The sequence below is a fragment of the Centropristis striata genome, chromosome 11 (assembly GCF_030273125.1).
Source record: "Centropristis striata isolate RG_2023a ecotype Rhode Island chromosome 11, C.striata_1.0, whole genome shotgun sequence".
Taxonomy (NCBI): Eukaryota; Metazoa; Chordata; class Actinopteri; order Perciformes; family Serranidae; genus Centropristis; species Centropristis striata.
Window position 1 is genome coordinate 21,669,918 of NC_081527.1, and position 144,179 is coordinate 21,814,096.

General features: G+C 41.4%; 1 long non-coding RNA gene, 2 pseudogenes and 5 gene segments (V, D, J or C); 7 read left to right on the forward strand and 1 right to left on the reverse strand.

The window, feature by feature from the left end:
• The first annotated feature begins 7,465 nt into the window (after positions 1–7,465).
• Positions 7,466–7,975, forward strand: LOC131980281 (T cell receptor alpha variable 4-like). The segment is given in 2 exon segments: positions 7,466–7,520; positions 7,638–7,975. Coding segments are annotated over 2 exon segments (393 nt in total).
• Positions 7,976–12,893: 4,918 nt separating this feature from the next.
• Positions 12,894–14,724, forward strand: LOC131980282 (T cell receptor alpha variable 38-2/delta variable 8-like). The segment is given in 3 exon segments: positions 12,894–13,068; positions 13,159–13,466; positions 14,695–14,724. Coding segments are annotated over 3 exon segments (384 nt in total).
• A 4,379-nt stretch (positions 14,725–19,103) lies between these two features.
• Positions 19,104–32,610, forward strand: LOC131980283 (uncharacterized; annotated as a pseudogene).
• An 8,748-nt stretch (positions 32,611–41,358) lies between these two features.
• Positions 41,359–41,808, forward strand: LOC131980298 (T cell receptor alpha variable 38-1-like; the record flags this gene model as incomplete). The annotated part of the segment is given in 2 exon segments: positions 41,359–41,404; positions 41,495–41,808. Coding segments are annotated over 2 exon segments (360 nt in total), but the record flags the coding sequence as incomplete, so codon positions are not given.
• Positions 41,809–56,935: 15,127 nt separating this feature from the next.
• LOC131981147 (U2 spliceosomal RNA) lies at positions 56,936–57,041 on the reverse strand (annotated as a pseudogene).
• Positions 57,042–60,652: 3,611 nt separating this feature from the next.
• LOC131980284 (T cell receptor alpha variable 3-like) lies at positions 60,653–61,112 on the forward strand (the record flags this gene model as incomplete). The annotated part of the segment is given in 2 exon segments: positions 60,653–60,707; positions 60,814–61,112. Coding segments are annotated over 2 exon segments (354 nt in total), but the record flags the coding sequence as incomplete, so codon positions are not given.
• A 14,677-nt stretch (positions 61,113–75,789) lies between these two features.
• Positions 75,790–77,229, forward strand: LOC131980286 (T cell receptor alpha variable 38-2/delta variable 8-like). The segment is given in 3 exon segments: positions 75,790–75,975; positions 76,066–76,373; positions 77,149–77,229. Coding segments are annotated over 3 exon segments (435 nt in total).
• Positions 77,230–100,879: 23,650 nt separating this feature from the next.
• LOC131980783 (uncharacterized) lies at positions 100,880–103,557 on the forward strand. The gene is made up of 3 exons (XR_009395249.1): positions 100,880–100,949; positions 102,461–102,556; positions 102,933–103,557. It is a non-coding gene; the product is annotated as an uncharacterized LOC131980783 (long non-coding RNA).
• The last annotated feature ends 40,622 nt before the right edge of the window (positions 103,558–144,179 follow it).

The window sequence follows — 144,179 nt, forward strand, 5'->3', positions numbered from 1 at the left end:
AACTGAGAGAAGAGAAAATACAGATCTAAGAGGAGACGGAGAGATTCAGGGAGGAGCTAAACTGTGACTGAACTATAGAAGAGAGAGGAACTTCTGTATTCAACAGAGTTCAATACACAAACCATCAACATTACCTTTATTCAACATGCTGTCACTGCAGCACTGTGTGTTTTCTCTACTGGTTCTATCCATTCTAACATGTATGTTAAATTAAACAGAAAGGAATTATTGAATGCAAATGTTACTTTTGTCTAAATCTTTTTTCAGTCTTTTAAAAAATTGTACAACAGATTAATCTCTTCCTTCAGGTGTCAGCTGTGAAGAACTCACTCCAGAGAAGACAGAAGAGTCCAGTTTAGAAGGCAGCACTGTTACTCTGTCCTACAGTTACTCAAAACAAGCAGCTGCTGGCGATTTTTTCTTCTGGTATCGGCAATTTCCAGAAAGATCTCCAGAGCTCATCTTCTCTCATTTAGGAAATGGAGAAAAACTAAATGATCATATTTCTGGACTGTCTGTTAAAGTGAGGAAGAATAAAACCCATCTGGATCTGCAGATCTCCTCTGCTGCAGTGACAGACTCTGCTGTGTACTACTGTGCTGTGAAGCCCACAGTGACAGGAAACACCAAAACTCTGTACAAAAACCTTTGGAGTAAAGACAACACAATACTCCACAACATCCACCAGAGGGAGTCACACACTTCAGCAATAGCTGATGATACATTGTAGATTTTGTTGTGGAGAAGATATTAACAGAAAATTTAGAACTAAGATAAAACAGTCTGAAGGACAGTGTTTTACTCAACAGAGACTCATAAAATGATGTGTTGAGAGTTATTATTTAAACAAATATATCTCATCATAATCATCTTTGAAATCTAAAAAGAGCATAAATGAAACCCTGGAGGTTAATTATACTGTGAGGAACTCATAATTTTAAAGAATATCCATGAACTGGTTGGTATTAAAAACTAAGGTTTGATTTAAAAAAAATTTACATTCTGCTGCCATCCCCATCCACTGCCTCGTCACTTCCCGTCTGGACTACTGCAACTCTCTCCTGTTTGGCCTCCCTCACAAATCACTCCATAAACTACAACTGGTCCAGAATTAAGCTGCCCACATCATCACAAGAAGCGCCTTTGTCCACCACATCACCCCGTCCTCCAACAGCTCCACTGGCTCCCGGTTCAGTTCCGGATTCAATACAAAGTCCTCCTGGTAACTTTCAAGGCTATTCACAACCTCGCCCCCCCCCCATATCTGTCTGACCTCCTCCATGTTCACACTCCCTCCCACTCCCTCAGATCATCTTCCTCCATACACCTGTCTGTCCCCTCCGCCCGTCTCACCACCATGGGGAGCAGAGCATTCAGCTGCTCTGCCTTCCAAATAAAATGTATTATTATCATTATTAAAGAAGTTTTTCTGTTGTTCTGTCAGACTGTGATTTCTTGTGGTGTACCACATGGCTCAGTCATAGGTCCTCTCAATTTCTATTTACATGTTGTCTGTAGATCAATGGACCTATAAAGTCAATAAAAACTTTCACTTGTTTTGCTTACAGTGTGTAAATACACATTTTATTAAACCCAATTCTTATTGCCGCTGGTTTATTACTGGTGTTCCAGACCTTTCTGCAGCTGAGTGACCAATGATCATCTCCAGCTGGTCCATAATGCTGCTCCCAGTCTGTTAACCAGGAGGGAGTGTAACTGAGAGAAGAGGGCCACATTATCAAGTAGGCGGTGCACTACTTCCGCACTGTGTTCAACCATTCAGTCAATAATAAGTGCTGCTGTGAAGAGAACAATTCTCAGACTGAATGTTGAACATCAGCTAGTTTCTCCTGTTGATTTAAACCTTGTTGTAGAGATGGAACATTGGCTGTGGATTATTCTTGCTGCTCTTTTCTTTGGTAAGATACAAACAACAACATGTTTAATTTCTCAGAACTTTTAACAAATACCTGAGCTGTGAGTGCTTTTAATGTCTTTCACAGAAAAAGAAAAGAGGTAATTTCTGATCACATCTGGTGACTTTTATACAACTTTTATATGGTTTAATCTGTGATCAGACTGAAGACAGCAAATATCCAGATTATTCTACATGTCTGTTTCTGACTCTGGCTAGGTAACTCTTTAAACCTACTGATTGTTCTCCTTTAATCAATCATCTTTACTGATTCATCTCTTCCTCTGCATGTTCTCTTCTTCCCCAGAGTGTAAAGGAGAAGACAAGGTGATCCAGCCAACAATAGATGTCATCGCTACTGAAGGAGAGACAGTTACACTTGACTGTACTTTTGATAGCAGTGCCACAAGTTCCTATTTGTTCTGGTACAAACAAGAAGTAAATGATTTCCCAAAGTTTCTACTGCAACGCTTTTCAAAACAAAAAGTGAATCCTGAAGGACAGAAGGAGAGAATCGATGCTGTAGTCAACAAGACATCAGTTCCTCTGAAGATCCAGAAGCTTCAGCTGTCTGACTCTGCTGTGTACTACTGTGCTCTGGGGCCCACAGTGACAGGAAACACCAAAACTCTGTACAAAAACCTTTGGAGCAAAGACAACACAATACTCCACAACATCCACTAGAGGGAGTCACGTAGCATTAATGCTCAACACCATGTTATAATAAGGTTTCCAGTCAAAACAGCAACAATTCAGACAAAATGACAGAATAAACTGTATCATATGTGTGTGTATCTCTGATGATACTGAGGTGTTAATTAATGAGACAGCAGAAAGGCTTCATCATTGGCTCCTTTATCTTTTTGCTGTATGATCCTTAAAGCTGAAAATGTTAGCCTGTAAACCAACCAAATAAGCCGAGCTCATGATTTATTTGCTCTGGTAGATGAGTCTGGTGAATCTCCCATCCAGACGGATTTCCACCTGAAGTGGTCCCCGCCGAGCCAACCACAACTGTTTATCTCATATAAGATGGGTTTGATGATGATGGATGTCCAGCACAACTCAGAAGCTCAGATCAAACTCTCAAACTGAACCACTGATCAGATATGCATTGTCCACTTCTTGATTCAAATATTTCAAGAAACACATTTTAATGATTATTTCGCTTTAATTTGAGAACGTTTGTGACCCGGCTGCCATGTTTATTGGTGCTGGAAAATGGAACAAGCAGCAAACCAACATGTATACGTCAGTCAGAGCTGCATCAAACATTTCACTGCTCTGATTGGTTGTAGGTCTGCTTGTTGAGAACACTACTTAAAAATCAATAACTGGACTGAGAGGTTTCAGACTGAGATGAAAATGGTTCACACAGCATGGAAGTTCTGACCAGAGTATAATAATATAAATCTGGATGATTAAGACAATGCTCATTCATTGCTTTAAATGACAATTTATCTGTATGTTGACTGTGATTTTTCAGGAAAATACATTTTTTAATATGATTTAATAACTTACCGCTGGTACAATGATGGAAGAAATATGTCTGTTGAACTAAGAGACATTGTGTCTGTGACTGCAGTTTGAACAGAAACTAGACATGAGTTAAAGTCAGCATTCAGAGACTCAGGTGAATTCACAAAGAATGGATTGCGGCCGCTGATGAAATAACAAAGAGATTCCAAACAATGCAAACTTTTCATTTAAAGGTGACAGAATTGACAGAATGACACTTAATGACAACATTCATAAACATTCATAAAGACTCCTTCATGTTAATGACAGTGTCATGTCAGTCTGATGCATAACCCTTCAAAATAAAGTGTTACCAATTATTCTTCTGGAGCACTGACTCACAATGTTAAAGATGGTTTATATGGTGGTTACTGCAGCATCAACGTCTTTTCCAGAGTTTAAGGTAGAGAAAGTTAAACTGAGAGAAGAGAAAATGAAGATCTAAGAGGAGATGGAGAGATTCAGGGAGGAGCTAAACTGTGACTGAACTATAGAAGAGAGAGGAACTTCTATATTCAACAGAGTTCAATACACAAACCATCAACATTACCTTTATTCAACATGCTGTCACTGCAGCACTGTGTGTTTTCTCTACTGGTTCTATCCATTCTAACAGGTACGTTGCATTCAGGATTTTTAAAAATCTGTTTAATTTTAATGTTTAATGAATGTGATTAATTTCATGAGAGTTTTATAACATAATAAACTGTTAAACTGTTTCATTTTCCTTTAGGTGTCAGCTGTGAAGAACTCACTACAGTGAAGACAGAAGAGTTCAGTTTAGAAGGCAGCACTGTTACTCTGTCCTACAGATACTCCAAACTGACAGCTAGTAATTATTTCTTCTGGTATCGACAATATCCAGGAAAACAACCAGAGTTCATCATCTCACATTTAGCTTCAGGAGCTGTTGTAAATCAGCCAATCCCTGGATTGACGATAAAAGTGGAGGACAAACAAATCAACATGAACATCTCCTCTGCTGCAGTGACAGACTCTGCTGTGTACTACTGTGCTGTGAGGCCCACAGTGACAGGAAACACCAAAACTCTGTACAAAAACCTTTGGAGCAAAGACAACACAATACTCCACAACACCCACTAGAGGGAGTCACACACTGTGGTCTGCTTTCAAACAAAACAAAATGAATGAACAGTAAAATTTCACTTACTGATGATGAGGTGTTGTGGGATATTATTTCAGTAAACAATAACTGATAATAATTGAGTTCAACAGCAAATCCTCTGACATCATATAGAGCTCAAAGTCAACTCTGTAGTTTGATTATTTTTCTGAAGCACTGACAAGCATCCATAACTGCCAACATCTTAAACAAGTTTAACATGAGCAATGTAGTTAAAGTTTATATTTGAAACCAAAAAAACATTGCAATCTTATAAAAGTTTGCCATTATATTAACTGTTTTTTAAACACTTCTGCACTATACATAAACGGGTTGGCAGCACTCTGGTTGACTTTGTTCTTCTCTTTATAAAAGAAGTTTCTCTGTTGTTCTGTCAGGCTGTAATTTCTTGTGGTGTACCACAGGGTTCAATCATAGGTCCTCTCATTTTGTATTTATTTTTTGCTTTTGGATCAATTTATTTCTGAAAGCAAAATTATTGTTATTTGTGTTGTTGGCACAATGTGATCATATATTCCATTAACCATTGTGCAAGTTAACTGAGTTTCCCAGTTTTCATTTCAATACAATGAATATTTAATTCTTATATTTGATCACTTAACCAAAGGTAGACTTACATTTTAAAGTGTGGACCAAATGATAACAGTGCATTACACTTTAATTTGATCAATTACCCAGAAGCACACATTTTCTGGACAAACAATTCATTTCGGTGACCTGAACACTGACAGTTTAAAAACACCAAAAGGTGATCATCTGGGCCCCGCCCACTTACATTTACTTCAACCAATGATATCATTTCTGTCTCCAGAGCAGAAATGTTTGAGGAAGTAAAACCACAGTCAGCTAGATGTTGAAGAGAAGGGCTGTGCAGCTCAGAGTTTAGTTTTTTCATTCTACTCAGCTTTCACAACTCCAAAGACATGTTGCTTTACCTCTTTTTACTTTTCTCTCTCTTTATAGGTGAGTGTTTGCTGAATGAGCTGTATGAACCAGATATTTCATATTTACATGTTTATCTGTGTATGGTAACAATGTATATGACAGAAAAAGGGCATGTCATTGTGTTTCATTTCTTGCAATATAACTGACATGAATAATCCTCATTTTGCAGCTCTGGGTTCTATGAACAGCATAAATCCAGAACGTACTGAAGAACATGTTGCAGAGGGCAGAAACATCAAACTGACCTGTAAATATGATGGTCTTATCAGCAATATCCAGTGGTACCGACAATACCAGAGATCCAGACCAGAGTTCCTGCTCTACATCACAGAGGGAGGATCAATTCATCCAAATGTTTCTGATTTCTCAGCTCACATTAACAAAGCAGATAAACGTGTTGATCTGGAGATCATCTCTAAAGAGCTAAAGAGACAGACTCTGCTGTGTACTACTGTGCTCTGCAGCCCACAGTGGCAGGAAACACCAAAACTCTGTACAAAAACCTTTGAAGCAAAGACAACACAATACTCCACAACATCCACTAGAGGGAGTCACACACTGTTGTGCTGTTTCATACAACACAACAGAACAATAACTCATCAGAAGACAAAAACAGGGCAACCTTTTACATCTAACACACTTCAAATTCATTTCTGTAGGTTTATAGTTTTTTGGGAGCACTCTCTTATAAAACTGCAAGAAAATGAAACAATTAAATAGCCGTATTATAATCTCATGCTGAAGTGTTTCATTGTATTTACTGTTTAAATTAAGTACAATAAAGTTTCTGCATTAACTGGTTGGAATCATAGACTAAGGTTTGATTTTGTTCTGTCGCTGGCTCTTTGTGTGTTTTCTCTACTGGTTCTATCCATTCTAACAGGTATGTTAAATTAAACAGAAATGAATTACTTAATGCAAATCTTTTTTTTGTGTCTGAGAATTTTCATACTTTTTCAAAATGGTATAACAGATTAATCTCTTCCTTTAGGTGTCAGCTGTCAAGAACTCAATCCATTGAAGACAGAAGACTTCAGTTTAGAAGTCAGCACTGTTACTCTGTCCTACAGTTACACCAAACAAGCAGCTGCAACTGATTATTTTTACTGGTATCGACAATATCCAGGAAACCCACCAGAAATCCTATATTTTCACTTTGGGACAAATAATGAAACAAAGTCTGGACTGTCTGTTAACGTGAGGAAGGATAAAACCCATCTGGATCTGCAGATCTCCTCTGCTGTTTTATAAAACAGACTGAAGGACAGTGTTTTACTCAACAGAGACTCATCATCATGACGTGTTGTGAGGTGTTTTCATGGAAAAATCTGACATATTGAAAGAGCACCAATGAAACCCTGAAGGTAAATCATATTATGAGGAAAACATTTTAATAACTGCTGAAATATGAAACCATTTTATTACTACAAGGATTGGAATCAGGTATTTTCATGAAGTGGTTGGTATCTCAATCTCAGGTTTTGATCTTTTTTATTTTTATAAAATAAGTTTCTCTGTTGTTCTATCAGGCTGTGGCTTCTTGTGGTGTCCCACAGGGTTCAATCATAGGTCCTCTAATTTTCTATCTACATGTTGTCCGTGGATCAATGGATCTATAAAGTCAATAAAAAAAATTCTCGTTTTGCTGACAGTATGTAAATACACATTTTATTAAACCCAATTCTTATTGCAGCTGGTTTATTACTGGTGTTCCAGACCTTTCTGCAGCTGAGTGACCAATGATCATCTCCAGCTGGTACAAAATGCTGCTATCAGTCTGTTAACCAGGAGGAAGTGGAACTGAGAGAAGAGAAAATACAGATCTAAGAGGAGACTGAGAGATTCAGGGAGGAGCTAAACTGTGACTGAACTATACAAGAGAGAGGAACTTCTATATTCAACAGAGTTCAATACACAAACCATCAACATTACCTTTATTCAACATGCTGTCACTGCAGCACTGTGTGTTTTCTCTACTGGTTCTATCCATTCTAACAGGTATGTTGCATTCAGGATTTTTAAAAATCTGTTTGCTTTTAATGTTTAATGAATGTGATTCATTTCATGAGAGTTTTATAACATAATAAACTGTAAAACTGTTTTCTTTTCTTTCAGGTGTCAGCTGTGAAGAACTCACTCCAGTGAAGACAGAAGAGTTCAGTTTAGAAGGCAGCACTGTTACTCTGTCCTACAGATACTCCAAACTGGCAACAAATAATTATTTCTTCTGGTATCGACAATATCCAGGAAAACAACCAGAGTTCATCACCTCACACTCTTCTTCAGGAGCTGTTTTAAATCAGCCAATCCCTGGACTGACGATAAAAGTGGAGGACAAACAAATCAACATGAACATCTCCTCCGCTGCAGTGACAGACTCTGCTGTGTACTACTGTGCTGTGAGGCCCACAGTGACAAGAAACACCAAAACTCTGTACAAAAACACAAGCTGACACACTGACAAGCTGCTGGAAGCCTTTTCTCCACACTGTTGTAATGAAGGTTTTACCTCCACTAGAGGGCCACATTATCAAGTAGGCGGTGCACTACTTCTGCACTGTGTTCAACCATTCAGTCAATAATAAGTGCTGCTGTGAAGAGAACAATTCTCAGACTGAATGTTGAACATCAGCTAGTTTCTCCTGTTGATTTAAACCTTGTTGTAGAGATGGAACATTGGCTGTGGATTATTCTTGCTGCTCTTTTCTTTGGTAAGATACAAACAGCAACATGTTATTACTTTCTAAAGATTTATATAAACTGGAGTTCAGAGCAGAAATCTCTGAACAGTTAAGTTGTTTCTGTCCACAGAGTAACACTGAACAGTTGACTTTTTCCACTGTCTTCTCCTCTCAGATTCATGAACAATGTTCTTCTAATGGATTCATTTTCTACACTTTTTCCAGGACTAACAGCTGGAGACAAAATCTCTCCTCGACAAAATGAAGTCAGTAAAAGAGAAGGAGAGTCTGTCACACTCACATGTGATTATGAAACAACTTCTAGTGATCCTTATCTTCACTGGTACAGACATCATTCTGACCTTCAGGCACCTCAGTTTATACTCTGGAAAAGAGCTACAAGTAAAAGGGAATATATTCTTGACGAACAGCGATATGAATCTAAAACACCTGGCAAGTCAACTGAACTGACCATTAAAAAGCTAACCCTGGCAGACACAGGTCTCTACTACTGTGCTCTAGAGACACAGTGATACAAAGTGTAGAAGAGGCTGTACAAAAACCTGAGCACAGATATGAGACTCCTCTTCAAAGAAGAGGGAAGTGGTATTCAAACCACAGCTTCATATCAGACGGATTCTGATCATTCCTGTTTTATCAGAGTCACTGTGGTTACAGCTGCTAATGAAACACTGTGGGAGGATTCACATGAGCAGCAAATCCACATCAAGGACAAACTAACTGTATGATGGTTCAAACACAAGACACGATGACAACAAAGAAATGGACACTGGTCAACATGGTGGTCTGCATCCAAAATACATACTACAGCATTAATTAATAAAGTACAAAAAAAAACACAGAAGAATTACATTTTAACATCTGAAGTTTTACCAAGTTCTAGATTGACTCATTCATAAAAACAGAAGCTTCCACAATAACTCCACCATCTTTGTATTTGTCCTCTCAGGCTGCAGAGGACCAAATGATACTAAACTGCCAATTTACATTCAAGAAATATTCTGAAACTCGGCAGTTGGGCCAATGTAATCTATAATTGTTGCAATATTTTTTTCTACAATGGTCATTTTCTGAAAGCTTTCACCAGGAGATGACATTAAAGATATACAGCAGACTAAGCAAGGAAGAGAGGAGAGCATGTGTTAGCTTAAATTTAACCGTTTAAAGTTTCAACCGCGTTCACAGTCGTGTCAAAAGGATGAGTTGCAAGTAAAATAATGTGACATTACTTCCAATAACTTGCCATTATCAAAGGCAGTGGTACATGTTGTAGCTTCATAGCTTTGCCAACCATAAGTAGGCCTATCATAGCCCCTCCACGGTCACTTCTGCTTGAATTAGACATGTTGGAGGAGGCTTATTTAAGAAAGCGGCCAGAGTTAATGATTTACCCGCTGCATTTACGTTTACCGCGCTACTTTATTTTTTTCATTTCATGCTAAATATATACGACAAAAGTAAGTGACCTGCCTACACCAGCTGGGCCGTATAGCCGTATTCCTACAGCCATAATCCCTCCACATGTCCCTTAGCGTTATATTTTCAAACCGCGTCAGCAGTGTATTACCAATTAAATATGCGTGTTCACTGCAGAGGACGACGATGAAGCCGAACCAACAAGTGTGTGGTGTTATTTTTTAATAATTTTAATAATTAATTAGACCGCATACCTTGCCACAACAACAAAGCTACATTGCTAACTCTCCTTTTTATATTAATGTAAACATCCGACCTTACCGTGTTCATTTTTTACTTGTCATGCTCACTTCCGGTCTGAAGAGACAGAGAATTGAGATCAAATAATACACAGGCATACATGAGATCATCATAGCTGCTAAATATCAATTTACAAGCTCACATGTGGTCGTTTTTTGATGTTAACCATCAATCTGTTTGTTCTGATCCAATTGTGAATATAACACATTTAGGAATGACGATTATATAATATTTAATTTAGAATTGTCTCTTTCAATATTGTGTTTGAGGTAGAATTACCATGAAATAAATTAACTGTTTTTATTTGTTTATTTAATACTTCTCAAGTAAATACTTCCTTTGCCATCTACATAAACAAATATTCCATTATAATCATTTATTGGTGCCTGGAAAAATGTAAATAGATTTGACATTGTTGTTAGTGTGTGTTGTATGTGCTGGTCTTCCCTTTGAAGGTGGTGACATGCTGGTTCCTGTAGAGTACGAGGGGGTGAGCAAATGGGTCAGGGTACCAACGGCTGAGGATGTCTACAATTACCCTGAATTTCTGTAAGGAGGTATTTTCAGTGTCACATTAACAATAATTTCAAGGTTTCTGCTATTAATACAATTTTACGTTGATTTAATATAATGTTATGACCCTTAATGAAGTCATCATTTCTGTTTTAGTGCTGGCCAAATTTAGTTTCCCAGGTGTTTACTTCCTTGGTCCTGAAGGATTCTGCTTTAGTGGAAGTGGATGCTGTCATATTTGATGAACTTTTAAAATCATCCCAGGTGTCTTTTAAGGCGTTCATTGACAAGTGCAATGGTCTTTTCTTGATATATGTATAACTGTAATTTTCATAAAGCTGTGTTTTTTTTGTAGACAGCTCTGTTTTGGACACATCTTCATAGGCCTCATTTATATTAGAGTGGTCACCATCACGTGCATCTGGTTCATCTTCAAATTGATCAAAACCTTGATCCTTGAGTCCACCAAAGCTTGAAAAAGGAAGCTGATTGAAGGACCTCCTGACAGCCAAATGGCAAGAGATGTAAGTTATCTTCAACGTAGTGTATCATATGTAATAAAAACCATCAGTGCTCATAGAAAGGGGAGACTTCAGAAAAAGAAGGAGAAAGACTTGTGACCAAATGATCCTGGTCAAGATTCTAAGGATGGTTTGGAAAACATATATGGCCTACAATATGTAGCAGTAAAACATTCAGAATACACCATTAGTAAATTAATCAACAATTTTCTTAAGGGTCTGATTTGTTTCAATTCAAACTTTAAATAGCTGATATTTTTGCCATTACAAACAAGATACAAGAAACAACTGGGTACCTGTAGGTTTTTTAATAATAATAATTATTATTAAATCAATGCTGTAAAAAAAGCCTGTAAGGCATATTCTTGGTGTGCGCTTTGATACATGCAGAGATAGAACAACTGGCACATATAGGCAAGTTCCCGCCAATGATAAATTCATGAATGTACCCATAATGGGCTCTCTTTCATCCATGTTTAGGAACAGTGAAGTCTCGTAAGCTTTCCAAAAAGCAAAAATACACCAGGAAGGTTTTTACACTGATCTAAATGATGGCTCGTACTTTAGGAAACACATTTTATTCTCACAACAAGATAATGCTCTTCAGATCCAGCATTTCTATGACGATTTTGAAACAGCTAATCCACTAGGCTCAAAAAAAGAGTCCACAAATTTGGTTGCATTCACTTTATTTTGAGAAATTTGCCTCCAAAGCTAAATTCTGTGTTAATGAACATTCATCTTGTAGCCCTATTTCACTCAGAAGACGTGAGAAAGTATGGGTTTGACCCAATCCTAAAGCCTCTTGTTGATGACCTCAAGATTTTAGAGACTGAAGGAATGCAAGTGCTGTCTTGGTCAGCAGTCTAGAAGGCAATGAGGCACTGGGTGAAACTTATGCGTGGTCAAATGTTTCCACAACTTCCTGGGTCAAAAGCTTTGGCACAGAGTATCAGGCTGGCATGTATGTATGTTCTGGTGTTGAAAATGAGATGCCTTTATTTAACCGGATTGTCAATGTAATTGTTCAAGATGAAAACTGTCATCTTTTGACTTGTAAAGTCTCAACAATGTATTTTGATGATCACTTAAATGCCTTTTGTATTGAGGAGAACACAGATGTCTTTACTTTGATTAGTGTAGATGACCTGGTGTACTATAGACCGTATGATAGACAGTATTCATATGGAAACACTGATGACCAGATGTACATTGTCCCATGCTGTAATTTTATATAAATCCATGCTGATCTGTCGTGTATTAAGATGATGAAAGTGGTGTACCTTTTTTTTAATACACTATTTGTGCAATTCATATGTCTTGTATTTCTTAATATTAATAGGTAGAGGTATGTAGTGAAGATATTTGAGTGGAAAGGGGCAGTGGTTGGCCACAATATTCTACACTTTCCAGAGTAAATTTTTATTACACTCATTGGTGTTAATATACTGGAGTTCAGTGTTGTCTGGTAGAGTTAATTTTCTAACACTTAACACCGGTGTTGAGTACTATCCACACTACTTGTGTTGGTTTTCAACTCCATGAGGTGTTAGAATAACTCTGGTTGAGTTTTAAATAATTGACGCTTTGAACAGTGTTAAATCAACACTCAAAAGAGTGGACACATATGAACACTTTCCCGGTGTTAAAATTAACAGTCTTAATTTAACATTGGCACATTTGCTGTGTACGAACTACATCACATTATGTTTCGTAGCAAATCATACGAATTTTTCCTGTAGACAGTCTGACTTTTTTCATGTACTGAAGCAAAGTGAATCTGCAGCAGCTGTAAGACAGAAAAAAAGGTCACCTGGATAGTCCTATGATGACCACATACAAGAGCTGTTATACCAGGAAAGGAGAGTGGCACAGAGTGTGTTTGGTGTAAAGTTATCAGTAGGAGGAGTAACAGGGCTGTGAGTGAGCTCTGTCACTGTGATCAGGTTCCTCCTTCTAATCCACCAATTTAGTGTTGATGAGGACTAAACAGAGTTCACAGCCTTCTTTATACTTGCTGGAGCTCAGAGTTCCTCAACACTGCAGAGATGACGCCTCTGTTCATCTCAGCGCTGCTGGCTGCTGTGAGCTTTGGTATGAACACAACTCTGTTTCTTTGAGATCAGTCCAACACTGACATGATTCTGTAGCAGCAAACTGATACTGTTTGTTACTGTTTTACAGAATGTAGAGCACAAACAGACAGCGTGCTGCAACCAGCAGGAGAAGAGCCTGCTGCTGAAGGACAGACAGTAACACTTGGCTGTCAGTACAACAGCTCTTCATCAAATCATTATCTCTTCTGGTACAAACAGGACGGAAACAACAGCCCCAAATCCATCCTGAGCCGCTTTAAGATCGGCTTGGGGAAAACAGAGGACGGGGACAGATTTTCATCTGTACTGAATTCAACCTCAAGATCGGTTCCTCTGAAGATCCAGAAGCTTCAACTGTCTGACTCTGCTGTGTACTACTGTGCTCTGAAGCCCACAGTGACAGGAAACTCACACTATGCTTCAGGAAATGTTGGAAATCAGCGGATCCCTAGACTGAAGATTAAAGTGGAGGATAAACAAATAAACATGAACATCTCCTCTGCTGCAGTGACAGACTCTGCTGTGTACTACTGTGCTCTGCAGCCCACAGTGACAGGAAACACCAAAACTCTGAACAAAAACCTTTGGAGCAAAGACAACACAATACTCCACAACATCCACTAGAGGGAGTCACATACTGGTTAACTGTTAAAATAGTTTGAAATGATACAGTGTAGATTATTTCTAGAGGAGGTAAAACAAGAGAAAATGAAGCTCTAAATATTAAACACAGAATTAAGGCAACTGTTTTTTTTTTTTTTTTTTACAACAACAACAACAACAACAACAACAACAACAACAACAGTTCTGATCATGATGAGGAGTTTTGGGATATTATATGTAAAATTCCTTGTCATAATGGAGTGGATCAGATATCCTATAACATCTGATAGAGCTTCAACTCTAAAATAACAATTACTGCTAAAATGTGACACCATAGGATATATGCAACCAATATAGTGTATTCATAAATTTTATGGTGATCATTTCATGCCTTGTAGTTTGTCAATATATTATATTTAAATACAACATTTACAAATTACAATTTCAAAAAGGGGTCTTTAATGTAGTTGATGAAGATATTGTTGTAATCTTTAGAAAATAAGTTTTTGTGGTGTACCACAGGGTTCAATCCTCGTTCCTCTCATTTTCTATTTACATGATGTTTTCAGATCAGTTGATGAATAAGAACATTGATTTTCATTGTTTTGTTGACAATATGAGATTTAGGTGCTAATAAAATAATTTATCTCTGGCAGCTGGTGTACATGTAGAGTGCTGGTGTTCCAGACCTTTCCATAGCTGGGTGGTTCAGAATGCTGCTACCAGTCTGTTAACCAGGAGGAAGTGTAGGGATTCAGGGAGGAGCTAAACTGTGATTGAACTATAGAAGAGAGAGGAACTTCTATATTCAACAGAGTTCAATACACAAAGCATCAACATTACCTTTATTCAACATGCTGTCACTGCAGCATTGTGTGTTTTCTCTACTGGTTCTATCCATTCTAACAGGTACGTTACATTCTCCAATTTTAAAAACTGTTTGACTTCATGTTTCATGAACATTATTAATATCTAGAGAATGCTGTAACATAATTCATAACAAAGTTATTTTTTCCTTTAGGTGTCAGCTGTCAAGAACTCACTCCAGTAAAGACAGACGAGTCCACTTTAGAAGGCAGCACTGTTACTCTGTCCTACAGATACTCTAAACTGACTGGGAGTAATTATTTCTTCTGGTATCGACAATATCCAGGAAAACCACCAGAGTTCATCATCTCACACTCTGCATCAGGAATTGTTGGAAATCAGCCAATCCCTGGACTGACGATTAAAGTGGAGGACAAACAAATCAACATGAACATCTCCTCTGCTGCAGTGACAGACTCTGCTGTGTACAACTGTGCTGTGAAGCCCACAGTAACAGGAAACACCAAAACTCTGTACAAAAACCTTTGGAGCAAAGACAACACAATACTCCACAACATCCACTAGAGGGAGTCACATACTGTTGTCTGCTTTCAAACAAAAAAAACTGAATGAACAGTAAAATTTCACTTACTGATGATGAGGTGTTGTGGGATATTATTTCAGTAAACAATAACTGTCAAACTCAATAATAATTGAGTTTAACAGCAAATCCTCTGACATCAAATAGAGCTCAAAATCAACTCTGTAGTTTGATTATTTTTCTGAAGCACTGACAAACATTCATAACTGCCAACATCTAAAACAAGTTTAACATGAACAATGTATTTAAAGTTTATATTTGATGCCAAAAAATATTGCAATCTTTTAAAAGTTTGCCATTATATTTTTTTTTTTTAAAAACACTTCTGGACTATACATAAACGGGTTGGCAGCACTCTGGTTGACTTTGTTCTTCTCTTTATAAAAAAAGTTACTCTGTTGTTCTGTCTGGCTATGATTTCTTGTGGTGTACCACAGGGTTCAATTATAGGTTCTCTTTGTTTATATTTGTTTTTTTGCTTTTGTATGAATTTATTTCTGAAAACAACATTTATGTTATTTGTGTTGTTGGCACAATGTGATCATATATTCCATTAACCATTGTACAAGTTGACTGAGTTTCCCAGTTTTCAATTCAATACAATGAATATATCTTTCTTATATTTTATCACTTAACCTAAAATAGACTTACATTTTAAAGTGTGGACAAAATTAATAACAGTGCATTACACTTTAATTTGATCAATTACCCAGAAGCACACATTTTCTGGACAAACAAATAATTTCAGTGACCTAAATACTGACGGTTTAAAATCACCAAAAGGTGATTATCTGGCCCCGCCAACTGACATTTACCAGAATAACTGACATGAATAATCCTCATTTTGCAGCTCTGGGTTCCATGAACAGCATAAATCCACAACGTACTGAAGAACATGTTGCAGAGGGCAGAAACATCAACCTGACCTGTAAATATGATGGTACTATCAGCAATATCCAGTGGTACCGACAATACCAGAGATCTAGACCAGAGTTCCTGCTCTACATCACAGAGGGAGGATCGATTCATCCAACTGTTTTTGAAGAAAGTCACAGAGAAAGGGCTGGAGAGTTGGTTGTTGGTGGAGCCCAGCAGTCCTTTGCTGGGTGTGGTTGCACACTGGTCACTGCTGGTTTCCAGGTTGAGTTGCTTGGTACAAACCACTCTTTAAGGCAGATGATATACCTTTTACCGTGGCCTTGGGCTGAGTGCTGTTGGTTTGTGTTCATTAATGAAAATTAAATTGTATTAATTTATTTTCTTAAGTCTTGATGCACAGCTTTGGTTTGGCTATGTCCACATAGGACTCAAGTAGGAAAATCAGAGAGCAGTTGGGGGAGGGTGGGCTACGTGCCTTCAGAACCTCTTATCTCTGGAGAAAGGTCTCAGCAGGAGGCCCCAAGCCTGTCCTCTAACCGATGATGTTATCAGACATCTCTAGGGGTCCTAAATGGTTAATGGAAAATGGACTACACTTATATAGCGGTTTGATCCAAAGTCCTTTACACTACAGATTGCGCTCATTCATCCATTCACACACACATTCATACTGGTGGCCGAGGCTATCCTAAACAGTGCCACCTGCTACTATCAGGAGTTCATTCATACACAGATGAACGCAGCATTAGGAGCCATTTGGGGTTCAGTATCTTGCCCAAGGATACTTCGACATGTAGGCTGCCACGGTCAGGGATCGAACCTCCGACCTACCAATCAGTGGGTTTCTGCTCTGTGAACTGAGCCACAATCACCTAAAATCATAAAACTTAACTTGATTTCAAGGAGATGGAGTTTGGAGGTTTGTGCCCTCAGTTGGAGAAAAAAGGGATCCACAATGTTGTTTCCTTTACATTCAAACCAGTCCAGTTTGTACAAATAAGCAAAGTCCATCGCACACCAGTGGACCAAACAGTATAGTCAGCACAAAATAAAAACAATTATATTAATTCATCAATATAATTTTTCAGATATTAAAGTTGAGGACGTGTAACTGAGAGACGAGAAAATACAGATCTACGAGGAGCCGAAGAGACTCAGGGAGGAGCTAAACTGTGAAGAAAACTTCTGTATTCAACAGAGTTCAATACACAAACCATCAACATTACCTTTATTCAACATGCTGTCACTGCAGCACTGTGTGTTTTCTCTACTGGTTCTATCCATTCTAACAGGTATGTTACATTCTACATTTTTAAAAACTGTTTGACTTCATGTTTTATGAACGTTATTAATATCTAGAGAATGCTGTAACATAATTTATAACAAAGTTATTCTTCCTTTAGGTGTCAGCTGTGAAGAACTCACTCCAGTAAAGACAGACGAGTCCAGTTTAGAAGGCAGCACTGTTACTCTGTCCTACAGATACTCCAAAATGTCACCTGGTGATTATTTCTTCTGGTATCGACAATATCCAGGAAAACCACCAGAGTTCATCATCTCACACTATGCTTCAGGAAATGTTGGAAATCAGCGGATCCCTAGACTGAAGATTAAAGTGGAGGATAAACAAATAAACATGAACATCTCCTCTGCTGCAGTGACAGACTCTGCTGTGTACTACTGTGCTCTGCAGCCCACAGTGACAGGAAACACCAAAACTCTGTACAAAAACCTTTGGAGCAAAGACAACACAATACTCCACAACATCCACTAGAGGGAGTCACACACTGTTGTGCTGTTTCATACAACACAACAGATCAATACCTCATCATAAGACAATAACAGGGCATCCTTTGACTTCTAATACACTTCATGTTCATTTCTGTAGGTTTTGTTTTGAAGGAATCTCTTATTAAACTCAATGGATATAAAACAATTAAATAGCAGTATTGTCTTATGCAGTAGTGTTTCTTTGTATTTACTGTTTAATTTCAATAAAGGTTATGCATTACCTGGCTTGCATCACAGACGAAGGTTTTATTTTGTTCAAATTTCTGTTGTTCTGTCAGGCTGTGATTTCTTGTGGTGTTCCACAGGCTTCAATCATAGGTCCTCTCAATTTCTTTTTACATTTTAATCTGGATTAATTAATACCTGAAAACAGCAGAAAAGTATGTGATTGTAGATTTCATTAACCCAGCAATTATGGCAGTGTTATTTATATGTAAAGTACTGGTTTTAAGGACCTTTCCACAGTCACAAATAAATCTAGCTGGTACCGATCTGTTAACCAGGAGGAAGTGACAGAAGAGAAAATACTGAAGAAAGATTCAGGGAGGAGCTAAACTGTTGTTGAACACAGAAGAAAGACACAATTCTGTATTCAACAGAGTTCAATACACAAACCATCAGCATTACCTTTATTCAACATGCTGTCACTGCAGCACTGTGTGTTTTCTCTACTGGTTCTATCCATTCTAACAGGTATGTTAAATTACACAGAAAGGAATTATTAAATGCAAATTTTTCTTGTTTCTGAGTCTTTTCAGACTATTACAAAATGGTATAACAGATTCATCTCTTCCTTTAGGTGTCAGCTGTCAAGAACTCACTCCAGTAAAGACAGAAGAGTCCAGTTTAGAAGGCAGCACTGTTACTCTGTCCTACAGTTACTCCAAACAAGCTGATGGCACTGATTAGTTCTTCTGGTATCGACAATAACCAGGAAACCCACCAGAGTTCCTCATCCATCACTTGGGGACAAAGAATGAAACAAAGTCTGGACTGTCTGTTAGCGTGAGGAAGGATAAAACCCATCTGGATCTGCAGATCTCCTCTGCTGCAGTGACAGACTCTGCTGTGTACTACTGTGCTGTGAGGCCCACAGTGACAGGAAACACCAAAACTCTGAACAAAAACACAAGCTGACAGACTGACAAGCTGCTGGAAGCCTTTTCTCCACACTGTTGTACTGAAGGTTTTACCTCCACTAGAGGGCCACATTATCAAGTAGGCGGTGCACTACTTCTGCACTGTGTTCAACCATTCAGTCAATAATAAGTGCTGCTGTGAAGAGAACAATTCTCAGACTGAATGTTGAACATCAGGTAGTTTCTCCTGTTGATTTAAACCTTGTTGTAGAGATGGAACATTGGCTGTGGATTATTCTTGCTACTCTTTTCTTTGGTAAGATACAAACAGCAACATCTTTAGTTTTTCAGCACTTTTAACAATTATCTTAGTTCTGAGTGCTTTTAATGTCTTTCACAGAAAAATGAAACGGATAATTTATGATTGCATCTTATAACTTCTAAAAACTTTTATATGGTTTAATCTGACATCAGACAGAAGTCAGCGAATATTCAGATTATTCTACATGTCTGTTTCTGACTCTCTGGCTAGTAACTCTCTAAAACTACTGATTGTTCTACTTCATTGATTCATCTCTTCCTCTGCATGTTCTCTTCTTCCCCAGAGTGTAAAGGAGAAGACAAGGGCCGCGTTTCCCAGATTCGCTCGTTCTTAAGGACTTAAGAAGGCTCTTAAGAAGGATTCGGCTAAGAAGGAGCGCTAAGATAGGGGTGTTTCCCAGATGCGTTCTTAACTGCCTTCTTAAGATCCCGCCAAAGAAGCTTCTTAAGAAGCTCTTAGTGGGAGCTGTCCACCGCCGTGGTGCTGAAATATAAATCAATCGATGCCAGGCAAATCGATCACCCACCACTTTATCAGCGCTTAAGTCACCCTACACACCTGTGCAATAAGGCTACGTGTGTGTGTGTGTGTGTGTGTGTGTGATCACAGCTAACAGGTGTATCCGAGTAGTAATCAAGCCATTAACGCATATATACCCCACTGGTGGACCTCGTCCCGCGTGGTGGGCATCCTGATGTGTCTCCGGGCATGGCGCAGGAGGATCGGTGTCACGGCTGCCACACTCCGTGAAACCGGTGCCTTGCTGAGGCCGGTGCCGTCCCCCACCACCTCCAGGAAGCTCCCCACTGCGTAAAAACGCAGCGCGGCCAGGAGTTGCACCTCCGGGCTGAGGGCAAAATTGCAGCGGGTTGCCCTCTGGATGTGTGGTGACACGAGCGTGACGAGGCGGTGGATCTCCTCACGAGGAAGCCGGTACTTGGACTGGACAGCCCGGTCCGACAGCACGTCGAGTGGGGAGAAGTGCTGACGCACATAAGCGTTTATATAAACCGTCTGGCTTCGCGCACGGCGACGCTGTTGGTTCGCAGCGAGAATATGCTGTATTGCAGCCATGGTGTCTCACACGCGTGGACTTCGGCAACGCCTTTATATAGACTTGCAGGTGGAGACCCTCTTGATGAGGTTCCAGCTGAGTTCAATTACACCTGTCAGTTTCCCTCATATCTGTGAAATACCACAGGGTTGTTGATGTTTTTATAGCTACTGTAAACTCATATGCAGATGCCGAATGTGTGTGAAAACGTAAAGAGTGATAGTAATGATGATTTATTTTATTTATGTAGCTACAGGAACACATGGGCAATTCTTTATTTTTATATCGTTATTTTTCTTCTTATGCTATTATTTTTCTTGCGTCAGTGTTCTGCAGCTATGAGCGTACATTCATCATTACGCAGGGTTTTAGTATTCCTTTGTGTCCGATATAACTTTCCCTGATGCGGCTGCACTGAGCGTTTGGTCGCTAAGAAGGCCGTTAAGAGTGGGTCAGGGCGATCTTACACTTCCCTCTTAGTGAAAGATCTTCTTAAGCTAAGAACGACTCTGGGAAACACTTCCTTCTTTCACAGCGCTCTTAAGAGCGTCCCTAAGACGCTCTTAGCGTTTAAGAGCTTCTTAAGCGCTAAGAGCGAATCTGGGAAACGCGGCCAAGGTGATCCAGCCAACAAGAGATGTCATTGCTACTGAAGGAGAGACAGTTACACTTGACTGTACTTTTGATACAACTAACCCAAGTCCCACTTTGTTCTGGTACAGACAAGAAGTAAATGATTTCCCAAAGTTTGTACTGCAACGCTTTTCAAAAAAAAAGTAAATCCTGAAGAAGGACAGAAGGAGAGAATCGATGCTGTAGTCAACAAGACATCAGTTCCTCTGAAGATCCAGAAGCTTCAGCTGTCTGACTCTGCTGTGTACTACTGTGCTCTGAGGCCCACAGTGACAGGAAACACCAAAACTCTGGACAAAAACCTTTGGAGCAAAGACAACACAATACTCCACAACATCCACTAGAGGGAGTCACACACTGTTGTGCTGTTTCATACAACACAACAGAACAATCCCTCATCATAAGACAATAACCGGGCATCCTTTGACATCTAATACACTTCATATTCATTTCTGTAGGTTTATAGTTTTTTTGTAGCACTCTCTTATAAAACTGCATGAATATAGAACAGTTAAATAACAATATTTTAATCGTATTGCGTCAGTGTTTCTTTGTATTTACTGTTTAATTTCAATAAAGTTTCTGCATTAACTGGTAGGCATCACAGACTAAGGTTTGATTTTTTTTCAAATGTCTCTGAACCCTGTGGAACACCACAAGAAATCACACCCTGACAGAACAACAATCATAGGTCCTCTCAATTTCTATTTACATTTTTATTTGGATTAATTAATACCTGAAAACAACATATACTTTTAATCGTTTTAATGCAGAAAGTATGTGATTGTAGATTTCATTAACCCAGCAGTAACGGCAGTGTTATTTATATGTAAAGTACTGGTTTTACAGACCTTTCCACAGTGAAAAATAAATCTAGCTGGTACCGGTCTGTTAACCAGAAGGAAGAGACAGAAGAGACAATACTGAAGACAGAGACAGGGAGGAGCTAAACTATTGTTGAACACAGAAGAAAGACACAATTCAATACATTCAATACAGTTCAATAGCCTACATAAAAAATCAACATTGCCTTTATTCAACATGCTGTCACTGGCTCTTTGTGTGTTTTCTCTACTGGTTCTATCCATTCTAACAGGTATGTTAAATTACACAGAAAGGAATTATTAAATGCAAATGTTTCTTGTGTCTGAGTCTTTTCAGACTATTACAAAATGGTATAACAGATTCATCTCTTCCTTCAGGTGTCAGCTGTCAAGAACTCACTCCAGTAAAGACAGAAGAGTCCAGTTTAGAAGGCAGCACTGTTACTCTGTCCTACAGTTACTCCAAACAAGCTGATGGCACTGATTATTTCTTTTGGTATCGACAATATCCAGAAAACCCACCAGAGTTCCTCATCCATCACTTGCGGACAAAGAATGAAACAAAGTCTGGACTGTCTGTTAGCGTGAGGAAGGATAAAACCCATCTGGATCTGCAGATCTCCTCTGCTGCAGTGACAGACTCTGCTGTGTACTACTGTGCTGTGAGGCCCACAGTGACAGGAAACACCAAAACTCTGTACAAAAACACAAGCTGACAGACTGACAAGCTGCTGGAAGCCTTTTCTCCACACTGTTGTACTGAAGGTTTTACCTCCACTAGAGGGCCACATTATCAAGTAGGCGGTGCACTACTTCTGCACTGTGTTCAACCATTCAGTCAATAATAAGTGCTGCTGTGAAGAGAACAATTCTCAGACTGAATGTTGAACATCAGCTAGTTTCTCCTGTTGATTTAAACCTTGTTGTAGAGATGGAACATTGGCTGTGGATTATTCTTGCTACTCTTTTCTTTGGTAAGATACAAACAGCAACATCTTTAGTTTTTCAGCACTTTTAACAATTATCTTAGTTCTGAGTGCTTTTAATGTCTTTCACAGAAAAATGAAACGGATAATTTATGATTGCATCTTATAACTTCTAAAAACTTTTATATGGTTTAATCTGACATCAGACAGAAGTCAGCGAATATTCAGATTATTCTACATGTCTGTTTCTGACTCTCTGGCTAGTAACTCTCTAAAACTACTGATTGTTCTACTTCATTGATTCATCTCTTCCTCTGCATGTTCTCTTCTTCCCCAGAGTGTAAAGGAGAAGACAAGGGCCGCGTTTCCCAGATTCGCTCGTTCTTAAGGACTTAAGAAGGCTCTTAAGAAGGATTCGGCTAAGAAGGAGCGCTAAGATAGGGGTGTTTCCCAGATGCGTTCTTAACTGCCTTCTTAAGATCCCGCCAAAGAAGCTTCTTAAGAAGCTCTTAGTGGGAGCTGTCCACCGCCGTGGTGCTGAAATATAAATCAATCGATGCCAGGCAAATCGATCACCCACCACTTTATCAGCGCTTAAGTCACCCTACACACCTGTGCAATAAGGCTACGTGTGTGTGTGTGTGTGTGTGTGTGTGTGTGTGTGATCACAGCTAACAGGTGTATCCGAGTAGTAATCAAGCCATTAACGCATATATACCCCACTGGTGGACCTCGTCCCGCGTGGTGGGCATCCTGATGTGTCTCCGGGCATGGCGCAGGAGGATCGGTGTCACGGCTGCCACACTCCGTGAAACCGGTGCCTTGCTGAGGCCGGTGCCGTCCCCCACCACCTCCAGGAAGCTCCCCACTGCGTAAAAACGCAGCGCGGCCAGGAGTTGCACCTCCGGGCTGAGGGCAAAATTGCAGCGGGTTGCCCTCTGGATGTGTGGTGACACGAGCGTGACGAGGCGGTGGATCTCCTCACGAGGAAGCCGGTACTTGGACTGGACAGCCCGGTCCGACAGCACGTCGAGTGGGGAGAAGTGCTGACGCACATAAGCGTTTATATAAACCGTCTGGCTTCGCGCACGGCGACGCTGTTGGTTCGCAGCGAGAATATGCTGTATTGCAGCCATGGTGTCTCACACGCGTGGACTTCGGCAACGCCTTTATATAGACTTGCAGGTGGAGACCCTCTTGATGAGGTTCCAGCTGAGTTCAATTACACCTGTCAGTTTCCCTCATATCTGTGAAATACCACAGGGTTGTTGATGTTTTTATAGCTACTGTAAACTCATATGCAGATGCCGAATGTGTGTGAAAACGTAAAGAGTGATAGTAATGATGATTTATTTTATTTATGTAGCTACAGGAACACATGGGCAATTCTTTATTTTTATATCGTTATTTTTCTTCTTATGCTATTATTTTTCTTGCGTCAGTGTTCTGCAGCTATGAGCGTACATTCATCATTACGCAGGGTTTTAGTATTCCTTTGTGTCCGATATAACTTTCCCTGATGCGGCTGCACTGAGCGTTTGGTCGCTAAGAAGGCCGTTAAGAGTGGGTCAGGGCGATCTTACACTTCCCTCTTAGTGAAAGATCTTCTTAAGCTAAGAACGACTCTGGGAAACACTTCCTTCTTTCACAGCGCTCTTAAGAGCGTCCCTAAGACGCTCTTAGCGTTTAAGAGCTTCTTAAGCGCTAAGAGCGAATCTGGGAAACGCGGCCAAGGTGATCCAGCCAACAAGAGATGTCATTGCTACTGAAGGAGAGACAGTTACACTTGACTGTACTTTTGATACAACTAACCCAAGTCCCACTTTGTTCTGGTACAGACAAGAAGTAAATGATTTCCCAAAGTTTGTACTGCAACGCTTTTCAAAAAAAAAGTAAATCCTGAAGAAGGACAGAAGGAGAGAATCGATGCTGTAGTCAACAAGACATCAGTTCCTCTGAAGATCCAGAAGCTTCAGCTGTCTGACTCTGCTGTGTACTACTGTGCTCTGAGGCCCACAGTGACAGGAAACACCAAAACTCTGGACAAAAACCTTTGGAGCAAAGACAACACAATACTCCACAACATCCACTAGAGGGAGTCACACACTGTTGTGCTGTTTCATACAACACAACAGAACAATCCCTCATCATAAGACAATAACCGGGCATCCTTTGACATCTAATACACTTCATATTCATTTCTGTAGGTTTATAGTTTTTTTGTAGCACTCTCTTATAAAACTGCATGAATATAGAACAGTTAAATAACAATATTTTAATCGTATTGCGTCAGTGTTTCTTTGTATTTACTGTTTAATTTCAATAAAGTTTCTGCATTAACTGGTAGGCATCACAGACTAAGGTTTGATTTTTTTTCAAATGTCTCTGAACCCTGTGGAACACCACAAGAAATCACACCCTGACAGAACAACAATCATAGGTCCTCTCAATTTCTATTTACATTTTTATTTGGATTAATTAATACCTGAAAACAACATATACTTTTAATCGTTTTAATGCAGAAAGTATGTGATTGTAGATTTCATTAACCCAGCAGTAACGGCAGTGTTATTTATATGTAAAGTACTGGTTTTACAGACCTTTCCACAGTGAAAAATAAATCTAGCTGGTACCGGTCTGTTAACCAGAAGGAAGAGACAGAAGAGACAATACTGAAGACAGAGACAGGGAGGAGCTAAACTATTGTTGAACACAGAAGAAAGACACAATTCAATACATTCAATACAGTTCAATAGCCTACATAAAAAATCAACATTGCCTTTATTCAACATGCTGTCACTGGCTCTTTGTGTGTTTTCTCTACTGGTTCTATCCATTCTAACAGGTATGTTAAATTACACAGAAAGGAATTATTAAATGCAAATGTTTCTTGTGTCTGAGTCTTTTCAGACTATTACAAAATGGTATAACAGATTCATCTCTTCCTTCAGGTGTCAGCTGTCAAGAACTCACTCCAGTAAAGACAGAAGAGTCCAGTTTAGAAGGCAGCACTGTTACTCTGTCCTACAGTTACTCCAAACAAGCTGATGGCACTGATTATTTCTTTTGGTATCGACAATATCCAGAAAACCCACCAGAGTTCCTCATCCATCACTTGCGGACAAAGAATGAAACAAAGTCTGGACTGTCTGTTAGCGTGAGGAAGGATAAAACCCATCTGGATCTGCAGATCTCCTCTGCTGCAGTGACAGACTCTGCTGTGTACTACTGTGCTGTGAAGCCCACAGTGACAGGAAACACCAAAACTCTGTACAAAAACACAAGCTGACACACTGACAAGCTGCTGGAAGCCTTTTCTCCACACTGTTGTACTGAAGGTTTTACCTCCACTAGAGGGCCACATTATCAAGTAGGCGGTGCACTACTTCTGCACGGTGTTCAACCATTCAGTCAATAATAAGTGCTGCTGTGAAGAGAACAATTCTCAGACTGAATGTTGAACATCAGCTAGTTTCTCCTGTTGATTTAAACCTTGTTGTAGAGATGGAACATTGGCTGTGGATTATTCTTGCTGCTCTTTTCTTTGGTAAGATACAAACAGCAACATGTTATTACTTTCTAAAGATTTATATAAACTGGAGTTCAGAGCAGAAATCTCTGAACAGTTAAGTTGTTTCTGTCCACAGAGTAACACTGTACAGTTGACTTTTTCCACTGTCTTCTCCTCTCAGACTCATGAACAATGTTCTTCTAATGGATTCATTTTCTACACTTTTTCCAGGACTAATAGCTGGAGACAAAATCTCTCCTCGACAAAATGAAGTCAGTAAAAGAGAAGGAGAGTCTGTCACACTCACATGTGATTATGAAGCATCAGGTGATCCTTATCTTCACTGGTACAGACATCATTCTGACCTTCAGGCACCTCAGTTTATACTCTGGAAAAGAGCTACAAGTAAAAGTAAATATATTCTTGAAAAAGAGCGATATAAATCTCAAACATCTGGCAAGTCAACTGAACTGACCATTAAAAAGCTAACCCTGGCAGACACAGGTCTCTACTACTGTGCTCTAGAGACACAGTGATACAAAGTGTAGAAGAGGCTGTACAAAAACCTGAGCACAGATATGAGACTCCTCTTCAAAGAAGAGGGAAGTGGTATTCAAACCACAGCTTCATATCAGACGGATTCTGATTATTCTTGTTTTATCAGAGTCACTGTGGTTACAGCTGCTAATGAAACACTGTGGGAGGATTCACATGAGCAGCAAATCCACATCAAGGACAAACCAACTGTATGATGGTTCAAACACAAGACACGATGACAACAAAGAAATGGACACTGTTCAACATGGTGGTCTGCATCCAAAATGCATACTACAGCATTAATTAATAAAGTAAAACAAACAAACAGAAAAATTACATTTTAACATCTGAAGTTTTACCAAGTTATAGATTGACTCATTCATAAAAACAAACTTCCACAATAACTCCATCTGTAACAGGTTGTGTATGGACCCAATTGCAGCACACAGGATACCAGGAACACTTGGTTATTGCTTTTAATGTAAACCTTGGCAGGTACAGACCAATGCAAGCAATATGCACTTTGAACAGCTTGAATGTGACAACAAAGTCTCTTAAAGTCTCTGGCAGCGAAGCTGGTTCGACTGGCAGGGAAACTCCAAGTCAGGGACAGAAGGCTGGTGAGTTTACCGGGGATCAGGCAAGACGGGTAAATCAGAGGCAGGCAGGGTCAGCAACAGGAAATCAGTCCGAGGGAAATCGCTGGGAAGTCTGTCTTTGAAGAGCTGAGAACAATCTGGTAGTGAGTGTGTGTGAGGCAGGAGTCTTTATAGTGGCTTGATTAGAGAGTCAGTCAGTGACAGGAAACACAAAAACTCTGTACAAAAACGTTTGGAGCAAAGACAACACAATACTCCACAACATCCACTAGAGGGAGTCACGTAGCATTAATGCTCAACAGCATGTTATAATAAAGTTTCCAGTCAAAACAGCAACAATTCAGACAAAATGACAGACAAATGACAGAATAAACTGTATCATATGTGTGTGTATCTCTGATGATACTGAGGTGTTAATTAATGAGACAGCAGAAAGGCTTCATCATTGGGTCCTTTATCTTTTTGCTGTATGATCCTTAAAGCTGAAAATGTTAGCCTGTAAACCAACCAAATAAGCCGAGCTCATGATTTATTTGCTCTGGTAGATGAGTCTGGTGACTCTCCCATCCAGACGGATTTCTACCTGAAGTGGTCCCCGCCGAGCCAATCACAACTGTTTATCTCATATAAGATGGGTTTGATGACGATGGATGTCCAGCACAACTCAGAAGCTCAGATCAAACTCTCAAACTGAACCACTGATCAGATATGCATTGTCCACTTCTTGATTCAAATATTTCAAGAAACACATTTTTCACTGCTCTGATTGGTTGTAGGTCTGCTTGTTGAGAACACCCCTTAGAAATCAATAACTGGACTGAGAGGTTTCAGACTGAGATGAAAATGGTTCACACAGCATGGAAGTTCTGACCAGAGTATAATAATATAAATCTGGATGATTAAGACAATGCTCAGTCATTGCTTTAAATGACAATTTATCTGTATGTTGACTGTGGTTTTTCAGGAAAATACATTTTTTAATATGATTTAATAACTTACCGCTGGTACAATGATGGAAGAAATATGTCTGTTGAACTAAGAGACATTGTGTCTGTGACTGCAGTTTGAACAGAAACTAGACATGAGTTAAAGTCAGCATTCAGAGACTCGGGTGAATTCACAAAGAATGGATTGCGGCCGCTGATGAAAGAACAAAGAGATTCCAAACAATGCAAACTTTTCATTAAAAGGTGACAGAATTGACAGAATGACACTTAATGACAACATTGATAAACATTCATAAAGACTCATTCATGTTAATGACAGTGTCATGTCAGTCTGATGCATAACCCTTAAAAATAAAGTGTTACCAATTATTCTTCTGGAGCACCAGGCCCGGCCCTAACCAATCCAGCGCCCTAGGCAAGATTTTAGGTGGCGCCCCCCTTGCATCGACAGTGTAGTGTATATACTCACAAGAAATGAAATAGCTTTGTTTTTGACCTTTTTTTTACTTAAAGAAAGAAAATTCACAATCAGAATCATTAACAAGATAAAGAATTATAAATAAACAAATGAATACAAAAATAATAAATGAATATATGAAATGCAAACATTTTTACAGTTTTATAAATAGCCTACATAAAGTATAAAATCGAACTAAACACAAAATAAAACATGTCAATAAGTTACATAAAACAAATTAAAAATACAATATAAATAAGGCACTGCACAAAACAAGATATTAAATAAACCAGTAATGACTTTAACAACTATATTACAAAAAAGGGGATCCTACAGAGTTCTCTAGTTGTGCTTTTTAATACTGCATTAACTAGAATGACTTACAAATTACTGTACAAAAAGCCTTACTCTCCTAGTTTTTCTTGCAGCAAAGTCATCAACAACATCATCATATGACAGCTGATTTGAGACCACATGATTGATGCTTATAATGGAAAGTCCACTGAGACGTTCTTGCATCATAGTAGATCTCAGGTAAGTTTTAATGAGTTTGAGCTTAGAGAAGCTTCTTTCAGCAGCAGCCACTGTGACAGGAAGAGTGGCAGAGATTCTTAGAGCAATCCACATGTTGGGGTAAATTTCTGCCAGCTTCTTCTCATGCAGGAAGGTCAAGAGTTCCATGTGTGTCATGTTCTTTGATGGCAATGGTGGGAAATTCTGCATTTCCATTGCAAGTTCTGTGCCATTAATGTCCGGCTGGCTGTCATGGGTCAGAGTAGTACTCAGGGTTTTGCACTGCTGTAGCAGCTCTTCTTTTTGTAAGTTGTGGAAATTGAGGAGTACACCAAACTTGTCATTTACCTCTCCAAGGTTCTGAAATCTTTCATCAAGAGAAGAGGTGGCTGTATCCACTACCACATAAAAAAATGTGGTTTCCATTTTTTTAAGTGCATCTTGTATGGGCTCATCTGGAGACTCATAACCAAAGTGCCTTTTGGTGGCTCTCAGTCGCTTTTGTTTGAGTTCAGCCTCCACATTCATTTCTTCACACATCTCCTTTGCCGTTGTCTGCGCATCAGAAAATCCAGTGTTTCTGTAGCTGGTGAGGGAATCTTTGGTCTTCTTCAGCAAGTCGACAGCCACATCTAGCTGCATGGAGGGCGACTGCATGAGTTTGCTCACATGCTGGATCTTGCTAAGAATGTCATACCAGATGGCTGTACAAATGCAAAAACGATACGATCCAATCTCCTCAGCCAAAGACTGGGCTTCAACCCTCACCACAGGGTCTTTTGTTGTTTCCCTCACCTCCAGAAGAGCCTCTCTGACTTGCCCAGCCTGATACCTGACTGCCTCAATGCTTTTTATCCTGCTTTCCCATCTGGTCTCAGCCCATGATTTCAAAGTGGTTTTAACGTGTTTCAGGAGGACACTCCACCTATGGTTGGAGGCTGAGAAGAGCTTGAAAAGCTTTGTTAAATGCCCAAAGTAGCCAAGGGCATCTGGTGAGCTTTTTGCAGCATCAGCTACTACCAGATTTAAAGTGTGGGCACCACATGGAACAAAGAAAGCTCTTGAGTTTAGCTGAAGCAACCATGCCTGAACACCTTTATTTTTTCCCTTCATGTTGGCCCCATTGTCATAGGACTGTCCTCTGCAGTCTTCAAAAGGAATGTTAAGCTCCTCTAATCGTTTTAGGATGAGAGTTGACAAATGATCTCCTGTTGACTCCTCTGCAACAAGAAAGCCCAGGAAATGCTCTTTAACTTGTGGTGTGTCTTCTTGTGACACTAACCTGACTATGACAGACAGCTGTTCCTTATGACTCAGATCAGGGGTGCAATCTAAAATGATGGAGAAATACTTTGATGTTTTGATCTCTTCCACAATGCTTTTTATTATTCTTGAACTGATGGAGTCAATCAGTTCATTTTGGATTGTTTTTCCCAGATAATGTACGTGACTGCCAGCTCCACTTTTGACCCTACTGACATGCTGCTTCATCACTGGATCAAATTTAGCCATGAGCTCCACCTCTTTTAGAAAATTGCCATTGTCTGGTTTATTTAGTGTGTCTGTAGACCCCCTGAAAGCCATGTTTCTTTCAGCTAAGGACTGAATTATTGCCACCAAACGATGTAGAACTTCACGCCACCTTTGTCTCTCAGCCTCAGCAAGTGCCATCTCTTGTTTATCTATAGTGAGTCCTTTAGCAAAACGGACCTCCAAGTCCTTCCATGTTGCCATGTGAGCATTATGCGCCTGGCTATCCTCATGGACCTTCAGCAAGTGACTTGCATTTTTCCAGTCCTTTAGACCTTCCCTAATCAGTTTATACTCTCTCTTGGAGAACATTTTGCAGCAGAAGCAAGCTATCCTCTTTTTTCGAGTACATAAGCCAGGTTCTTCTCACCTTTTCCCCATTGATTAAGAGTCTGTTAAAATAATCATGCTGACACCTTCTTCCATCTTTCTGTTTTGGGAATGTGAAGCCACTTTCAATTACAAATGGACCTCTGTGAACTAACTCTGTTCGTACCTTTTCAGTTAAAGCAGAAGGCCAGTCAGCAGGGTCTATTGGTGCAGCAGGAGGACCGCTTGATGCTGCTGCATCACTGCTTGGTTCTGCTGATGAGGTGGAGGCAATGGGAGGACTGCTTGATGCTGCTGCATCACTGCTTTGTTCTGCTGATGAGGTGGAGGCAACAGCAGTAGATTTGGTAGATGGCCCAGAGGTTGGATTTAGAAATTTCAACAGCGCATCTGAAGAGAGGAGTATGTGACACCATTGAGTATTACAGTCTAATAATAAAAACATGTAATTCCAGGAATAAAATGAAATAATATGAAATGATATAATATAAATGAAAAACCAAAGAGATATGTATGATGTTAACCATTACAGTGAAATACTGAAGATCATGTTATGTTATGAATATCTTTGACCGAATCACAGCAGTGTTGATATTCAAAACAGCATTCCCTCTCATGTGATATTGCTTAATTAACATTAATGATGTGCACTTTAACAACTAGGCTTACAACTATAATATATAAAGGGGTAAACGTTACCTTACCAGAAGGCAATAAAAATGTAAACAAATGTAAACACCTGCTTAAAAGATCTAATATTTACAAATGTCCCAGAGGAATGTCAGGTGGGAGTACTGTAATTACCTACATTATTTTCCATAACAACTTAGCCCCCCCCCCCCCCCCCCCCCTTCACAATATTAACTGACGTTAAAACAGTTAACACTAGCTATTTATTGATTAGCAATTAGCAAATCATGTAGCTTACATGATGATTACATGGGGGGGCGGCGCGGTGGTGATGTAATGTCATAACATTTCAAACAGATTATATTATTTCTATTAAATAGGCTTTGCTTTTCATTTATATTAATGTGGGATTCTTTTTTGTATTAAGAAATAATAGTACCAACTAGTTATAATATTTATTTTTTTTCCCCATTTGTGGCGCTGGCGTGGTGCCCCCTGATGGACGGCGCCCTTAGCATTTGCCTATACGGCCTATGCCACGGGCCGGCCCTGTGGAGCACTGACTCACAATGTTAAAGATGGTTTATATGGTGGTTACTGCAGCATCAACGTCATTTCCAGAGTTTAAGGTAGAGAAAGTTAAACTGAGAGAAGGGAAAATGAAGATCTAAGAGGAGACGGAGAGATTCAGGGAGGAGCTAAACTGTGACTGAACTATAGAAGAGAGAGGAACTTCTATATTCAACAGAGTTCAATACACAAACCATCAACATTATCTTTATTCAACATGCTGTCACTGCAGCACTGTGTGTTTTCTCTTCTAGTTCTATCCATTTTGAAAGGTACGTTGCATTCAGGATTTTAAAAAATCTGTTTGATTTCAATATTTATTGAATGTGATTCATTTCATGAGAGTTTTATAACATCATATAAAACTGTTTTCTCTTCCTTTAGGTGTCAGCTGTGAAGAACTCACTCCAGTGAAGACAGAAGAGTTCAGTTTAGAAGGCAGCACTGTTACTCTGTCCTACAGATACTCAAAAATGTCACCAGGGGCCGGTATTTCAAAATTTGTAATCCGGATCAGGATAATCCGGATAACGAAATCCTCCTTTTCTCAGTCATGGATCAAGGTGATCCTGCTGACTTTATCTGAGTATTTCAAAACATTGGCAGAGTGGATCACCGTGACGTCCATGTGGGCGGATCTGGATTTCCAAATCTTGTCGTGTCTCCGACTCTGGGATCGAAACATGGCGGACTACCTGACGAAAGGAGCAGTGAGCACCACTTTCACGTCAAAAGTGTAAGTTAACAGTTATCTAATGTGTAGCGGTTTTAAGACCATACGAACGCCAACCAACATATCATGCTAGCCAACTTCTTGAATTGTCACCTAATTAAAACCAGGCCGCAGCGATCTCTAATTGAGACGCGGCCGTGCTAACGGTAGCTAACTCCGCTTCATTGACTTGTGTGTTAAGTAGCTAGCGGGCTAGCGAGGTAGCTGCTTTGTTGATTAATTTTAGTCTATGGTTTAACTTATAAAGGAACTAATCGGACGTACATCATACCTTAACTCTTTAAACTAACACCAACTTGTTCAGAGTTTATTAGCGTTACATTATTGGCAACACGGCAGACTTAAAAAAAAAATCTGCTCCATGTGTACAGAGCAGGCTGCTGCAGTACTTAGGAAACGTAACGTTACACGGTGTTAACTATACGGGTCATTTAGAAGTGTCAGAATGCTCCAGTAATGCTGGTGATGATGTCATGGTTTGTGTACGTAAAGATATACTCATACACCTTCTCTTTCTTACTTTCAGAGTCACTCACAGCCATGGACCTCTCAGCTATTAAGGACAACCGGGTCTCTATGAGTGATGGAAATCCTTGGAAACACTTTAATTGTATTGATCCATTCAATGTTATTGGATTTTGAATAAAGTTATTGAAACTGCTTGAAATTGTAATTGCATTACTTTCATGCTATATAGCTTGGTCAGTGACACAATAAGAAACATTTTTCATCCTAATTTGTCTCCCTTATATAGAAGACTCTCACTAAACATAATTATGGTCATTTATAGCAAAATATCATCTGATTTGATGAAGTAGAATAATCAGTTTGTACACAAACACCTTACTGCATGTTTTAAAAATCACATTCAAGCTATTTCCAGACATTTTAAAGGTACATTTTTAAGTTTGACAGAATTTGTCTTCAATAATCAGAAGCATGAAAATATACCTTGAAAGTGCTTCAATGTGCTGCATGATATATTTACAGCAATTTCAGAAAGTGGGGTCAAATATTTTACTATGCTTTAAATTTCTTTCAATTAGGCTACTTTAATTATTAAAAGTAAAACACTAACACTTGATTAAGTGAAATGAACACCTTGACTAAAAATATCTAGGAGAAGTGGAGCTGAGACTTTGTCAATCTAAGTGAAATCCACCTCTGAGGTGGGATCAGGATGATCCTGAAATTTTGGTACCAAGTTGATCCAGATATCTGCCTTGAGTTTTGAAATACCCAAATCCAGCCTTTTATCTGGATTCAAGGGAGGATTGGATTACCGGAGCGGAATCCTGATCTTCAGGATCAGGGTTATCTGGATCCGTGTTTGAAATACCCAGTTTTCAGATCAGATCTAGATTTAATCCTATCCGACCAGGATAATCCTATCTGATCACTTTTGAAATACCGGCCCCTGGTGATTATTTCTTCTGGTATCGACAATCTCCAGGAAAACCACCAGAGTTCATCATCTCACACTCTGCATCAGGAAATGTTGTAAATCAGCCAATCCCTGGACTGACGATTAAAGTGGAGAACAAACAAATCAACATGAACATCTTCTCTGCTGCAGTGACAGACTCTGCTGTGTACTACTGTGCTGTGAAGCCCACAGTGACAGGAAACACCAAAACTCTGTACAAAAACCTTTGGAGCAAAGACAACACAATACTCCACAACATCCACTAGAGGGAGTCACATACTGTTGTCTGCTTTCAAACAAAACAAAATGAATGAAGAGTAAAATTTCACTTACTGATGATGAGGTGTTGTGGGATATTATTTCAGTAAACAATAACTGATAATAATTGAGTTTTACAGCAAATCCTCTGACATCAAATAGAGCTCAAAGTCAACTCTGTAGTTTGATTATTTTTCTTATATTTCTTATATATTCCACTTATATAGTGGTTTGATCCAAAGTCCTTTACACTACAGACTGCGCTCATTCATCCATTCACACACACATTCATACTGGTGGCCGAGGCTATCCTAAACATTGCCGCCTGCCACCATCAGGAGTTCATTCATACACAGATGAACGCAGCATTAGGAGCCATTTGGGGTTCAGTATCTTGCCCAAGGATACTTCGACATGTATGCTGCCACGGTCAGGGATCGAACCTCCAACCTACCAATCAGTGGGTTTCCGCTCTACGAACTGAGCCACAATCGCCTTAAATCATAAAAATTAACTTGATTTCAAGGAGATGGAGTTTGGAGGTTTGTGTCCTCAGTTGGAGAAAAAAGGGATCCAGAATGTTGTTTCCTTTACATTCAAACCAGCCCAGTTTGTAAAAATAAGCAAAGTCCGTCTATGGCACACCAGTGGACCAAACAGTATTGTCAGCACAAAATCAAACAATTATATTAATTCATCAATATCATTTTTCAGATATTAAAGTTGAGGAAGTGTAACTAAGAGAAGAGAAAATACAGATCTAAGAGGAGCCGAAGAGACTCAGGGAGGAGCTAAACTGTGACTGAACTATAGAAGAGAGAGGAACTTCTATATTCAATAGAGTTCAATACACAAACCATCAACATTACCTTTATTCAACATGCTGTCACTGCAGCACTGTGTGTTTTCTCTACTGGTTCTATCCATTCTAAAAGGTATGTTACATTCTACATTTTTTAAAACTGTTTCACTTCATGTTTCATGAATGTCATTAATATCTAGAGAATGTTGTAACATAATACATAATAGACTTATTTCGTCCTTTAGGTGTCAGCTGTCAAAAATTCACTCCACTGAACACAGAAGAGTCCAGTTTAGAAGGCAGCACTGTTACTCTGTCCTACAGTTACTCAAAACAAACAACTGGTAGTGATGAGTTTTACTGGTATCGACAATATCCAGGAAACCCACCAGAGTTCCTCATCTTTCACTTGGGGACAAAGAATGAAACAAAGTCTGGACTGTCTGTTAGCGTGAGGAAGGATAAAACCCATCTGGATCTGCAGATCTCCTCTGCTGCAGTGACAAACTCTGCTGTGTACTACTGTGCTGTGAGGCCTACAGTGACAGGAAACACCAAAACTCTGTACAAAAACACAAGCTGACACACTGACAAGCTGCTGGAAGCCTTTTCTCCACACTGTTGTACTGAAGGTTTTACCTCCACTAGAGGGCCACATTATCAAGTAGGCGGTGCACTACTTCTGCACTGTGTTCAACCATTCAGTCAATAAGTGCTGCTGTGAAGAGAACAATTCTCAGACTGAATGTTGAACATCAGCTAGTTTCTCCTGTTGATTTAAACCTTGTTGTAGAGATGGAACATTGGCTGTGGATTATTCTTGCTGCTCTTTTCTTTGGTAAGATACAAACAGCAACATGTTATTACTTTCTAAAGATTTATATAAACTCAGAGCAGAGATTTCTGCAGAGAGCAGAAATCTCTGAACAGTTTAGTTGTTTCTGTCCACAGAGTAACACTGAACAGTTGACTTTTTCCACTGTCTTCTCCTCTCAGCCTCATGAACAATGTTCGTCTAACGGATTCATTTTCTACACTTTTTCCAGGACTAACAGCTGGAGACAAAATCTCTCCTCGACAAAATGAAGTCAGTGAAAGAGAAGGAGAGTCTGTCACACTCACATGTGATTATGAAGCATCTGGTGATCCTTATCTTCACTGGTACAGACATCATTCTGACCTTCAGGCACCTCAGTTTATACTCTGGAAAACAGCTACAAGTAAAAGGGAATATATTCTTGACGAACAGCGATATGCATCTAAAACACCTGGCAAGTCAACTGAACTGACCATTAAAAAGCTAACCCTGGCAGACACAGGTCTCTACTACTGTGCTCTAGAGACACAGTGATACAAAGTGTAGAAGAGGCTGTACAAAAACCTGAGCACAGATATGAGACTCCTCTTCAAAGAAGAGGGAAGTGGTATTCAAACCACAGCTTCATATCAGACGGATTCTGATTATTCCTGTTTTATCAGAGTCACTGTGGTTACAGCTGCTAATGAAACACTGTGGGAGGATTCACATGAGCAGCAAATCCACATCAAGGACAAACTGTATGATGGTTCCAACACAAGACACGATGACGACAAAGAAATGGACACTTTTCAACATGGTGGTCTGCATCCAAAATACAAACAACAGCATAAAAAAAACAAACAGAAGAATTACATTTTAACATCTGAAGTTTTTACCAAGTTATAGATTGACTCATTCATAAAAACAGAAACTTCCACCATAACTCCATCTGTAACAGGTTGTGTATGCACCCAATTGCAGCACACAGGATACCAGGAACACTTGGTTATTGCTTTTAATGTAAATCTTGGTAGGTACTGACCAATGCAAGCAATATGCACTTTGAACAGCTTGAATGTGACAACAAAGTCTCTTAACAAAGCCTCTGGCAGCGAAGCTGGTTCGACTGGCAGGGAAACTCCAAGTCAGGGACAGAAGGCTGGTGAGTTCGCCGGGGCTCAGGCAAGACGGGTAAATCAGAGGCAGGCAGGGTCAGCAACAGGAAATCAGTCCGAGGGAAATCGCTGGGAAGTCTGTCATTGAAGAGCTGAGAACAATCTGGCAGTGAATGTGTGTGAGGCAGGAGTCTTTATAGTGGCTTTATTAGTGATCAGAGGCAGCTGGGTGAACAGGTGAAGAGAGTCTGGCCTATTGAGGAGGGAGTGGCTGACAGGTGGAGTGAGGAGGAGGCAGGCTCAGTGGAAAGTTACTGGGAGACAGAGCTGAACTGTGACACCACCATCTTTAAATTAGACCTCTTAGGCTGCAGAGGACCAAACAATACTAAACTGTCCATTTATATTCAAGAGATATTCTGAAAAGATCATCAAAAGTCCTGTGTTGTTCAATATACAATCTCAATTTTATAAACCTAAGATTTTGCAGCATGATTTTTTTTATATTCTTTGTGTTATGTAACAACTTAAATGCTGGAGCGGGCCACAATTTTTCATCGACACTACCACAGATATCATGAAACTGCAATTTTAAATATGTTTAAAGTGCAATATCTTAAGCCATAAGAACCCAGACCCAGTTATCCTTAAAGGAAAATTATGGGGGATACTAAACAGAATAAGTTGACCACCTAGAACACATTTATGATGTTTAAATAAAAATAAATACTAGCCCTAAATGTCACTTAAAGTGAGGGTGTGGGCCGTATGCGGCCCCCAGGCCTCCAGTTGCCCATCCCTGCACTATGTGATCACCTCTCATGTGCCAAACACTACAATAGCTGATTTAAACACGTTGTTAATAAAGAACAGAGTTCGGGTTGAAAGAAACACTTCTGCTATCCATACTGTAACCTCTGACTACAGGACATGTCTCCTGATTGACAGACAGATGTTTTGACCTGCCACCCCTCCCACCGCCCTCAGGAGACTTACATGGTCTTTAACTTCATGTTGCTTCGTCAGCAGTCAAAGTTTCATGGGATGCCTACAAAATACATCACATTGTGTTTTGTAGAAAATCATACGTATTGTTCCTGTGGACAGTTTGACTTTTTACATGTACTGAAGCAAAGTGAATCTGCAGCAGCTGTAAGACAGAAAAAAAAGATCACCTGGATAGTCCTATGATGACCACATACAAGAGCTGTTATACCAGGAAAGGAGAGTGGCACAGAGTGTGTTTGGTGTAAAGTTATCAGTAGGAGGAGTAACAGGGCTGTGAGTGAGCTCTGTCACTGTGATCAGGTTCCTCCTTCTAATCCACCAACTTAGTGTTGATGAGGACTAAACAGAGTTCACAGCCTTCTTTATACTTGCTGGAGCTCAGAGTTCCTCAACACTGCAGAGATGATATGGAAGAATTATCCTATCTTTATTCAAGAGCGTAGATTTTCAGTTTGAGAGCATAATTTGTCTTTCTCATGCTCAGATTTGTTCTCCTCATGCTCACATTTTGCGCTCGCACTCAGATTTCTGCTGCTTTCTTTCAAAATGTATGCGTGCACTTAAAAATCACATGCTTGTGCTCACATTTCTTCTGCTTGGACACAAACATTTCGCTCGCACTCAAATATGTCCTGTGCTCGCTCAAATCTAAAGTCTACGCGCTCAAAACTTTTGTGCTCGGACTCAGAACACGCACGTCCTCTCAGGTTGAGGTGTCTGCTCAGACTGAACGATGTCCCGCCCTGCGCTTAAACTAGTGTGTTTCACCAGCCAATAGGGAGACAGCTAGATTGTGGCCCGTCTTAGGTGCGTTGCCTCGCCTTTTTGAGCGCTCCGTCGGGGCGGGTATATGGTCTGTTTGTAAAACTGCTTCTCTCTTAAAATACACCAATTGACCATATTAGCCAGCTATTTGAATCGTCACCTATTTAAGACGCAGAAGATTATGATTAAGATTATGTAGAATTAATCTTAAGTAGTCCTAAAAAGAGTTATCGTAGTTTAGATTATATATATATATTTTTTTTAATTATTATTTATATATATATATTTATTGTTTTTTATTGTTCCCCTGTTCAGTGGTGTCACGATAGTCCAGTGGTGAAGGACGCTACCATGTGTTGCATTTTAAACCATGGGACGCCGGTTCGCATCCCGTCCGCTGCACTCTTGCTACATGTCTTATTATGATTTACATTTTTAATTGATAAATTAATGTAACAGTAATACAATCCGTGTAACCAGCTGCTTCTCTTATTGAAACGTTTAACAAGAGATGATGGGTAAATAGACTTGGCTACGTGATTAAAAAGGTATAATGAAAAATACACTATGATGATGATAATGATTTGAGGATAACATTTGTGCGTGTAATGCAGTGTATCACGTCCTATTTACGCGGTCAAAGCCAGGGAGCGCGTAATTAGGCTAATGTTGGTAATACTTTCACTTTCACAAGAAGAAGACTTTGAGCAGGATTCGGAGCGCGGCAGCGAATGAATGGGAGACAGATGGATGGCCAAAGATCTCAAGTAAGTTCATTGCTAAATGTTGCTACAACTCAAAACACTCGTACTTATCAACATATATAGCGGGCCTTTGTCGGCACTAGGGACAGCAACTCATTATGAATGAAGTGACGTCAGCGGGGATTCCCTTCAGCTCGCGCATCATTATGTGTGCCGACCTGCCGCTGGTACGATCATACGTTGCCAATTATTGTACTTTCGTTGTACATGTTACAATGAAGGCCCGCTATATATGTTGATAAGTACGAGTGTCAAAATGATTACGGTACTGTTATTGAAACTACTGTATATGGTCGATGTGTTTTGAGTTGTAGCAACATTTAGCAATGAACTTACTTGAGGTCTTTGGCCACACATCTCGTCTCCCATTCATTCGCTGCCGCGCTCTGAATCCTGCTCAAAGTCTTCTTCTTGTGAAAGTGAAAGTATTACCAACATTAGCCTAATGACGCGCTCCCTGGCTTTGACCGCGTAAATAGGACGGTGATACACTGCATTACACGCACAAATGTTATCCTCAAATCATTATCATCATCATAGCGTATTTTTCATTATACTTTTTTAAATCACGTAGCCAAGACTATTTACCCATCATCTCTTGTTAAACGTTTCAATAAGAGAAGCAGCTGGTTACACGGATTGTATTACTGTTACATTAATTTATCAATTAAAAATGTAAATCATAATAAGACATGTAGCAAGAGTGCAGCGGATGGGATGCGAACCGGCGTCCCATGGTTTAAAATGCAACAGATGGTAGTGTCCTTCACCACTGGACTACCGTGACACCACTGAACAGGTGAAAAATAAAAAACAATAAATATATATATATAAATAATAATAATAAAAAAAATATATATATAATCTAAACTACGATAACTCTTTTTAGGACTACTTAAGATTAATTCTACATAAATATGCTGCGTCTTAAATAGGTGACGATTCAAATAGCTGGCTAATATGGTCAATTGGTGTATTTTAAGAGAAGCAGTTTTACAAACAGACCATATACCCGCCCCGACGGAGCGCTCAAAAAGGCGAGGCAACGCACCTAAGACGGGCCACAATCTAGCTGTCTCCCTATTGGCTGGTGAAACACACTAGTTTAAGCGCAGGGCGGGACATCGTTCAGTCTGAGCAGACACCTCAACCTGAGAGGACGTGCGTGTTCTGAGTCCGAGCACAAAAGTTTTGAGCGCGCAGAGTTGAGATCTGAGCGCGTAGACTTTAGATTCGAGCGAGCACAGGACATATTTGAGTGCGAGCGAAATGTTTGTGTCCAAGCAGAAGAAATGTGAGCGCAAGCATGTGATTTTTAAGTGCAAGCATACATTTTGAAAGAAAGCAGCAGAAATCTGAGTGCGAGCGCAAAATGTGAGCATGAGGAGAACAAATCTGAGCATGAGAAAGACAAATTATGCTCTCAAACTGAAAATCTACGCTCTTGAATAAAGATAGGATAATTCTTCCATAAGATGACGCCTCTGTTCATCTCAGCGCTGCTGGCTGCTGTGAGCTTTGGTATGAACACAACTCTGTTTCTTTGAGATCAGTCCAACACTGACATGATTCTGTAGCAGCACACTGATACTGTTTGTTACTGTTTTACAGAATGCAGAGCACAAACAGACAGCATGCTGCAACCAGCAGGAGAAGAGCCTGCTGCTGAAGGACAGACAGTAACACTTGGCTGTCAGTACACAAGCTCTTCATCAAATCATTATCTCTTCTGGTACAAACAGGACGGAAACAACAGACCCAAATTCATCCTGAGCCGCTTTAAGATCGGCTCGGGGAAAACAGAGGACGGGGACAGATTTTCATCTGTACTGAATTCAACCTCAAGATCGGTTCCTCTGAAGATCCAGAAGCTTCAGCTGTCTGACTCTGCTGTGTACTACTGTGCTCTGCAGCCCACAGTGACAGGAAACACCAAAACTCTGTACAAAAACCTTTGGAGCAAAGACAACACAATACTCCACAACATCCACTAGAGGGAGGCACACACTGGTTAACTGTTAAAATTGTTTGAAATGATACAGTGTAGATTATTTCTAGTGGAGGTAAAACAAGAGAAAATGAAGCTCTAAATATTAAACAGAATCAAGGCAAGTGTTTTTTACAACAACAACAACAACAACAACAACAACAACAAGAGTTCTGATCATGATGAGGAGTTGTGAGATATTATATGTAAAAGTCCTTGTTATAATGGAGTGGATCAAATATCCTACGACATCTAATAGAGCTTCAACTCTAAAATAACTATTGCTGCTAAAATGTGACACCATATGAAATATGCAATTAATATAGTGTATTCATCAATTTTATGGTGATCATTTCATGCCTTGTAGTTTGTCAATATATTATATTTAAAAACAATATTTACAAATTACAATTTCAAAAAGGGGCCTTTAATGTGGTTGATGTAGATATTGTTGTGATCTTTAGAAAATACGTTTTTGTGGTGTGCCACAGGGTTCAATCCTAGGTCATCTCCTTTTCTATTTGCATGATGTTTTCAGATCAGTTGATGAATAAGAACAACATTGATTTTCATTGTTTTGTTGACAATGTGAGATTTAGGTGCTAATAAAATGAATTTATCTCTGGCAGCTGGTGTACATGTAGAGTGCTGGTGTTCCAGACCTTTCTATAGCTGGGTGGTACAGAATGCTGCTAACAGACTGTCAACCAGGAGGAAGTGTAGAGATTCAGGGAGGAGCTAAACTGTGACTGAACTATAGAAGAGAGAGGAACTTCTATATTCAACAGAGTTCAATACACAAACCATCAACATTACCTTTATTCAACATGCTGTCACTGCGGCACTGTGTGTTTTCTCTACTGTTTCTATCCATTTTAAAAGGTACGTTGCATTCAGGATTTTTAATATGTATGTTAAATGAAACAGAAAGGAATTGTTTCATGCAAATGTTTCTTGTGTCTGAGTCTTTTCAGACTTTTATAATATTGTATGACAGATTAAACTCTCCCTTCAGGTGTCAGCTGTCAAGAACTCACTCCACTGAAGACAGAGTCCAGTTTAGATGGCAGCACTGTTACTCTGTCCTACAGATACATTTTTACATTACATTACATGTCATTTAGCAGACGCTTTTGTCCAAAGCGACTTACAATAAGTGCATTCAACCTGATGGTACTAGACATAGACCATAGGAATCGAGTAAGTAGATAACTTTAAGAGCTAACTGTCATTGCTAAGGAGTGCTATATGTTAAAGAAGAAAAGAAGAGAAAAGAATAAGAATTTTTTTTTTTTTTTTTAAATATATATATCTGTTAGGTGACCATGACTTAACCGAGGTATTGTTGGAAGAGATAGGTCTTCAGCCTGCGGCGGAAGATGTACAGGCTGTCTGAGGTCCTGATGTCGGTGGGGAGCTCGTTCCACCATTTGGGAGCCAAGATAGAGAAAAGTCTGGAAGTGGTTTTGAGGCGAGTTGACCCACGCAAGGTGGGAGTCGCCAGCTGTTTGGCTGATGCAGAGCAGAGAGGACGGGCAGGAGTGTAGAGTTTGACAAGGTCCTGGATGTAAGTAGGACCTGAACCGTTAGCAGCAGAGTACGCCAGAGCTAGAGTCTTGAAGCGTATCCGTGCAGCCACTGGTAGCCAGTGGAGGGAGCGGAGGAGGGGTGTTGTGTGTGAAAATTTGGGAAGATTGAAGACCAATCGAGCAGCTGCATTCTGGATGAGTTGTAGAGGTCGGATGGCTTTGGCAGGCAGACCTGCCATGAGGGAGTTGCAGTACTCCAGGCGTGAGATGACCAGTGCCTGGACCAGGACCTGAGCTGCCTTCTGCGTGAGAAACGGGCGGATTCTCCTGATGTTATGCAGCAAGAATCTGCAAGATCTGGTAGTGGCGGTGATGTTTGTTGAGAGGGACAGTTGGTTGTCAAGAGTTACGCCAAGGTTTTTGGCGGTTTCTGTGGAGGCAACCACTGTGTGCTGGACAGTGATGTGGAAGTCAGTGGTGGGAGAGCCCTTCCCTGGGAGGTAAAGTAGCTCAGTCTTTCCCAGGTTGAGTTTGAGGTGGTGCGAGGACATCCACTGGGAGATGTCGGCCAGACATGCAGAGATACGTGCTGCTGCACGTGTTTCAGATACTCAAAAGAAGCAACTGGTAGTGATCAATTCTACTGGTATCGACAATATCCAGGAAAACCCACCAGAGTTTCTCATGTTTCACTTGGGAACGCAGAATCGAACAAAGTCTGGACTGTCTGTTAGCGTGAGGAAGGATAAAACCCATCTGGATCTGCAGATCTCCTCTGCTGCAGTGACAGACTCTGCTGTGTACTACTGTGCTGTGAAGCCCACAGTGACAGGAAACACCAAAACTCTGTACAAAAACACAAGCTGACACACTGACAAGCTGCTGGAAGCCTTTTCTCCACACTGTTGTACTGAAGGTTTTACCTCCACTAGAGGGCCACATTATCAAGTAGGCGGTGCTAAAGAGAGTTTCGCGTCTGCAGCAGCCATGTTGGATCCGGAAAAGCTTCCAAGTGCCGAGTAGTACGCGTCATCATCTCACCGTCCCTCCCCGCTCTGTGATTGGATCCCTAAAACAGGGCTAAGAATGCTCCCTAGTTTCCAGACCCCGCCGCAGTTCGAAATAAAATTTGAGCGCGCAAGGCAGTCTGGGTATACCCAGGCTAGAAGAGACACAATTCTGTATTCAACAGAGTTCAATACACAAACTGTCAACATTACCTTTATTCAACATGCTGACACTGGAGCACTGTGTGTTTTCTCTGCTGGTTCTAACCATTCTAACATGTATGTTACATTAAACAGAAATAAATTATCGAATGCAAATGTTTCTTGTGTCTGAGTCTTTTCAGACTTTTAGCAAATGGTATTACATATTCATCTCTTCCTTTAGGTGTCAGCTGTCAAGAACTCACTCCACTGAAGACAGAAGAGTCCAGTTTAGAAGGCAGCACTGTTACTCTGTCCTACACATACTCCAAACAAGCAGCTGGTAATGATTATTATTTTTCCTGGACAATATCCAGGAAACCCACCAGAGTTCCTCATCTTTCACTTTGGGACAAAGAATGAAGCAAAGTCTGGACTGTCTGTGAACGTGACGAAGGATAAAACCCATCTGGATCTGCAGATCTCCTCTGCTGCAGTGACAGACTCTGCTGTGTACTACTGTGCTGTGAAGCCCACAGTGACAGGAAAAACCAAAACTATGTACAAAAACACAAGCTGACACACTGACAAGCTGCTGGAAGCCTTTTCTCCACACTGTTGTACTGAAGGTTTTACCTCCACTAGAGGGCCACATTATCAAGTAGGCGGTGCACTACTTCTGCACTGTGTTCAACCATTCAGTCAATAATAAGTGCTGCTGTGAAGAGAACAATTCTCAGACTGAATGTTGAACATCAGCTAGTTTCTCCTGTTGATTTAAACCTTGTTGTAGAGATGGAACATTGGCTGTGGATTATTCTTGCTGCTCTTTTCTTTGGTAAGATACAAACAGCAACATCTTACAATTTCTAAACATTTACTGATTGTTCTCCTTTAATCAATCACCTTCATTTTCATCTCTTCCTCTGCATGTTCTCTTCTTCCCCAGAGTGTAAAGGAGAAGACAAGGTGATCCAGCCAACAAGAGATGTCATTGCTACTGAAGGAGAGACAGTTACACTTGACTGTACTTTTGAAACCAGTAGAACAAGTCCCACTTTGTTTTGGTACAAACAAGAAGTAAATGATTTCCCAAAGTACATGCTGAAATGTTTCTCAAAAACAGTAGAGAAAGCTCCAGAGTTCCAGAAAGACAGATTTGATGCTACAATCAACAAGACATCAGTTCCTCTGCAGATCCAGAAGCTTCAGCTGTCTGACTCTGCTGTGTACTACTGTGCTCTGCAGCCCACAGTGGAAACACCAAAACTCTGTACAAAAACCTTTGGGGCAAAGACAACACAATACTCCACAACATCCACTGGAAGAACTCACACACTGTTGTCTGCTTTCAAACAAAACAAACTGAATGATTAGTAAAGTTTCACTAAATGATGATGAGGTGTTGTGGGATATTATTTCAGTAAACAATACCCGATAATACATCTAAAAAAATTAGAATATCATGAAAAAGTTCAATCTTTTTGTCAATCATTTCAGAAAGTGAAACTCATACATTATATAGATTCATCGCGAGTCGAGTGAAATATTTCAAGGCTGTTTTTCTTGTAATTTTGATGATTCTGGCTTAAAGATAATGAAAACACAAAACTCAGTGTCTCAGAAAATTAGAATATTGTGAAAAAGTTCAACGTGTGAGTCCACAGTCGGTGGTGATTTGGGGCCATGTCCTCTGCTGGTGTTAGTCCACTATGTGTTCACAGTCAACGTAGCCATCTACCAGGACATTTTAGAGCTCTGGTTGGCAGCACTCTGGTTGACTCTGTTCTTATCGTTTTAAAAGAAGTTTATTTGTTGTTCTGTCTGGTTGTGATTTCTTGTGGTGTACCACAGGGTTCAATCATAGGTCCTCTCATCTTATGTTAACTTTTTGCTTTTGGATCAATTTATTTCTGAAAAGAACATTAATGTTAATTGTGTTGTTAGCACAATGTGATCATGTATTCCATTAACTATTGTTCAAGTTGACTAACCAGGAGGAAGTGACAGAAGAGAAAATACTATAGAAAGAGACAGGGAGGAGCTAAGCTGTTATTGAAGACAGAAGAGAGACACAATTCTGTATTCAACAGAGTTCAATACACAAACTGTCAACATTACCTTTATTCAACATGCTGTCACTGCAGCACTGTGTGTTTTCTCTACTGGTTCTATCCATTCTAACAGGTATGTTAAATTAAACAGAAAGGAATTAGTTAATGCAAATGTTAATTTGTGTCTGAGAATTTTCATACTTTTTCAAAATGGTATGACAAATTAAACTCTCCCTTCAGGTGTCAGCTGTCAAGAACTCACTCCAGTGAAGACAGAAGACGTCAGTTTAGAAGGCAGCACTGTTACTCTGTCCTACAGATACTCCAAACAAGCTGATACCAATGATAATTTCTTCTGGTATCGACAATATCCAGGGAACCCACCAGAGTTCCTCATCTATCACTTTGGGACAAATAATGAAACAAAGTCTGGACTGTCTGTTCACGTGAGGAAGGATAAAACCCATCTGGATCTGCAGATCTCCTCTGCTGCAGTGACCAGTGTTGCCACAGTTACCTTGAAAAAGTAATCTGATTACTGATTACTCCTTTAAAAAGTAACGTAGTTACTTTACTGATTACTTGATTTTAAAAGTAACTAAGTTAGATTACAAGTTACTTTATTAGTTACATTCAGCAGCTGCCGACAACAACCCCTCGCCGCCTCAACATAAAAATGACAACCAGTTTTAAATTGCCAATACTCATTTTATTGGAAGTGTATTTTTAACAGTAACGTACAAACTTAAAAACAATTTCCTGAAAAAAATACATGTTTTTATAAAAAATAAAATAAAGACAGTCTTTCTTGACTTCACTTAAAAACAAATACTCTGTTTTAAATAAAAAATAAAATAAAGACAGTCTTTCTTGACTTTACTTAAAAATAAATACTCTCTTTTTTTTAAATTAAAAATAAAATAAAGACAGTCTTTCTTGACTTTACTTAAAAATAAATACTCTCTTTTTTTTTTAAATAAAAAATAAAATAAAGACAGTCTTTCTTGACTTCACTTAAAAATAAATACTCTTTTTTAAATAAAAAATAAAATAAAGACAGTCTTTCTTGACTTCACTTAAAAATAAATACTCTTTTTTAAATAAAACATAAAATAAAGACAGTCTTTCTTGACTTCACTTAAAAATACTATTTTTGTATAAGACTGTATATAACATAAAGACAGTCTTTTCTGACCTGACATATTTAACTAATACTGTAATGACAAAACCTACTGTTTTATGATCTACATTGTTTATAAATGTAACAATCAAAATCTTTTTAACATGTTTTATGAACACTGAACCTGTACATCATTATAGAAGCAAGGAGTTGTTTTACAAAACAAAACATAACACCACATGTAGGCTCTAATGTCTACCTTTGTTACAGTGGAGTGGGGCGAGTAAACCAGTGGTTGTACCTCATTTTTCTTTTATAAATAACTTTGTTTACATTAAAACTACATGTCTCTCAGTCGGCGACTTTTCCTAAATATATGTGTTTGATGGTTTCTGAAGCTTACAACTTATATATAATAATATATTAAAATGAAACAAACTCTGAGCATTTATACCCCGGACTGCCAATAGCGATCATATTGACTGCTGCATATAAACGGCAGTTATAGACCACTTTGTCCAGCTGTGCTGTGTGAATCGCAAGAGAGAAAGAGATGAGATACCGGGCGCGTACGGGCAAAAACTGAAGGAGGAGGATCGGATGGTAGCTCAGGTAGCGATGAGGAAACTGTCACTGTAAGCTGCACACCTGTCAGCTGCACACCTGTAAGCAGCTGTGCTCCATGCAGACATTTCTCAAACTTTATTTTGTAGGCTAAGGACAGACTAGATCATGATTGTGTTGGATATAAAGCGCCATATAGTCATCCTTACTGATTGACTTAACGTAGCCTGAAGGTAGTGGGAGTGTCTGTTGTGAGGCACGTCAGCCAGAGCTGTAGTGTGTGTGTGAGTGAATGAGTGAGTGAGACTGCTGCCTGCTGAACAGAGGGTCGCAGAAAAAGGATCTAAAGTGCCCGTGTTTCGGCTTCAAAAACCCGCAGAACTGATCCGAAAACAGCCCAATTTTATCCACCCACCCAAACCCATTTTTACCCGCAAAATAGATTGCAAAACCGCCGATCGACGTCGCTCCCCGACACGCAAGAAGAAAGCAAATATATCGTTTTACTAAGGAAAATGACAAAAAATAGTAACGCACACAGTGACTTGGATAAGTAACTTTAATCTGATTACTGGTTTGGAAATAGTAACGCGTTAGATTACTCGTTACTCGTTACTCTGGTCATATTAGAGTAACGCGTTACTAATTAACGCGTTACCGGCATCACTGGCAGTGACAGACTCTGCTGTGTACTACTGTGCTGTGAGGCCCACAGTGACAGGAAACATCAAAACTATGTACAAAAACCTTTTGAGCAAAGACAACACAATACTCCACAACATCCACTAGAGGGAGTCACACACTTCAACAATGGCTGATGATACATTGTAGATTTGGTTGTGGAGGAGATAATAACAGAAAATGAAGAACTTTTATAAAACAGACTGAAGGACAGTGTTTTACTCAACAGAGACTCATAATAATGACGTGTTGTGAGGTGTTTTCGTGGATATATCTGACATATTGAAAGAGCACCAATGAAACCCTGAAGGTAAATCATATTATGAGGAAATTATTTTAATAACTGCTGAAATATGAAACCATTTTATTACTACAAAGATTGGAATCAGGTATTTCCATGAAGTGGTTGGTATTTCAATCTCAGGTTTGATCTTTTTTTTTTATAAAATAAGTTTCTCTGTTGTTCTATCAGGCTGTGACTTCTTGAGGTGTCCCACAGGGTTCAATCATGGGTCCTCTAATTTTCTATCTACATGTTGTCTGTGGATCAATGGACCTATAAAGTCAATAAAAACGTTCACTTGTTTTGCTGAAAGTAAATATTTAATTAAAACCTAAATATTATTGCAGCTGGTTCATTTCTAATGTTCCAGACCTTTCTGCAGATGAGTGACCAATGATCATCTCCAGCTGGTCCAAAATGCTGCTACCAGTCTGTTAACCAGGAGGAAGTGTAACGGAGAGAAGGGAAAATATAGATCTAAGAGGAGACGGACGAAGCAGACTACACTAATGGATTCATTTTCTACACTTTTACGAGGATTAATAGCTTGAGACAATATCTCTCCTTGACAAGATGAAGTCAGTAAAAGAGAAGGAGAGTCTGTCACACTCACATGTGATTATGAAACAGATGAGGACAGTATCTATCTTCACTGGTACAGACATCATTCTGACCTTCAGGCACCTCAGTTTATACTCTGGAAAGGAGCAAAAGATTCAACGACTGAATATAATCCTCATAATCAGCGATATGAATCTAAAACACCTGACAAGTCAACTGAACTGACCATTAAAAAGCTAACCCTGGCAGACACAGGTCTCTACTACTGTGCTCTAGAGACACAGTGATACAAAGTGTAGGAGAGGCTGTACAAAAACCTGAGCACAGATATGAGACTCCTCTTCAAAGAGGAGGGAAGTGGTATCCAAACATATACGGTGCACTACTTCTGCACTGTGTTCAACCATTCAGTCAATAATAAGTGCTGCTGTGAAGAGAACAATTCTCAGACTGAATGTTGAACATCAGCTAGTTTCTCCTGTTGATTTAAACCTTGTTGTAGTGATGGAACATTGTCTGTGGATTATTCTTGCTGCTCCTTTCTTTGGTAAGATATAAAGCAACATGTTTTGATTATTTTCTAAAGATTTATATAAACTGGAGTTCAGAGCAGAAATCTCTGAACAGTTTAGTTGTTTCTGTCCACAGAGTAACACTGTACAGTTGACTTTTTCCACTGTCTTCTCCTCTCAGCCTCATGAACAATGTTCGTCTAATGGATCATTTTCTACACTTTTTCCAGGACTAATAGCTGGGGACAAAATCTCTCCTCGACAAGATGAAGTCAGTAAAAGAGAAGGAGAGTCTGTCACACTCACATGTGATTATGAATCATCTCGTGATCCTAATCTTCACTGGTACAGACATCATTCTGACCTTCAGGCACCTCAGTTTATACTCTGGAAAGGAGCAAAAGGTTCAACGAGCGGATATAATCTTGATAATCAGCGATATGAATCTAAAACACCTGGCAAGTCAACTGAACTGACCATTAAAAAGCTAACCCTGGCAGACACAGGTCTCTACTACTGTGCTCTAGAAACACAGTGATACAAAGTGTAGAAGAGGCTGTACAAAAACCTGAGCACAGATATGAGACTCCACTTCAAATAAGTGGGAAGTGGTATCCAAACCACAGCTTCATATCAGACAGATTCTGATTATTCCTGTTTTATCAGAGTCACTGTGGTTACAGCTGCTAATGAAACACTGTGGGAGGATTCACATGAGCAGCAAATCCACATCAAGGACAAACCAACTGTATGATGGTTCAAACACAAGACACGATGACAACAAAGAAATGGACACTGTTCAACATGGTGGTCTTCATCCAAAATACACACTACAGCACTAACTAACTAGAACATTTCTAAAGAAATCTTGAGTGTGCTTGACCATGGCCTGTGGCTCTCACCCATCCATTATTAGATTACAATTTGAACTGTTTTCAAAATGGAATAAAAGAGGAAGAGGAAGTATGTGTGTGTGTGTGTGTGTGTGTGTGTGGGTTTGTGTCCATCTGTCTGTGTGTGTGTATGTGTGTGTGAGATAACGAGAAAAAAGTCGAAGTCACAACAATAAAGTCGAAGTCACAAGAATAAAGTCAAAATAATAAGAAAGAAAAGGCAGTCACGAAAAAAAAGTCAAAATGAGAAAGAAAAGTCAGTCATGAGGAAAAAGTCAAAATGAGAAAAAAATGTGAAGTCAGTAAAAAAAAGGCAATTTGAGAAAAAAATGTCAAAGTCACAGAAAAAAAGTCAAAATGAGAAAAAAATTCTAAGTCAGGAATAAAAAGTCAAAATGAGAAAAAAAGTCGAAGTCATGAAAGAACAGTCAAAATGAGAAAAAACAGTCAAAGTCAGGGAAAAAGTACGGAAGAAAAGTCAAATTTTAGAAAAAAAGTCGGAGTCACAAAAAAAATCTAAGTCCTGAAAAAAAGTCAAAATGAGAATAAAAAGTCAAAATGGGAAAAAAAGTCAAAATTATAAAAAAAACTCAAAGTCACGAGAATGAAAAGAGGCGGAACTGTGTGTGTGTGTGTGTGTTACAGTCAGACTGTCTGTATGTTTGTGTATGTGTGTGAGTGTCTGTCTGTCTGTCTAACACTGAATGATAAACATCAATTTTAATGCCTTTGCTCACAATATGAGATGATGGATGCTAATAAAATCCAAGAATTTATGGCAGCTGGTGTACATGTAAAGTGCTGGTGTTCCAGACCTTTCCATAGCTGGGTGACCTGTAAACATCTGCTACCAGTCTGTTAACCACGAGGATATGTAGAGTTTCAGGGAGGAGCTAAACTGTGACTGAACTATAGAAGAGAGAGGAACTTCTATATTCAACAGAGTTCAATACACAAACCATCAACATTTCCTTTATTCAACATGCTGTCACTGCAGCACTGTGTGTTTTCTCTGCTGGTTCTATACATTTTAAAAGGTACGTTGCATTCAGGATTTTTTAAAAACCTGTTTGATTTCAATATTTAATGAATGTGATTAATTTCATGAGAGTTTTATAACATAATATAAAACTGTTTTCTCTTCCCTTAGGTGTCAGCTGTGAAGAACTCACTCCAGTGAAGACAGACGAGTCCAGTTTAGAAGGCAGCACTGTTACTCTGTCCTACAGATACTCCAAAATGTCACCTGGTGATTATTTCTTCTGGTATCGACAATATCCAGGAAAACCACCAGAGTTCATCATCTCACACTATGCTTCAGGAAATGTTGTAAATCAGCTGATTCCTAGACTGAAGATTAAAGTGGAGGACAAACAAATAAACATGAACATCTCCTCTGCTGCAGTGACAGACTCTGCTGTGTACTACTGTGCTCTGCAGCCCACAGTGACAGGAAACACCAAAACTCTGTGCAAAAACCTTTGGAGCAAAGACAACACAATACACCACAACATCCACTAGAGGGAGTCACATACTGTTGTGCTGTTTCATACAACACAACAGAACAATCCCTCATCATAAGACAATAACAGGGCATCCTTTGACTTCTAATACACTTCATATTCATTTCTGTAGGTTTCTCTGATTAAACTCAATGGATATAAAACAATGAAATAGCAGTATTGTAATCTAATGCAGCAGTGTTTCTTTGTATTTACTGTTTAATTTAAATTTAAAGGTTATGCATGATCTGCCTTTAAAATAAACATTACAATATCAAATCAAATCAAATCAATTTTATTTATATAGCCCAAAATCACAAATCACAGATTTGCGTCAAAGGGCTTCACAGACTGTACATGGTACGACATCCTCTGTCCTTAGACCCTCACATCGGCCAGGGAAAAACTCCTTTAAAAAACCCTTTTAGCAGGGGAAAAAGAAGAAGAAACCTCAGGGAGAGCGACAGAGGAGGGATCCATCTCCCAGGACGGACAGACGTGCAATAGATGTCGTTGTACAGGGCAGGTCAACAGAGTGGAATAGAGTAGATAGAGGTTGGGGGGGGGGGGCAATAGAGAGAGAGAGAGAGAGAGACAGAGAGAGAGAGAGAGAGAGAGAGAGAGAGGAGCAGGAGTTGCTCTCTGTTCACCTAGAGCAGGTGATGATGCGCCACCATTGGCCAGTAGTGATGGTGAGTGGACCAGGAGAGGAACATTCCCATCTGGGGCCAAACCAGATCCACGGCAGTGAGACCAGCAGGAGTGATGGAGCAGGACCACAGCTCCACACCCTGTGAAGAGAGAGCAGAGAAAAGTGCGTACTCTGGGAAAATAAAAGCTTGTGTCATGTATTATTGGGACAGAGAGAAAGAGGGCCCCGGTGTATCGTGTCCCCCGACACATTGGGCTAGCGGCATAACTAGGGGCTGGTTCAAGACAGGCCTTGGCCAGCCCTAACTATAGGCTTTGTCAAAGAGGAAAGTTTTCAGTTTACTCTTGAATAAAGATAGGGTGTCTGCCTCCCGTACGGAGACTGGGAGATGATTCCACAAGAGAGGAGCTTGATAACTGAAGGCTCTGGCTCCCAATCTAGTTTTAAGGACTTTAGGAACCACAAGTAACATAGAATTTTGGGAGCGTAGTGCTCTAGAAGGGTAATATGGCATAATGAGATCTTTAAGATATGATGGTGCCTGACCATTTAGAGCTTTGTAAGTAAGAAGAAGGATTTTGAACTCAATTCTGGATTTTACAGGGAGCCAGTGCAGCGAAGCTAGAACAGGAGAAATATGATCTCTTTTCTTGGTTCTTGTTAGTACACGAGCCGCAGCATTTTGGACTAACTGAAGAGTTTTAAGGGATTTATTGGAGCAGCCTGACAGTAAGGAATTACAGTAATCTAACCTTGAAGTAACAAAAGCATGAACTAATTTTTCTGCATCCTTTTGAGACAGGATGTGTCTAATTTTTGTAATATTACGTAGGTGAAAAAATGCAGTCCTTGAAGTTTGTTTTATATGGGAATTAAATGACAGATCCTGATCAAAGATAACTCCGAGATTCCTTATGGTGGTATTGGAGGCCAGGGTAATGCCATCGATGCTAATTAAGTCTTTAGATAATGAGTTTCGGAGGTGTTCGGTTCCCAGTACAATCACTTCCGTTTTTTCCGAGTTTAACATTAGGAAGTTGTGGTCCATCCAGGTTTTTATGTCTTTAAGGCATGCATTAAGTTTGGCTAGCTGATCAGTTTCACCTGGCTTGATTGATATATATAACTGAGTGTCATCAGCATAACTATGAAAGTTAATTGAATGTTTTCTAATTATATTACATAGAGGGAGCATATAAAGGGTGAATAAAATTGGTCCAAGCACAGAACCCTGTGGAACACCGTGGTTAACATCAGTGCGCACAGAGGATTCATTATTCACATGAACAAACTGAAAACGGTCTAATAAGTACGATTTAAACCAGCCCAGTGCCGTTCCTCTTATGCCAATTACATGTTCCAGTCTCTGTAATAGGATACAATGGTCAATTGTATCAAATGCAGCACTCAGATCTAGTAAGACAAGGACAGAGACAAGTCCATTATCAGAAGAAATTAAAAGGTAATTTGTAATTTTTACCAATGCTGTTTCTGTGCTATGATGAGTTCTAAATCCTGACTGGAAGTCCTCATATAGACTATTGTGTTGAAGAAAATCACAAAGTTGATTTGCGACTGCTTTCTCCAGGATCTTAGAGATGAAGGGGAGGTTAGATATTGGTCTATAGTTTGCTAAAACGCCAGGATCTAAATTAATCTTTTTGAGAAGAGGTTTAATTACAGCTACTTTAAATGATTGTGGCACATAGCCTGTTAATAATGACAAGTTGATTGCATCTAAGAAAGAAGTACCCGTTAAAGGTAGAACCTCTTTAAGCAGCCTTGTTGGTATGGGGTCTAGGAGACAGGTTGACGGTTTAGATGAAGAAATCATTGAGGTTAGTTGTTGGAAAGTGATGGGAGCGAAGCGATCTAAATATTTATCAGGGTTTGTACCCGTTTCTAAGGCTCCAGGGTTTAAGGATGCCTCAGTACCAGTTAATGGCAGGAGGTAGTGAATTTTATTTCTAATAGTTATAATTTTCTCATTGAAAAAGCTCATAAAAACATTACTAGTGAGGGTAATAGGAATACATGGTTCAATAGAGCTGTGACTCTCTGTCAGCCTGGCTACAGTGCTGAAAAGGAATCTTGGGTTGTTCTTATTTTTCTCAATTAATGACGAATAATAGGCTGATCTGGCTTTACGGAGGATTTTCTTATATGTTTTAAGACTGTCCTGCCAGGTTAAAAGAAATTCATCCAGCTTAGTTGAACGGCATTTCCTTTCGAGCTTTCGTGAAATTTGCTTCAGTTCACGGGTTTGAGAATTGTACCATGGAGTTAGCTTTTTCTGTTTTATTATTTTCTTTTTTAGTGGGGCAATAAAATCTAGCGTTGTTCGCAGTGAATCTGCAGTACTGTTGACAAAGTTATCAATTAGGGAGGGACTGAAGTTAACATAGTCCTCTATTATGTTGGAGCACGACAAAGAGTTAAAGACAGGTGGAATCACTTCCTTGAACTTAGCTACAGCACTATCAGATAGACATCTAGTGTAGAAACTCTTGCTTATTAGCGAGTAGTCCAATAGCAGGACTTCAAAAGTTATTAAATAATGGTCTGATAACACAGGATTTTGTGGGAAAACTATTAAATGTTCAATTTCAATCCCATACGTCAACACAAGGTTGAGGGTGTGGTTAAAAGAGTGAGTGGCTTCATGAACTTTCTGATTAAAGCCAATCGATTCTAGTAAGGAGATAAAAGCAGTACTAAGGCTATCATTATCAACATCAACATGAATATTAAAATCACCTACAATAATTACCTTATCTGTAATTAGTACTAGGCTTGATAAAAACTCAGAGAATTGTGATAAAAATTCTGAATATGGACCGGGAGGCCGGTAAACTATGACAAATAGGATTGGCTGTTGGTTTTTCCAGGTTGGGTGTGAAAGACTGAGAACAAGGCTTTCAAATGAGTTATAGTTTAATTTAGGTTTTGGGGTAATTAGAAGGTTTGACTCATATATCGCTGCAACTCCTCCTCCTCGGCCTGTGCCACGAGGGATATGAGTATTAATATGACTAGGAGGAGTAGATTCATTTAGCCAGGTTTCAGTTAGACAAAGTAAGTCAATATTGCAATCTGCTATTAACTCATTTACTAAAACGTCATCTTGAAACATTGCTGATTAAGTTAATTAATGCCGTCTCAGTCGCTAAAGTTATTAATTAATTTATATGCGTCAGATGATGATGTACTATGTAAAACTATGCCATTCAGAAAGTTAAACATTTCTTTATTGTGTTTACAGGGACCGAAAGTCCGCTATTATTCGTTATTGTTATTTATAAATAACTGCTATTGTACTGTACTGTAAAATAAAAAAAGTAAAAAATCACAGAACATATTTCCATGATGAATTGTGCTCCGCTGCTTTTATGAAACTAAGTAGCGGCCAAATTCAACCAGGATCAGTTAAATATTCAGGTTTAATCCACTTTGTGGCTTTTACTTGCTAAATCGTGGAGATTCAACCTTAAAGCATCTTCTTCCATTTTTACAAATATGTGTCAGAGTGCTGATGCCAAAGACACATCCATGTCGTGAACTGATTTTGAAATTGCGGCGCTGAATTTATTTATATAGTTATTTATTTATTTTTATTAAACTGATAAGAACAGATACTACACTTGATCTTAGCCAAAATGCCGAAAGCGGCACTGAATTTTAGCAGGACGTCCAATTACGCAATGACGTACAGCTGCACACTCCGAAGGCTGTCCCATTTATGTGTTACACCAGTGAAAGGAAGGACTCTTGCCTCGCCTCCGGAGGACCCGACTCCGAAGGAAGGATCCTACCAAGGAAGGATCCTTGACATTGGGAAACAGCCACTGTTACTTGGAGAGAATGAGGAGAGAAATCGAGTCGACAATACTCCACAATATCCACCAGAGGGAGTCACATCTTGGTGAACTTCACTTGCATCTTATGATACAGTCTATCAGTCAATCTTTGTTGAGGTGATACTACCAAAAATGAAAAACTAATCATACAGAGACAGTGTTTGATTCTACTACTCTACTGTACAAAAGATCATCCCTTTGTGCATGTTTCTGCCGCACATGTCAATTCCCACACTGCCGCGGTCCTTGAATGCACCGCATGCGCACTGATCGGCTCAAAGCAAACATCGGCTGAACGATCTGCAGTGTGTGCGTCTATTGAGCCGTGAGTTATGATGTTACTTCTGTGTTATATTCTATTGATGTTTATGTTGATTCATGAGTCTCTTCTGATGACTTAGCGGTAGTTTTTGCTGTCAGTTTGTGAAATGTGACAACCAATTAGCCGCTAATAAGTGATTTGGAGCTATCCGCTAACTAGCAATAGCCTGAAAGTTTATGTTGCTATATTGCGAATTTCTGTTGATCATACATTGCATACTGAATGCTAATTGATCAGTGACAGTGAATGTCACTCTTATGTTGCATCTAAGCCTGTAGCTTAATGCTCATTTTGGTTTAATTGATTAATGCTGCCTTGAATAACTAATCTTGAGCTGTATTTCATATGCTAGCTGGTTAGAGATATCTATCTCAGTACATTTTATGCCTAAGTTATACTTTATTTTCTAATCAGTCTGTATTGTTGTGTTTGTATTGCAGCAACCACACACTCACACCCAAATGCCGATAAAACCGTTTGAACTTTATTAAAGGACTCTGCCTCTTATTAATGCACTGAGTTGAACATTACAATAGTGTCCTGACCCGACACCCTGAAGCGATTGCTGCCACCTAAGATCCTCATACAGTCAGTCTGTCATACATCTACTTTGCAGGTAAATACACATTTTGATAGTTACAACAGCCAAATTGTGAAACTCCTTCAAATATCCAATGAACATATCAAAATGAAGTGGGAAATATCTGAAATTACAGTCACCCTATCTCATAGTGTGTCAATATATTTACTCATATTAAAATCCACGATTGACAAATCACAATTTTAATGATTTTGTACGCTGGTCGGCTCCAATGACACAGGTTTATATATATATATTTATGTATATATGTTTGGGAAAACATAAGAACAAACAGAGGGTGGTCCATCAGGGATGTCTGAGGCAAAATTCACACAATATACAATTATTCACGGGTATTATTAAACGCTAGTAAGGCTCCATAAAATGGGCTTGATACAGAACAACCTGTGTTGGAAGTGTAATGCACAGGCATTACCACCAGGAATATCAAAAGCAGAATTCGTTTTTGCACTGACAGGCTTCATCACTGCAGCTAGAATCATTCTTCACCACTGGAAGATTAAGACTCGACCAGAATTTACTGACTAGGTTAAGCTGATGATGGACAATGCCTCCTATGAATTGATGATAGCAAGGTTGGATGATAACAAAGGGGAATTTTACCAGGTCTGGGGTCATTATCTGAATCATATAAGAGGGGAATGGGTGCCTATAATATGTGAGTGGTGGAAGACTGTGTGTGTGTGTGTGTGTGTGTGTATTATCATATACTCTTTTGTGGACACAGTGTTTAGTGTTGGGAGATGTGCTGCGCTGTTTACGGGCTGGGATTTGTGTATATTTACATGTATAGGCTTTTATTGTTTTTATTCTGTGTATTTTTATTTGATATGGTTGATTTGTTTTTGATGAAGTTTAATGTATTTTGTATTATGTGTGACATAAAAGAAATTTGATTTAAAAAAGAAATGACAAAAAACAAAAACATTGGCCTCTGAATAAATAGATTGATGAACAATGAACAATGAAATAACATACATTTTATTTGGGTTTTTTTTGGACTGACAGTGAGTGTTTAGATAATCCATTAAAATCTGGTAACTCTGGCAACAGGTTCATTCTATGTCAGCTTCTGGTGTTCCAGACCTTTCTGCAGCTGAGTGACCAATGATCATCTCCAGCTGGTACAAAATGCTGCTACCAGTCTGTTAACCAGAAGGAAGTGTAACTGAGAGAAGAGAAAATGCAGATCTAAGAGGAGACGGAGAGATTCAGGGAGGAGCTAAACTGTGACTGAACTATAGAAGAGAGAGGAACTTCTATATTCAACAGAGTTCAATACACAAACCATCAACATTACCTTTATTCAACATGCTGTCACTGCAGCACTGTGTGTTTTCTCTACTGGTTCTATCCATTCTAACAGGTACGTTACATTCTCCAATTTTAAAAACTGTTTGACTTCATGTTTCATGAACGTTATTAATATCTAGAGAATGCTGTAACATAATTTATAACAAAGTTGTTTTTCCTTTAGGTGTCAGCTGTCAAGAACTCACTCCAGTAAAGACAGACAAGTCCAGTTTAGAAGGCAGCACTGTTACTCTGTCCTACAGATACTCCAAAATGTCACCTGGTGATTATTTCTTCTGGTATCGACAATATCCAGGAAAACCACCAGAGTTCATCATCTCACACTCTGCTTCAGGAAATGTTGTAAATCAGTTGATCCCTAGACTGAAGATTAAAGTGGAGGACAAACAAATCAACATGAACATCTCCTCTGCTGCAGTGACAGACTCTGCTGTGTACTACTGTGCTGTGAGGCCCACAGTGACAGGAAACACCAAAACTCTGTACAAAAACCTTTGGAGCAAAGACACCACAATACTCCACAGCATCCACTAGAGGGAGTCACACACTGTTGTGCTGTTTCATACAACACAACAGAACAATACCTCATCATAAGACAATAACAGGGCATCCTTTGACTTCTAATACACTTCATGTTCATTTCTGTAGGTTTTGTTTTTAAGGAATCTCTTATTAAACTCAATGGATATAAAACAATGAAATAACAGTATTGTCTTATGCAGTAGTGTTTCTTTGTATTTACTGTTTAATTTCAATAAAGGTTATGCATTACCTGGCTGGCATCACAGACTAAGGTTTGATTTTGTTCAAATGTCTGTTGTTCTGTCAGGCTGTGATTTCTTGTGGTGTTCCACATGGTTCAATCATAGGTCCTCTCAATTTCTTTTTACATTTTAATTTGGATTAATTAATACCTGAAAACAGCAGAAAAGTATATCATTGTAGATTTCATTAACCCAGCAATTATGACAGTGTTATTTATATGTAAAGTACTGGTTTTAAAGACCTTTCCACAGTCACAAATAAATCTAGCTGGTACCGGTCTGTTAACCAGGAGGAAGTGACAGAAGAGAAAATACTGAAGAAAGAGACAGGGAGGAGCTAAACTGTTATTGAAGACAGAAGAGAGACACAATTCTGTATTCAACAGAGTTCAATACACAAACTGTCAACATTTCCTTCATTCAACATGCTGTCACTGACTCTTTGTGTTTTCTCTCTACTGTTTCTATCCATTCTAACAGGTATGTTAAATTAAACAGAAAGAAATTATTTAATGCAAATGTTTCTTGTGTCTGAGTCTTTTCAGACTATTACAAAATGGTATAACAGATTCATCTCTTCCTTTAGGTGTCAGCTGTCAAAAACTCACTCCAGTGAAGACAGAAGAGTCCAGTTTAGAAGGCAGCACTGTTACTCTGTCCTACAAATACTCCAAAGAAGCAGCTGGTAGTGATGAGTTTTACTGGTATCGACAATATCCAGGAAACCCACCAGAGTTCCTCATCTTTCACTTGGGGACAAAGAATGAAACAAAGTCTGGACTGTCTGTTAGCGTGAGGAAGGATAAAACCCATCTGGATCTGCAGATCTCCTCTGCTGCAGTGACAGACTCTGCTGTGTACTACTGTGCTGTGAGGCCCACAGTGACAGGAAACACCAAAACTCTGTACAAAAACACAAGCTGACACACTGACAAGCTGCTGGAAGCCTTTTTTTCCACACTGTTGTACTGAAGGTTTTACCTCCACTAGAGGGCCACATTATCAAGTAGGCGGTGCACTACTTCTGCACTGTTCAACCATTCAGTCAATAATAAGTGCTGCTGTGAAGAGAACAATTCTCAGACTGAATGTTGAACATCAGCTAGTTTCTCCTGTTGATTTAAACCTTGTTGTAGAGATGGAACATTGGCTGTGCATTATTCTTGCTGCTCTTTTCTTTGGTGAGATACAAACAGCAACATGTTATTACTTTCTAAAGATTTATATAAACTGGAGTTCAGAGCAGAAATCTCTGAACAGTTAAGTTGTTTCTGTCCACAGAGTAACACTGTAAAGTTGACTTTTTCCACTGTCTTCTCCTCTCAGCCTCATGAACAATGGGCCTCACTCATGAACCGTTCTTAAGAACAAATTTGTTCTTAAGTCCTACTTACGAAGATTTTACGAAGATTGTGGCATTCATGAATTTTGTTCTTATCCAGGATTTTTCTTAGGTAAGAACAAATCCTACGAACACTCAGGAGTACTCTTAAAATAAATAAAATAAAATACATTACAGTGAAATTTCCGTCATATTTATGTATTTATTCATTCGTTTCATTTTTTTTATTCATTTTTCATTTTAATTAAATTATATGTGTCAAAGCTTTAACATGAATCAAGTAAATTGGAAATCATGCTGTCCGTTAGTGATACCACCCTATTTATAGGTGGCATTTCTCCACAACCTACAAAACAATGGCATATATATTACTGCTGCAGGAGGGCTCTGTCCGTTCTGGTTCTGTTGCAAGTTGGCTCTGCGGGACTTCATCTGTGATAAAAAATAAATAAAATCAAGCCAAGGTTGCAACCCCTCAGTCCACAACCTCTGGACACAAACTCGCCACGGGCCCCTGCCTAGTGCCTACACACGCAAAGTGTGCGCGCAAAAGCGCTCTTCCCATTATGTCCATAACAACACCGGCCAACACACAACCACACAAAATAACTGTCATTTTAGGTCTGTTTTGTTTGGCACCTGTCATGTACAGGACGATATACACATAGACGGATTATCATGACCACGAGCCCCTGTCTACACAAGCATTATGTGCGCGTGCAACGGCGCTCTTTCCATTACGCACATAACACCGGCACACACAACCACACATTACTGTCAGTTTAGGTCTGTTTTGTTTGGCACCTGCCATGTAGAGGACGATACATATATTATGGGAGAGACAGAATGCTCAAATAGCCAGCCCTTGTAGTATTAATTAAAATATAGAAAACTATCAAGCAGCGCACCCAGAGTGTCCCATTAATACTCTCTCTCTCCCTCGCGCTGGCCGGCGCACACAGACGCACTTACACACACAAATACAGGCACATGCCATGGAGGAGTCATGTTGTAATGGTAATAAAAAAATGCGCTAATGTGTTTAGACCGACCGTCCGACCGAACACGGCACTCGGATGCCGACTCAGATACCGGCTACAGTCCTAGAAACTACTCACTTAAACCACCGGCTTTTTACTGGCCTTCTTCGAGTTTGTGTTGTTGCAACCTGCACTAAGGCTGCTAATTTTATTTATTTATTTTCCCTGTGCTCCAACGGATTTACGCTTTGCTTTAGGCATTCTGTTGCTGTTTCCTCTGTGTGGCGTCTACACACGGCCCTGCAGTCCTTTTTATGGGTCCTTTTATGGGCATTAATGGGTGGTTACCTATGCTAATCCTATGTTAATTAGACTCACCTGGCACGCGCGCTCAACTTACGAGGAGATGGCATTCATCAATTTAAGAACACGGCTGCGAACAATTCAGCGGCTTAAGAACACGTTGATGAATCTGGCGTAGGGTCTTCTTAGAAATCTTCTTAAGAAGGACTTAAGAAAGAATCTAAGAAGATTTTTAAGAAGATATTGGTGAATGAGGCCCAATGTTCGTCTAATGGATTAATTTTTCTACACTTTTTCCAGGACTAACAGCTGGGGACAAAATCTCTCCTCGACAAGATGAAGTCAGTAAAAGAGAAGGAGAGTCTGTCACACTCACATGTGATTATGAAACAGATGAGGACAGTATCTATCTTCACTGGTACAGACATCATTCTGACCTTCAGGCACCTCAGTTTATACTCTGGAAAGGAGCAAAAGATTCAACGACTGAATATAGTCCTCATAATCAGCGATATGAATCTAAAACACCTGACAAGTCAACTGAACTGACCATTAAAAAGCTAACCCTGGCAGACACAGGTCTCTACTACTGTGCTCTAGAGACACAGTGATACAAAGTGTAGAAGAGGCTGTACAAAAACCTGAGCCCAGATATGAGACTCCTCTTCAAAGAAGAGGGAAGTGGTATTCAAACCACAGCTTCATATCAGACGGATTCTGATTATTCCTGTTTTATCAGAGTCACTGTGGTTACAGCTGTTAATGAAACACTGTGGGAGGATTCACATGAGCAGCAAATGCACATCAAGGACAAACTAACTGTATGATGGTTCAAACACAAGACACGATGACGACAAAGAAATGGACACTGTTCAACATGGTGGTCTGCATCCAAAATACACACTACAGCATTAATTAATGAAGTAAAAAAACAAACAGAAGAATTACATTTTAACATCTGAAGTTTTACCAAGTTATAGATTGACTCATTCATAAAAACAAACTTCCACAATAACTCCATCTGTAACAGGTTGTGTATGGACCCAATTGCAGCACACAGGATACCAGGAACACTTGGTTATTGCTTTTAATGTAAACCTTGGCAGGTACAGACCAATGCAAGCAATATGCACTTTGAACAGCTTGAATGTGACAACAAAGTCTCTTAACAAAGTCTCTGGCAGCGAAGCTGGTTCGACTGGCAGGGAAACTCCAAGTCAGGGACAGAAGGCTGGTGAGTTTGCCGGGGCTCAGGCAAGACTGGTAAATCAGAGGCAGGCAGGGTCAGCAACAGGAAATCAGTCCGAGGGAAATCGCTGGAAAGTCTGTCTTTGAAGAGCTGAGAACAATCTGGCAGTGAGTGTGTGTGAGGCAGGAGTCTACACTCCAGCCACCACTACATCACATTATGTTTTGTAGAAAATCATATGAATTGTTCCTGTGAACAGTCTGACTTTTTTCATGCACTGAAGCAAAGTGAATCTGCAGCAGCTGTAAGACAGAAAAAAAAGGTCACCTGGATAGTCCTATGATGACCACATACAAGAGCTGTTATACCAGGAAAGGAGAGTGGCACAGAGTGTTTGGTGTAAAGTTATCAGTAGGAGGAGTAACAGGGCTGTGAGTGAGCTCTGTCACTGTGATCAGGTTCCTCCCTCTAATCCACCAACTTAGTGTTGATGAGGACTAAACAGAGTTCGCAGCCTTCTTTATACTTGCTGGAGCTCAGAGTCCCTCAACACTGCAGAGATGACGCTTCTGTTCATCTCAGCGCTGCTGGCTGCTGTGAGCTTTGGTATGAACACAATTCTGTTTCTTTGAGATCAGTCCAACACTGACATGATTCTGTAGCAGCACACTGATACTGTTTGTTACTGTTTTACAGAATGCAGAGCACAAACAGACAGCATGCTGCAACCAGCAGGAGAAGAGCCTGCTGCTGAAGGACAGACAGTAACACTTGGCTGTCAGTACACAAGCTCTTCAACAAATCATTATCTTTTCTGGTACAAACAGGACGGAAAACAACAGCCCCAAATTCATCCTGAGCCGCTTTAAGATCGGCTTGGGGAAAACAGAGGACGGGGACAGATTTTCAGCTGTACTGAATTCAACCTCAAGATCGGTTCCTCTGAAGATCCAGAAGCTTCAGCTGTCTGACTCTGCTGTGTACTACTGTGCTCTGCAGCCCACAGTTACAGGAAACACCAAAACTCTGTACAAAAACCTTTGGAGCAAAGACAACACAATACTCCACAACATCCACTAGAGGGAGTCACACACTGGTTAACTGTTAAAATTGTTTGAAATGATACAGTGTAGATTATTTCTAGTGGAGGTAAAACAAGAGAAAATGAAGCTCTAAATATTAAACAGAATTAAGGCAAGTGTTTTTTACAACAACAACAACAACAACAAGAGTTCTGATCATGATGAGGAGTTGTGGGATATTATATGTAAAAGTCCTTGTTATAATGGAGTGGATCAAATATCCTATGACATCTAATAGAGCTTCAACTCTAACGGTGCGTTCAGACCGGACGCGTAGCGAATATTTCGCGCGACAAGATTACATACAAAGTCAATGCAAACATGCGAATAGACGCAAATTTTTGCCGGCGGCGCGAATCGCGGGTTTCGCGCGACACGAATGCCGCGATTGACGCGAATTTCGCGGCGCGAATGAAACAACGCGAATTCGCGTGAGTTCAATAAATTCAACTTTGGCGAAATATTCGCGTGACGCTGTGTCGGGACAGCCTATCAGCGTTGAGATTCTGGACGACAGTGACGTCATGCATCCCGGGCCATCCCCGCCTATTCCGGAAAATGGAGGAGAAGCTGATTGTTGCGGTCTGTGGGCTTCCCGAGCTTTTCGATACGTCGTCACCCTCCTACCGCAACCGGAATGTGAAAGATCTTGCCTGGAGGAGGGTGAGTGAGGTCACCGGTCTGCCTGGTAAGTTGTGACAATGTGATTTCAGCTATCTGTTGTAGCTACTTCTCTACAAAGTTAGCGCTAGCATTAGCAGCCTTCGCCGGCCGGCATATTTATCTGTTTGTTTCTCAGAGGAGGTATGCCGCAGGAAGTGGAAGGGGCTCCGTGATACGTTTATGAGAGAGAGGAGAAAAGAGGCAGGAAGGAGGAGTGGGTCGGCAGGAGGGAATGGAAAAAGGTGGAAGTACTCTGCGGTCCTCTCTTTCCTCGAGCCCTTCGTCACCCCGAGGGAGACAAGTGGGAACATGGTGCGGGGGGACGAGGAAGAGAGGACCGCAGAGTACGAGGAGGATGAGTTAGCAGCAGTTGAGGGAGCCGCAGGTGAGGACCTGGCGTCAGGAGCAGCAGCAGCAGCAGGGAGTGACATGAGAGGTTGGTTTTCAGTGAAGACATATACAGCAAGGGAAACATGTGGGAAATATTGTCCTATGGATGAACCCTTGTTTTCTTTTTAAATGTCACTACATTAAGGTTGTGGTAAGGGGAAAATCAAAGTCTAGATACTATAATGGCTAACTTTATGATGTGTTAATATGGATGCATTTCTAAAATGGTTTGTGTGCTGAGATTGAAATCCTCAATTATTGTTTTTAACAGACATCCCTGATCAGTCCTCTGATGATGATGCAGGTGAAGCACAGTCTGCTGCTGCTGCTGCTGCTCCATCGACTGCTGCTCCATCAACTGCTCCTAGAGTGACAGGTAAGCACATGACAAAAGCTAGATTACATTTTTTTTTAATGGTAAGAGTATAAGTTATGCATGTATGTTTTCACTATGGCAACTACTTTGTATGTTGCCCTTTCATGTTTGATCTGTAACTTTATGTCTCTTCATTATTTTAAGTGAGAAATAATGTGAAGCCATTTAAAAAAGCAGGGTGATCTAATTGAATCATCCTATATTTCCAATTTCATACAGCAGCAAGGAGGGTCAGGAGGAGAGGCCAACAGGACAGGCAGGGGAACATTGAGGCCCTTCTGCTGGAGGCCTTGAGGAGGCCAGCAGAGCCGACACCACCTCCCTCAGAGGACGAATTATTTTTAAAGAGCCTGGTTCCTTCTCTGCAGAGATTGTCGCCTCAGCAGAAAGAATATGTTAAATTTCATATCCACAAATTAATTTTTGAATCAAGCTCGGTCTTTTTAAATTTGGAACCCGTAGAGTAGGCTGCTGGGGTGATAATCTCTGCAGAGAATGAACCAGGCTCTCTCTCTCTTTTTTTTCTTTCTCTCTCTCATACATGTACACACACACACACACACACACTTGTGAATAAAAAAAAAATATTGAATTTAAAAGGACTGTTGGTCTTTTTTTTCATATTTTGTGTGATGAAGTTAGCTTGATAAAGTCAGCATATCACAGTGATGTTTGCTTTTGTTGTAATGTTATTGTGTTGTAATGCAGTGTAGACATGCCAAATTAAAGCTGTTACAACACAATAATACTGTATCATGAATACAAATAAAAACAGACAAATGTTCTCTATGGTATGAATATGGATTGATGACACAGACACAGGTATATATTTATTTTGGTGCTAATATTAAAGAAATATTTGCTCTACAGTAATGTGTGGGTGGCTCTTAAAAGAGCCGTTTTGGGGGTGCTCGTGCACTAGATGTTTTCTTGCCATGGGACAGCTCCCTCTGCAGAGAAGAAGCATGTGAAGGTCTCCCTCACCCTGATGGCCTCTCTTCCCGAGTTGTTCGCAGCAAGTCTTCCCAGACCTGGCAGTGGCTCCACCTCACCAGCTGGGATGTTCCTCACTGCAGCTGTCGGGGTTGAACTCCTCACGAAGTTGTGGAGAACGCAGGTCGCCTTCACACACTTCTCCGCAACATCAGGTTGGACCTCGATGGCACGCCGGTACATCCTCCACTGTGAGGAGAGGATCCCAAAGGCACACTCCACAACCAGCCGAGCTCGGGACAGACGGTAGTTGAATGTCCGTCGCTCTTTTGGGAGTGAGCGACCAGGGAATGGCCTCATGAGGTTTTTCCTGAGTGGAAAGGCCTCATCGCCGACGAACACATGTGGCTGTCGTCCTCGGTGCTCAGCTCCTGGCAGTGGCAAGTCAGCAGGCAGTTGGAGGGTGCCAGACTGAAGTGCCTGACCAAAAGCTGAGTTAGCCAGAATCCCTCCATCGCTGGTCCTGCCATAACCCCCGACATCAACCACCCGAAAACAATATTGGGCATCTACAACTGCCAAGAGAACCAGAGAGAAGGTTCCCTTGTAGTTGAAGAATTGTGAGCCGGTGTTTGCAGGGGCTTTGAGGACCACATGTTTCCCGTCCAGCGCTCCACAGCACAGAGGGAAATTCCACCGCTCTTCAAAACCCCCTGCGATGGCCCTCCACTCCTCCGTGGTGGGCACAGCCATGTACTCCTCCACAAGGCAGTCCCAAATGGCAGTGACCACATCACTCACAATAGAGGAGTGGAGACACCGACCCTGAAGCTGTAGGCGATGGTCCGGAAGGAGTCCCCAGTAGCTAGGTATCTGCAGCACAGATAATTAATTTAGCTAAGGTCTTAAAATCTATAGCAGAGATTTTATTGATATGACTGCCTTAAATGCTAATTGGGTGTGAAATTAACTGTTCAGAATGTGAACCTCTAGTCAAATTCACTAGCTACTCAATGGTAAATTATTTATTTATTTTGTGTAGCCCAGTTAATCAGTAAAATATGATTTAAAAAATAGTAAAAGTAAAAAAGCCATTGCAGTAAACTACAGGCTACATTAATTCAGATTTAGATTTAGATACAGTGATTTTTTAAATAGATTTTCACACTTCAAAACTTCCACTCACCGGAGACAGATGGACAGGCGCTCCGCAGCTGAAATGGAGCGCCTGTAGTTGGTGTCTTGCCGAGAGATCGTGGCACCGACCCTACCGAGCAGGTCATCAAATTGGGTCCTGGTCAGCCTGAAATACCGCTGGAAGCGGCCGTCATCCAGGCGCAGCTCCTGGAGAAGCCGGTGAAACTCTCCGTGCTGAGTACGCCTCCGGATGATGTCACTCACCCAGACACGACGGCGTGTTTTCCGACGTATCTCGGACTTCCAGAGCAGGTACAGGCACGCTATCCTTGTAATGTCAGCCATGGTTGATGACATAATGAAATGGAGGCAATTATTTGGCGCTAAATAGTCTCTTGGGCGAAAATTCGCGTCGCGTTACTCACGGGAGTGACGCGAATTAAATTCAATTCTCGCGCGTATCAATTCGCGCGAGTAACGCGACGCGAATATTCGCTAAGCGTCCGGTCTGAACGCACTGTAAAATAACTATTGCTGCTAAAATGTGACACCATATGAAATATGCAATCAATATAGTGTATTCATCAATTTTATGGTGATCATTTCATGCCTTGTAGTTTGTCAATATATTATATTTAAAAACAATATTTACAAATTACAATTTCAAAAAGGGGTCTTTAATGTGGTTGATGTAGATATTGTTGTGATCTTTAGAAAATAAGTTTTTGTGGTGTACCACAGGGTTCAATCCTCGGTCATCTCATTTTCTATTTACATGATGTTTTCAGATCAGTTGATGAATAAGAACAACATTGATTTTCATTGTTTTGTTGACAATATGAGATTAAGGTGCTAATAAAATGAATTTATCTCTAGCAGCTGGTGTACATGTAGAGTGCTGGTGTTCCAGACCTTTCTACAGCTGGGTGGTTCAGAATGCTGCTAACAGACTGTCAACCAGGAGGAAGTGTAGAGATTCAGGGAGGAGCTAAACTGTGACTGAACTATAGAAGAGAGAGGAACTTCTATTTTCAACAGAGTTCAATACACAAACTGTCAACATTACCTTTATTCAACATGCTGTCACTGCAGCACTGTGTGTTTTCTCTACTGGTTCTATCCATTCTAACAGGTATGTTAAATGAAACAGAAAGGAATTGTTTAATGCAAATGTTTCTTGTGTCTGAGTCTTTTCAGACTTTTATAATATTGTATGACATATTAAACTCTCCCTTCAGGTGTCAGCTGTCAAGAACTCACTCCACTGAAGACAGAAGAGTCCAGTTTAGAAGGCAGCACTGTTACTCTGTCCTACAGTTACTCAAAAGAAGCAACTGGTAGTGATCAATTCTACTGGTATCGACAATATCCAGGAAACCCACCAGAATTCCTCATCTTTCACTTTGGGACAAATAATGAAACAAAGTCTGGACTGTCTGTTAGCGTGAGGAAGGATAAAACCCATCTGGATCTGCAGATCTGTGTTTTCTCTACTGGTTCTATCCATTCTAACAGGTACGTTACATTCAGGATTTTTAAAAATCTGTTTATTTTTAATGTTTAATAAATGTGATTAATTTCATGAGAGTTTTTTAACAACATAAACTGTAAAACTTTTTTCTTTTCCTTTAGGTGTCAGCTGTGAAGAACTCACTCCAGTGACGACAGAAGAGTTCAGTTTAGAAGGCAGCACTGTTACTCTGTCCTACAGATACTCTAAACTGACTGGGAGTAATTATTTCTTCTGGTATCGACAATATCCAGGAAAACCACCAGAGTTCATCATCTCACACTTAGCTTCGGGAGCTGTTTTAAATCAGCCAATCCCTGGACTGACGATTAAAGTGGAGGACAAACAAATCAACATGAACATCTCCTCTGCTGCAGTGACAGACTCTGCTGTGTACTACTGTGCTCTGCAGCCCACAGTGACCGGAAACACCAAAACTCTGTACAAAAACCTTTGGAGCAAAGACAACACAATACTCCACAACATCCACTAGAGAGAGTCACATATTGTTGTCTGCTTTCAAACAAAACAAACTGAATGAACAGTAAAGTTTCACTTACTGACGATGAGGTGTTGTGGGATATTATTTCAGTAAACAATAACTGATAATAATTGAGTTCAACAGCAAATCCTCTGACATCAAATAGAGCTCAAAGTCAACTCTGTAGTTGGATTATTTTTCTGAAGCGCTGACAAACATTCATAACTGCCAACATCTAAAACAAGTTTAACATGAACAATGTATTTAAAGTTTATATTTAATACCAAAAGAATATTGCAATCTTATAAAAGTTTGCCATTATATTAACTGTTTTTAAACACTTCTGTACTATACATAAACTGGTTGGCAGCACTCTGGTTGACTTTGTTCTTCTCTTTATAAAATAAGTTACTCTGTTGTTCTGTCAGGCTGTAATTTCTTGTGGTGTACTACAGGGTTCAATCATAGGTTCTCTTTGTTTATATTTGTTTTTTGCTTTTGTATCAATTTATTTCTGAAAACAATATTAATGTTACTTGTGTTGTTGGCACAATGTGATCATATATCCCATTAACCATTGTACAAGTTGACTGAGTTTCCCAGTTTTCAATTCAATACAATGAATATTTCTTTCTTATATTTTATCACTTAACCTAAAATGGACTTACATTTTAAAGTGTGGACAAAATGAAGAACAGTGCATTACACTTTTGATCAAATGACATTTACCAGAATAACTGACGTGAATAATCCTCATTTTGCAGCTCTGGGTTCCATGAACAGCATAAATACAGAACGTACTGAAGAACTTGTTGCAGAGGGCCTGACCTGTAAATATGACGGTCTAATCAACAATATCCAGTGGTACCGACAATACCAGAGATCTAGACCAGAGTTCCTGCTCTACATCACAGAGGGAGGATCGATTCATCCAACTGTTTCTGAAGAAAAGCACAGAGAAAGGGCTGGATAGTTGATTGTTGGTGGAGCCCAGCAGTCCTTTGCTGGGTGTGGTTGCACACTGGTCACTGCTGGTTTCCAAGTTGAGTTGCTTGGTACACTCTTTAAGGCAGATGATATACCTTTTACCGTGGCCTTGGGCTGAATGCTGTTGGTTTGTGAATCAAAATTAAATTGTATGAATTTATTATATTAAGTCTTGATGCACAGCTTTGGTTTGGAGATGTCCACATAGGACTCAAGCAGGAAAATCAGAGAGCAGTCGGGGGAGGGTGGGCTACGTGCCTTCAGAACCTCTTATCTCTGGAGAAAGGCCTCAGCAGGAGGCCCCAAGCCTTTCCTCTAACCGATGATGTTATCAGACATCTCTAGTGGCCCTAAATGGTAAATGGAAAATGGACTACACTTATATAGCGGTTTGATCCAAAGTGCTTTACACTACAGACTGCGCTCATTCATCCATTCACACACACATTCATACTGGTGGCAGAGGCTGTCCTAAACAGTGCGACCTGCCACCATCAGGAGTTCATTCATACACAGATGAACGCAGCATTAGGAGCCATTTGGGGTTCAGTATCTTGCCCAAGGATACTTCGACATGTAGGCTGCCACGGTCAGGGATCGAACCTCCGACCTACCAATCAGTGGGTTTCCGCTCTATGAACTGAGCCACAATCGCCTAAAATCATAAAACTTAACTTGATTTCAAGGAGATGGAGTTTGGAGGTTTGTGTCCTCAGTTGGAGAAAAAAGGGATCCAGAATGTTGTTTCCTTTACATTCAAACCAGTCCAGTTTGTACAAATAAGCAAAGTCCATCTATGGCACACCAGTGGACCCAACAGTATTGTCAGCACAAAATCAAACAATTATATTAATTCATCAATATCATTTTTCAGATATAAAAGTTGAGGAAGTGTTACTGAGAGAAGAGAAAATACAGATCTAAGAGGAGCCGAAGAGATTCAGGGAGGAGCTAAACTGTGACTGAACTATAGAAGAGAGAGGAACTTCTATATTCAACAGAGTTCAATACACAAACCATCAACATTACCTTTATTCAACATGATTTCACTGCAGCACTGTGTGGTTTCTCTACTGGTTATATCCATTCTAACAGGTATGTTACATTCTACATTTTTTAAAATTGTTTCACTTCATGTTTCATGAATGTCATTAATATCTAGGGAATGTTGTAGCATAATACATAATAGACTTATTTCGTCCTTTAGGTCAAGAACTCACTCCACTGAACACAGAAGAGTCCAGTTTAGAAGGCAGCACTGTTACTCTGTCCTACAGATACTCAAAAGAAGCAACTGGTAGTGATGAGTTTTACTGGTATCGACAATATCCAGGAAACCCACCAGAGTTCCTCATCTTTCACTTGGGGATAAAGAATGAAACAAAGTCTGGACTGTCTGTTAGCGTGAGGAAGGATAAAACCCGTCTGGATCTGCAGATCTCCTCTGCTGCAGTGACAGACTCTGCTGTGTACTACTGTGCTGTGAGGCCCACAGTGACAGGAAACACCAAAACTCTGTACAAAAACACAAGCTGACACACTGACAAGCTGCTGGAAGCCTTTTCTCCACACTGTTGTACTGAAGGTTTTACCTCCACTAGAGGGCCACATTATCAAGTAGGCGGTGCACTACTTCTGCACTGTGTTCAACCATTCAGTCAATAATAAGTGCTGCTGTGAAGAGAACAATTCTCAGACTGAATGTTGAACATCAGCTAGTTTCTCCTGTTGATTTAAACCTTGTTGTAGAGATGGAACATTGGCTGTGGATTATTCTTGCTGCTCTTTTCTTTGGTAAGATACAAACAGCAACATGTTATTACTTTCTAAAGATTTATAAACTGGAGTTCAGAGCAGACATCTCTGAACAGTTAAGTTGTTTCTGTCCACAGAGTAACACTGTACATTTGACTTTTTCCACTGTCTTCTCCTCTCAGCCTCATGAACAATGTTCGTCTAATGGATTAATTTTTCTACACTTTTTCCAGGACTAACAGCTGGGGACAAAATCTCTCCTCGACAAGATGAAGTCAGTAAAAGAGAAGGAGAGTCTGTCACACTCACATGTGATTATGAAACAGATGAGGACAGTATCTATCTTCACTGGTACAGACATCATTCTGACCTTCAGGCACCTCAGTTTATACTCTGGAAAGGAGCAAAAGATTCAACGACTGAATATAATCCTCATAATCAGCGAAGTGAATCTAAAACACCTGACAAGTCAACTGAACTGACCATTAAAAAGCTAACCCTGGCAGACACAGGTCTCTACTACTGTGCTCTAGAGACACAGTGATACAAAGTGTAGAAGAGGCTGTACAAAAACCTGAGCCCAGATATGAGACTCCTCTTCAAAGAAGAGGGTAGTGGTATTCAAACCACAGCTTCATATCAGACGGATTCTGATTATTCCTGTTTTATCAGAGTCACTGTGGTTACAGCTGCTAATGAAACACTGTGGGAGGATTCACATGAGCAGCAAATCCACATCAAGGACAAACTAACTGTATGATGGTTCAAACACAAGACACGATGACGACAAAGAATTGGACACTGTTCAACATGGTGGTCTGCATCCAAAATACACACTACACCATTAATTAATAAAGTAAAAAAACAAACAGAAGAATTACATTTTAACATCTGAAGTTTTACCAAGTTATAGATTGACTCATTTATACAAACAGAAACTTGCACAATAATTCCATCTGTAACGAGTTGTGTATGGACCCAATTGCAGCACACAGGATACCAGGAACACTTGGTTATTGCTTTTAATGTAAATCTTGGCAGGTACAGACCAATGCAAGCAATATGCACTTTGAACAGCTTGAATGTGACAACAAAGTCTCTTAAAGTCTCTGGCAGCGAAGCTGGTTCGACTGGCAGGGAAACTCCAAGTCAGGGACAGAAGGCTGGTGAGTTTACCGGGGGTCAGGCAAGACGGGTAAATCAGAGGCAGGCAGGGTCAGCAACAGGAAATCAGTCTGAGGGAAATCGCTGGAAAGTCTGTCTTTGAAGAGCTGAGAAAAATCTGGCAGTGAGTGTGTGTGAGGCAGGAGTCTTTATAGTGGCTTGATTAGTGATCAGAGGCAGCTGGGTGAACAGGTGAAGAGAGTCTGGCCTATTGAGGAGGGAGTGGCTGACAGGTGGAGTGAGGAGAAGGCAGGCTCAGTGGAAAGTTCCTGGGAGACAGAGCTGAACTGTGACACTACCATCTTTAAATTAGACCTCTTAGGCTGCAGAGGACCAAACAATACTAAACTGTCCATTTACCATTTATCCAAGAGATATTCTGAAAAGATCATCAAAAGTCCTGTGTTGTTCAATATACAATCTCAGTTTACTTACAATTGTTTGAATATAAACCAAAGATTTTGCAACATGATTTTTTTATATTCTGTGTGGTATGTAACAACTTAAATGCTGGAGCGGGCCACAATTTTTCATCGACACTACCACAGGGCCACATATAGGACCGTGCACATAACCAGATATCATGAAACTGCAATTTTAAATATGTTTAAAGTGCAGTATCTTAAGCCATAAGAACCCAGACCCATTCATCCTTAAAGGAAAATTATGGGGGATACACAACAGAACAAGTTGACCACCTAGAACACATTTATGATGTTTAAAAAAAATACTAGCCCTAAATGTCACTTAAAGTGAGGGTGCGGGCCGTATGCGTCCCCTGGGCCTCCAGTTGCCCATCCCTGCACTATGTGATCACCTCTCATGTGCCAAACACTACAATAGCTGATTTAAACACGTTGTTAATAAAGAACAGAGTTAGGGTTGAAAGAAACACTTCTGCTATCCATACTGTAACCTTTGACTACAGGACATGAACACCAGTCTCCTGATTGAAAGAAAGATGTTTTGACCTGCCACCCCTCCCACCGCCCTCAGGAGACTTACATGGTCTTTAACTTCTTGTTCCTTCGTCAGCAGTCAAAGTTTCATGGGATACCTACGAACTACATCACATTATGTTTTGTATAAAATCATACGAATTGTTCCTGTGAACAGTCTGTCTTTTTTCATGCACTGAAGCAAAGTGAATCTGCAGCTGCTGCAAGACATAAAAAAGCTGGATAGTCCTATGATGACCACATACAAGAGCTGTTATACCAGGAAAGGAGAGTGGCACAGAGTGTTTGGTGTAAAGTTATCAGTAGGAGGAGTAACAGGGCTGTGAGTGAGCTCTGTCACTGTGATCAGGTTCCTCCCTCTAATCCACCAACTTAGTGTTGATGAGGACTAAACAGAGTTCACAGCCTTCTTTATACTTGCTGGAGCTCAGAGTCCCTCAACACTGCAGAGATGACGCCTCTGTTCATCTCAGCGCTGCTGGCTGCTGTGAGCTTTGGTATGAACACAACTCTGTGTCTTTGAGATCAGTCCAACACTGATATGATTCTGTAGCAGCACACTGATACTGTTTGTTACTGTTTTACAGAATGCAGAGCACAAACAGACAGCATGCTGCAACCAGCAAGAGAAGAGCCTGTTGCTGAAGGACAGACAGTAACACTTGGCTGTCAGTACAACAGCTCTTCATCAAATCATTATCTCTTCTGGTACAAACAGGACGGAAACAACAGCCCCAAATTCATCCTGAGCCGCTTTAAGATCGGCTTGGGGAAAACAGAGGACGGGGACAGATTTTCAGCTGTACTGAATTCAACCTCAAGATCGGTTCCTCTGAAGATCCAGAAGCTTCAGCTGTCTGACTCTGCTGTGTACTACTGTTCTCTGAGGCCCACAGTGACAGGAAACACCAAAACTCTGTACAAAAACCTTTGGAGCAAAGACAACACAATACTCCACAACATCCACTAGAGGGAGTCACACACTGGTTAACTGTTAAAATAGTTTGAAATGATACAGTGTGGAATCTTTCTAGAGGAGGTAAAACAAGAGAAAATTAAGCTCTAAATATTAAACACAGAATTAATTCAAGTGTTTCTTACAACAACAACAACATCAGTTCTGATTATGATGAGGAGTTTTGGGATATTATATGTAAAATTCCTTGTCATAATGGAGTGGATCAAATATCCTATAACATCTAATAGAGCTTCAACTCTAAAATAACTATTGCTGCTAAAATGTGACACCATATAATATATGCAACCAATATAGTGTATTCTTAAATTTTATGTCTTTATTTTTTATGTCTTTTTATTTTTAAATTTTATTCTTATCATTTCATGCCTTGTAGTTTGCCAATATATTATATTTAAATACAATATTTACAAATTACAATTTCAAAAAGGGGTCTTTAATGTGGTTGATGTAGATATTGTTGTAATCTTTAGAAAATAAGTTTTTGTGGTGTACCACAGAGTTCAATCCTCGGTCATCTCATTTTCTATTTACATGATGTTTTCAGATCAGTTGATGAATAAGAACAACATTGATTTTCATTGTTTTGTTGATAATTTTCATTGTTTTGTTGAGATTTAGGTGCTAATAAAATGAATGTATCTCTGGCAGCTGGTGTACATGTAGAGTGCTGGTGTTCCAGACCTTTCTATAGCTGGGTGGTACAAAATGCTGCTACCAGTCTGTTAACGAGGATGAAGTGCAGAGATTCAGGGAGGAGTTAAACTGTGACTGAACTATAGAAGAGAGAGGAACTTCTATATTCAACAGAGTTCCATACACAAACCATCAACATTACCTTTATTCAACATGCTGTCACTGCAGCACTGTGTGTTTTCTCTACTGGTTCTATCCATTCTAACAGGTATGTTACATTAAAGAGAAAGGAATTGTTTGATGCAAATGTTTCTTGTGTCTGAGTCTTTTCAGACGTTTATAATATTGTATGACAGATTAAACTCTCCCTTTAGGTGTCAACTGTCAAGAACTCACTCCACTGAAGACAGAGTCCAGTTTAGAAGGCAGCACTGTTACTCTGTCCTACAGATACTCAAAAGAAGCAACTGGTAGTGATCAATTCTTCTGGTATCGACAATATCCAGGAAACCCACCAGAGTTCCTATCTATCACTTTGGCATAAAGAATGAAACAAAGTCTGGACTGTCTGTTAACGTGAGGAAGGATAAAACCCATCTGGATCTGCAGATCTCCTCTGCTGCAGTGACAGACTCTGCTGTGTACTACTGTGCTCTGAGGCCCACAGTGACAGGAAACACCAAAACTCTCTACAAAAACCTTTGGAGCAAAGACAACACAATACTCCACAACATCCACTAGAGGGAGTCACACACTGGTTTACTTCTATAGTATGTGATGGTAAATTCTAGACTTGTTTCATTCATGAGTCAAAGTCTTGCTGAAGAACTTCAGAAATTAATCTGACATGAGTCTCCTCCTACTGACTGCAGAGCTGTCTTCATGGCAGAGAACTGTTTGATTCCAGATGTGAACATCAGACCAAACACAACTCACAAACTTTTTCAGACTGGACATTCAATAACAGCATTTCACCTCTGTGAACATGGAAAAACTCGCTGTGATTTTGTTCTTTTCAACTCTCATATGTATGTATGTTTTTGACATGATGTTGTTTTTAGTGCAGTTCATAATTTACCATTTCAAAGAAACAAATCCAGATGTCTTTGCTTTATCACCTATAACTTCTTTTTTAACTGTTAACAGCATCATTAGTTTGCATGAAAAAGTCATGTTGATGTTTTTTAAATGATGAACATGTCACTTTAGAACAGAACTGTAAATATAACATGTTGTTGTCCTCACTAGGTAACACCTTGGAAGATGATATTACTGCCAACAGTGCTGAAGTGTTTTCATCAGAGGGTCGTAGTGTCACTCTGTCCTGTAAATATTCAGTTAACATCAATAATCTTCAGTGGTATCAACAGGATCCTGGATCAGCTCCTCAGTTCCTTCTCCTGGTCACTGATACAAAACCACCTTCAGTGGTGGAAGCAAAACCTCCACACCCTCGACTGACTGTTAAACTGAATGAGGAGAGAAATCAAGTCGATCTGCAGATCTCCTCTGCTGCAGTGACAGACTCTGCTGTGTACTACTGTGCTGTGAGGCCCACAGTGACAGGAAACACCAAAACTCTGTACAAAAACATTTGGAGCAAAGACAACAGAATACTCCACAACATCCACTAGAGGGAGTCACACACTTCAACAACAGCTAATGATACATTGTAGATTTTGTTGTGGAGGAGATAATAACAGACAATGAAGAACTAAGATAAAACAGACTGAAGGACAGTGTTTTACTCAACAGAGACTCATAATAATGACGTGTTGTGAGGTGTTTTCATGGAAAAATCTGACATATTGAAAGAGCACCAATGAAACCCTGAAGGTAAATCATATTATGAGGAAATCATTTTAATAACTGCTGAAATATGAAAGCATTTTATTACTCCAAAGATTGGAATCTGGTATTTCCATGAAGTGTTTGGTATCTCAATCTCAGGTTTGATCTTTTTTATTTTTATAAAATAAGTTTCTCTGTTGTTCTATCAGGCTGTGACTTCTTGAGGTGTCCCACAAGGTTCAATCATAGGTCCTCTAATTTTATATCGAGATGTTGTCTGTGGATCAATGGACCTCTAAAGTCAATAAAAACTTTCACTCGTTTTGCTGACAGTATCTAAATACACATTTTCTTAACCCCAATTCTTATTGCAGCTGGTTTATTACTGGTGTACCAGACCTTTCTGCAGCTGAGTGACCAATGATCATCTCCAGCTGGTCCAAAATGCTGCTACCAGTCTGTTTACCAGGAGGGAGTGTAACTGAGAGAAGAGAAAATACAGATCTAAGAGGAGACTGAGAGATTCAGGGAGGAGCTAAACTGTGACTGAACTATAGAAGAGAGAGGAACTTCTATATTCAACAGAGTTCAATACACAAACCATCAACATTACCTTTATTCAACATGCTGTCACTGCAGCACTGTGTGTTTTCTCTACTGGTTCTATCCATTCTAACATGTATGTTACATTCAGGATTCTTGAAAATCTGTTTGATTTGAATGTTTAATGAATGTAATTAATTCCATGAGAGTTTTATAACATAATAAACTGTAAAACTGTTTTCTTTTCCTTTAGGTGTCAGCTGTGAAGAACTCACTCCAGTGAAGACAGAAGAGTTCAGTTTAGAAGGCAGCACTGTTACTCTATCCAACAGATACTCCAAACTGACAGGGAGTAATTATTTCTTCTGGTATCGACAATATCCAGGAAAACCACCAGAGTTCATCATCTCACACTCTGCATCAGGAATTGTTGGAAATCAGCCAATCCCTGGACTGACGATTAAAGTGGAGGACAAACAAATAAACATGAACATCTCCTCTGCTGCAGTGACAGACTCTGCTGTGTACTACTGTGCTCTGCAGCCCACAGTGACAGGAAACACCAAAACTCTTTACAAAAACCTTTGGAGCAAAGACAACACAATACTCCACAACATCCACTAGAGGGAGTCACACACTGTTGTGCTGTTTCATACAACACAACAGATCAATACCTCATCATAAGACAACAGGGCAACCTTTTACATCTAATACACTTCATATTCATTTCTGTTGGTTTTGTTTTGAAGGAATCTCTTATTAAACTCAATGGATATAAAACAATTAAATAGCAGTATTGTCTTATGCAGTAGTGTTTCTTTATATTTACTGTTTAATTTCAATAAAGGTTATGCATTACCTGGCTGGCATCACAGACGAAGGTTTTATTTTGTTCAAATGTCTGTTGTTCTGTCAGGCTGTGATTTCTTGTGGTGTTCCACAGGCTTCAATCAAAGATCCTCTCAATTTCTTTTTACATTTTAATTTGGATTAATTAATACCTGAAAACAGCAGAAAAGTATGTGATTGTAGATTTCATTAACCCAGCAATTATGGCAGTTATTTATATGTAAAGTACTGGTTTTAAAGACCTTTCCACAGTCACAAATAAATCTAGCTGGTACTGATCTGTTAACCAGAAGGAAGTGACAGAAGAGACAATACTGAAGAAAGAGACAGGGAGGAGCTGAACTGTTGTTGAACACAGAAGAAAGACACAATTCTGTATTCAACAGAGTTCAATACACAAACCATCAACATTACCTTCATTCAACATGCTGTCACTGCAGCACTGTGTGTTTTCTCTACTGGTTCTATCCATTCTAACAGGTATGTTAAATTACACAGAAAGGAATTATTAAATGCAATTTTTTCTTGTTTCTGAGTCTTTTCAGACTATTACAAAATGGTATAACAGATTAATCTCTTCCTTTAGGTGTCAGCTGTCAAAAACTCACTCCAGTAAAGACAGAAGAGTCCAGTTTAGAAGGCAGCACTGTTACTCTGTCCTACAAATACTCCAAAGAAGCAGCTGTAACTGATTATTTCTTCTGGTATAGACAATATTCAGGAAACCCACCAGAGTTCCTCATCTTTCACTTGGGGATAAAGAATGAAACAAAGTCTGGACTGTCTGTTAGCGTGAGGAAGGATAAAACCCATCTGGATCTGCAGATCTCCTCTGCTGCAGTGACAGACTCTGCTGTGTACAACTGTGCTGTGAGGCCCACAGTGACAGGAAACACCAAAACTCTGTACAAAAACACAAGCTGACACACTGACAAGCTGCTGGAAGCCTTTTCTCCACACTGTTGTACTGAAGGTTTTACCTCCACTAGAGAGCCACATAATCAAGTAGGCGGTGCACTACTTCTGCACTGTGTTCAACCATTCAGTCAATAATAAGTGCTGCTGTGAAGAGAACAATTCTCAGACTGAATGTCGAACATCAGCTAGTTTCTCCTGTTGATTTAAACCTTGTTGTAGAGATGGAACATTGGCTGTGCATTATTCTTGCTGCTCTTTTCTTTGGTAAGATATAAACAACAACATGTTACAATTTCTAAACATTTACTGATTGTTCTCCTTTAATCAATCACCTTTATTGATTCATCTCTTCCTCTGCATGTTCTTTTCTTCCCCAGAGTGTAAAGGAGAAGACAAGGTGATCCAGCCAACAAGAGATGTCATCGCTACTGAAGGAGAGACAGTTACACTTGACTGTACTTTTGAAACCAGTAGAACAAGTCCCACTTTGTTTTGGTACAAACAAGAAGTAAATGATTTCCCAAAATACATGCTGAAATGTTTCTCAAAAACAGTAGAGAAAGCTCCAGAGTTCCAGAAAGACAGATTTGATGCTACAATCAACAAGACATCTGTTCCTCTGAAGATCCAGAAGCGTCAGCTGTCAGACTCTGCTGTGTACTACTGTGCTCTGCAGCCCAGAGTGACAGGAAACACCAAAACTCTGTACAAAAACCTTTGGAGCAAAGACAACACAATACTCCACAACATCCACTAGAGGGAGTCACACAATGTTGTCTTCTTTCAAACAACACAAACTGAATGATTAGTAAAGTTTCACTAAATGATGATGAGGTGTTGTGGGATATTATTTCAGTAAACAATACCCGATAATACATCTAAAAAAATTTGAATATCATGAAAAAGTTCAATATTTTTTATCAATCATTTCAGTGAAACTCATACATTATATAGATTCATTGTGAGTCGAGTGAAATATTTCAAGGCTGTTTTTCTTGTAATTTTGATGCTTCTGGCTTAAAGATAATGAAAACACAAAACTCAGTGTCTCAGAAAATTAGAATATTGTGAAAAAGTTCAATGTGTGAGTCCACAGTCGGTGGTGATTTGGGACCATGTCCTCTGCTGGTGTTGGTCCACTGTGTGTTCTGAAGTCCACAGTCAACATAGCAGCCATCTACCAGGACATTTTAGAGTTCTGGTTGGCAGCACTCTGGTTGACTTTGTTCTTATCGTTTTAAAAGAAGTTTATTTGTTGTTCTGTCGGGTTGTGATTTCTTGTGGTGTACCACAGGGTTCAATCATAGGTCCTCTCATTTTCTTTTAACTTTTTGCTTTTGGATCAATTTATTTCTGAAAACAACATTAATGTTAATTGTGTTGTTAGTGTGATAAGTAGGGCTCTCCCCTTCCTCTTGCCAGTGCAGCCACACCCCTTAATCAGCCCAACTGATAGCAGGTGAGTGCTAATCACCACAGTCCCTTTAAATTTAGCTGCAAGCAGCCTGCAGCAGGCTGGCCTTGCTCTCTCTACCTGACCGTCCTGGTGGAGCAATATTGTTCCGGTAAGGTGCGCACTGTCATGGGTATGAAGAAGTGGGTTTTTAGCACAGACTTAAGTATTTTTTATTCATGTAGATTGTTGCAGGAAGGATCAGAGCTATATGTGGACGCAGTGGCTGCTCTCCTCCCCTCCTTGTGCTGTGTAGCACATAGTGCATTTGTATTCCAGATCACATGCAGACAGTAACCTGTAACTCTCAGGAATGAGATGATGATGGTGATTGCTGCATGACCTAATTGCTTGAAGCTTGATGGCAGCGCGTACACACGCAGCGGCTCCTCTCTCCCCCGTCAGACCGGTGTTTTTATGTTTTGTGTGTTGTGTATCTACGTGTATATGTCCGTCATCATCGCGTCCACCTGTCTCAAGGTGCACATACCCCCGTGAGTTTCTGCTCGCCATTGGCAGAACCATATTCAAGGACATAAATCCAGCAGACGCGGAAATACTACGCGGCTTCGGTCTGCTCCAGCGGCCTGATGAAACACCGACCCCTACTCCTGCAACCAGCCCACGGTGGAGGCGCCACAGGCGGAACATGAGGATGCATAAGAGGGGCAAGCGCGGAGGTATCCGGGCTAGGCTAAAGGCTAGCCCTTACCGGCCAGCTATTCCTACCATCATACTGGCCAACGTACGCTCGCTGGACAACAAACTGGATTATATCCGACTACTCCGGACATCTACCAAATCTGTGAGTGACTGTTGTGCTTTTGTCTTTGTGGAAACATGGCTTACTGACAGCGTCCCGGACTGTGCCATTCAACTGCCCCGGCTAACATGCTACCGGGCGGACAGAGCGCTTGTCGAGGGGGGGAAGACTCACAGCGGGGGACTCTGTGTTTACATCAGTGATGCATGGTGCCGCGACGCTGCTGTGGTATGTACTCACTGCTCACCACTGGCGGAGTTTATGGTTATTAAATGCCGGCCATTCTACCTGCCGAGGGAACTCAGTGCCAATCTGCTGATAGCAATATACATCCCCCCTGGCTCTAATAACAACAGGAGCGAGGCACTGTATGAACTCTACCAGCACATCAGTGAGCAGCAGACAGCCCACCCTGATGCTTTCCTCATCCTGGCTAGGGATTGTAACCATGCAAACCCCAAGAGCGTGTTTCCACAACTCCATGGACACATCAACTTTCCCACACGTGGAGATAACATCCTGGACAATGTCTACACCACACACAGAGGCGCCTACAAAGCCTTTCCCCTTCCCCACCTAGGAGCCTCAGACCACACCACTGTCCTATTAATGCCAGCATACAGACCTCTGGTTAAAGCCATCAGACCAGAAAAAAAGCAGACACGCGTGTGGCCTGAGGGGTCTTCAGAGACACTCCAGGACTGCTTCCTCATCACCGACTGGAGCATGTTCAGACGGGCAGCCACCTACAACAACATCACAGACCTCCAGGAGTACACAGAGACTGTCACTTCCTACATGAAGAAATGCATCGACGACGTCACGGTCACCAGTAACATCTCCATTCGGGCCAACCAGAAGCCATGGCTGACAGGGGAAGTCTACAGACTCCTGAGGGCTCGGAACGCCGCCTTCAGAGCTGGAGATGAGGTGGGCCTGAAAACAGCCAGGGCCAACCTGTCATAAGGCATCAGGAAGGCCAAGAAAGAGTACTCCAGGAGGATCGCCGACCGCTTCAGCGACAGCAGAGACACCAGGAACCTGTGGCGGGGGATCCATGACAGGTTACAAGCCCTCTCCGCAGACCTGTAATAGCTCCACCTCTCTGCTGAACCAGCTGAACGACTTCTTCGCCCGCTTTGAGGCAGACAACAGCACCCCGGCACAGAAGACCCCACCTCCTCCCGGCGACCAGGTGTTGACGATATCCCCAGATAGTGTGAGGCGATCCCTCAGAGGGACGAACCCACGGAAAGCCTCGGGTCCTGACAACATCCCTGGTCGTGTCCTGAGGGACTGTGCTGAGGAGCTCACAGATGTCCTCACAGACATCTTCAACACCTCGCTGAGCCAGGCTGTTGTCCCCACGTGCCTCAAAGCCACCACCATCATCCCGGTCCCTAAGAAATCGTCTCCCTCCTGCCATAATGACTACCGCCCAGTCGCACTCACTCCCATCCTCATGAAATGCTTCGAGCGGCTAGTCATGCGCCACATCAAGTCTGCCCCCCCCCCCCACTCTGGACCCTTTCCAGTTTGCATATCGGTCCAACCGTTCAACCGATGATGCCATCTCCACTGCCCTCCACTCAGCCCTCACCCACCTGGAGACTAAACAAGCATACGTCAGAATGCTGTTCATTGACTTCAACTTGGCATTCAATACAATCATCCCCCAGCAGCTCATTCAGAAACTGGACCAGCTGGGACTCAACACCTCCTTGTGCAACTGGCTGCTGGACTTTCTGACAGGGAGACCACAGGCAGTTCGGGTCGGCAGCAGCACCTCCAGGACCATCATATTGAACACAGGGGCCCCCCAAGGATGTGTGCTAAGCCCCCTCCTATTCACTCTGCTGACCCACGAGTGAACACCAACATCCAGCTCCAACCTCTTCGTCAAGTTCGCGGACGACACAACTGTGGTGGGTCTGATCAACAACGGCGATGAGACCATCTACAGGAGTGAAGTAAGCAGGCTGGCTATGTGGTGCAGGAGCAACAATCTCCGTCTGAACGTGGAAAAGACGAAGGAGATTGTTGTGGACTTCAGGAGAGTGCACACCCAGCATGCTCCACTAACCATCAACGGTGCTGCAGTGGAGAGGGTGAGAAGCACCAAGTTCCTGGGTGTGCACATCTCTGAAGACCTCTCCTGGAGCCTAAACACTGCATCACTGGCCAAAAAAGCACATCAACGCCTCTACTTCCTCCGGAAACTGAGAAGAGCTGGAGCCTCCCCCCCTATCATGCTCACCTTCTACAGAGGAACCATAGAGAGCATTCTGACCAGCTGCATCACTGTGTGGTACGGCGCCTGCACCGTGTCCTGCCGAAAGTCCCTGCAGCGTGTCGTGAGAGCAGCCGAGAGGATCATCGGTGTCTCTCTCCCCCCGCTGCAGGACACTTACAACACCCGCCTCACCAGCAGAGCCAGCAGAATTGCAGGTGACCCCACCCACCCATCTCACAGCCTCTTCAACCTTCTGCCGTCGGGGAGAAGACTGCGGAGTCTCCGGGCAGAACCAGCAGACTCAGGGACAGTTTTTTCCACCAGGCGGTGCAGAGGCTCAACTCCCTCCCTGCTCTGCCCCTCTTCCCTCCTCTGCCCCCTGCCACATCTCCCTTCCACCACTACTAACATCACTGATTCAGGGACTGCACATTTCACTTTATTATTATTTATATATATTTTTGCACTATCTACCTCTTGTTTGCACTATTTGAATGTCTGTCTGTTTTTTTGCTTGTTTGCACCGTGGGTCCGAGAGGACAGCAATTTCATCTGTGTCATGTGTTTATGTGGCATACTTGACAATAAAGTGAACTGAACTGAACTGTAAGACAATCGCCAAGGAGGAGCTCTGACCTACTGCTGTTTTTGTCCCTATTTAATTTACTTTGTATATTTTTGGGGTTATTTTGCTTTATTATATTACCTGTGAGTGATTTTTATATAGTTGTTGGTGCCAGTTAGCCTGGGTATACCCAGACTGCCTTGCGCGCTCGAATTTAATTTCGAACTGCGGCGGGGTCTGGAAACTAGCAAGGAATCTTAGCCCTGTTTTAGGGATCCAATCACAGAGCGGGGAGGGACGGTGAGACGATGACGCGTACTACTCGGCACTTGGAAGCTTTCCGGATCCAACATGGCTGCTGCAGACGCGAAACTCTCTTTAGCTGTAGATGGTGTTTTAACTAGTTTAGAGCGAAAGTTGAAAGGCGAAAGGTCTCTCGGCAGCTCCGCTGTCCCCCGGCTGGTAACGAGATCACCGGTAGCGGGGCTATTAGCGCCACACCGGCGGTGATCTGGCTACCAGCCGGGGGACAGCGGAGCCGCCAAGAGACCCGCAGCAGCTTGTTTGTTGCCCATAAAATCAGTGGATGTGTGTGGCAGAATGACATGAGGGGGAATAAAGCGTGAAAATAAATAATCTTGCAGAAAGCGAGAACTGGAGAAGCAACGCAGCAAACAACATTCTCTCACAGACACACACACAACAAACATCCATCTCTGTTGCTCTACTACGTCATCTGGTATAACTGATCTGATTGGCTAAGAGCTACCTACAGACGCTTTTGATAGACATTCTAAGCTCCCAATAAACGGCTCCGGAGGATCGTAAACCACACCTCCTCTACGGAGAAAAGCATTGAAGGTTTACAGACCTAATCTCCAATGAGATTTGGTCTGGTGTTAGCCAGGCTACGTGCCAGTACAGGTGGGCTGCCATATTTCTGTAGGCGGTGAGTCACATGGTGAAGGTCTTCCTTTTTGTCTGCTTCTCCCCTGCCTGTGTTTTGCATGTATAATTTACGGCATTTTGCATGATTATTTTGATTTTGTGTGAAACTTATTGCGTGTCTTTTGTGTTGCAGTGCGATTGACTTCCCTTTATCCCGGCCTGGTGGTGGTTCCCCCTTCCCCTCACTCACTCCCTCCTGCAGACTTCCCTGACACCCCCTCCCTTGTACTGGTAGCCATTTTAGCCTGTCACTGTTGCGCATTTTTAAGTATTGTGTGCATTATTTTATATTTAAATAAAATCTCATCTATTTGTCTATACCTGGAAACGCACGTCTCTGCTCCTCCTTTTTTATTAAGAACCTAGATAGTAAATGTGTATTTCCCTGGGTGAAACTCCCAGGGTGGTGATGTCATATCCAGTGTCAGGGGCTTATAGTTGCCCCGGTCTCATTAGCACAATGTGATCATATATTCCATTAACTATTGTTCAAGTTAACTGAGTTTCCCAGTTTTCATTCCGATGCAATGAATATTTCTTTCGGATATTTTATCACTCAACCTAAGGTAAATTTACATTTTAAAGTGTGGACAAAATAAATAACAGTGCATTATACTTTAATTTGATCAAGAAGCACACATTTTCTGGAAGAACAAATCATTTCGGCGATCTGAACACTGACAGTTTAAATCACCAAAAGGTGATTATCTGGCCCCGCCCACTGACATTTACCTCAACCAATGATATCATTTCTGTCTCCAGAGGAGAAATGTTTGAGGAAGTAAAAGCACAGTCAGCTAGATGTTGAGGAGAAGGGCTGTGCAGCTCAGAGTTTATTTTTTTCATTCTACTCAAATGGAAGAACATGTTTGGCTTTAACAACTCCAAAGACATGTTGCTTTCCCTCTTTTTACTTTTCTCTCTCTTTATAGGTGAGTGTTAGAACAGAGATAAAAGTCTCATTAACCAGCTGTATGAACCAGATATTTCTTATTTAAATGTTTATCTGTGTAAGGTAACAATGTGTATGACAGAAAAAGGGCATGTCATTGTGTTTCATTTCTTAAATCTCTTGATTTTAGAATTTCTTGCAGAATAACTGACATGAATAATCATCATTTTGCAGCTCTTGGTTCCATGAACAGTATAAATCCAGAACGTTCTGAAAAACATGTTGCAGAGGGCAGAAACATCAACCTGACCTGTAAAAATGATGGTACTATCTACAGTATCCAGTGGTACCGACAATACCAGAGATCCAGACCAGAGTTCCTGCTCTCCATCACAGAGGGAGGATCGATTCATCCAACTGTTTCTGATTTCTCAGCTCACATTAACAAAGCAGATAAACGTGTTGATCTGGAGATCATCTCAGCTAAAGAGACAGACGCTGCTGTGTACTACTGTGCTCTGAAGCCCACAGTGACAGGAAACACCAAAACTCTGTACAAAAACCTTTGGAGCAAAGACAACACAATACTCCACAACATCCACTAGAGGGAGTCACACACTGTTGTGCTGTTTCATACAACACAACAGAACAATCCCTCATCATAAGACAATAACCGGGCATCCTTTGACATCTAATACACTTCATATTCATTTCTGTAGGTTTATAGTTTTTTTGGAGCACTCTCTTATAAAACTGCATGAATATAGAACAGTTAAATAACAATATTTTAATCGTATTGCGTCAGTGTTTCTTTGTATTTACTGTTTAATTTCAATAAAGTTTCTGCATTAACTTGTAGGCATCACAGACTAAGGTTTGATTTTTTTTCAAATGTCTCTGAACCCTGTGGAACACCACAAGAAATCACACCCTGACAGAACAACAATCATAGGTCCTCTCAATTTCTATTTACATTTTTATTTGGATTAATTAACACCTGGAATCAACATATACTTTTAATCGTTTTAATGCAGAAAGTATGTGATTGTAGATTTCATTAACCCAGCAGTAACGGCAGTGTTATTTATATGTAAAGTACTGGTGTTACAGACCTTTCCACAGTGAAAAATAAATCACAGTGAAAAAAAAATGGTACCGGTCTGTTAACCAGGAGGAAGAGACAGAAGAGAAAATACTGAAGACAGAGACAGGGAGGAGCTAAACTGTTGTTGAACACAGAAGAAAGACACAATTCAATACATTCAATACAGTTCAATAGCCTACATAAAAAATCAACATTGCCTTTATTCGACATGCTGTCGCTGCAGCACTGTGTGTTTTCTCTACTGGTTCTATCCATTCTAACAGGTATGTTAAATTACACAGAAAGGAATTATTAAATGCAAATGTTTCTTGTGTCTGAGTCTTTTCAGACTATTACAAAATGGTATAACAGATTCATCTCTTCCTTTAGGTGTCAGCTGTCAAAAACTCACTCCAGTGAAGACAGAAGAGTCCAGTTTAGAAGGCAGCACTGTTACTCTGTCCTACACATACTCCAAACAAGCTGATGGCACTGATTATTTCTTCTGGTATCGACAATATCCAGGACACCCACCAGAGTTCCTCATCCATCACTTTGGGACAAAGAATGAAACAAAGTCTGGACTGTCTGTTAGCGTGAGGAAGGATAAAACCCATCTGGATCTGCAGATCTCCTCTGCTGCAGTGACAGACTCTGCTGTGTACTACTGTGCTGTGAAGCCCACAGTGACAGGAAACACCAAAACTCTGTACAAAAACACAAGCTGACACACTGACAAGCTGCTGGAAGCCTTTTCTCCACACTGTTGTACTGAAGGTTTTACCTCCACTAGAGGGCCACATTATCAAGTAGGCGGTGCACTACTTCTGCACTGTGTTCAACCATTCAGTCAATAATAAGTGCTGCTGTGAAGAGAACAATTCTCAGACTGAATGTTGAACATCAGCTAGTTTCTCCTGTTGATTTAAACCTTGTTGTAGAGATGGAACATTGGCTGTGGATTATTCTTGCTGCTCTTTTCTTTGGTAAGATACAAACAGCATCACGTTACAATTTCTAAGACATTTACTGATTGTTCTCCTTTAATCAATCATATTTATTGATTCATCTCTTCCTCTGCATATTCTCTTCTTCCCCAGAGTGTAAAGGAGAAGACAAGGTGATCCAGCCAACAAGAGATGTCATTGCTACTGAAGGAGACACAGTTACACTTGACTGTACTTTTGATAGCAGTACCACTCCGACTTTGTTCTGGTACAAACAAGAAGTAAATGATTTCCCAAAATACATGCTGAAATGTTTCTCAAAATCAGTAGAGAAAGCTCCAGAGTTCCAGAAAGACAGATTTGATGCTACAATCAACAAGACATCAGTTCCCCTGAAGATCCAGAAGCTTCAGCTGTCTGACTCTGCTGTGTACTACTGTGCTCTGAGGCCCACAGTGACAGGAAACACCAAAACTCTGTACAAAAACCTTTGGAGCAAAGACAACACAATACTCCACAACATCCACTAGAGGGAGTCACACACTGTTTAACTTATATATGTGATGGTAAAGTCGAGACTTGTTTCATTCATGAGTCAAAGTTTTGCTGAAGAACTTCAGAAACTAATCTGACATGAGTCTCCTCCTACTGACTGCAGAGCTGTCTTCATGGCAGAGAACTGTTTGATTCCAGATGTGAACATCAGACCAAACACAACTCACAAACTTTCTCAGACTGAACGTTCAATAACAGCATTTCACCTCTGAACATGGAAAAACTCGCTGTGATTTTATTCTTTTCAACTCTCATAGGTATGTATGTTTTTGACAAGAAAAGATGAAACAAAAATACGCTTTAAAAGTCCAGATGTCATCACTTTACCACTAAGTACTCTTCTAAACTGTTAACAGCATCATTTCTTTTCCATTAAAAAGTCATGTTATTGTGTTTTAAAGGGTGAATATCACACTTTAGAACTGAACTGTAAATATAACATGTTGTTTTCCTCACTAGGTAACACCTTGGAAGATGATATTACTGCCAACAGTGCTGAAGAGTTTTCATCAGAGGGTCGTGGTGTCACTCTGTCCTGTAAATATTCAGTTAAAGCCGATAATCTTCAGTGGTATCAACAGGATCCTGGATCAGCTCCTCAGTTCCTTCTCCTGGTCACTGATACAAAATCACCTTCAGTGGTGGAAGCAAAACCTCCACACCCTCGACTGACTGTTAAACTGAATGAGGAGAGAAATCAAGTCGATCTGCAGATCTCCTCTGCTGCAGTGACAAACTCTGCTGTGTACTACTGTGCTCTGCAGCCCACAGTGACAGGAAACACCAATCTGAAACAATCAAAACAAACCATCTGTACAAAAACCTTTGGAGCAAAGACAACACAATACTCCACAACATCCACTAGAAGGAGTCACACACTGGTTAACTGTTAAAATAGTTTGAAATTATACAGTGTGGATTCTTTCTAGAGGAGGTAAAACAAGAGAAAATGAAGCTCTAAATATTAAACACAGAATTAATTCAAGTGTGTTTTACAACAACAACAACAACAACATCAGTTCTGATCATGATGAGGAGTTTTGGGATATTATATGTAAAATTCCTTGTCATAATGGAGTGGATCAAATATCCTATAACATCTAATAGAGCTTCAACTCTAAGATAACTATTGCTGCTAAAATGTGACACCATATAATATATGCAACCAATATAGTGTATTCTTAAATTTTATGGTGATCATTTCATGCCTTGTAGTTTGCCAATATATTATATTTAAATACAATATTTACAAAATACAATTTCAAAAAGGGGTCTTTAATGTGGTTGATGTAGATATTGTTGTAATCTTTAGAAAATAAGTTTTTGTGGTGTACCACAGGTTTCAATCCTCGGTCATCTCATTTTCTATTTACATGATGTTTTCAGATCAGTTGATGAATAAGAACAACATTGATTTTCATTGTTTTGTTGATAATATGAGATTTTGGTGCTAATACTCTCTAGCAGCTGGTGTACATGTAGAGTGCTGGTGTTCAAGACCTTTCTATAGCTGGGTGGTACAAAATGCTGCTAACAGACTGTTAACCAGGAGGAAGTGTAGAAACTCAGGGAGGAGCTAAACTGTGACGTGAACCAGAGAAGAGAGAGGAACTTCTATATTCAACAGAATTCAATACACAAACCATCAACATTACCTTGATTCAACATGCTGTCACTGCAGCACTGTGTGTTTTCTCTACTGGTTCTATCCATTCTAACAGGTATGTTACATTAAAGAGAAAGGAATTGTTTGATGCAAATGTTTCTTGTGTCTGAGTCTTTTCAGACGTTTATAATATTGTATGACAGATTAAACTCTGCCTTTAGGTGTCAACTGTCAAGAACTCACTCCACTGGAGACAGAGTCCAGTTTAGAAGGCAGCACTGTTACTCTGTCCTACAGATACTCAAAAGAAGCAACTGGTAGTGATCAATTCTTCTGGTATCGACAATATCCAGGAAACCCACCAGAGTTCCTCATCTATCACTTTGGGATAAAGAATGAAACAAAGTCTGGACTGTCTGTTAACATGAGGAAGGATAAAACCCATCTGGATCTGCAGATCTCCTCTGCTGCAGTGTCTGACTCTGCTGTGTACTACTGTGCTCTGCAGCCCACAGTGACAGGAAACACCTAAACTCTGTACAAAAACCTTTGGAGCAAAGACAACACAATACTCCACAACATCCACTAGTGGGAGTCACACACTGGTTAACTTCTATAGTATGTGATGGTAAATTCTAGACTTGTTTCATTCATGAGTCAAAGTCTTGCTGAAGAACTTCAGAAATTAATCTGACATGAGTCTCCTCCTACTGACTGCAGAGCTGTCTTCATGGCAGAGAACTGTTTGATTCCAGATGTGAACATCAGACCAAACACAACTCACAAACTTTTTCAGACTGGACATTCAATAACAGCATTTCACCTCTGTGAACATGGAAAAACTCGCTGTGATTTTGTTCTTTTCAACTCTCATATGTATGTATGTTTTTGACATGATGTTGTTTTTAGTGCAGTTCATAATTTACCATTTCAAAGAAACAAATCCAGATGTCTTTGCTTTATCACCTATAACTTCTTTTTTAACTGTTAACAGCATCATTAGTTTGCATGAAAAAGTCATGTTGATGTTTTTTAAATGATGAATATCTCACTTTAGAACAGAACTGTAAATATAACATGTTGTTTTCCTCACTAGGTAACACCTTGGAAGATGATATTACTGCCAACAGTGCTGAAGAGTTTTCATCAGAGGGTCGTAGTGTCACTCTGTCCTGTAAATATTCAGTTAAAGCCGATAATCTTCAGTGGTATCAACAGGATCCTGGATCAGCTCCTCAGTTCCTTCTCCTGGTCACTGATACAAAACCACCTTCAGTGGTGGAAGCAAAACCTCCACACCCTCGACTGACTGTTAAACTGAATGAGGAGAGAAATCAAATCGATCTGCAGATCTCCTCTGCTGCAGTGACAGACTCTGCTGTGTACTACTGTGCTCTGCAGCCCACAGTGACAGGAAACACCAAAACTCTGTACAAAAACATTTGGAGCAAAGACAACACAATAGTCCACAACATCCACTAGAGGGAGTCACACACTTCAACAATAGCTGATGATACATTGTAGATTTTGTTGTGGAGGAGATAATAACAGACAATGAAGAACTAAGATAAAACAGACTGAAGGACAGTGTTTTACTCAACAGAGACTCATAATAATGACGTGTTGTGAGGTGTTTTCATGGAAAAATCAGACATATTGAAAGAGCACCAATGAAACCCTGAAGGTAAATCATATTATGAGGAAATCATTTTAATAATTGCTGAAATATGAAACCATTTTATTACTACAAAGATTGGAATCAGGTATTTCCATGAAGTGTTTGGTATCTCAATCTCAGGTTTGATCTTTTTTATTTTTATAAAATAAGTTTCTCTGTTGTTCTATCAGGCTGTGACTTCTTGTGGTGTCCCACAAGGTTCAATCATAGGTCTTCTAATTTTATATCGACATGTTGTCTGTGGATCAATGGACCTCTAAAGTCAATAAAAACTTTCACTCGTTTTGCTGACAGTATGTAAATACACATTTTCTTAAACCCAATTCTTATTGCAGCTGGTTCATTACTGGTGTTCCAGACCTTTCTGCAGCTGAGTGACCAATGATCATCTCGAGCTGGTCCAAAATGCTGCTACCAGTCTGTTAACCAGGAGGGAGTGTAACTGAGAGAAGAGAAAATACAGATCTAAGAGGAGACTGAGAGATTCAGGGAGGAGCTAAACTGTGACTGAACTATAGAAGAGAGAGGAACTTCTATATTCAACAGAGTTCAATACACAAACCATCAACATTGCCTTTATTCAACATGTGTCATGATCCGCTCCTGGCTTTCCATCCCCACTGCCTGTCTGCTAGTACTTTTCCACTCACCTGCCAGCCACTCCCACCTATCACTGCAACCACATTCACCTGTGCTCCCTCACCTGATCATCTGCCAGCCACTCCCACCTAATCAGTGCAACCACCTTCACCTGTGTTCCCTCACCTGATTTATACCCACTCCTTCCCCTCAGTCCTTGCCAGATTGTCTTCAGCAGCATGCTAAGCTCTCGCGCGTTTTTTCCCGGATTGCTTCCTTGGTATCGACCCTGCCTGTCCCTGACCTATCCTCGTCATCTCTGCCCAGGTAACCTGATCTGCATTCCGTCCCTGACTACTCTGCCTGCTCGCCCCTTGTCTGTTTCCTGCCTGCTGGATTCCCTCCCCGGAGGTCTCCGCTGGGAAGTGGGACTGATTGGCTTCACTCTGTGTGTGATCTGTTACCTGTGTACCGGCTGTGGATTTTTGCAAACCTGTCTGAGCAATAAACTGTTTAACTGTTCCAACACTGGTCTCAGTCTGTGCTGTTCTTGGGTCCAACCTCACACCCATTACAGTACAATCTGGCCAGAAATGGACCCAGCTCAGATTGATGATCGGATTTCCCGTATGGAGGACATGTTAAATCAGCTGATTGCTGCATCTGCAGCTGCCTCCGCACAGAATCAGCAAGTCCTGGCACAAGTGCAGCGTGACATGGCGAACATCCACGCCCGCACCCAGTCCCTGGGGGTACCTCCTGCTTCGCCGGGGCCCAGATCTTCCTCATCAGCTTCGGCAAGCGCTGCTGCTCCGCCACCTGTTCCTCTCCCTCCAGTCCGTGAGCCTAATGTTGGAGCACCTGAGCGTTACGATGGCGATCCTGTCACCTGTAACGCCTTTCTCTGCAACTGCTCCATAATTTTTTCCCTGCAGCCACTTACCTTTTCCTCCGAAGAAGCCAAGGTGGCCTATACAATCAACCACCTCACTGGGCGAGCGCGTCTGTGGGGCACTGCAGAATGGCAGAGGGGGACTCCTGTCTGCCGCTCTTTCCCATCCTTTGCCGACGAGCTCAGGAGGGTCTTTGGTACCGGACCTCTTGGAGCCGACGCTGGACGAGAGCTATTGGATCTGGTCCAGGGGAGCCGCTCGGTCACGGACTATGCCATAGACTTTCGGACCAAGGCCCCCCTGTGTGACTGGAACCCAGCCGCTCTCCGCGACGTCTTTATGCGGGGGCTGGCCGGGTTCGTCAAAGATGAGCTGGTAGCTTATGACCCACCGCCAACTCTGGAGGGTCTAATCGAGCTCGCCACCCGTCTCGACCTGCGCATCCAGGCACGCAGGAGGGAGAGACGCTCCGAGTTCCAGTCACGTTCTGCCCGGCTGCACAGGTCCGCTGACTCCAATCCTCCAGCAGCCTCTGCCTCCACCTCGTTAACCTCATCTACTCCTGTAAGCATGGGGGATCCAGAGCCTATGCAGCTGGGACGCACCCGTCTCTCACCCGAAGAGAGGGAGAGAAGGCAGAGACTGAATTTGTGTATGTACTGCGGCCAGCCAGGACACTTTGTCAGCCGGTGTCCAGTAAAAGCCAGAGCTCACCAGTGAACGGAGGCATGCTGGTGAGCTCCATCGATGGTTCCGCCTCCTCTAAAAGACCCAGCCTCACCGCCGAGTTTCTGCTGCCTTCCGGTTCCCACTCCATTGCAGTCCTCATCGACTCAGGGGCTGACGGTAGCATTATGGACAAGGCCCTCGCTCTTCGGCTGGGTCTCCGCCCAGAGAGACTGCCATCGCCGATCTCAGCCAGCGCCCTGGATGGACATGTACTGGGGAAGGTGACGTTCCAAACCAACCCTGTGCGCATGCTTCTGCCAGGGGGTCACAGTCTCTCCACCGCTTTTGAACTGCTCCAGGGGGCAACCGTGTTCTCCAAGCTCGACCTGAGAAACGCCTATCATCTGGTTCGCATCCGGGAGGGGGATGAGTGGAAGACGGCCTTCAACACACCTACAGGGCATTATGAATATCTTGTGATGCCCTTTGGTTTGACCAATGCCCCGGCTGTCTTCCAAACTTTGGTTAATGACCTGCTCCGGGATATGCTGAACAGGTTTGTCTTTGTTTACCTGGATGACATCCTGATTTTTTCTCAGAACCTAGAGGAGCACGTCACCCACGTCAGATCTGTTCTCCGCCGCCTCCTGGACAATTCCCTCTATGTCAAGGCCGAGAAATGTGAATTTCATGTACCCTCAGTCTCCTTCTTAGGGTACATAATTGCCAAAGACTGTTTGCAAATGGACCCGACTAAGGTCTCAGCGGTGACTTCCTGGCCAGTCCCAGAGACACGCAAGCAACTGCAACGATTCCTAGGATTCGCCAACTTCTACCGGCGTTTCATCAGAGGTTTCAGCTCCATTGCCTCTCCTCTCTCGGCCCTCACCTCATCCAAGACATCCTTCCGCTGGACTGACGAAGCACAAGGTGCCTTCGACACTCTCAAGACTCGCTTCTCCACTGCGCCCATCCTCCAGATCCCCGACCCTGAGCGCCAGTTCATTGTGGAAGTGGACGCATCCAGTGTGGGGGTGGGGGCGGTTCTGTCTCAGCGATCCAGCATCGATCAGAAAGTCCATCCCTGCGCCTTTTTCTCCCGCCGCCTAACTCCTGCTGAAAGGAACTATGACATTGGTAATCGGGAGCTCCTGGCAGTGAAACTGGCCTTGGAGGAGTGGCGGCACTGGCTAGAGGGAGCCAAGGTGCCATTCACCGTGTGGACTGATCATCGCAACCTGGAATATATTCGATCTGCCAAGAGACTGAATTCCAGACAGGCCCGCTGGTCACTGTTCTTCGACAGGTTCAACTTCACACTGTCCTATCGACCCGGGTCTCGTAACATCAAGCCGGATGCACTTTCCCGACAGTTTCCTGAGTGTCCAGATGAAGCAGTTGAACCCTCCACCATCGTCCCAGCCTCCTGTCTCGTTGCTTCTGTCACTTGGGAGATAGAGGAGAGGGTGCGGGCGGCCACTGAAGACCAGCCTGGTCCTAGTTCCTGTCCCCCTGACCGTTTGTTTGTGCCGGCTCACCTCCGCTCTGATGTGCTCCAGTGGGGGCACGCTTCCCGACTCACCTGTCACCCTGGCATCCAGCGGACCCATGACTTCCTGCAGCAGCGCTTCTGGTGGCCATCGCTGGAGGAGGATGTCCGTGGCTATGTCAACGCCTGTCCTGTGTGCAACCAGAATAAGACATCTCGTCACCCACCAGCTGGCTTCCTGCACCCATTGCCTGTTCCTCATCGCCCATGGTCACACATCTCTTTGGACTTTGTTACTGGTCTACCTACATCCAAGGGCCACACTGCAATCCTTACAGTTGTGGACCGTTTTAGCAAGATGGTCCACTTCATTCCCCTTCCCAAGCTTCCCTCTGCCAAAGAGACAGCTGAACTGGTCATCCAGCACATCTTTCGCCTCCATGGACTTCCCACTGACATTGTCTCTGACAGGGGGCCCCAGTTCACGTCCATGTTCTGGAAGGAATTTTGCAGTCTGGTTGGGGCTTCGGTCAGCCTGTCCTCCGGCTTCCATCCCCAGTCTAATGGACAGACAGAGAGAAAGAACCAGGACCTGGAAACCAGTCTTCGCTGTTTGACCAACCACAACCCTGCTTCCTGGTCTGAGCAGCTTGTCTGGGTGGAATATGCCCACAATTCCCTCACCTGCTCCTCTACTGGTCTTTCCCCCTTCCGTTGTGCCTACGGGTATCAGCCTCCACTGTTTGCCAACCAAGAGAGGGAGGCTGCCTGCCCATCAGTGCAAGCTTTTGTTCACCGTTGCCGACGCACCTGGGAGCGGGCACGCACCGCTCTCCTCAGATCTGCTGACCGCTATGCTGCTGCCGCCAACAAGCACCGCATACCTGCTCCCGCCTACCAAGTTGGCCAGAGGGTCTGGCTCTCCACCCGTGACCTGCCCCTCAAGGTGGAGAACCGCAAGCTGTCTCCCAAGTTTGTCGGGCCCTTTCCCATCTCCCGCATCATCAACCCAGAGGCAGTACGTCTTCGGCTTCCCCAGTCCATGAAGATCCACCCTACATTCCATGTCTCCAGGATCAAGCCAGTCCGAGAGAGTTCTCTGGTTCCTTCCATGCCGCCTCCTCCGCCTCCTCAGCTCATTGATGGTGGTCCTGTGTATGCTGTCAGGCGCCTCCTTCGCTCTCGTCGCCGTGGACGTGGCATGCAGTATCTGGTTGACTGGGAGGGGTACGGTCCGGAGGAGCGTTCCTGGGTGCCAGCTCGGTTTATTGTGGATCCTCGGCTCATTTCTGACTTTCATCGTCTGCATCCAGACCAGCCTGCCCCGTCCTCTCTTCCGCCTTCTGCAGGTTCCCCTGCGGAGAGGTCGTCTGATCCCCTGGTGGATGGGGGCACCGATGTGGCTGCCTCTTCCTGCTCATCTTCCTCTTCTATTGAGGAGGATGTCGACTCTGGGGACTCTGAGGAATTTTAGCCCTCCTCCGGACCCCCTCCACCCTCCCGGCTCGGTCTGGGACGTCTGGAGCCGTCCCTTGCCGGGGGGGGTACTGTCATGATCCGCTCCTGGCTTTCCATCCCCACTGCCTGTCTGCTAGTACTTTTCCACTCACCTGCCAGCCACTCCCACCTATCACTGCAACCACATTCACCTGTGCTCCCTCACCTGATCATCTGCCAGCCACTCCCACCTAATCAGTGCAACCACCTTCACCTGTGTTCCCTCACCTGATTTATACCCACTCCTTCCCCTCAGTCCTTGCCAGATTGTCTTCAGCAGCATGCTAAGCTCTCGCGCGTTTTTTCCCGGATTGCTTCCTTGGTATCGACCCTGCCTGTCCCTGACCTATCCTCGTCGTCTCTGCCCAGGTAACCTGATCTGCATTCCGTCCCTGACTACTCTGCCTGCTCGCCCCTTGTCTGTTTCCTGCCTGCTGGATTCCCTCCCCGGAGGTCTCCGCTGGGAAGTGGGACTGATTGGCTTCACTCTGTGTGTGATCTGTTACCTGTGTACCGGCTGTGGATTTTTGCAAACCTGTCTGAGCAATAAACTGTTTAACTGTTCCAACACTGGTCTCAGTCTGTGCTGTTCTTGGGTCCAACCTCACACCCATTACAACATGCTGTCACTGCAGCACTGTGTGTTTTCTCTACTGGTTCTATCCATTCTAACATGTATGTTACATTCAGGATTCTTGAAAATCTGTTTGATTTGAATGTTTAATGAATGTAATTAATTCCATGACAGTTTTATAACATAATAAACTGTAAAACTGTTTTCTTTTCCTTTAGGTGTCAGCTGTGAAGAACTCACTCCAGTGAAGACAGAAGAGTTCAGTTTAGAAGGCAGCACTGTTACTCTGTCTAACAGATACTCCAAACTGACAGGGAGTAATTATTTCTTCTGGTATCGACAATATCCAGGAAAACCACCAGAGTTCATCATCTCACACTCTGCATCAGGAATTGTTGGAAATCAGCCAATCCCTGGACTGACGATTAAAGTGGAGGACAAACAAATCAACATGAACATCTCCTCACCTGCAGTGACAGACTCTGCTGTGTACTACTGTGCTCTGCAGCCCACAGTGACAGGAAACACCAAAACTCTGTACAAAAACCTTTGGAGCAAAGACAACACAATACTCCACAACATCCACTAGAGGGAGTCACACACTGTTGTGCTGTTTCATACAACACAACAGATCAGTGCCTCATCATAAGACAATAACCGGGCATCCTTTGACTTCTAATTCACTTCATATGCATTTCTGTACACTGTAAACCCGAATGCTCAAATTAGTTAATTGTATTAAGTAATGCTTACTTAAAATTTGTTAAGAAGTTATACTAACTTGAACATGTTAAGTGCCGGTAACTTTTTTCTTGTTTTGAGTTCACTAAATTGATATTTTTTGATTAATATGAACTTTTCCACGGATTATGTAACAACTACTTTAAATGATAAGTTCATAGGTACTTAAAACTTTTCAGTTTTGACAGCATATATGTCCTATTTTGACCAAATAAATCAATCGCATGTGTAAATAAAAAACTGTTAGAAGAATTGTTGAATCAATATTGCTACATTTCATAGATTGGCAAAAATAAATATATTGCATGTTAGGAATTAATAATTTTCATATTATAATGTTGACAAATATTAATGAATAACAATGACCTCTGGGCATCCACACTAAATATAAATCAAAACAAACACGCTTGTACCGGAAGTGTCCACGCGCTTTTATTTTGAAATTTTTGCGTGCGTTTCCTGTGCTGCCCGTGTGGAGCTGCTCGCGTCACCTGAGGTGAAACACGCTACCCCACAGAGAAGACTGCCGTCGGAGTTACTGTCATCGGAGTTTCTGCTTTTTTCGCCAGGTTTCAGCGCCATTGGATTAAATGTAAGTATTAAACATGAAAATAAATGTGTTTAAATATTTTTTGCAATTTGAAACAAGTCAAGTCGGTACCTTAGCTAATGTGTAATTGTAAAAACTGGCTTTGCTAAAATGCACAGCAGCACTTAAACTAATTTGTGTTGTAACTTCAAGTGCTGTGAGTGAAAAATGTGTTTTGGGTTTGTAATGTAGTCTATGTTTTTAAGTAACTGTTAACGGAAAACTTTTGAATTATGCGCGGGAACATACGTCCGTTAGGGGCGCTCACGTGTGCGCGCGTATGTGGACGTGCATACACTTTACTCCAGCTTCAGTGGAGTGAGTTATCGCTTGTGCTAGCTGCTTGAGCTCTGAAATTGCGCCAAAGATTATTGAATAGTAGAGGAAGATTGAGCAGGTATAGCAGACACACTCATGGCGTTATAGCAACTACTGTCCTCTTGTTCTGTTGCAATTTTAAAAAAAATGTTTTCCCTGCGCCATTGATTAGCTCCTGCTACTGCTGCTAAGTCTAAGTTTAGCTGGCCCTGACCCAACTGAAATACATGGGGCACAAAAGCAACGTTTTACTTTTTGTTATAACGTATAACCTATATATTATAACCTTATTAGATAATATTTGCTTTAAGTGAGGCTACAGATTGAAAAGTGTCATAACAAATAGTAAACTGGAAAATTTCTAAAGAAATTCTGAGTGTGACTTACTCTGGCCCTGTCGTGCCATGTCTCTGTTAATCATAAGTTTTAGTTTTATAAAGACTTTTATTCTGAAGGGACTCTTATTTTGAAATACTTCTTGGCTGCATGTGTGTGTGCGTGTCTCTCTGTCTCTCTCTCTGTCTGTCTCCTCCGTCTGTCTGTCTGTCTCTCTCTCTCTCTCTCTCCCTCTCTCTGTCTGTCTCTCTTTGTCTGTCTCCTCCGTCTGTCTGTCTCCTCCGTCTGTCTGTCTCCCTCCCTCCCTGTCTCCCTGTCTCCCTCCCTGTCTGTCTGTCTGTCTCCCTCCCTCCCTCCCTCCCTGTCTGTCTGTCTGTCTCTCTCCCTCCCTCCCTGTCTGTCTGTCTCTCGCTGTCTCTCTCTCCCTCTGTCTGTCTGTCTGTCTGTCTCTCTCTCTCCCTCCCTCCCTGTCTGTCTGTCTCTCGCTGTCTCTCTCTCCCTCTGTCTGTCTGTCTCTCTCTCTCTCTCTGTCTCCTCCGTCTGTCTGTCTCCCTCCCTCCCTCCCTGTCTCCCTCCCTGTCTGTCTCCCTCCCTCCCTCCCTGTCTGTCTGTCTCTCTCTCTCTCCCCCTCCCTCCCTGTCTGTCTGTCTCTCGCTCTCCCTCTCTCCCTCTGTCTCCTCGTCTGTCTGTCCGTCTGTCTGTCTCTCTTTGTCTATCTGTCTGTCTTTGTCTGTCTGTCCATCTGTCTGTCTCTCTTTGTCTGTCTGTCTCTCTCTGTCCGTCCGTCCGTCTGTCTCTCTCTCTCTTTGTCTCTATATATATATATATATCAATATTTACACTTTTTTTTTTTTTTTTAGGAATTACATGATGTGTACACAAGGCGTACCACTATCCTACATGCCCTTCCTGTATATCTGCGGGAGGAAATCTCTGGATTTTACAGAACATGCGTGGTAAGTCCCAATAAAATAATATCAAGCCCTGTCTGTATTATTAAGACATTAATATTTTGATTTTGTTTAATGACAACACCTGCATCAACATTTTGTGAAATCTTTGAGAGATGTTTTTAAACCTGTAAAGTCTGTGATGATTTTGCAGACAAAATCATATAAGTCAATAGCCCTGTAATGCCACACTTCCAAGTCATCTCACCTTCTCTGTGACAAAGCAGTAAAATGAAGAGAGGTCCGTCGGACTTGTGTACACAGTATTTTTTTTTTGACATTTAACTGTAATCTAAATAATTTGCTTCCCACACCCTTAGTACCCATTGTGTTTCAGTAGACATGATTAATTTATGCGTATAATCTCTCTTCATTCTTTTAGGATGATTTAGAGGAGCCAGATGTCACAGATGCAACGGTGGCCCTCCTTACAACCATCAGCGAAAATACCATGAGTCCAGTCCACTACCACCCAGTAAAAACCTCTGTTGTCCTCGAAGGTGATGTGGTGGTCAGCCTCCCCAGACTTGATGATGATTCCTCTTAATGTTCGGCCTAATCTATGCGCTACATCTGAGCTATCCCCAAGGACTGACCAACACTTTTGAGTTCATTCAGAAAGTCGTACTTGGTCTGGATGAGGGTAAATTGTCACCCAGGCTGCAGACACTCAAGAATGACTTGATGATATGATGATGACATCATCTACAACAGTGTCCATGTTGACGACTGTTTAACTGTGTTGAAGTTACTCCACAGGCCTATTTGTTCATGCAGTTTCACATTTTAAAGGAAAACACAGTTCATAGTGTTGAACTTTGTTTAGATTTTAGTAATTTAGTTGCTGGGACCTTATTTCCCTCTGAGGACTTCTTGTTTATTCTATGGTATGCTTCTTGTTTTATTATATGGTGAAAAAATGTTTAAATTCATTTTCCAAAGCTACATACCTTGAAGTTCAAAGTTTAAAGCAAATGTAAACCTTTGTACATGTTAATGTGGATTTATATATATATATATATATATATATATATATATATAATGTTGCCCTACAGTATTACAACCAGATAGTCCAGGTTTTGTTTTGCTTTTTGTCTTTCAAATATATATTACTATGTTTCAGTATGTGCTAAAAAGGAAGAGTCATTGACCATGTTTGGGGGGTTTTTTTGCCATTGTTTTTTTTTTTTGTTTGTTTGTTTTTTAGTTAGTAGGACTCAATGCAATTGTAATATTTTAAGTTTTGGGGTTTTATGAAATCAAATTTTTTTGAGGTCTGGTTAGTTAAAAGATTTAAAAAAAGACTAATAAATATTGAGTTCATAAAACATTTGTATGTGTTTTTGTACTTAAACTTATTCGGTTCTGTTAATTAATATCTTTGAAAAATAAAAACATAAATTTTGAGTTTATTGAACTTGAATAAAATAGTTTTTATAATCAACATTATTTAGTTCTATAAATTAATTTTAATCGTATGGTGAACAAATATTTTGAGTTAGTTTAGTTTTTTTATTTGAGTTGGATTAATCAGTAATTACATTTATTTGTAAACAAAAAATACATGTAACACTAACTCAAATATTTCAGCTCTGCTTACCTCTGACTTTTGAGTTTGTGAACTCAAAAAAATTGTGGCAAACGATTGCCTCGCTTTTTTTGAGTACTGCTTACTTATTCGGGTTTACAGTGTAGGTTTTGTTTTGAAGGAATCTCTTATTAAACTCAATGGATATAAAACAATTAAATAGCAGTATTGTCTTATGCAGTAGTGTTTCTTTGTATTTACTGTTTAATTTCAATAAAGGTTATGCATTACCTGGCTGGCATCACAGACGAAGGTTTAATTTTGTTCAAATGTCTGTTGTTCTGTCAGGCTGTGATTTCTTGTGGTGTTCCACAGGCTTCAATCATAGGTCCTCTCAATTTCTTTTTACATTTTAATTTGGATTAATTAATACCTGAAAAGAGCAGTAAAGTATGTGATTGTAGATTTCATTAACCCAGCAATTATGGCAGTGTTATTTATATGTAAAGTACTGGTTTTAAAGAACTTTCCACAGTCACAAATAAATCTAGCTGGTACTGATCTGTTAACCAGAAGGAAGTGACAGAAGAGACAATACTGAAGAAAGAGACAGGGAGGAGCTAAACTGTTGTTGAACACAGAAGAAAGACACAATTCTGTATTCAACAGAGTTCAATACACAAACCATCAACATTGCCTTTATTCAGCATGCTGTCACTGCAGCACTGTGTGTTTTCTCTACTGGTTCTATCCATTCTAACAGGTATGTTAAATTACACAGAAAGGAATTATTAAATGCAAATTTTTCTTGTTTCTGAGTCTTTTCAGACTATTACAAAATGGTATAACAGATTCATCTCTTCCTTTAGGTGTCAGCTGTCAAAAACTCACTCCAGTAAAGACAGAAGAGTCCAGTTTAGAAGGCAGCACTGTTACTCTGTCCTACAAATACTCCAAAGAAGCAGCTGTAACTGATTATTTCTTCTGGTATAGACAATATTCAGGAAACCCACCAGAGTTCCTCATCTTTCACTTGGGGATAAAGAATGAAACAAAGTCTGGACTGTCTGTTAGCGTGAGGAAGGATAAAACCCACCTGGATCTGCAGATCTCCTCTGCTGCAGTGACAGACTCTGCTGTGTACTACTGTGCTGTGAGGCCCACAGTGACAGGAAACACCAAAACTCTGTACAAAAACACAAGCTGACACACTGACAAGCTGCTGGAAGCCTTTTCTCCACACTGTTGTACTGAAGGTTTTACCTCCACTAGAGGGCCACATTATCAAGTAGGCGGTGCACTACTTCTGCACTGTGTTCAACCATTAAGTCAATAATAAGTGCTGCTGTGAAGAGAACAATTCTCAGACTGAATGTTGAACATCAGCTAGTTTCTCCTGTTGATTTAAACCTTGTTGTAGAGATGGAACATTGGCTGTGGATTATTCTTGCTGCTCTTTTCTTTGGTAAGATACAAACAACAACATGTTACAATTTCTAAACATTTACTGATTGTTCTCCTTTAATCAATCACCTTTATTGATTCATCTCTTCCTCTGCATGTTCTCTTCTTCCCCAGAGTGTAAAGGAGAAGACAAGGTGATCCAGCCAACAAGAGATGTCATCGCTACTGAAGGAGAGACAGTTACACTTGACTGTACTTTTGAAACCAGTAGAACAAGTCCCACTTTGTTTTGGTACAAACAAGAAGTAAATGATTTCCCAAAATACATGCTGAAATGTTTCTCAAAAACAGTAGAGAAAGCTCCAGAGTTCCAGAAAGACAGATTTGATGCTACAATCAACAAGACATCAGTTCCTCTGAAGATCCAGAAGCTTCAGCTGTCAGACTCTGCTGTGTACTACTGTGCTCTGCAGCCCACAGTGACAGGAAACACCAAAACTCTGTACAAAAACCTTTGGAGCAAAGACAACACAATACTCCACAACATCCACTAGAGGGAGTCACACAATGTTGTCTTCTTTCAAACAACACAAACTGAATGATTAGTAAAGTTTCACTAAATGATGATGAGGTGTTGTGGGATATTATTTCAGTAAACAATACCCGATAATACATCTCAAAAAATTTGAATATCATGAAAAAGTTCAATATTTTTTGTCAATCATTTCAGTGAAACTCATACATTATATAGATTCATTGCGAGTCGAGTGAAATATTTCAAGGCTCTTTTTCTTGTAATTTTGATGCTTCTGGCTTAAAGATAATGAAAACACAAAACTCAGTGTCTCAGAAAATTAGAATATTGTGAAAAAGTTCAATGTGTGAGTCCACAGTCGGTGGTGATTTGGGGCCATGTCCTCTGCTGGTGTTGGTCCACTGTGTGTTCTGAAGTCCACAGTCAACATAGCAGCCATCTACCAGGACATCTTAGAGCTCTGGTTGGCAGCACTCTGGTTGACTTTGTTCTTATCTTTTTAAAAGAAGTTTATTTGTTGTTCTGTCGGGTTGGTTCTTGTGGTGTACCACAGGGTTCAATCATAGGTCCTCTCATTTTCTTTTAACTTTTTGCTTTTGGATCAATTTATTTCTGAAAACAACATTAATGTTAATTGTGTTGTTAGTGTGATGAGTAGGGCTCTCCCCTTCCTCTTGCCAGTGCAGCCACACCCCTTAAACAGCCCAACTGATAGCAGGTGAGTGCTAATCACCACAGTCCCTTTAAATGTAGCTGCAAGCAGCCTGCAGCAGGCTGGCCTTGCTCTCTCTACCTGACCGTGGTGGAGCAATATTGTCCCGGTAAGGTGCGCACTGTCATGGGTATGAAGAAGTGGGTTTTTAGCACAGACTTAACCCTCAGGGCCCACTTTAATTTACTACCCTTTCGAGTCCTTTGGGCTGAAAATGTCCACCTCCAAAAAAATGCTATAAAAACTTAACAGATTAATATTTTTTTCTACTTTTTTCTGCATAAACCTCTTAAACAACTTCTGCCCTGCTCAAAACTATTAAACATTCAAAGATTTTGAGGATTTTAACCCTTTAAATTCCAATTTGATTGCACTATGTCACTGATGTTTTATATGAAAAAAAAAAACACAAACATTTAGTTATTTTTCAAATAATATATTTTTTTTGGCTGGGGCATTGGTTTTTATCACAGCCTTGGATATGTCAAAGATTAAGAACAAAATTGATTTTGATGCATTTTTAGTTTTTGTGTAGTGTCAGATTTAAAATGTAAAACCCTTTCAGGCCCTTTGGGCTGAAAATGTCCACCTCCTAAAAAATGCTATAAAAACTTTACAGATTAATATTTTTTTCTACTTTTTTCTGCATAAACCTCTTAAACAATTTCTGCCCTGCTCAAAACTACCAAACATTCAAAGATTTTGAGAATTTTCACCCTTTAAATGACAGTTCGATCGCACAATGTCACTGTTTTTCAAAGAAAAAACACAAAAAAATTGAGTTATTTTCCATATAATAAATAATTTTTGGCTGGGGCATTGGTTTTTATCACAGCTTTGGGTAGGTCAAAGATTAAGAACAAAATTGATTTTGATGCATTTTTAGTTTTTGTGTAGTGTCAGATTTAAAATGAAAAAAACCCTTTTTGGCCACTTGATGGCAGACATGTCCACTTCTAAATAATGCTTTAAAAATATTACTGATATATAATTTTTTCCAACTTTTTTGGATTAAATCTTCCAATCAACTTCAGTCCTAATAAAAACTATCAAATATTCAATTATTTTCAGGATTTTAACCCTTTAAATGCCAGCTTGATTCCATGATGTCACTGTTTTTCAAAGAAAAAACAGACAAAAATTGAGTTATTTTCCATTTAATAGATAATTTTTGGCTGCGGCATTTATTGGGGCATTTATTTTTTTTATCACAGTCTTGGATATGTCAAATATTAGCAACAAAATTGATTTTGATGCATTTATAGTTTTTTGTGTAGTGTCAGATTTAAAAATGTATTACCCTTTTATGGCAGACATGTCCACTTCCAAAAACACTATAAAACTATTACTGATATATATTTTTTTCAACTTTTTTGGGTTAAATCTTTTGATCAACTTTAGTCCTAATCAAAACCATCAAATATTGCATAATCATCAGGATTTTAACCCTTAAAATGCCAGTTTGACTACATTATGCTAATATTTCTTATGAAGCAGATTTGCTGCGTTTTGTTAGATGTGTGTGTGTGTTTGCTGTTTCGTGTGTCTTGACCTCACTGTAAAACTTGAAAAGTTACTACTGTCATATACGTGCCATATATGCACTCTTCCAAGTCAATAAAAACATGGGCACTTAAAAAAAAAAGCTAGACAGTTTGTAACAGGACTCCAGCCAGGTGCAGAAACTTACAAATCGTCGTTTTTGTTTTCTCCACTGTGACCTCTTTGAAGTGCAGTAAGAGAAGAGGGACCATGTTTTTATTGACTTGAAAGAGTTAATATATGGCTCTGTATGACAGGAGTAACTTTATTAGACATTACAAGTTTTACAGTGAGGTCTAGACACATGAAACAGCAAACACACACACACATCTAACAAAACACAGCAAATCTTGTTTTCATAAGAAATATTAGCATAATGTAGTCAAACTGGCATTTTAAGGGTTAAATTCCTGATGAGTATTTAATATTTGATCGTTTTGATTAGGACGGAAGTTGATCAAAAGATTTAACCCAAAAAGGTTGAAAAAAATATATATCAGTAATAGTTTTATAGTGTTTTTGGAAGTGGACATGTCTGCCACAAAAGGGTAGTACATTTTAAATCTGACATCACACAAAAAACTATAAATGCATCAAAATCAATTTTGTTGCTAATCTTTGACATAGCCAAGGCTCTGATAAAAAATAAATGCCCCAGCCAAAAATTATTTATTATATGAAAAATAACTCAATTTTTGTGCGTTTTTTATTTGAAAAACAGTGACATCATGGAATCAAGCTGGCATTTAAAGGATTAAAATCCTGAAAAAAAAATTGAATATTTGATCGTTTTTATCAGGACTGAAGTTGATCAAAAGATTTAACCCCAAAAAGTTGGAAAAACATATATTTCAGTAATATTTTTAAAGCGTTATTTAGAAGTGGACTGCTATCAAGTGGCCAAAAGGGTGTTTTTACATTTTAAATCTGACACTACAGAAAATTTTGTTCTCAATCTTTGACCTACCCAAGGCTGTGATAAAAACCAATGCCCCAGCCAAAAATTATTTATTATATGGAAAATAACTCAATTTTTTTGTATTTTTTCTTTGAAAAACAGTGACATTGTGCAATCAAACTGGCATTTAAAGGGTTAAAATTCTCAAAATCTTTGAATGTTTGGTAGTTTTGAGCGGGGCAGAAGTTGTTTAAGAGGTTTATGCAGAAAAAAGTAGAAAAAAATATTAATCTGTAAAGTTTTTATAGCATTTTTTGGGAGGTGGACATTTTCAGCCCAAAAGGGCTCGAAAGGGTAGTAAGCTTGTACACAGTGTATTATAGAGCCATTAGAAAAAAATAAATTAGAATTTCAAAATATATCAAAAAATAAATCCTTCTTCCAAAAATCATGTCATTTGCAGTATCACAGCCAAAATGATTGCCAAAAATCAAGTGAAAATTTTCTGAAATGGCTGAAAATGTCCTTAGTGGGCCCTGAGGGTTAAGTATTTTTTATTCATGTAGATTGTTGCAGGAAGGATCAGAGCTATATGTGGACGCAGTGGCTGCTCTCCTCCCCTCCTTGTGCTGTGTAGCACATAGTGCATTTGTATTCCAGATCACATGCAGACAGTAACCTGTAACTCTCAGGAATGAGATGATGATGGTGATTGCTGCATGACCTAATTGCTGTAAGACAATTGCCAAGGAGGAGCTCTGACCTACTGCTGTTTTTGTCCCTATTTAATTTACTTTGTATATTTTTGGGGTTATTTTGCTTTATTATATTACCTGTGAGTGATTTTTATATAGTTGTTGGTGCCAGTACAGGTGGGCTGCCATATTTCTGTAGGCGGTGAGTAGGGATGGGTACTTTTCACATTTGAACCGATACGGTACCGATACCCGGTACCTGGGAATCGGTACCGGTACTCAACGGTACCAATTTTCGGTACTTTTGAGTTTGTTTATGTGGTAATAAATGTTAATTTGTTTAATAAAAAATAAAAAAAAATTTAAATTCAACATATTTATTTCTCAAAATAATAATAACTTCTAAAAATATATCAAAATATAAAATCCAGGATGAGCAGTGCTTTATTGTTGAGTGAACGTGCATTTTGTAACATGAAGGTTGCAGTGTTATCAAAGAATGCAGAGGAGCGCTCTCAGGTGCACGGAGGAGAAAAATTAAAAAAAGGTTGCAAGTGCACGTGTGATTTGTTGTGATGACGTTGTAGCTGTGCGGCGCAGCACCGGTCAGACAGTATTGTGGGCATGGAATAAACAAAGTTGAGTCGGGCTGCTCTGTGCACATATCGAGGATGACGCAGGAGTCCGAGGGATTTAATTTCAGCGAGGCAGTTTGGAGTAAAGCGGCAGGTAATATTCCTGAGTTGAAGAGCGGAGTATTAGCGGAGGACCAGAGATGCAGCAGCTAGCTGCTAGCTGTTAATGACTGGTCTACAGAAGAATGGAGAGAGCAAACGGAGTAAGGAAGGTCCAATCTGGAGGCAGACGAAGGCCAAGCCTGGGTAGAGACATTGGAGAGATAGCAGCTAGCGGCTAGCAGGTCTAGAGCCGGCTGTTTGTCTCTGCGCCGGGTTGGAAGAGGGCAGCAGCTAGTGGCTAGTGGCCGCGGTGAGCAGACAGGACCAGACGAGGAGGTAAATAAAAAAAATAAAAATAGTGCGATCGTCAGCACGCTTGTTAATGAGAGACCTCAAATGAAAACAGGTTGAAATCAATGATCAGTTTAAAGGTAACGCCGTTTAGGTACCGAAACATGGTACCGTTTGATTTGACATGAATCGGTACTCGGTAGTACCGACGGAATTCGGTCGGTACCTATAAAAGTACCGAATTCGGTACCCATCCCTAGCGGTGAGTCACATGGTGGAGGTCTTCCTTTTTGTCTGCTTCTCCCCTGCCTGTGTTTTGCATGTATAATTTACGGCATTTTGCATGATTATTTTGATTTTGTGTGAAACTTATTGCGTGTCTTTTGTGTTGCAGTGCGTTTGACTTCCCTTTATCCCGGCCTGGTGGTGGTTCCCCCTTCCCCTCACTCACTCCCTCCTGCAGACTTCCCTGACACCCCCTCCCTTGTACTGGTAGCCATTTTAGCCTGTCACTGTTGCGCATTTTTAAGTATTGTGTGCATTATTTTATATTTAAATAAAATCTCATCTATTTGTCTATACCTGGAAACGCACGTCTCTGCTCCTCCTTTTTTATTAAGAACCTAGATAGTAAATGTGTATTTCCCTGGGTGAAACTCCCAGGGTGGCGTTGTCATATCCAGTGTCAGGGGCTTATAGTTGCCCCGGTCACATTTTGGCGTTGTCGGCAGGATTTGTAAAGCAGAGATGTGTCCTTCTTGTATATTCACTCACAGGACATAATTTGTTTTTTGTTTTCATGATGTACATTTTGCTTTAGTTGGTTTAAAGAAAATTAGTTTTCTTTTTGGGACAAAAACAGCAGTTTGACTGGAATTCTACTCGGAGACACTCCTTCTGGGAAAGAATCTTCACTCCTGCTCTGGACTTTGCTCCCTGCTGTCAATCCAGCACATTGAATCTGTTTCACAGATATGGAGGACGAACCGCAGGATTTGCGGGACGTGGTGATCCAGCTCAGAGCTCAAAATGAACAGCTTAGACAGGAACTGTCTGCATCACAAGCTCGCCCTCCAAGCTCTGTTTCTGGCTCCTCTTGGCCCTCTGTCCCTTCTGGGTCTGCTGGCCCTCCTGGTACAGTCCCCGAACGCCTCCTCTACGTGCCCAGAGAGAGGAAGTGCACTGTGTTTAGTGGGAATGTGGGTATGGGTATAGTAGAATGGGTTGAAGAGGTTCGGGCTAGCATGAGAGCTAGGCACCTGGCTCCAATAGATCAGGCATACTTTATTTATGATCATTTGACAGGGCCTACCAAAGATGAGATAAAGTATAGGCCTAAACAAGATCGTGAGGACCCAGAAAAGGTTTTGTCTATACTGCATGAAGTGTATGGATGTCCACTGTCTTATGTTGCTTTGCAGAAGGATTTCTTCTCTAGAAAACAGCTTGAGGGGGAGTCATTACAAGAATACTCCCATGCTTTATTTGAGCTTATGGAAAAAATAATGAGAAATGCCCCCCAGGCCCTACCTAAATCTGCCATTCTATTGCAAGATCAGTTTGTTGAACATGTTCATGATCCAGATCTCCGTAGGACTTTAAAACAGATTGTTCGTGCCAAGCCAGCAGCTACCCTCCTAGATGTGCGAGGTGAGGCGATCAGATGGGAGAGGGAAGGTAGACAACCAGAAGGTAGGCCACGCAGCTTTTCAGTCCCCTCTATCTGTGCCACCCATACTTTTAGGGTGTCAGATCAGAACATTGTGCCACCTCAAACTGATTTGTCTGAGATAAAAGAGATGCTAAAGAACCATCAAGAACAGCTTAATAAGCTTTCCGCACACCTTCTGCAGCTACAGACCCCTCCCATGCGGTCCCGGCCTCCTAATAGTGGTCCTCTGATCTGTAGGCGCTGTCAACAGCCAGGGCACTTTGCTAGCGATTGTGACAATGAAAGGGTCCCTTCTCAGCAACAGCGCCCCCAGTCACGTCCCATACAAAGGTCAGCTGTACAGAATCAGCTGTCGGAAAACTAGCGCCCTCTTTTTTGCAGAGCCACAAATCAGAAGGGGGCGTTGCAGGCTCAGATCATACAGTAGATGAACAGTTTATCTCTCAACTTGTAAATCCTTGTCCCCATGTCACAGTGCGTATGGGGGAAGTGAAGGTGAATTGTGTGCTTGATACCGCATCCATGGTCTCTACCATCAGGGAGTCATTTTTCCTTCAGCATTTTAGCAACTCTCCTAATGCATGCCACTGGTTAGAACTCAAAGCGGCTAATGGGCTTCGCATTCCATATGTGGAGTATGTAGAGCTAGATGTTGCGGTATTGGGTAAAGTCATTGCCAAGAGGGGGATTCTTATTGTAAAGGACCCCCCTGGGTCCTCCCCAGAGACTGATGTCCCGGGCATACTGGGCATGAATGTAATACAGCCATGCTATGCAGAGTTGTTTGGTCAGTATGCTTCATCCCTGTTCGATACCCCCCTTGTGAAAGACGCCCCCATGACGTGGAGGAGGGCCCTCCAGGAGTGCCATGAGGCTCGGCTCAAGAGGCCAGCACGTGACAGCGGAGTTGCCAGGGTGAGGGGTAGGCATCCGATTCACATACCTGGGGGGACAGTTAAGTTGGTGGCAGCAACCTGTTCTCACAAATGTTTTCCGTCATCTCAGGCTTTATTTGAACCTTTGGCCAACCACGATGCCCTCCCCTCAGGTTTGTTAGTGTCCCCTGCCATGGTCACAGTGCATTATGGCACTGCATACATCCCAGTGGTGAATGTTGGTGCTACTGATGCTAAACTTTACCCCCGTTGCGCTCTAGGGATGCTGAACCAGGCCCAGATAGTGAGTTTACCCACAGGCATCAGCGAGGTCCCCAAGGAGCCAGAGGGATTGTATACCACGGCCACTGTGAGTTCCCAGGCAGGGTAGGTGAGCAACATTTCTGACACTGTAGAGTCCCTTGACCTAGGTAATGTTCCAGAGGCAGAGCAGGCTAAGATAAGGTCTTTGTTAACAAAACATCAGTCTGTCTTTTCTGCATTTGAAGGGGATCTGGGGTGTACTAACCTCATTGAACATGAGATCCCACTGCTGGACGATGTGCCTGTGAGACAGAGGTTTAGGAGAATCCCCCCCTCAGACTATGATGGTGTTAAGGCCCATATTAACCAGCTCTTAGAGGCCCAGGTGATCAGAGAGAGTTGCAGTCCCTATGCTTCCCCCATAGTCCTTGTGAAGAAAAAAGATGGCAGCCTGCGGATGTGCGTGGATTATCGTCAGCTCAATAGCAAGACACGCAGGGATGCTTTCCCTCTTCACGGGTAGAGGAGTCTCTGGATGCTCTGTCTGGGGCACAGTGGTTCTCAACTATGGATCTGGCAAGTGGCTACAACCAGGTACCTGTAGCCGAGAAAGACAAGGCAAAAACAGCTTTCTGCACACCTTTCGGCCTTTTTGAATTCAACCGCATGCCCTTCGGCCTCTGTAATGCACCAGGTACATTTCAGAGGCTGATGGAGCGAATCTTTGGCCCTCAGCACTTTCAGACACTGTTATTATATCTGGATGATGTGATTGTGTTCTCCTCCACAGTAGAAGAGCATCTGGAGTGCCTTGACACAGTGCTGACTCGTCTTCAACATGAGAACCTGAAAGTGAAGTTGGAAAAATGCTGTTTCTTCCGTCCAGAGGTAAACTATCTTGGTCACGTGATCTCCAAAGAGGGGGTGGCCACAGACCCTGGAAAGATCTCAGCAGTATCAAATTGGCCGAGGCCAACAGGTGTGAAAGAGTTATGTCATTTTTAGGTTTCTGCAGTTATTACAGACGATTTGTGGGGGGATTTGCGAAGATTGCTACCCCTCTGCATCGCCTGGTTACTGAAATGACAGACCCTCACACAAAAAGAGCATCTCGGAAAGTAATTGGGGAACTTTGGACTGAGCAATGTGAGGAAAGCTTCCAGAACCTTAAGGCCAGATTGGTTAGTGCCCCTGTATTGGCCTATGCTGACTTTTCTCTGCCTTTCATTCTAGAAGTGGACGCCAGTCTCAGTGGATTGGGGGCCGTGCTGTCGCAGGAGCAGAATGGTAAAGTGAGGCCGATAGCATACGCCAGCACGGCCCTCACCCAGTCAGAGAGGAACATGCCCAACTACAGCTCCATGAGACTTGAATTCCTGGCCCTGAAATGGGCCATGACTGAAAAGTTTCGGGAGTATTTGCTGGGTCAAAAGTGTGTGGTTTGGACTGACAACAATCCACTCAGTCACCTGAACACTGCAAAATTGGGGGCCACCGAACAGCGGTGGGCGGCCCAGTTAGCAGCAATTGACTTCTCCATCCGGTACCGTTCAGGCCGCTCTAATACTAATGCTGACTCCCTCTCTAGGCAACACCAAAGCGCTAACCTACCCCTAGATCTGGGGACAGTCCTCCCTGGCACGGCCCTCCCGGAGTCCCTGAGGAACCAAAAAGTTAAACAGCCACTGCAGGTAACGCAGCTGTCGATGTCTGTCCTCCCCTCTTACACTTCAACCCATCTTCTCACCCTTCAGCAGGCAGACCCGGTGTTGGGGCCCTTCCTCCAGTTTTGGCGCCGTAACTCTATTCCTGACAAGACGGAACGTCAGGCCCTCTCTAAACCAGTTCGGGAACTGGTACGTCAATGGAATCGAGTGGTGGAGAAAGAGGGGCTTCTGTATCGCCGCATCCTCCGCCCAGATGGTGGGGAAGATATCGACCAGCTGCTACGACCCGCCTCTTTGAGAGAAGAAGTCCTCCAACAATTGCACCAGGGGCATGGACATCAGGGAGTGGAGAGAACCACCAACCTGGTCAGACAGCGGTGTTATTGGCCAGGTTTGTATAAGGACGTGAAGGACTGGTGTCAGAAGTGTGACCGTTGCACCCTGGCCAAACCGGTACACCCTGCTGTGAGAACACCCATGGGTCATCTGCTGGCTTCCCGACCAACCCAGATCCTAGACATTGACTTTTCCGTATTAGAACGTTCTCATGATGGAAGAGAAGAAGTTCTAATCATGACAGACGTCTTCTCCAAATTCACACAAGCTGTACCTACCCGTGACCAGAAAGCGTCAACTGTGGCAGGAGTACTGGTCCGGGAATGGTTTTATAGGTTCGGGGTGCCAGCACGAATACATTCCGATCAAGGCCGTAACTTTGAGAGCCACCTAATCCAGCAGCTTTGCTGTTTCTATGGCGTACAGAAGACTCATACCACACCATACCACCCTCAGGGAAATGGCCAGTGCGAAAGGTTCAACAGGACCCTACATGGCCTGTTGCAAACCCTCCCACCTGATAAGAAAGTGGATTGGCCCACCTACCTGCCGCATGTGACCTTCTCCTATAACACCACTGCCCATCAAACCACGGGTGAGTCACCGCATCTCTTAATGTTTGGTCAGGAACCCCAACTCCCTGTTGATTTTCTCCTTGGCAGGATTCAGGATCCGATCAGAGGTACGGTCAGTGATTGGTTGTGGGAACATCAAAGGCGACTCCAGACTGCCTTCGATGGTGCCAAAGAGCGGATTCAAGCAGCGGCTCGCCTCAGGAAAGAATGGAACGACCAACAGGTAGTCGGTGACAGTCTGACTGAGGGTGAAGTGGTCTATTTGCGAGACAACAGTGCTCGAGGCAGAGTGAAGATCCAGGACGCTTGGGGTCCCAGGAAGTACCAAGTCATTAAGACCCCCTCTAATGGTGGGGCAGTATATGCAATCGCACCTCTGGATGCCCCAGGAAATGTTAAACATGTCCACCTTGTTGCGACCAGCTCCACCAACCACTCCACTTCCTCTGGAGCCGCAACCTGTGGAACCAGTGGGCCCCTCTGCTAGTGGAAGTGAAGAACCCAGTGGTGAGTGGTGGATCATTCCTCAATTGGTGACAATCACTCACGATGCCCCTGCTTCTCCTCCGCAGCCACTCACAGCGGCGGAGCCTGTTGCCACTGCCCCTCCAGCAAACATGGAGACTGACGATCCCATGGAGGGGCCTAGTAGGCCCCCCCTTCGCAGAACTCAGCGTGGGACAGCAGGGAGGCACACAAATCCCTATCATCTTCCTGTGACAGTGGGGAGGAGAGGGAGAGGGACTGGGGCTGCAAATTCAAGGGTCCCTGGGTCGTGTAATAGGATTTCTGCCATCTCTAGGCTATGGAACTAATTCCCAATATGCCCTTTTTAGATTTGGTTATCGGCGGGACGCCAATAGAAAGTGGGGGGTAGATTGTGATGAGTAGGGCTCTCCCCTTCCTCTTGCCAGTGCAGCCACACCCCTTAATCAGCCCAACTGATAGCAGGTGAGTGCTAATCACCACAGTCCCTTTAAATGTAGCTGCAAGCAGCCTGCAGCAGGCTGGCCTTGCTGTCTCTACCTGACCGTCCTGGTGGAGCAATATTGTCCCGGTAAGGTGCGCACTGTCATGGGTATGAAGAAGTGGGTTTTTAGCACAGACTTAAGTATTTTTTATTCATGTAGATTGTTGCAGGAAGGATCAGAGCTATATGTGGACGCAGTGGCTGCTCTCCTCCCCTCCTTGTGCTGTGTAGCACATAGTGCATTTGTATTCCAGATCACATGCAGACAGTAACATGTAACTCTCAGGAATGAGATGATGATGGTGATTGCTGCATGACCTAATTGCTTGAAGCTTGATGGCGGCGCGTACACACGCATCGGCTCCTCTCTCCCCCGTCAGACCGGTGTTTTTATGTTTTGTGTGTTGTGTATCTACGTGTATATGTCCGTCATCGTCGCGTCCATCTGTCTCAAGGTGCACATACCCCCGTGAGTTTCTGCTCGCCATCGGCAGAACCATATTCAAGGACATAAACCCAGCAGACGCGGAAATACTACGCGGCTGCGGTCTGCTCCAGCGGCCTGATGAAACACCGACCCCTACTCCTGCAACCAGCCCACGGTGGAGGCGCCACAGGCGGAACATGAGGATGCAGAAGAGGGGCAAGCGCGGAGGTATCTGGGCTAGGCTAAAGGCTAGCCCTTACCGGCCAGCTATTCCTACCATCGTACTGGCCAACGTACGCTCGCTGGACAACAAACTGGATTATATCCGACTACTCCGGACATCTACCAAATCTGTGAGTGACTGTTGTGCTTTTGTCTTTGTGGAAACATGGCTTACTGACAGCGTCCCGGACTGTGCCATTCAACTGCCCCGGCTAACATGCTACCGGGCGGACAGAGCGCTTGTCGAGGGGGGGAAGACTCGCGGCAGGGGACTCTGTGTTTACATCAGTGATGCATGGTGCCGCGACACTGCTGTGGTATGTACTCACTGCTCACCACTGGCGGAGTTTATGGTTATTAAATGCCGGCCATTCTACCTGCCGAGGGAATTCAGTGCCATACTGCTGATAGCAATATACATCGCCCCTGGCTCTAATAACAACAGGAGCGAGGCACTGTATGAACTCTACCAGCACATCAGTGAGCAGCAGACAGCCCACCCTGATGCTTTCCTCATCCTGGCTGGGGATTTTAACCATGCAAATCCCAAGAGCGTGTTTCCACAACTCCATGGACACATCAACTTTCCCACACGTGGAGATAACATCCTGGACAATGTCTACACCACACACAGAGGCGCCTACAAAGCCTTTCCCCTTCCCCACCTAGGAGCCTCAGACCACACCACTGTCCTATTAATGCCAGCATACAGACCTCTGGTTAAAGCCATCAGACCAGAAAAAAAGCAGATACGCGTGTGGCCTGAGGGGTCTTCAGAGACACTCCAGGACTGCTTCCTCATCACCGACTGGAGCATGTTCAGACGGGCAGCCACCTACAACAACATCACAGACCGCCAGAAGTACACAGAGACTGTCACTTCCTACATGAAGAAATGCATCGACGACGTCACGGTCACCAGTAACATCTCCATTCGGGCCAACCAGAAGCCATGGCTGACAGGGGAAGTCTACAGACTCCTGAGGGCTCGGAACGCCGCCTTCAGAGCTGGAGATGAGGTGGGCCTGAAAACAGCCAGGGCCAACCTGTCACAAGGCATCAGGAAGGCCAAGAAAGAGTACTCCAGGAGGATCGCCGACCGCTTCAGCGACAGCAGAGACACCAGGAACCTGTGGCGGGGGATCCATGACAGGTTACAAGCCCTCTCCGCAGACCTGTGATAGCTCCACCTCTCTGCTGAACCAGCTGAACGACTTCTTCGCCCGCTTTGAGGCAGACAACAGCACCCCGGCACAGAAGACCCCACCTCCTCCCGGCGACCAGGTGTTGACGCTATCCCCAGATAGTGTGAGGCGATCCCTCAGAGGGACGAACCCACGGAAAGCCTCGGGTCCTGACAACATCCCTGGTCGTGTCCTGAGGGACTGTGCTGAGGAGCTCACAGATGTCCTCACAGACATCTTCAACACCTCGCTGAGCCAGGCTGTTGTCCCCACATGCCTCAAAGCCACCACCATCATCCCGGTCCCTAAGAAATCGTCTCCCTCCTGCCATAATGACTACCGCCCAGTCGCACTCACTCCCATACTCCCATCCTCATGAAGTGCTTCGAGCGGTCATGCGCCACATCAAGTCTGCCCCCCCCCCCCCCCCCACTCTGGACCCTTTCCAGTTTGCATATTGGTCCAACCGTTCAACCGATGATGCCATCTCCACTGCCCTCCACTCAGCCCTCACCCACCTGGAGACTAAACAAGCATACGTCAGAATGCTGTTCATTGACTTAAGCTCGGCATTCAATACAATCATCCCCCAGCAGCTCATTCAGAAACTGGACCAGCTGGGACTCAACACCTCCTTGTGCAACTGGCTGCTGGACTTTCTGACAGGGAGACCACAGGCAGTTAGGGTCGGCAGCAGCACCTCCAGGACCATCATATTGAACACAGGGGCCCCCCAAGGATGTGTGCTAAGCCCCCTCCTATTCACTCTGCTGACCAACGACTGCACACCAACATCCAGCTCCAACCTCTTCGTCAAGTGCGCGGACCACACAACTGCGGTGGGTCTGATCAACAACGGCGATGAGACCATCTACAGGAGTGAAGTAAGCAGGCTGGCTATGTGGTGCAGGAGCAACAATCTCCGTCTGAACGTGGAAAAGACGAAGGAGATTGTTGTGGACTTTAGGAGAGTGCACACCCAGCATGCTCCACTAACCATCAACGGTGCTGCAGTGGAGAGGGTGAGCAGCACCAAGTTCCTGGGTGTGCACATCTCTGAAGACCTCTCCTGGAGCCTAAACACTGCATCACTGGCCAAAAAAGCACATCAACGCCTCTACTTCCTCCGGAAACTGAGAAGAGCTGGAGCCTCCCCCCCTATCATGCTCACCTTCTGCAGAGGAACCATAGAGAGCATTCTGACCAGCTGCATCACCGTGTGGTACGGCGCCTGCACCGTGTCCTGCCGAAAGTCCCTACAGCGTGTCGTGAGAGCAGCCGAGAGGATCATCGGTGTCTCTCTCCCCCCGCTGCAGGACACTTACCTCACCAGCAGAGCCAGCAGAATTGCAGGTGACCCAACCCACCCATCTCACAGCCTCTTCAACCTTCTGCCGTCGGGGAGAAGACTGCGGAGTCTCCGGGCAGAACCAGCAGACTCAGGGACAGTTTTTTCCACCAGGCGGTCCAGAGGCTCAACTCCCTCCCTGCTCTGCCCCTCTTCCCTCCTCTGCCCCCTGCCACATCTCCCTTCCACCACTACTAACATCACTAATTCAGGGACTGCACATTTCACTTTATTATTATTTATATATATTTTTGCACTATCTACCTCTTGTTTGCACTATATGAATGTCTGTTTGAATGTCTGTCTGTTTTTTTGCTTGTTTGCACCGTGGGTCCGAGAGGACAGCAATTTCATCTGTGTCATGTGTTTATGTGGCATACTTGACAATAAAGTGAACTGAACTGAACTGAACTGTAAGACAATTGCCAAGGAGGAGCTCTGACCTACTGCTGTTTTTGTCCCTATTTAATTTACTTTGTATATTTTTGGGGTTATTTTGCTTTATTATATTACCTGTGAGTGATTTTTATATAGTTGTTGGTGCCAGTTAGCCTGGGTATACCCAGACTGCCTTGCGCGCTCGAATTTAATTTCGAACTGCGGCGGGGTCTGGAAACTAGCAAGGAATCTTAGCCCTGTTTTAGGGATCCAATCACAGAGCGGGGAGGGACGGTGAGACGATGACGCGTACTACTCGGCACTTGGAAGCTTTCCGGATCCAACATGGCTGCTGCAGACGCGAAACTCTCTTTAGCTGTAGATGGTGTTTTAAATAGTTTAGAGCGAAAGTTGAAAGGCAAAAGGTCTCTCGGCAGCTCTGCTGTCCCCCGGCTGGTAGCGAGATCACCGGTAGCGGGGCTATCAGCGCCGCACCGGCGGTGATCTGGCTACCAGCCGGGGGACAGCGGAGCCGCCGAGAGACCCGCAGCAGCTTGTATGTTGCCCATAAAATCAGTGGATGTGTGTGGCAGAATGACATGAGGGGGAATAAAGCGTGAAAATAAATAATCTTGCAGAAAGCGAGAACTGGAGAAGCAACGCAGCAAACAACATTCTCTCACAGACACACACACAACAAACATCCATCTCTGTTGCTCTACTACGTCATCTGGTATAACTGATCTGATTGGCTAAGAGCTACCTACAGACGCTTTTGATAGACATTCTAAGCTCCCAATAAACGGCTCCGGAGGATCGTAAACCACACCTCCTCTACGGAGAAAAGCATTGAAGGTGTCCAGACCTAATCTCCAATGAGATTTGGTCTGGTGTTAGCCAGGCTAGGTGCCAGTACAGGTGGGCTGCGATATTTCTGTAGGCGGTGATGTCACACGGTGAAGGTCTTCCTTTTTGTCTGCTTCTCCCCTGCCTGTGTTTTGCATGTATAATTTACGGCATTTTGCATGATTATTTTGATTTTGTGTGAAACTTATTGCGTGTCTTTTGTGTTGCAGTGCGTTTGACTTCCCTTTATCCCGGCCTGGTGATGGTTCCCCCTTCCCCTCACTCACTCCCTCCTGCAGACTTCCCTGACACCCCCTCCCTTGTACTGGTAGCCATTTTAGCATGTCACTGTTGCGCAATCTTTAAGTATTGTGTGCATTATTTTATATTTAAATAAAATCTCATCTATTTGTCTATACCTGGAAACGCACGTCTCTGCTCCTCCTTTTTTATTAAGAACCTAGATAGTAAATGTGTATTTCCCTGGGTGAAACTCCCAGGGTGGCATTGTCATATCCAGTGTCAGGGGCTTATAGTTGCCCCGGTCACATTAGCACAATGTGATCATATATTCCATTAACTATTGTTCAAGTTAACTGAGTTTCCCAGTTTTCATTCCGATGCAATGAATATTTCTTTCGGATATTTTATCACTCAACCTAAGGTAAATTTACATTTTAAAGTGTGGACAAAATGAATAACAGTGCATTATACTTTAATTTGATCAAGAAGCACACATTTTCTGGAAGAACAAATCATTTCGGCGATCTGAACACTGACAGTTTAAATCACCAAAAGGTGATTATCTGGCCCCGCCCACTGACATTTACCTCAACCAATGATATCATTTCTGTCTCCAGAGGAGAAATGTTTGAGGAAGTAAAAGCACAGTCAGCTAGATGTTGAGGAGAAGGGCTGTGCAGCTCAGAGTTTATTTTTTTCATTCTACTCAAGTGGAAGAACATGTTTGGCTTTAACAACTCCAAAGACATGTTGCTTTCCCTCTTTTTACTTTTCTCTCTCTTTATAGGTGAGTGTTAGAACAGAGATAAAAGTCTCATTAACCAGCTGTATGAACCAGATATTTCATATTTAAATGTTTATCTGTGTAAGGCAACAATGTATATGACAGAAAAAGGGCATGTCATTGTGTTTCATTTCTTAAATCTCTTGATTTTAGAATTTCTTGCAGAATAACTGACATGAATAATCATCATTTTGCAGCTCTTGGTTCCATGAACAGTATAAATCCAGAACGTTCTGAAAAACATGTTGCAGAGGGCAGAAACATTAACCTGACCTGTAAAAATGATGGTACTATCTACAGTATCCAGTGGTACCGACAATACCAGAGATCCAGACCAGAGTTCCTGCTCTCCATCACAGAGGGAGGATCGATTCATCCAACTGTTTCTGATTTCTCAGCTCACATTAACAAAGCAGATAAACGTGTTGATCTGGAGATCATCTCAACTAAAGAGACAGACGCTGCTGTGTACTACTGTGCTCTGAAGCCCACAGTGACAGGAAACACCAAAACTCTGTACAAAAACCTTTGGAGCAAAGACAACACAATACTCCACAACATCCACTAGAGGGTCACACACTGTTGTGCTGTTTCATACAACACAACAGAACAATCCCTCATCATAAGACAATAACCGGGCATCCTTTGACATCTAATACACTTCTTATTCATTTCTGTAGGTTTATAGTTTTTTTGGAGCACTCTCTTATAAAACTGCATGAATATAGAACAGTTAAATAACAATATTTTAATCGTATTGCGTCAGTGTTTCTTTGTATTTACTGTTTAATTTCAATAAAGTTTCTGCATTAACTGGTAGGCATCACAGACTAAGGTTTGATTTTTTTTCAAATGTCCCTGAACCCTGTGGAACACCACAAGAAATCACACCCTGACAGAACAACAATCATAGGTCCTCTCAATTTCTATTTACATTTTTATTTGGATTAATTAACACCTGGAATCAACATATACTTTTAATCGTTTTAATGCAGAAAGTATGTGATTGTAAATTTCATTAACCCAGCAGTAACGGCAGTGTTATTTATATGTAAAGTACTGGTGTTACAGACCTTTCCACAGTGAAAAATAAATCTAGCTGGTACCGGTCTGTTAACCAGGAGGAAGAGACAGAAGAGAAAATACTGAAGACAGAGACAGGGAGGAGCTAAACTGTTGTTGAACACAGAAGAAAGACACAATTCAATACATTCAATACAGTTCAATAGCCTACATAAAAAATCAACATTGCCTTTATTCAACATGCTGTCGCTGCAGCACTGTGTGTTTTCTCTACTGGTTCTATCCATTCTAACAGGTATGTTAAATTACACAGAAAGGAATTATTAAATGCAAATGTTTCTTGTGTCGGAGTCTTTTCAGACTATTACAAAATGGTATAACATATTCATCTCTTCCTTTAGGTGTCAGCTGTCAAAAACTCACTCCAGTGAAGACAGAAGAGTCCAGTTTAGAAGGCAGCACTGTTACTCTGTCCTACAGTTACTCCAAACAAGCTGATGGCACTGATTATTTCTTCTGGTATCGACAATATCCAGGACACCCACCAGAGTTCCTCATCCATCACTTGGGGACAAAGAATGAAACAAAGTCTGGACTGTCTGTTAGCGTGAGGAAGGATAAAACCCATCTGGATCTGCAGATCTCCTCTGCTGCAGTGACAGACTCTGCTGTGTACTACTGTGCTGTGAGGCCCACAGTGACAGGAAACACCAAAACTCTGTACAAAAACACAAGCTGACACACTGACAAGCTGCTGGAAGCCTTTTTTTCCACACTGTTGTACTGAAGGTTTTACCTCCACTAGAGGGCCACATTATCAAGTAGGCGGTGCACTACTTCTGCACTGTGTTCAACCATTCAGTCAATAATAAGTGCTGCTGTGAAGAGAACAATTCTCAGACTGAATGTTGAACATCAGCTAGTTTCTCCTGTTGATTTAAACCTTGTTGTAGAGATGGAACATTGGCTGTGGATTATTCTTGCTGCTCTTTTCTTTGGTAAGATACAAACAGCAACATGTTATTACTTTCTAAAGATTTATATAAACTGGAGTTCAGAGCAGAAATCTCTGAACAGTTAAGTTGTTTCTGTCCACAGAGTAACACTGAACAGTTGACTTTTGACACTGTCTTCTCCTCTCAGACTCATGAACAATGTTCGTCTAATGGATTTATTTTCTACACTTTTTCCAGGACTAATAGCTGGAGACAAAATCTCTCCTCGACAAAATGAAGTCAGTAAAAGAGAAGGAGAGTCTGTCACACTCACGTGTGATTATGAAGCATCTGGTGATCGTTCTCTTCACTGGTACAGACATCATTCTGACCTTCAGGCACCTCAGTTTATACTCTGGAAAAGAGCTACAAGTAAAAGTGAATATATTCTTGAAAAAGAGCGATATAAATCTCAAACATCTGGCGAGTCAACTGAACTGACCATTAAAAAGCTAACCCTGGCAGACACAGGTCTCTACTACTGTGCTCTAGAGACACAGTGATACAAAGTGTAGAAGAGGCTGTACAAAAACCTGAGCACAGATATGAGACTCCTCTTCAAAGAGGAGGGAAGTGGTATTCAAACCACAGCTTCATATCAGACGGATTCTGATTATTCCTGTTTTATCAGAGTCACTGTGGTTACAGCTGCTAATGAAACACTGTGGGAGGATTCACATGAGCAGCAAATCCACATCAAGGACAAACCAACTGTATGATGGTTCAAACACAAGACACGATGACGACAAAGAAATGGACACTGTTCAACATGGTGATCTGCATCCAAAATACATACTACAGCATTAATTAATAAAGTAAAACAAAAAAACAGAAGAATTACATTTTAACATCTGAAGTTTTACCAAGTTATAGATTGACTCATTCATAAAAACAAACTTCCACAATAACTCCATCTGTAACGGATTGTGTATGGACCCAATTGCAGCACACAGGGTACCAGGAACACTTGGTTATTGCTTTTAATGTAAACCTTGGCAGGTACAGACCAATGCAAGCAATATGCACTTTGAACAGCTTGAATGTGACAACAAAGTCTCTTAACAAAGTCTCTGGCAGCGAAGCTGGTTCGACTGGCAGGTAAACTCCAAGTCAGGGACAGAAGGCTGGCGAGTTTACCGAGGATCAGGCAAGACGGGTAAATCAGAAGCAGGCAGGGTCAGCAACAGGAAATCAGTCCGAGGGAAATCGCTGGGAAGTCTGTCATTGAAGAGCTGAGAACAATCTGGCAGTGAGTGATTTTAAAAAAAAAAAATACTAGCCCTAAATGTCAAAGATCTGTGATGTGACATAAACATTACAATGGGCATTGATGGTATTTATGTTCATGATATTTCTTATTTAAAATATTTTTAAAACTAGATGCATTTTCTGCTAACAGAGACACAAATTTGCCTTTTCCTTGCATCTCCACAACATTTATCAAAATTGTGACATTAATAGCGCTGTTTAACAACAAATTATTTTTCAGATTTGTTTTTAAGTAAAAAAATAATAATACATCAATAATAAATAAAAACAATTTGCCTTTTTGTTTGCATCTCCAAAACATATATCAAAATTGTGACTTTAATTTGTTTAGGAAAAATGGTCAGAACAAGTTAAATGCAATATAGGACACCCTATTAACGGATTAGAATTGTTAAATTGGTTTAAACTTAGCCTCGTAACAAAAAATAAGCTTTTTGAAATTAACTACTTTTTCACATTTCTGTTTCCAGTCACAGCCATATTTTGGAGAAGTCACATGACCACCACACCAGGGTGTTGAGTATGTGTCACTTAGGGATTTAATGAGTTAAGGTGAAGCATAAAGCTGAATATGGGAGATTCTAGAAGATTTAAGTGTTTGTTACACGGGAACCATGGGTTCTTATGGGTTAACATATTTCATACTCAAATGCATGTATAACAGTATAAATAGGAACACAAAAGGTTTGAAACAAATAAAAAATAACCACTTACTGTGATTTCTTTTTCATCAGTGCAAGAACAGCAGACCAACATGAATTGCAACAAGTAATTTTGTGCATTTTTACACTGCACTTTTAAGATTTCATGCTCAAATGCATGTAGTTGTACTGAGGGCCACTTAAAGTGAGGGTGAGGGCCGTATGCGGCCCCCAGGCCTCCAGTTGCCCATCCCTGCACTATGTGATCACCTCTCATGTGCCAAACACTACAATAGCTGATTTAAACATGTTGTTAAAAAGAACAGAGTTAGGGTTGAAAGAAACACTTCTGCTATCCATACTGTAACCTCTGACTACAGGACATGAACACCGGTCTCCTGATTGAAAGAAAGATATTTTGACCTGCCACCCCTCCAACCGCCCTCAGGAGACTTACATGTAGGGTTGCCAACTCCCTGAAAAATAAATAAGGGACACCCCATTGGCAGGGCCGGCTGGCCGGCCTGATTGCCTTCATCCTTACTGGCGTAGTTTTTAGCCCTTTTTTTGTGTGTGTGAAGTGATTTTTAAACTATTTGACTCAAACCTGAACTGAATTAGATGCAAAACAAATCATTATCAGCAAATTATTTTTAATACAATATAACAAAATTAACAGAATAAAATAAATATCCGTCCTGCTTAACTTAAAACTGTATAATAGCTGGGATGCAATTCATGAAAATAGGGCACTTCTGGCAAAGTTTTTTAAAATTTTTGGCAGGGTGTTAGGTATAGGCCTAAGGTTTTCAAAAATCCATGGATACAAGTTGGGGCAGCCCCCCCTAGTGGCAGTTATCCATAAAATGAAAAATGGCCCCCGCTGCCCGCCGAAAAGAGAAAAGGTTATAGCTCAGCTTCCTTTAGTCTTAAATTGTTGTATAATGTAATTTTTTCTACTTTGTTTGAAACAAGGAATCCTTATTCTGATATATTCTTCTTATTTTAAGTCCATTTTCATGTTAAATCTATTATCATAGTCATATTTAGCTCAAATAAACTGGCATAAACAGGCAACCACACAGCCACAGTTGAGGAGGAGTGAGCTCTGTAAGGGCAACTGTTGGTGCCACCGAGCTGGACTTCGCTGTACCACATTGTGCAAGTGTGAGGGAGGCTGCACTAATAATGATGAAGAGTGAAACAAAAAATCTTTGAATAAATACATGATGTTTACATGAAGTTGTGTTTATTTAAAGCCTCAACAATGGTCCTTTTGGTCACAACATGTGATTTTTTACACTACAATTATAGTGACCTGTCCAATCAATAAAGAAAAGCATACCTTGGAGGTAAAAATATGGCTCTAGGGCCCTGAGTAATATTTCAATGTGACTTTTTCAGAGATATTGACAGTTTATTTGAGCTAAATATGACTATGATAATAGATTTAACATGAAAATGGACTTAAAATAAGAAGAATATATCAGAATATGGATTCCTTGTTTCAAACAAAGTAGAAAAAATTACATTATACAACAATTTAAGACTAAAGGAAGCTGAGCTATAACCTTTTCTCTTTTCGGCGGGCAGCGGGGGCCATTTTTCATTTTATGGATAACTGCCACTAGGGGGGGCCGCCCCAACTTGTATCCATGGACTTTTGAAAACCTTAGGCCTATACCAGGCCTATATTTCCAGAAATGCCCTATTTTCATGATTTTTCCTGTATTCCTTCCCAGCTATAAATAAATATAAAACAATACAAAGCAGAACATAGTGCACAATCAATGCAATAACAAAAGTGCAAACATAAAGTGCAAATATAAATTGCAAACATTCAGTTCAAACATAAAGTCTGAGGACAACTTGTAAACAAATAACACTTGTGCCTCAAAGGCCATGACTGTAGCCTACAGTTGTAGTCAGCCTATTTATTTTTTCCACCTGTATTTCTTCTGACTTCTTGCTGCAGCAAGGAGCTGTTTGTCCTTCAGTGCCACAGAGTAAAACTCTGAGCAAGACATTTCATAATTAAGGCTGACAATGAGCTCAGCTTTAATTAATTCAGTGGAACATTTGTTCCGCACATCAGTCCACTTGTTCTTCATGAGAGAGAAAATCCTCTCCACAAACCCAGTGGAAGATGGGATGCTGAGCACAAAGGATATAACAGCCTGGATGTTGGGAAGGTCAGCTGCCTGAAGGACTTGCATCCACTTTTCTGCTGTTCCTTTTGACTGCCACTGCAACTTCTCCTGAGGTACTGCAGTGAGGCGCTCCAGAAAGTTGTTTGCTGTCACACACTCTTCGTAAAGCCCGTCCATAGAGATGTTTAGCCTGCCAAAAGAGATGAAAATGTGTATGACCTGAGTCATAAGTGGCACATACAGTAGGTTACAGTGTTACACACAGTGCTAGTAGGCAATTGTTTCATTCTTACCTGCCAACCAGGTGAAGCTGCTCAGTGATCTTCTCGATGTCATCAAAGGAGATCTTTCCAGATGTTAGAGAGAGGGGCTGCAGGTGGAAGAGCCAGTTTTGCTCTGAGTAGTCAAACCACTTCTCGAGATAACTGATGGCATGGTTCAAAAAGGCAGTAAAGTCCTGCCTGACAACATCAGCATCAGATGGCGAGAGACGCTGGAGCTTTTGTTTCGTTAGGTACCCATAGAACCTATCATCTCTTCTCTGAATTAGCCTTCTCAGGAAAGATTCCATGGTGGAATAGAGGTCAACAGAAGTGGTTACATTCTTCTCCAGCTTTTTCACCACCTCTTCAAACAGGGACATGACATTATTACAGAAGAGGAGATACACTTCCACAATGTCTGGGTCTTCCTCAACCCCAGCAGCATCTTCTGTCAACCGCAGCATTTCTTTCAGACGCCTTGGACATTCCTCACCAATGCTGATGAGATATGACTTCAGCGGGACCCAGTTCTGCAACAGGCGGGTGATTGCAGGGTTGAGTGACAGCCATCTCGTCACCACATGGCGCAGGATTTCATGGAATTCAACATCACAGAATTCACAGAACTCCTTCAGGGACTCTCTCCTTTTGGCAGAGGTTGAAAAGAAACCAAATATCTTGAGGACAATGTTTTCCACATCCACTGAGAGGTTGTCCAGGGCTTTTTTCAATGTGTTATGGACAATATGTGCATGGCAGTTGCCACGAAGGATCCCACTGTTGGCCTCTCTCAATTTTGTAAAGACTGAGTTGTGCCTGCCATAATTGACATTTGCATTGTCAGCACTGAATGCAGAAACATGATCTAGGGATAGACCCATGTTTTCAAGAGAGCTGTGTATTGTTTTCACGATTCCTGCTGCAGACTCATCCGGATTTTCAACGAAATCTATTACCTTGTTGACAACCCCATTCTCTGGCGTGAAAAACTGCACGGCCAAGGGAAACATCTTCCGATTGCCCCTATTTGAGGCATCGGTGTGAAGAGAGAATGGGAGTGGATTTCCACCACTTTTCAATTTTTTGATCACCTCCTCTATTGCCTTTGGAGACAGGACATCTGTCACAACTGCCTCAGCTTTCGTCCTCCCACAGGACATCTTCTTGGCAATGCTGGAGTCATTCAGTGTTCTGAGTGTTAGCTTCAGAGCACAATCAGCTGAGTTGTAGCTCAAGCCATGTTTCACAGTGTGATAGACATGGGCAACCTCTGCAGCAGTTACCTGTAAATTAAAAAAGAAAAAAAATGTTACTTTATAATTTGCGTTTAGTGTATCAACTGTCTGTACAGTACAGATGATGCATGTTATATCTAACTATCTCTCTATCTGAACTTGTAAGAAATGTGTAAGGTTATACAGTATGCTGTGTATTCTTTATTATTCATCTATGTATTAGTTTTATGTATTATTTATCTATTTAATGTACTCATCTAGCAATTGTACTTGTTAATTACACAGAAAATATATTTCTCCATACAATTCAGACATTCATTGTACTTTCCCATATTAACCTTAACTAGAGGGAGGGTTAAAAATCATTCTTTACATACCATATCTGCCTCTGGCGTTGCCTGGTGGACAATAAATCGGTCAAGGGTTCCCCTCGTTTTGGTGTCCCTTGTGTTTCTGGTGTGCTCACCACAGGAAGCATGTTGCTTCAGGTCCGATAGTCCACCATGGGCTACGGAAAAAGTACGCCGGCAAAGAGTGCAGTGCGCTTTGTATATGTTATTGCGCACTTTTTCCACCCATGTATTACTTAATTCCCATTCCTCTCGGTATTTTTGCAATCTTTTTTTCTTTTTTCTTGGAGGAGGAGTAGCATTACTGCTGGTAGAAGGGTAACTGCCCTGAACATCACTGTCAGCGTCACTGTCATCCATGCTGCTTTGTTGTCTCACGCCTCCCGGTATCTTCTTCGCAAGCGACAGTACCTCAACCAATGAGATGAGCGGAATTCTGGATCGTCAAACTAGTAACTTTACCGTAAATTTTCTTATAAATCGCAATGTATTCATTAATTCCATTGACATTTTACACAATATTTTTGATTCTCACGGTAATACGGGACAAAGTGCGTCCCGTTTCAGCTCAATACGGGACGTGTACTTTTGTTTCTGAATACGGGACGATTCCGTTTTTCAAGGGACGGTTGGCAACCCTACTTACATGGTCTTTAACTTCATGTTGCTTCGTCAGCAGTCAAAGTTTCATGGGATACCTACGAACTACATCACATTATGTTTTGTAGAAAATCATACGAATTGTTCCTGTGGACAGTCTGACTTTTTACATGCACGGAAGCAAAGTGAATCAGCTGCAGCTGTAAGACAGAAAAAAAAGTCAGCTGGAATGTCCTATGATGACCACATACAAGAGCTGTTATACCAGGAAAGGAGAGTGGCACAGAGTGTGTTTGGTGTAAAGTTATCAGTAGGAGGAGTAACAGGGCTGTGAGTGAGCTCTGTCACTGTGATCAGGTTCCTCCTTCTAATCCACCAACTTAGTGTTGATGAGGACTAAACAGAGTTCACAGCCTTCTTTATACTTGCTGGAGCTCAGAGTTCCTCAACACTGCAGAGATGACGCCTCTGTTCATCTCAGCGCTGCTGGCTGCTGTGAGCTTTGGTATGAACACAACTCTGTTTCTTTGAGATCAGTCCAACACCGACATGATTCTGTAGCAGCACACTGATACTGTTTGTTACTGTTTTACAGAATGCAGAGCACAAACAGACAGCGTGCTGCAACCAGCAAGAGAAGAGCCTGCTGCTGAAGGACAGACAGTAACACTTGGCTGTCAGTACAGCAGCTCTTCATCAAATCATTATCTCTTCTGGTACAAACAGGACGGAAACAACAGCCCCAAATTCATCCTGAGCCGCTTTAAGATCGGCTCGGGGAAAACAGAGGACGGGGACAGATTTTCATCTGTACTGAATTCAACCTCAAGATCGGTTCCTCTGAAGATCCAGAAGCTTCAGCTGTCTGACTCTGCTGTGTACTACTGTGCTCTGAAGCCCACAGTGACAGGAAACACCAAAACTCTGTACAAAACCCTTTGGAGCAAAGACAACACAATACTCCACAACATCCACTAGAGGGAGTCACGTAGCATTAATGCTCAACAGCATGTTATAATAAAGTTTCCAGTCAAAACAGCAACAATTTAGACAAAATGACAGAATAAACTGTATCATATGTGTGTGTATATCTGATGATACTGAGGTGTTAATTAATGAGACAGCAGAAAGGCTTCATCATTGGGTCCTTTATCTTTTTGCTGTATGATCCTTAAAGCTGAAAATGTTAGCCTGTAAACCAACCAAATAATTTTGGTAAAAATATTGCTCTGGTAGATGTGTCTGGTGACTCTCCCATCCAGATGGATTTCCACCTGAAGTGGTCCCCGCCGAGCCAACCACAACTGTTTATCTCATATAGGATGGGTTTGATGATGATGGATGTCCAGCACAACTCAGAAGCTCAGATCAAACTCTCAAACTGAACCACTGATCAGATATGCATTGTCCACTTCTTGATTCAAATATTTCAAGAAACACATTTTAATGATTATTTCGCTTTAATTTGAGAACGTTTGTGACCCGGCTGCCATGTTTATTGGTGCTGGAAAATGGACCAAGCAGCAAACCAACATGTATACGTCAGTTAGAGCTGCATCAAACATTTCACTGCTCTGATTGGTTGTAGGTCTGCTTGTTGAGAACACCCCTTAGAAATCAATAACTGGACTGAGAGGTTTCAGATTGAGATGAAAATGGTTCACACAGCATGGAAGTTCTGACCAGAGTATAATAATAAAAATCTGGATGATTAAGACAATGCTCAGTCATTGCTTTAAATGACAATTTATCTGTATGTTGACTGTGATTTTTCAGGAAAATACATTTTTTAATATGGTTTAATAACTTACAGCTGGTACAATGATGGAAGAAATATGTCTGTTGAACTAAGAGACATTGGGCCTCATTCATGAAACGTGAGCAGAACGAATTTGTGTGTAAACCGTTCGCAGACGGAAATTTACGTGCATCTCCGCATTCATCAATATTTTAGTAGCTCCGATCTTTTCGTAGCTACTAACAAAATCTACACATGCTGCTGACCACACGTAGTGCTTGTGTAAGTTTAAGAACGCATATAAATAATGCTCGTCACTGTTGGAAATTACAATTTTAATTCATAATGCGTTCTGTTATGTACACAATACGCAGATGCCTTTGAAACATGTGATATAAACATGACAAACGATTAAAAATATAACATATTTAGTTAAATTAGTTGGCAATTGGCGGGATTAAGATTCAGATTAAACTCATAATTGTGAATTATCTATGTAAATTGACTCAATAGATTACGTGTTATTTTCTACATGTTGAATGATGATAATAAAATAAAGGCTAATAATAATAATAAAGACGGAATAAGCTATGCACATTTTAGGCTGCCATATTTTGCAAAAAGTTAGTTTCATTTTTCTTGTTTGATATTTATATAACATCTTATTTCAGTAGGCTAGATAGGTTCATTTTAATGTCATGCTCTTGTAAATGTATACAAATAGGCTATATTTAATTATCTGAAAAAGGAGAGTAGCTTGATTAACTTAGTGTTTTCTCAGGATAACCAGACATCACACAATACTGATAAGAGGCTGACAAGGCTTTATTTTTGAAGGCACACAAGTGCCTCACATATTCCCTTCAAGCTGCTGTTAATCTCTTGTAGGTTTGTGTTTATCTGATTGACTGCTGACAGCAAAGCCTCTTGATTCCTCAGGACTTCTTCTGTGAGGACAGGCGGATCACCTCTTCGGCCTCGGTACCTGGGGGCAGCGGGGGCAGCAGGAGCAGCAGAGGCAGCAGAAGCAGGAAAGGCCACATCATGGGAGGAGCACTCGCCAGCTAGAAGATTTAAGACAACACATTCGTTTTTTTGGTTTTGTCTTTGATCATTTGAAAGAAACCTTTAATAAATCTGATTTTGAAAAATGTTTAATTTACGTTGGCTGCAGACTGACTTATTTGGAGCTGTTTTAAATAGAGCTTTAGGCTATTAAGATTCAAATAATTTGAAGACTATGCATACAAAACTGCTGTGGGCTATATGACATCCGTATCCTTTGTTGAAAGAAATGTTAAGTAGCTCTACATTCCAACAGCCATCACTGATTTAGATTTTACCCATTAGCCTATATAATATGAATCTTGTTTGGGACTGTACGACCTAGGTTAAACTATACTGACCGCTAAGCTGTAATATGATACAACCCTTATCACCTTACCGTCTGATGTTGACTCCAGTGCAGGCATGTCGCTGTCTCCTTCAGGTATAATTCCTGACAGAGACGTCTCACCAATGATCCCAGCGATGCGCTCGTCTGCAACTGACAATTTGGACTCTGAGCGTCCTCCTCCTGTGGCAGATGTACTTTTTTTGTGTGCGCTAATGCGTTTCTTTGCGTCAAGTTTAATGTCAAACCATTTACGTTTAACCTCGGACGTAGTTCTTTGCACTACAGAAACCACATTTACTGCGTCCATCACCTCCCTCCACGCTTTCGCTTTGCCTGTCCCTGTCACACCACTACTAACAGATGAAAATAAAAAATTTTTTTTGGACTCCACTTCTCCCAAAATAATTTCAATCTCCGCTTCGGAAAAATTATTTTTTCTTTCTCGTCCTTTTTTTCTTTGTGCCATGACTGACAGGTCGACAGGATGCCTCTACACACCTCCTTATATGGTGGTCATTAGCAATTCATGGGCGGGGTTCATGCTAATTGCTGATTACCGGGAGCGCGCTGCCACCTTACGATGAATTGGCATTCATGATCATACACACGTGTTTACGATCAGATCTGAGTTTCCCGCGGCGTTCATGAATCCGGAGTAGCTTTTTAGTAGCGTAGGCTTTTATGTGCAAATCTACGCACAAATCTACTAACGTTTCATGAATGAGGCCCATTGTGTCTGTGACTACAGTTTGAGCAGAAACTAGACATGAGTTAAAGTCACCATTCAGAGACCCAGGTGAATTCAGAAAGAATGGATTGTGGCCGCTGATGAAATAACAAAGAGATTCCAAACAATGCAAACTTTTCATTAAAAGGTGACAGAATGACATTTAATGACAACATTGATAAACATTCATAAAGACTCCTTCATGTTAATGACAGTGCCATGTCAGTCTGATGCATAACCCTTAAAAATAAAGTGTTACCAATTATTCTTCTGGAGCAATGACTCACAATGTTAAAGATGGTTTATATGGTGGTTACTGCAGCATCAACGTCATTTCCAGAGTTTAAGGTAGAGAAAGTTCAACTGAGAGAAGAGAAAATGAAGATCTAAGAGGAGACAGAGAGATTCAGGGAGGAGCTATACTGTGACTGAACTATAGAAGAGAGAGGAACTTCTATATTCAACAGAGTTCAATACACAAACCATCAACATTACCTTTATTCGACATGCTGTCACTGCAGCACTGTGTGTTTTCTCTACTAGTTCTATCTATTTTAAAAGGTACGTTGCATTCAGGATTTTTAAAAATCTGTTTGATTTTAATGTTTAATGAATGTGATTAATTTCATGAGAGTTTTATAACATAATAAACTGTAAAACTGTTTTCTTTTCCTTTAGGTGTCAGCTGTGAAGAACTCACTCCAGTGAAGACAGAACAGTTCAGTTTAGAAGGCAGCACTGTTACTCTGTCCTACAGATACTCAGCTAGTAATTTTTTCTTCTGGTATCGACAATATCCAGGAAAACCACCAGAGTTCATCATCTCACACTCTGCGTCAGGAATTGTTGGAAATCAGCCAATCCCTGGACTGACGATTAAAGTGGAGGACAAACAAATCAACATGAACATCTCCTCTGCTGCAGTGACAGACTCTGCTGTGTACTACTGTGCTCTGCAGCCCACAGTGACAGGAAACACCAAAACTCTGTACAAAAACCTTTTGAGCAAAGACAGCACAATACTCCACAACATCCACTAGAGGGAGTCACACTCTGTTGTCTGCTTTCAAACAAAACAAAATGAATGAAGAGTAAAGTTTCACTTACTGATGATGAGGTGTTGTGAGATATTATTTCAGTAAACAATAACTGATAATAATTGAGTTTAACAGCAAATCATCTGACATCAAATAGAGCTCAAAGTCAACTCTGTAGTTTGATTATTTTTCTGAAGCACTGACAAGCATCCATAACTGCCAACATCTAAAACAAGTTTAACATGAACAATGTATTTAAAGTTTATATTTGATGCCAAAAAAATATTGCAATCTTATAAAAGTTTGCCATTATATTGAAAGTTTTTTAAACACTTCTGTACTATACATAAACTGGTTGGCAGCACTCTGGTTGACTTTGTTCTTCCCTTTATAAAATAACTTTCTCTGTTGTTCTGTCTGGCTATGATTTCTCGTGGTCTACCACAGGGTTCAATCATAGGTCCTCTCATTTTATATTTGTTTTGTGCTTTTGGATCAATTTATTTCTGAAAACAACATTAATGTTAATTGTGTTGTTGGCACAATGTGATCATATATTCCATTAACCATTGTACAAGTTGACTGAGTTTCCCAGTTTTCAATTCAATACAATGAATATTTCTTTCCTATATTTTATCACTTAACCTAAAGTAGACTTACATTTTAAAGTGTGGACGAAATTAATAACAGTGCATTACATTTTAATTTGATAAATTACCCAGAAGCACACATTTTCTGGACGAACAAATAATTTCAGTGACCGACGGTTTAAAATCACCAAAAGGTGATTATCTGGCCCCGCCCACTGACATTTACCACAATAACTGACATGAATAATCCTCATTTTGCAGCTCTGGGTTCCATGAACAGCATAAATCCAGAACATACTGAAGAACATGTTGCAGAGGGCAGAAACATCAACCTGACCTGTAATTATGATGGTCTTATCAACAGTATCCGACAATACCAGAGATCCAGACAAGAGTTCCTGCTCTACATCACAGAGGGAGGATCGATTCATCCAACTGTTTCTGAAGAAAGTCACAGAGAAAGGGCTGGAGATTTGGTTGTTGGTGGAGCCCAGCAGTCCTTTGCTGGGTGTGGTTGCACACTGGTCACTGCTGGTTTCCAAGTTGAGTTGCTTGGTACAAACCACTCTTTAAGGCAGATGATATACCTTTTACCGTGGCCTTGGGCTGAGTGCTGTTGGTTTGTGTTCATTAATGAAAATTAAATTGTATTAATTTATTATATTAAGTCTTGATGCACAGCTTTGGTTTGGCTATGTCCACATAGGACTCAAGTAGGAAAATCGGAGAGCAGTTGGGGGAGAGTGGACTACGTGCCTTCAGAACCTCTTATCTCTGGAGAAAGGTCTCATCAGGAGGCCCCAAGCCTGTCCTCTAACCCAGTAGTTCTCAAACTTTTTGAGTCAGGACCTCCAATTTAACATGCATGTTGTCCGCGACCCCAGCTCACTGAACACAATCTCACACACACAGTTCAGATCACCCAAAAAACAAACAAAATGACCACAAAAAGACACAAAATGACTAAATAGACACAAAATGACCAAAAAAAAGGAAACAAAATGACCAAAAAAGTCACAAAATGACCAAAAAGATACACAAAATGACCAAAAAAGACACAAGATGACAGAGAAAAGACACAAAATGACGCAGAAAAGAAACAAAATGACCAAAAAAAGACAAAATTACTAAAAAAAAAGACACAAAATGACAAAAAAAGACCCAAAATGACCAAAAAAAGGAAACAAAATAACCAAAAAAGACCCAAAATGACCAAAAAAATACACAAAATGACCAAAAAAGACACAAGGTGACCAAAGAAAGACATAAAATGACACAGAAAAGAAACAAAATGACCAAAAAAAGACAAAATTACTAAAAAAAAGACCCAAAATTACTAAAAAAGACAGAATGGCCACAAAAAAAGACACAAAATGACCAAAAAAAGACAAAATTACTAAAAAAAGACCCAAAATGACAAAAAAAGACACAAAATGACAAAAAAAAGACACAAAATGATAAAAAAAAAACCCCGAAATGACCAAAAAAAGACATGAAATTGGGGTCCCGACCCCAAGGTTGAGAACAGCTGTGTTAAAATCTGTATCTATTCTTTCCAAGATGGCGCCAGTATGTTTGGCAGCTCGTCGGTCGCGTCAGACGCTGTTGGTTGTATTGTTTGCTGTTGCCCTGTTCATCTGTTTCTGCTGTCCGAATGTGTCGGCTCTACTTATTTATGATCGCCAAATTCTTCTTAACATCCGAGCCTCTGCTGAGACGGAACTGAGACGACACGATCTGGCGGACTGGACCGCAAATCTCCCTCCCCTGCTGGCGGATATCCCAGCTCACCTGTCCAGTACACCTTGCGGACCGGACCCCCAGTGGCTCCAGCCGTCCATGGCCTGACGTCGGCGTTTTCTCCTGGACACCACCGAGCGCGCAGAGGCGGCGTTGTGCACGCAAACCTCCGCCCGCTGAGCCGTGCCGCGGCATCGTCCACCATGACTCCCCATGTCACACTGAAGATTGCTTTGATTAATGCTAGATCGCTAGCAAACAAAACGTTTCTCCTGAACGACTTTTTCACATCCCGTGAACTGGATTTTATGTGCCTGACGGAGACGTGGATACATGCTGGTGAGTCCATAGCCTTCTCAGAAATTCTCCCTCCTGGCTGTACTTTTCTTAGCTCTCCGCGGACCACTGGGAAGGGTGGTGGAGTAGCTTGTGTATAAAAATCCTGTTTCCACTGTCGGCAGATTCCATCTGTCACATTTGCCAGTTTTGAGCTGCAGCTTTTTGAACTAAATTGTTCTCCTCCCATGTTGTTTGCAGTGGTGTATCGTCCTCCGAAACATAATAAGGAGTTCATACAGGATTTTGAAAGTTTCCTCTCTGGTGTTATGGTTGACTATGAACATGTTTTAATTCAAGGTGATCTGAACATCCATGTGTGTTGTGAGACCAAACCTCTGGTAAAGGACTTCCTATCTCTGATCGACTCTTTTAACCTGACCCAGTGGGTTTCTGGCCCAACACATGAAAAAGGACACACTTTAGACCTAGTGTTGTCTCTAGGGGTGCCTGTTTTTGTGGACGAGATCTGTAGTAGCGCTTGCATTTCTGATCACCTGCCTGTTTTGTTCTCTGCTACTGTCCCTTGCTCTGTTGTTGAAACTTGCCTGCTCCTCGTCGTTACCGTGTTATAAACTCGGATACTACACTGATGTTTTCCATGGCTTTCGATGATTTTGTAAGTTCACACATGGACGAGCTGGGTTGTCTGTGTCCTGAAGAGCTTGTAGCTATTTTTGACACAAAATGTACTAGCATCCTTGACTCTGTCGCCCCTATGAGGAAAAAATCTGTCAAGGCCCTTTCTGAACCGTGGATAAATGACTCTATCCGAGCTCTCAGGCGCTCCTGTAGGCGTGCTGAAAGAAGGTGGAAGAAGGATAAGCTACACGTATCTCGTGGCATAATGCAGGACTGTCTTTTGGAATATCAGAATGCTGTTAAAGCTGCCAAAGCAGGTTACCTCTCAAACCTTGTCTCAAACAACATCAACAGGCCAAAGGTTTTATTCAATGTTCTGGACTCTCTTGTAAACCCATGCACCACTGATCCCATTGTGCCATCACCTGCTCTCTGTAACAGTTTTCTTGATTTCTTTGTAAACAAAATCTCTGCTCTGCGATCAGTACCGCCTCTTGTTGCCTCTGACCCCTCCAGCTCCCCGATGTGCCCTGCTGTTTTTGACCAGTTTAAACCTTTATCGCTGTCTCAGCTGTTGGATGTAGTGCAGAAACTACGCCCCACAACTTCCCCTTCTGATAGCTTTCCCCCTCGTCTCCTAAAAAAGGTTTTTAATTCTGTGGGCTCATTCATTTTATTACTGTTTCATGCTTGTTTTAGCTCAGCTTGTTTTCCCGCTCCTTTTAAGCATGCCATAGTGCAGCCACTTATCAAAAAACCTAGCCTTGACCCATCCATCCTTGCTAATTTTCGGCCTATCTCTAAACTCCCCTTTCTGTCCAAGGTGTTAGAGAAAGTAATGGCTACCCAGCTGGTATCATTTCTGGAAAATAATGACATTTGCGAAAAGTTCCAGTCTGGTTTTAGACCTCGTCATAGTACAGAATCTGCCCTTTCAAGAGTTTTTAATGATCTTATTTTAACTGTTGATTCTGGATGTGCTGCCATCATGGTGACATTAGATCTAACTGCTGCATTTGACACGGTAGATCACAGGACCCTGCTCTCACGCCTGGAGCATCATGTTGGTATCAAGGGTGCTGCCCTCATGCTGCTCCAGTCCTACCTTACTGATAGGAGCTTCTCCGTGCATTTGGGAGATTTCTCTTCTAGTGTGACCCCTCTTACTTGTGGGGTGCCTCAAGGGTCTATTCTAGGCCCTTTACTGTTCACACTGTACATGTTGCCCCTTGGTTCCATTCTCCGCAAACATAATGTGTCTTTTCATTGCTACGCTGATGATGTTCAGATTTATCTCCCCATGCAAGTGAATTGTAAAGACTCTGTACAATCTTTACTGGACTGCATAACTGACATCAAGACTTGGATGAGCCTCAGCTTCCTAAATCTGAATGACAGCAAGACAGAGGTCATTGTGTTTGGGCGTCATAAACACTACAGTGACTGTGCTGATGCTCTGCCCCCCTCCTTGGTTTCAAAAAAGTGCTCTGTCATTAAGAGCCTTGGTGTCACTTTCGACAGTGATTTTAAACTAGATAAGCAAATTGGCTATGTGGTCAAAAGTGCCTTTTTCCACCTGCGACTTCTGGCCAAGGTAAAACCGTACCTCTCTCCTAGTGACCTGGAGAAGGTTATTCATGCTTTTATCTCTACAAAGCTGGATTTTTGCAACTCGCTGTATGTAGGTCTAGACCAGCGCTCATTGCGACGCCTGCAACTCGTACAAAATGCTGCAGCGCGTCTTTAAACAGGCACAAAGAAACGGGAACACATAACCCCAGTTCTGGCCTCTCTTCACTGGCTTCCTGTCCGTTTCAGAATAGATTTTAAAATCCTGATGTTTGTTTTTAAAATTTTAAACGGATTGGCTCCAGCTTATTTGACCGAACTGATACAGGTTCACAGACCGACCAGAGCTCTGAGGTCTGCAAATGAGTCCTACCTGGATGTGCCTAAATGCAGGCTAAAAACTAAAGGCGATCGCTCTTTTGCAGTGGCTGCCCCGAGCTGTGGAACAGTTTACCGCTGCATATCCGGTCGTCAAAGACACTGGACTCTCTCAATCTCTCAAGACGCATTTTTTCTCCCAGGCTTTTGAACCTGCGTGAGAAGAAAGTTGTTTCTGTGTGTTGTGTTGTATTGCACATCTCATGTCATATATTACTAGATTAAATTGTCTTTTATTTTTATTTTGTGAGTGTATTGTTATTCAATTATGTATCTTGTATTGCATTGGATTTTGTTGTGATTCAGTTATGTAAAGCACTTTGGTCAACCTTGGTTGTATATAAGGTGCTCTATAAATAAATGGACCTTGACCTTGACCTTGAATAGCTGCTCTAACCGATGATGTTATCAGACATCTCTAGTGGCCCTAAATGGTAAATGGAAAATGGACTACACTTATATAGCGGTTTGATCCAAAGTCCTTTACACTACAGACTGCGCTCATTCATCCATTCACACACACATTGCCATTTGGGGTTCAGTGTCTTGCCCAAGGATACTTCGACATGTTGGCTGCCACGGACAGGGATCGAACCTCCGACCTACCAATCAGTGGGTTTCTGCTCTATGAACTGAGCCACAATCGCCTAAAATCATAAAACTTAACTTGATTTCAAGGAGATGGAGTTTGGAGGTTTGTGTCCAAACCAGTTGGAGGGCAGTTGGAGAAAAAAGGGATCCAGAATGTTGTTTCCTTTACATTCAAACCAGTCCAGTTTGTACAAATAAGCAAAGTCCATCTATGGCACACCAGTGGACCCAACAGTATTGTCAGCACAAAATCAAACAATTATATTAATTCATCAATATCATTTTTCAGATATTAAAGTTGAGGAAGTGTAACTGAGAGAAGAGAAAATACAGATCTAAGAGGAGACGGAGAGACTCAGGGAGGAGCTAAACTGTGACTGAACTATAGAAGAGAGAGGAACTTCTATATTCAACAGAGTTCAATACACAAACCATCAACATTACCTTTATTCAACATGATTTCACTGCAGCACTGTGTGGTTTCTCTACTGGTTATATCCATTCTAACAGGTATGTTACATTTTACATTTTTTAAAACTGTTTCACTCCATGTTTCATGAATGTCATTAATATCTAGGGAATGTTGTAGCATAATACATAATAGACTTATTTCGTCCTTTAGGTGTCCACTGTCAAGAACTCACTCCACTGAACACAGAAGAGTCCAGTTTAAGAGGCAGCACTGTTACTCTGTCCTACAGATACTCAAAAGAAGAAACTGGTAGTGATGAGTTTTACTGGTATCGACAATATCCAGGAAACCCACCAGAGTTCCTCATCTTTCACTTGGGGACAAAATAAAACAAAGTCTGGACTGTCTGTTAGTGTGAGGAAGGATAAAACCCATCTGGATCTGCAGATCTCCTCTGCTGCAGTGACAGACTCTGCTGTGTACTACTGTGCTGTGAGGCCTACAGTGACAGGAAACACCAAAACTCTGTACAAAAACACAAGCTGACACACTGACAAGCTGCTGGAAGCCTTTTCTCCACACTGTTGTACTGAAGGTTTTACCTCCACTAGAGGGCCACATTATCAAGTAGGCGGTGCACTACTTCTGCACTGTGTTCAACCATTCAGTCAATAATAAGTGCTGCTGTGAAGAGAACAATTCTCAGACTGAATGTTGAACATCAGCTAGTTTCTCCTGTTGATTTAAACCTTGTTGTAGAGATGGAACATTGGCTGTGGATTATTCTTGCTGCTCTTTTCTTTGGTAAGATACAAACAGCAACATGTTATTACTTTCTAAAGATTTATATAAACTGGAGTTCAGAGCAGAAATCTCTGAACAGTTAAGTTGTTTCTGTCCACAGAGTAACACTGAACATTTGGCTTTTTCCACTGTCTTCTCCTCTCAGACTCATGAACAATGTTCTTCTAATGGATTCATTTTCTACACTTTTTCCAGGACTAATAGCTGGAGACAAAATCTCTCCTCGACAAAATGAAGTCAGTAAAAGAGAAGGAGAGTCTGTCACACTCACATGTGATTATGAAGCATCAGGTGATCCTTCTCTTCACTGGTACAGACATCATTCTGACCTTCAGGCACCTCAGTTTATACTCTGGAAAGGAGCAAAAGGTTCAACGAGTGAATATAATCTTGATAATCAGCGATATGAATCTAAAACACCTGGCAAGTCAACTGAACTGACCATTAAAAAGCTAACCCTGGCAGACACAGGTCTCTACTACTGTGCTCTAGAGACACAGTGATACAAAGTGTAGAAGAGGCTGTACAAAAACCTGAGCACAGATATGAGACTCCTCTTCAAAGAAGAGGGAAGTGGTATTCAAACCACAGCTTCATATCAGATGGATTCTGAGTATTCCTGTTTTATCAGAGTCACTGTGGTTACAGCTGCTAATGAAACACTGTGGGAGGATTCACATGAGCAGCAAATCCACATCAAGGACAAACCAACTGTATGATGGTTCAAACACAAGACACGATGACAACAAAGAAATGGACACTGTTGGACATGGTGGTCTGCATCCAAAATACATACTACAGCATTAACTAATACAACTAAAAAACCCCATAGAAGAATTACATTTTAACATCTGAAGTTTTACCAAGTTATAGATTGACTCATTCATAAAAACAGAAGCTTCCACAATAACTCCACCATCTTTGTATTTGTCCTCTCAGGCTGCAGAGGACCAAACGATACTAAACTGTCAATTCACATTCAAGAAATATTCTGAAAAGATCGTGAAAAGTCCTGTTTTGTTCAAATATATAATCTCAATTTACTTACAATTATTCAAGTATTAAACCAAAACATTTTGCTCCATGATTTGTTTGATATTCTGCGTGACATGTGACGAGCACTGTTTTCA